Source organism: Dysidea avara, chromosome 6 (genome assembly GCF_963678975.1).
Source record: "Dysidea avara chromosome 6, odDysAvar1.4, whole genome shotgun sequence".
Lineage (NCBI taxonomy): Eukaryota > Metazoa > Porifera > Demospongiae > Dictyoceratida > Dysideidae > Dysidea > Dysidea avara.
The window spans coordinates 19,410,203-19,532,098 of NC_089277.1; the positions used below are offsets into that span (position 1 = coordinate 19,410,203).

Below are 121,896 nucleotides of genomic sequence, written 5' to 3' on the forward strand. Positions count from 1 at the left end.
ATGCACTAAGGAATCCTGAGTCAAATGAGTTCAATTTTTTTCCCAAAACGCTTTCAGGAATTTTTATCCAAAATTTTCACGTAAATGCTCTTCAGCTATACTCCTAGGATAGCAACATTTCTTATAATTATCTTGGAACATTTTAATCAGTGAATGCTCTATTAGAATATTTCACTATAAACTATGACTGTTCTACTACAGAGTATCTATCTAAGGAACTCAGTATTTACAGCGTTTCCAATGACTGCTCCTTAGGGAGTATTGATTTTTTTCATGGATTAAGCTTCATAGTTTAAAATATCCACCTAATATACTATCAAAGCATATTGTGCTTTTTGTTGTGTGGCATATTTAACGCAGGCCTAAATCTCATGATCAGTTGTTTATTATCTGATATGTTTCCTGAATTTCCAGGATCAGATGTACTGTTATGATGGGACCAAACTAATATCCTGCTCAGTTTACATGTTGTGCTTATAGTAAAATTTTCCAGTAGCCAGATTTTAGGTGTATTGTTTTCAATTCCCACTTGTCAGTTATTGCAGGCTGTCTAGTCGTAGTGCTTTAATATACCCACTAGCAGTTTGATGTGGTCATGCGTAACTTGGGACCATATATACAGGAACTCAGATCAAAGAGTCATGAATTTCAGGTCAGTTGACGTACTGAGGAATTGTATTATTGCATACATTTTGTATTTGTAGTTCAGTCTACACAGACTACAGTGACATCAAGCGTGTCATAAATTTCAGGTCAGTCTACACACTAAAGAATATTCTATTACCTCGGATGAATTTCTAGGTTATTTCATTATCCTGCTGAAGTTAGCTAATATCTGAAACAGTTACTGTTGTGTTTATTACATTATATGTGTGTATTAATTAACACACACAATGACAACCACAATGAGTGACTGCTAGCTTGTCAATGGGGTGGTTCAGCTGTTCAGCTTGTTTGAAAACTAACAGAAGTTTTCATTTACTCCACATATTCTAAATTCTTTGTAGTGATAAGTCACAAAGGTTAAAACAATTGTAATACACCATGTGGTGTGTGACACTAAGAGTCTACAAGATTTATGCTTGAAATGCTTTCCCTAGAAAACTTACATTCTTGACAACTTGTTTATAAGTTGTTAGGGTTTGTGTCCACATTGTGTATTTGAAAGTTATTTTGTCTGGGTTAGAGGCAGGTTTGATTGAATAAAATTAAATTTGCATAGGGGCAAACTGGAATTAGATAATATCAGTACTTGATGAACTGTACAAACACAGGTATGTTGATAGTATAACGTGATGGCAAGGTAGAGAAATAAAGTAAAATATTATATAGTTATACAACGGCCACGAGTGCTCTGCCTGATATAAACGCACGAGCCTGAGGGCCGTCAGGCCCGAAGGCAAGTGCGTTTATACAGGCAGAGCACGAGTGCACGTTGTATAACTGTTATGTACCACTCACCTAATAGGTGGGAAGAGTCTCACAAGACAGCTGTAACACTTATAAAGGCCAGGTTTCTAACATCGATTGTGGGTAACCAAGCCAGACGTTGCGATGACGTTCCCCCTGTAGTACTGCAGCCACCTGAGATATTGAAAGCTAGTACGCTATGGGTTATATCACTAACCTGCATTCGCTGTTCGACTCTCATCATGTAGTGCTCAGCATGCCAGTGTACCATATAGACTAAGCACCAGACTAATCACCATAGTGATTCTCTCGAGCGAAAAAAAGCAGCTAAATAGACGATTTAAGTAAACAAAACCTAACTACTAAACGATACTAGTCTAATTCTTACTATTGACACTGGCTAAACTCGAATCTGGTGGCATGACAAAACTGGTTCCCACAATCGAACGTAAAGGTTAGTATTATTTAGAATGTATTTGTTTTATTGAGTCATTGTCGAAGTGGACTACAGTTTAATCTGGGCTAAGATGGCACCAGACTAGTAAGGTGTATAAGTACGTTTATATATGTGTAGACTAGAGTTGTGGCCACCCGCGTTGGCTTTTTCGATCGCCATTGGCTGCTTGTAAACATTATACGTGTTGGTGACGTTATGGCCCACAATCGACCTTTACATGTCAGGCTATAAAAGAATTCGAGTGATCTGTGAAGTGTCTTTCCACCTATTAGGTGAGGTGTCGTAGTGGTCTTCGCCACCGGCACTTGTGCTATGCTGCACAAACCGCAGCCAGTGCAATATCTGTATATTACACTGCGGTCGGTGCATTATAACTTATAATGCACTCGTTGTGGTCTACAAAACCGCAACCAGTGCGTTATAAGTTATAATGCACTCGCTGCGGTCTGCAGCAGTGCAATATACAAATTATGGCACTGGCGGTGCCTTTGAACTGCCCACGCAGAGTGGTACATAATGTCTAAATACACTTTATTCATTTTAGAGGGGTTGCAAGAAAACTGTGATGATGACAACTAAATCATAACATGATGCAAATCTATTGAGAGATTTGCATAATCCAGGACTAATATTGAAAAACCATCCCTAAACTCAGTGGCCACATGTCTTTTAATTGTGGGCGTGTGCTCCATAGTTTCTTGGCTGAGTGACTAGGCCTTATGTGAGTCTTGATATTACAGTATGTTATTGTCACATCAAACTCTTAATAGTATCAGCAGCTAACCAAGCAGTAATGCACTTGTATGGCATTTATACATACACACAAAAAAGAGTACAAAATATGCATAGAACAAACAGCATACTGTGCACAAGGAGTTATATACAAGGATGGAAAATGAACATTATTATGTGGTTAGATGCAAAAACATGAAAATCAAATGAATATTGTTTGCACAAACAAATAGCAAATACAACATCGAAATTACTGTAGCTACAGTCAGTGTATGTACATTTTTATAGTGAAAGTTTAAAGGATTGTCTTGTTATGCAGGCACTACAATGATTTACTTAAAGCCTATTTGAATGAAAATACTATCAGAGAAGAGGTACAAATGGTTCTCCCCGGCTGAGTTTGATGAGAGCTCTGTGTACTGGATAGCACTGGACCACATGGGATGACTACATCTCTCCCCATCAGTGACCCTCTTGTAACCCTCACTGTTATATTTTCCATGCCATAAAAAATGATTATAGCAGTTAGTATGTTGGTTAAGTAACTTCACGTCACAAAGTCCTTTCAGCGGCCACCGTAATACATCATCGTATGGATCCCTCATGAGGAACAGCTCCATGTACAGGTATGTACCAGTCCAACCACGATTAGCATAAACTTTCAGACACATTTTGTATCCCTTGTGGTCAGTGTAAAATGAATCACTGAACCATTTAACCCCTTTATCTCTCTTCTCGGTAAATTTTGACACCTTCACAATGACTGGAACAACTTGATCACCTGATAATAGTTTTGATGCATTAGTGTTTAGGATGGTGAGCCAATCATTATGCATTAACTTCTAGCTTTTCCTACATATTAGTTTCTAGTTCCATGTTCCTCTTCTGAGTAGCAATTTTGATATCAGTAATTTTTGCCTGGAATAATTTGGTCTCTAGTTTAGCTAGTGCCTCATCCATATTGCCAGCTAATGTAGTATACTTCCTTTCAGATGTTACAAGGCTCTGATAAGTTGTGGATAGTTGTTGCTTTGTAGAATAAAGATCTCTTCTACATTAGTGAGTTTCTGAGTGAGCTCATCATTTGTTTTCTTTGTATCTTGTGCAATTTGACAGGTATAATCAACCTTTGCCTTCTTACTGTCTTCAAAGCTGCTTTAGTATCAGCTATTGTGTTTGATGTAGTAGCAAGTTTCATGGCAGCCTTCTTGCTTTCCTCTTGGAGAACTTTACATTTCTCTTTAGTTACAGATAATTCTTGTTTGGCTATTGTCAAATCATTCGCTCTGTGGTGTGAGATCATCTTTAGTTGTTCTTTTTCAAATCCTTTTCAACCTGCTCAACTTTCACAATAAGGCCATCTTTGTATTTTGCTAGCTGAGATGTTAGTTTTTGTTCTTGAGTCTCAAACTCTTTTGTTGTTTGCTGTGCAAGAGTATCAATAGTAAGGTGAATGCTAGTGAGCTCATGTGTGGTAAATAATATTATAAGTGTCAGGCAGTAATATATAAGTAAAGAGATTTATGTAATCACTACTAATATTGTTACTCTCATTTTGCATTGCTTACCTGCTCCAAAGATGCATGATCACATTAAAGAGACATTTTGGAGGTAAATGATGGAGTGTCAGTAAAAGAGCTTTCTTTGCAATCACCAATAGCTCTCCCTATCACATAATAACCACACATGCTAAATGTATACAATACATAGCTACATGACTAAGCATATAGCACACAAGTCCTAAAAATGAATTCCTTGTAAACAAAGCTGAGGCTGGATAAATTCCCAGGAAAGACATTGCAACATGTTTCAAAGTGATAGATGATGTACATTCTACAACGCATATACGTACATACATCCATCAAGGTTGAAATCAAGTCAGTACTGCTGACCTGGATGACCAACTGACCCAGATGATTGGTATTAAAGTCAAGGCATGCGTCAATACCTACATTTTGGACGCTCCACTGGTACACTAGGTAAATGATAAAGAAACTCTAATACAGGTAATTTTTTAAAATCAATAACCGATCAGTGGCTGTGGCTTCATGTAAGCCTATAGATAGCAAGCACATTTGCTATAAGTGGGAGTGGTGCATTAAAGAAGCTTGGCTGCTGGATGTCTATACTATGATGCATATGTATATATACATCATCAAGATTATCAACTCATTTCACAATTCAATCCTGATCAGACCCTAGTATTTTATAAAGCAGGTCAGACTCAGACAAAATATGACCTGGTTGACCCAGATGACCCAACCCAGTTTCAACCCCAAAGTACACATCTCCATGGAGTTGGAGCAGTCAAAACAGAAGATGGTCTCATTATCTACAATGGACTCAGCCTCAAATTCAGGATAAAATGTCAGAATACATGCCTAGTGATGACTAGCAGTTAAAACTTGATAGGAGGATCACATGATCTCACATGATGTGACTGATCATACTCCTCCACCCACATTCTTAGGATGTGAATTTCTGCCACTCCAACTAGTAGCTGAAAGCCATCCCCTAATCCATCACCTCCTTCACACATCTCAACCACTGCTTTGGTGGCTGTTTTCTATACATATTTAGCTAAAAGAGAACCTAAGCCACATTATGCATGTGTATAACACACTGCAGTATTATGCACATAAAACTGCATAGTTATAATTGAAGCACGTAAAATTAGCCAAAGAAACATTCCATGTATAAAGTTTGTCAGCAAAAGTTTTTTTTGCAGGTTTTTACACAGAACACTCACTATCCATGTTACATACATACAAGCGGGTACAGTATACACACCTTAATTCTTAGCTTATGAGTTGGTGACTCAATTGTTCTGGCATCTCCACAGCCACTTGAACAGTGAACACTAACATCACTAGAAGGAACAAAACATGTGAAGACACATACAGTACAAACATACATTGTACATACTGTAGACACACATATAAGACGTTTGCTACAAAAGCGGACATTATTTGCTTAGTCACGGGAGCACTGTAATTTTCACAAACTAACCTGCAGAACTAATTCACAATGCTTTTGTTTTATTGTAATACTAATGTAGTGAACGTTACATCAAAATAGGTTCAGAGCATTCCCTTCCAAATATCCATTTGATTCACCATAGAAAAAGTTCAACCTTAAAATGATGTGCTTAAATTTCCTCTGATTTCATTCTGCTATATGCTCCCAAAATACCCAATACAAAATGTATGGGGATATTTGTTACACCAGGTCAGTTTAGGCCATTTTGATGCACCATCATTTCCATGAATTGGACTTCTTCTGGTATCATTGTACTTGCAGCAAGTTTCTCTACACGTATTACACCCGGAAAGTTACTAAACAGACATGAAGTAGGCGGTACACAATAATTAATTTAATTTTCAATGGTTTTTCAATTAAAATGTATTGGACGTGCCTGTTCCAGCTGGCATTTTTGCCATAAACAAATGTATAGCAAATGTCTGCAAACTTCTTGATATGCACAAATAAACATTTGGAGTGTATCTATTTACCCTTGTTTAAGGACCTTGACTTTATCCACATCAGTCTATAGGAGATTGCAATACATTATTATACACATATCATATCATTATTCTGTTAACATGCTACAATTGAGCAGATGGAGAATTAGTTCAAATGGTAGAACGCCTGCTTCACATGCAAGAGGCACTGGGCCCAGATTCTCCAAACGGTTTTGCATCTTTTCTAATACCGAATACACAAACACCTGTTTGGTAGTATCAAGTGCAGCATACCTCTTTCATGAGGCACTAGAGGCAAATTTACATGAATCGATCAATCTACACACACACACACACACACACACACACACACACACACACACACACACACACACACACACACACACACACACACACACACACACACTGGAGTTTCTTCATCCCATGAGGTAGGCTCCATATCTAATGGCCTCCCTGTATTCCTTATGTGCTTGTTCCTTCTCCTTCACTTCACCAACAATGTGTTTACTATTGATGAATGCCTCAAAACCACACACTACAACACATACAACACTATTAAGTATACACACATACCAGCTGCCGTGTCATACATACTTGGCTTCAATTGGCTACAACCACCACTTGTAACACTACCACCTGTAGGACAATACAGAGTATATGTGTTCACCCGAGCTGCCAGGTCAATCAGTTTAGCTTTAATATGTACTGACTAATGGGATATCTCCCCCAACCAGACCAGCCTCCACCTTGTTGAGGGGATCCTCTATGTCCCGTACATCAGTCAGTGATACAGCTATGTGTGGGGAGGATAAGTGGTTAACCAACAGTAACAAATACTCTCTGTATAATGAGTGTGTGTGTGTATGTGTCTGTCTGTCTGTCTGTTTGTCTGTGTGGTGAATCTGCATTTACAAATGCTAAAGAACAGGTAAACACAATACTTGCTATAGTGTAGTTCAGGTACTGTGTTCAAACCTTCAGCATTATCTGGTTCATCAACATCACTAGCTTCACTAACTGCTTCATCTCCAGTAACTGATAACTGATGATCAATAGGACCTGATGGTGACATGGCAAGTGAACACAGTGCATATAATACTGCTCATAAATAAGTTCATACGTTACTTTACCTTTTTCATCTCCAGGTAGGCATGAGGCTATTATGCTCCAAAAATTGAGCATTATGCTTTTGAGCAGTGCTCAAAAAATCACCCATTATGCTTTTAAAAATTGCCCATTATTCCCAAAATTATGCCACCATAATCGGCTAATAATGCCAGTTTATTGCTGTATCAGACCATTTTATTGATGTTTAAGCTTCAAATAGTCTTGAATTGTTTAGCTGGTTGCTATATTAGAGTATTTCATTTCAATGTGACTGTTTTATTAGAGTAAACAATATTCAGTGACTGTTCTATTAGAGTTTATGACTGCTCTATTAGAGTATCTCGATCTTTTTCAGCGGAATTGTGCAATCTGCAGATTTTCCTACTATTAAAGCTTTATAACCACCTCAAAATGCTAGCATAATTCCTGATTCCCACACATACCTATTATGCCCGAAATTATGCTGGCATAATCGCCGCATCATCTCCAGGAAAACAAAACTCCACTAAATATCTACTAGTAAAATACACATTAATTGCTACAGCAAATCAAACTGAGAATACAATGCTTACACATCTGTTACAGTGATCAGATATCGTACCTTATTCCTTGTTGACTGGTGGACTAGATAGCATACTGTTGATGTGGTCTCCTGGAAGCATATACAATATTATACACATTAAATATGTATCATCACCACTTCATCACCACAAAACACACACCTAACACAGTACAGGCATTAGACACAGGAAACATATAATGTTGGTATGTAGGTCACAGCAATGAGAAAGCACTGAAACAAGAATGCTATCTACACTGAGAGTTGTAATACAGCTGTAGTACACATTAAACACTTAAGTCACACAGTCAATGTGTCATGTCAACTTTACTGCACCAAAAGACTAAATGTGCACTTTTATGATTTCAGCACTAAACCCACACAACTCAATTTGAAAAACATTTCAGTTTACACATGCATGTAGGTAGGTACTCCTATAATTATAATTCTACGGCTTTCTCTTTCAAATACGACAACAGTTAGACTACCCACAAATCAAATTCAGGTAATTTTCAGTTTTAATTTAGTCTTCTCATGGGTCCCTAGTGGCTGTGCACATAATTATTATATTTAAAGTGTTCAGTATCATACTCCACTTCTTTCCTTATGCTGTTTCACTAGGATAACATTCACTTGTTATTAAAAGTTTATCATTAACCTACAATCACAGCCATTACTTGGCCACACTCAATGTCTAATTAAAATATACTTGAAATGATTATCACATAGCTAATAAGGTAACTTGTTACACTGAACCCTGTCATACATATAGTTGAACTATCTACAGGGTGACTGTTACAGGGTAGTTGGAAAACAAGGGAGTGTCACGTAGGTACGCGCTGTAGGTAGATCTGCGACCGCGGTCAAAGTCTTGACCGGCCGAAATTTCGTTTTGACCTGTGACTAAGAGCCTATTTCGACCTTTGACCGGTGACTTAGTGACGATATTTCAGCACTTTTCGATTGTGAGTTGGAAGCTTTTACCCTTGACCGTTGAATTGGTACGATTTTGGTGGCCTTGACCTTTGACTTAGACTTTGACCGCGGTCGCAGATCTACCTACAGTGAGTGCCTGTGTGTCACCCCACCCCCCTTGCATGGCGACTTGGACGGCTTACAGTGGCAACTGGCACTTGTCTGGACGAAGAACTGGGCACAAACGATTAGTAGACAAGTTAGTAGTAGACCTGTGAATGGTCACTAATTTTCTTCCGACCTTTGGAATCATGGGTATGGTGCTGGACGTTATATAGAATTACACGTTCGTTCAAGTCATCAGCATGAACAGGCGTAATTATTATACATTTCATAGGCGGCAGAAAGGCCCCCCCCCCTCAGAATGATATCACACCAAAATTATCTTTCTTGGAGTGGGGCTGAAAACCGTGATAAAGATTGAGATGTTATTATTTTTATTATTATTACTAGGACAGCGTCACATACAACCAAGTACATACACCAACGTTGCAACCTACCCATTGGGCAAGTATAAACAGTGCCATAGGAAACACTCAGAGCAGTGTGCGTGTATATACCTGTGGAATTATGATACATATGCATACGTACACAGGCAAGGGAGTTTAACTGGCATCAGAAAACCACAATACTAAAACACAACCTACACAAAAAACCAAGTTATGTTAGCTATATTGAAAGTAACTATATATTGTAGGTGTGATGTGTCTCTGAAGATGACTCAGCAGTGAAGTGAGGCTATGCAGAATAAGGGATATGGTGAAGGCACAATTAGCAATTGATCCCAATCAAGCCAATATGGCACAACAGACTCTGTTGTAACTAGAGGCCACTGGTGATGTACCTGTATATCAGCGGTGTGGCATTGGCACAGTGATCACAGTCTATAATATAATATGATCAATACTGAATAGTAAGGACCCCGGTAAGGATTTACTCTCGCGTGCATGGCGAGACCACGGCCACGCAAGACTAGTATGCATAGCTAAGGATCATGAAGATGTGGACTTGAAATGCAGCAAGTCACCATTTTGGGCATTTTGTAAAAATGCCCAAAATGGTGACTTGCTGCATTTCAAAATACCCAAAATGGTGACTTGCTGCATTTCAAGTCCACATCTTCATGGGGATCATCCGGCTTACACAACAGTATGTCATGGGCTTTTCATATAAATAGCTTTGTTAATATTAAAAACTTTCAGGACACTATATTTTTAAAGCGAAACAGTTGTTCTCAAAAAGTCAGTGAATCTGCATATTTTACTATTGTCACATTTGTCCTATTTTAGAATACACATCTGTTGTTTGGGACCTTACCAGCAAGTACATATCATGCATGATCAACTCATTGCCAGGAAAAATACAGAGCAGAAGTGCAAGATGGGTATGTACATGTAACAACACATATAGTAGTGTAAGTGTGTAACTACTGCTATGATAAAATCTCTAAAAGAATGTCATGAAATTACTAGATTATCCTTTTCATGATATTGCATACAGAGCTAGTGTAGTAAAATCTAATATACCAAAAAATATTTTAAGACAACTAGACACACTCGCCACCACATACCATCCACTTTCTTTTTATCCACTCAAGTGCAAACACCACAGCATATCAAAACAGCTACTTCCAAAGAGCTATCATTGATTGGAATTCATTATTGACCTCATTAATTGAAATGACTGATAAGAAATTATTCAATATTTGTAGCTAACTAATTATTTGCAAATAGTTTATTTTACATTATGTTCCCCCTTGTAAATCCCTCCACTCTCCCTGTAAATTTCTTCCCCCTGGGCATAATCAGTAACATTGCATGCCTGCCCAGTAAATAATAAATAACTTCCTACCTAAAATCAACCTCAATTTTCCTTCATGTGACAGTTATGACAAACTGGTCAGCTAATAAACCCAAGAGTGACATCCAAACTAGTCACCCTTTTGCAAAGCCACCACAAGATTTATAAAAAGATATTTAACTACGTAAATTTCTAGCATAACTGGTGCCTTCAGCCAAGCATAACAAACACTTTGGCTCAATTTCTTGATGGTTTGATGTCACCTCAGTAGACCCAACAAATGTACCTTTTCATTAACCACAGCAGCTATACAATACCTCATTTCTTTCTCTTCTACCACACATACAGTATAGTTATGAGTATGCTATGCAAGTGTTGTTGCAAAGTTATGGCTTCTATCACAAGAATTGTTCATTATTTCATAGTGAGTGGCATTCGTTAGAGATGTACTCCTTGTATACTGTTCAGCAATCATAATGAGTGCTAGTCTGGCAGTGCCCGCCCCCTGCATAGAGTAAGGGTCTAGTATACGGTACTTGTGTGACCGGAATACAGATGTGGTTGCATGTGACATAATATATTACCTGTTCAGGCAGATGTAATTCAGTGAAGAAAGCACAAAGTTTCATAATTATTATTATATAGTACATGTACAAACACACACACACAAAGCCTTCAGCTGTGTTTTAGCATGGTCACGCCTACCCAGTGGGACACCTGTGCACTTCTCAGGTGCTAGGAGTCAACGCAGGCAAATCCTCTTGTAGTAACCCACAGGAGACTGTACCACACTCTACAGGTGAAGGTGTGGGCACCCAAAGTCCCACACCTGGTGAGATATGGACAGTTGATATTTGCTTCCCCAGTTAATATATAGGCACCCATTGATGTCACAGTTGGGTGCGCTGCTTCCACAGTTGATAATAGACCCCATTCAAACAGCTGGGTAGACTGGAACAATGTGGTAAAGTTTCTTGCTCAACAACAACAATATTGTGGCGTAACCAAACATCGAACCGAGAACCTTTCAATTACCAGGCCAATGATCTAGCCACTACACACTTTGCACAATGGATGCAGGCAAGTATATTGTTAATATTTCCACCATACTAACTAAATGTACATTCAATATGTAATACAAAAAAGAATTGTGCTAATTGTACAGTACCAAATTTATGTTAATCAAAAGGTCTTTCATAGCATAAATATTTAATACAAGTTTGATTACTACTTTTATAATGGTTAATGATGCTGGACTGATAGGTTGAAAATCCACCCATCATTATTATACATTTGGCATTTAGAGCAATTGCCTTCTGCATCCCTCCAATGTACCCAGTATCTGTTACACCATCAGCTGCCTTAATAAATTCCTCTTCATATTCACTAATCATCTTGCTGCTACTGTACACTGCATTTAGAACTCGTTGAAATAAATCCTTATTGCGAGCAAACCGTTGTGTTTGGTCTCCGAATCTGCCTAAATCAGTTGCTAGAAAAGGTTTCAATCCCAAGCTCTTCAGCATGTCCGGTAGCTGACTAAAACACTTATAATATGATTCCAAGACCTTAGTTAGTGAATATCCGCTTGCTCTCATTTCTTGCTGTCTTCTCACAGACCTAAATACAATTGCTGTGTATTCCTGAAAACTAACATTTAAGACACTTTTAAGATAATTTTTACTACTATACATAATTCTTGGGCTAGGAAATAACATGGAAAGCACATCAGTTTCACGTTGCCGCCAAAGTAATGGTTCGTCCATTGTTATTCTACCTGGCTCTATACCACGCCAGAATGAAAACAAAATAGTTGCATTCCTTTTGAGTTCTAAGTTAAAATTAAATTCACTTAATCGTTTGTTATTCGTCATCTTATAATATGCATAGCATAAAGTTTTGACAACTTTTAGGCCTAAGAAACTCAAGAGGGAATTAATCTTACCTATGTGTTGCCGAGATTCTGATGAACATCTGTAATTTTTATTGATATTACCTCCAATGTAATAGCCACCGGGATTAGCATCAAAAGCTGTTAGCACAACAATGATCTCTTTACTGGCGTGTTGAATAAAGTTGTCCCAACTCACAAGTGGCGGAATGCTGTATTTAGCTGTCCCATTTGTCCAACGCTCAATGTCAAAGTAGTCTCTGAAACGTAAAGATGTAGTGAAGTCATGTTTGTTTAGTTGGTTATCTGAAAAGCCAAGTACAGAGTTACTTACAAATGGTTCAACTACACTAAAATGTCCTGACTGATTGGCCCATTTTTGAAACGACCACAAGTTCAGTACTGCATTTGTTTGCTGCTCCCAATAACTAAAACAAATAACAAACTTTCTGAAAGTAATTGGACTTGAGAGTTTCACGTTTGTCACCTCTGAGGCAGTTTTTGGCTTTGAAACATTTATAATGTTGATAAGTTTCAATTGTACATCATTACGCCTAAACACTGAATTATCAGTTTCATTTTCTTCTGTGCCGTTAACATATTCAGTCTCTTTTGGAAAATAATTTAAAATCATCTCATTTGAATAATACTATACCATATGAAAGAAAAACAGATTAGAAATACAGCAGCAACAGCTACTCCAATCAGGATGATCCTACATAAAATAAGACAATATGTACATTCATGATTAACAATGCAAGTACAGTGGAGCCAGTCATACGTAGATGCCATGTGACATTTCTAAACTATTTTACTTGACAAGGTTTAGTGCCTGCTACCAAAAGGGAAAAGTGTTCTGAGGGAATCCCCAACAAAACTGTAAAGATACTGTAATCGCCCAATAATTAGATATAAAGATTTGTATAGCTCTGAAGGCTTTATCAGATTATTATTAGTAATGGTCGATACAGCATGGGACATCCTTTTAGGAAGAGTTTGATAGCCAAAACTAGTTTATTGCTCAAGAATAACAGAATAACTGTGACATATTGAATATGGTTTGTTTAAAGGCTGAAAATTCACCTGAAACCACACTCAAACTGTCATCACCCAACACCTTCATGTATAGTAAATGCCTCTAACAAATTATCATTTGGCATGTGTTTAAGCTATTGATAGCTTTTGTATTAGCTTTTAAGACTTCACAACCTTCTGTAATGGTATAAATGGTAAAATTCAACAGTGAAACACTACTGAGAGGTGTTTGCTGCTATGCATGTGTATACATCAACTACAGTACAACAGATCCATAGCTACATGTAGCTATGTACTAGCTACTCAGAGTGGCCTCCCTTTATAATGGTGTGAATCTGAACTTGTTTGTGCCCTCCCCCTGGAATCGCCCCTGATTAGAATATATCAATCTTGCATTGCCTACACAGAACAGGCCCGTAGCCACGGGAAGTTCGGAAGAACCGCCCTCTTGGGAAAAAGGTCCACAATTTCAGGAAAAAGGTCCACAATTTTAGCAAAAAGGTCCACAATTTTAGTATACAAGTCCAAATTTTCAGTAGCAAAAGTCCATTAGCTCCAGTTTAATAAACACCACTAATAAGAAGCTAAATTAAGTGCTCCGAATAGCTGGCTTATTCAGTGCTTGTAATGCAATGCAAGATCGAGATACTCTAATAGGCAGTCAACCATCCTAATAGAACATCACTCTAATAAAACAATCACTCTAATAGGACAGTCACAATTACATTTTCTTTTAAAATCTGTACTTAATTTATTTACAAAACCATATTTGTTGACTAAACTAGAACTTTCATAATATAAAATTTTTGGTGGGCAAGCCCTCCCATGCAGAGCCCATAAATAGCATCCATGCTTCAATGCACGCGCTCAATCTTTCCCATTCTTATTCACTGTGACATTCCAATAATATATTATAGACACAGATGGTATAATCACAGATGGTATAATTACAGTAGCAGTAGAGAGATATTTCCCAGATGTCATCCAAATAGCTGGTCTTGAGTTTACCTAAAAATTGTTATTTTTATTTACTGAAATGCCACTAAATTCAACCTTTTAGGGTCTATTTTCAAACGTTTCCTGGGGGTGCATGCCCCCAGACCCCCCTAGTTTCAGCATGCTTTGCACACCATAATGTAATCCATATGAAAAGGGCCTCAAAAAAGGTCCACTTTTCTTCCAAAAGAACCTACCCAGATAAAAGTCTGGCTACGGCCCTACAGAAAGGCAGCCTCTGTATTTTAGCCATGTGGGAAAAAGTACCCAGATTGGAGGGGTGGGGAATACCAACATTATATTATTACCATTAGAGGTATGTACAATATTTGTATAAGGAAAAGTGTAATTTTTTTCATATTTTGTGGGTGGGGAAAAGTAGTCTGGTACTAATAAATGCTTGCTCTTTACAGGTGCTAATAAGTGAGGCTGTTTACTCCTGGATCATGAGCTTTGAAGTAATAGTTTCAGCACCCCAAGTTTAAGAAGTGAATAGCTTTGCCAATCAGCACTCACCAAATTCCAAATTCTATGATAGTACCAGTGGAAATGGTAATAAGTATTGTTGATAGAGAGTGACATAGCAAAGTTTGATGCTCTATATTCTTGGTAAGTGTTGATAGCTATTTTACGTGTAGTGTGTTTGTACCCTCTCCCAAACAGATTCTCTTTCTAGTGGATGGGGTCAAGCATGCCGCTATTATTTTAAAAATTAGCTTCCTGAGATCAACACTACCAACCTGAAGAAGGGACGTTATGATAAAAAAGGGATTGCAAACATATGGGAATGCAAATTTAAGGCAACATGGTGCAGCAGTGAAAAGACTGCTACTTACCAGAAATGCAATATTATATAAATACTGAAATTGCCAGGTGACAACACCCTGATTTTCTGATGACCGAAGGTGAGTACTGCCACAAACAATTTATATACGCAGGTATACATAGCTATATATACTTCATGACGGATGACAGCAGTAGTCCTCTTTCCTAATTTCCATGGAGCTAGCTAGTTTATATGGCAACTTACAAAAATAATACATATTCCTCTTATATATAGTAGAGCTGGCACATGCTTATAATTAAGGGGCAGATCTATAGTATGTTCACGTTGAGCTGAATCCTGAAAAACAGCTAAAAATTAAAAGTGGATTTTTTCTCAACAGAGTTAACATTTCAGCCAACCAGATGATTATTGGTAACAGCAAAGGTGTCAACAACAGACACGTACGGTTTGGCTCCATTACAAGTTCGGGAAAGGACTGTAATGAACACTGTACTTATATGGCTTCCCCCATAGGAAATGTATTGTGAAAATTTTGATTGGCCGTAGATATTATGTCAAACATTTGAACAAAAAGATTTTGAAATATTTTTAGCGGGTCAAGCAGTACTACAAATGAGCCAAATTTCAAGATCGTGTGTAATTGCATCCATGAGTTATTAAATGTTTTTGAGGATTCAGGTCAACGTGAACATACTATAGGGGTTTCTGAGGTTTCCAAAAAAAAGGTCAAGTATATTCAGGCAATTAAGATTGAGTTTGCATTGATTTGTAAAGGTATCAACAGTTCAGATCAAAACCCTCTAATAGAGCAGTCAACTATCCTACTATAACATCACATTGTGTATTTTTAAAGGTTGTTTAGCTACCTAATAAAATCGCCTCTCAGAGTGCTTAAGACCTGAATTTGCATAATTGTTTCTGGCGGTATGGCCTCAGACCCCTAGCATGTTTATTGCACGTATGCTTTAACTTCACAAAATTCCAGGTAACAAAAAAATCTTTAAAGCTGACATTTGACATATGTTAGGAATTGAACTTGTTTGCTTCTGCTGGCACTGTAGGCTAAAGAGTTAAAAGGCGCCAATCTCAGAATACATAATTTTCAAAACTTTTCTGGGGGAACATACTCCCAAGATTAAGTGTGACATGCATGCAACAGAAAGTTTGGAAACTTGTCACAAAAATTTCTGGTAATTATATAAGCGGTACTGTTAACATGTTTGTGTGCAACATAAGAACTTGTCTACTTAAGAAAAATCATATGCATAAGTCATGTAGCTTTCTAGAAATCTCAGGGAGGCAACTATTGTGGAACTTCTCAGAACAACAGGTCCAGATTACTTCTGCACATGTTGGTCCCTGTACTCATTTGTACACACTGCTTACCCTGCATGTGTCAGATATACGAACAACTTATCACACATGCACACACTATACTTTATACCAAGAAAGAACTTATAAGTCATAGGAAACCTTGGTGGCTATAGTGTATCTTACAACATGAAAAAATGTTTTAATCAAGTATATTTACAATAATATTGTAGTTAATTATTATACAGGATGATAATAAGGCCACAATGGGAATAGATCAGTACCAGACATAAGTTCAAACTGACGTGAATAGGGATAGTCATGTTCCAATGTAAGCCTGCCTACATTAAATAATTTTCTAAGAGAAAACATTTCTGCCAAGCTTTCTTCTAAATACTCTATCGGATTGATTGAGATACATGGGTTAAATACATAGCTATCTGCATATATATTCAGAGTCAATAGTCTGGGAGAGTTCTCAATTAGACTGATGATCCCATTAACAGTGACTGACTTCACTGACAAGATAACATGTACCAATCCACCATGAGCTGATAACATCTTCATGAACACATCAGGGAGGATAGTCTTCTTTGAATCAATAAATATTTGCTGCAAACTGGTGGTCACAATTGGTGAGACCAGTAGTCGTTTTCTACAAGAATCACATGCCAAAACTGCAAGCTGCTTACACCCATTGACAGTATCTTGTACGACATCTGGATGATTACCAACCAACCTGCAGTACTTGAGAGCTGGGAAGTTGGACAACAATGACCACTTGACTTCACAATGCGGACATACTTTACAAAAATGATCAGAGTAAAATGAATCAAATTCTAATGCTTGGAGACTGGTACATTTTTGAAACAAGGGAATTACCTGCTGCCGTTCATCAGGTTTACCAAAAAAGACACAAACATCAATAAATAAATGAGTTAGTCTGATACCACTCAATAGCTGCCACAATCCTATGTGACTTTCTATTTCTGGCAGTGAAATAAGCCGCAAGTTTAATCCATGTAAATTATGACAGTGGCTTGCAATCATACGAAGCCCTTGTAAACTTGATAAAGCAGAATAATTAGAGTCTAGGTTAAGACGCTCAAGGTTAGGACAAGCAATGGATAGTTGTTCCAAGTGACCAGAGTGGACTGTTGAAGAATACGCAAAATTCAATTCAGTAACACAACTGAGACTATTGACCACTTTATTTAGTACAATGTTTCTATGACAAAAAATGCTATAAATGCCAGGAGATTCACTATCTGCTTTACAAACCAGTTTACCATCATGGATAGTACTGGTTAAAAGTAGGATATCCCATTCTAAGCCCAGTATTCCAAAGTCACTAGCTTTAACCAATGGTAGGACAGTCTCTTGACCAATCTCTAACTCAAATTCTGGAATCAATAGGAAAAGGTTTAAAGGTGGTCTAATATCACTGTAAAAAAGCTTGAAATATGAAGTGTACCCTATTAGTGGTGTAACCTGCTTCCATTGTAACAATGACTCCAGAAAAAGTTCCTCTGAACCAAGGTCAAATGTTTTAGTGATAAGATTAAAGTTACATGGAATACATCGTTTCTTCATCCACTCCTCTACCCATGGAGTACACAATGAATGATACTCTTCTGGTACATGTACTGTGAGTCCCTTCAACCCACCAATCAGAAGTAATGGCTTGATATCAGTGCTTAACTGAACTTCTAACTTCTCCAAATGGTCCATGTGTTGTACAGCTAGTCTGAGTTCTTCAGAGTCCAACTTAGTTTGTGGTGGTAGACTAAGTTGCGTTAAGTTACTACAATGGCTCAACACTTCCATTAGTGTTGATGGGGTCACGTGATCAGAAAATATCAATCGTTTTAAGTAGTCGCCACAGGCCTTCAGCACGTTCATCACAGAACGTTTCTCTCGATGGTCGTAAAGTGGCCATACAAACTCCCTCCATAGTGATGGCGTTTCACTCACAACTCGTAGCCTCTGTGAAACGTATCGCAACTTCACTTTATCACGTGCAGTCGGTAGAAAGGATATGATGTACACTAACAACTCCACAGGAAGACTTACGATGTAGACGCTCTCTGTGTTATCGTCGGTTGTGCTATCGTCAGTTACCCTCTGCTTTAGTTCTCGGTTTACCGTCGCCATACTCCTGGTTGTGGGAACTGTTTGCGTAGGGGGGGGGGGGCACTTTCTTGTTTAAACGTTTATTGACTTTTTGAAGATGATTATGATTGGAAAGACAACATTGTGCTGATACACATCATACATCCAATAATATAATTGACTAAAGCTGTACGGCTCAGCTATAGCCTACATGTTGAAGATCATAAGTAGCTACTGAAGGTGGCAACTCATTCCATAGTTAACAGTTCTGTAGAAAAAGCATTGTTGGTAGTGCGAGGTGTTAGTTCAGTGTTGGTAATATGATTGGTGGAATTGTCTGGTGGTGGAGGTCTGTGGCAAATAACGGCGGTTTGGTATTTGCATGCATGCATGGACAGTGGCTGCCATGAGTGCATGAGTGGCTCTTGGTGGTTATATGTAAGAGTGTCAATTTGTTAGCTTTCCATCTTTCTTCATTTAAGTGTAGACCAATTAAGATCTTTCAACATTGATATAGCTAACCGCTAACACAAGAGAAATGCGTGGGTAAGCATTCTTTTTTATCAAGACAGATTCTTTGGTATTGCATAGACATGCATGCATGCATGCATACCAAGATCAATTAGAGTTGAACTCTTGAAGAGATGTTATACATGCACACCATGGCTACAGGCAAAGAGACTTTTCAAGAAGCATTTGAACTGGCTATATGTTCATAGCCATACACATAATTGCAGTTGCATAGCTAGCTACATGAAGTTGGGGCCAAGCTAGCTGCCATTGTATTATTATTATTATTATTATTATAATTGCAGGACTCTGAAAGAGTATACGTGCAATATAGTATGTAGTTAAGTTAAGTAGTTAATTAAGTATAAAAAGAATTATAAATTACAATTTGTTTAAGAAATAAGTAGCAGATCTACGGATTTGATAAATTCGTAGCATTTAAAAAGATGTCAAAGCTAATCATAGCTATCATTACTAGCTACAGATTCATTGAATGATATTCAAACAAGAAACTCAGCTGTGTAGCTGAGACAGTTCACTCATACAAGTATTCTGTGCACAAATATAACACAAGAATTTATCAAGTCTTTGTTCGACCTAGCTAGTGGTTAAGGTGGGACTCAATGCATGAGCTACTGGCAATATAATCACATAGCTAAACAGTATACACCTTTAATGCATTAATATAGCTATGGCTACCTCGGGAAAAAGAATTACACAATATAGTTGAGCTTCTGGGGTATATACTCCAATTCCTTCACCCCCCTCCCCATTTCTCTGTCCCTGACAATAATTATTATTAAAAGTTTGCAATAGCTGGCTAGTTAGCTATGTGGGCAACACACATATGGCTCTCTATGTATAAGGAATCAAAATTACATACAAGTACAATGGTGGGTCCAGGATGGGGCATTTAGGGTAAATCCCCCCCCCCCTTCACCTTGTGGAGGAGCCAGCCATAGCTAGCTACTTCTGATTAAAATACTAAACTTTATATCAGGCCAAGATCAGTTTATAAAACTCATGAAACATGCACATTTTACTAACATTCGTGTTGCTACTGTTTAAAACATATAGAGCCTTTAAAACAACTTTTAAGACTTCACAACTATCTGCAAAAGGCCAAAATGGCAAAAATCAACAGTGAGACACTACTAAGAGGTGATTATTTGCTGCTTCAAAAATTCAGCAACTAACAAGAGAATCTGGTTCTCTCCAACCACCTACAAATTAGCCTGCTTGTGCCCCTCCCCTTGCCAGTTCCTGGATCCGCCCCTGAAGTAGTAGCTATTCTCTTGTTTCACTACTTTTTTATCCTTCTACTTACAATTGTTTGTTTACTCTTTTAATGACATATATGACTACTAAAAATGAGCCTGCACATACTGCATCAAAACAAAGAATGGCACCAGGCATATCATAAAATTAATTTTATAGGTTTGGGGTTGTTCTAAATGCATCTTTGGGCTTGGTTATACTTAACCGATATACTATACCAAGCTGTCTCGAGCTGTTTTGAAGGAAAATTGAGGCGGTGATTTTGAAGGGCAAGAAAGCCCAAAACACCAGGATCCCTAATATACAGTACTACCATATTAATAATATAGATAGCTATAAAATCAAAATACTCTAATAGAACAGTCACTCCAATAGAATATCCATCATTAACACAGATGCTATATATACTCTGAAAGACATTAAACATATTGCGAGTATTTTCAGTTCAATGTGAAGCTGATGTTTGGGTTGAAACACTTCCTTTTGCAACTCTAATTTTAAGCATCTAAAGTCACAGAGCTACAGATTTTGGAGGTTGCATCCTTACTTGTCCAAGCTTCACATACACTGAATTGTAAACAGCTTTAATGCAAAACGTGACCACTTTATATATCCGCATATTGCATTTGAAAGTATATATAGATACCAATAATAGATATAAACAACAAAACTGATCAAGTACATCATTTTTTTGATTCCAGCAAACTTCCAGGAGATTGGATGCTATATAATATTTTTAGTGAATAATAGTATGTATTTCCCTTCCCTGGTGAAAATAAATTAGAAAATTTTCAATAGCAGTTTAAATACATATTCAGTGAGCACTTACATTTTTAGCGTTATGGCTGAGCATGCATCATGCAGTCAATAAAATAAGTACGTACTTACAGCTTCTGGACATTGCACCCCCATGCAGTCCACAAAGTTCAACTATTCGACTTTAAACTCAAATCATGCACTGCAGCATGCCCTTTATATGGTAGTTATGGCATGTAACTAGCACTGCATGCTATTATAATTAAGACTGATAATGTCACTTCTTTGAAGAGGCGCACTTATGCTCATGCATGCTAAATCATTGCCAGTTTTATTCTCAGAAGCCTAAATTTGGATGCCCCTACTCCCCCTCCCCCCAGACAGAGCATATTCTGCATGCTGAGTGCACTTTGCACGCTGTACTAGCTAGTTCTATTAACCACTGATGCCGTTACCATTTTTCTTAGCTGCATGCATGGTTCCCCAATGCAATTGCCCCTATTAGCATCCCCACCCATATGTGAAACATCTTTGTGCAATACAGCTCAATGCTAGTCACAGACTACACAATCACGGTTAGCTGCAATACTTACAGCATGTCAGTCTCTAGCCACCCAGAAAACATGCATGTAAATGCATGGTATATCATAGTTCTCATGATGAGGTCTTCTAGTTTTTCAAGCTCTATTAGAGCTAGCGTCTCAATTTTTAGTTTATGTTTTCCCAGAGCTAGCTCTATTAACAGCGTTGGGAATGAAAGGTATAAGTACATCTATATGAAATGGAAGTACATGACCCTCAGCTCACTTCTACTTGACCTAACACCCACTATAGAAATCTTTAACACGATGCCTAGTGTATCATTTAAGGTTTTGACATAAATTTCCTAGGTGGAAGCCATAAAGTGTGTAGTCTGGTATGATTCCTTCCCAAACTTGTAAAACCACATGATAGTGTCCACTGCTCGGCTCTCGTTGGCTTCACACCTGTACTGTTGTCACTGATCTACTAGAGCTAGTTGGCTGAAATATTACTTCACTTGAGAGACAAAAAAATCCCTACTTTCTTCTTTAGCTATTTACAGCTCATTATAGTGTGAAAGTGAGTAGCACTTTTGTCTGTGTGTAGCTGTGGTAGTTGTCACTTGTTTCTAGGCCCGAGTCAAGCCTTTTTGGTGAAACCCTGTCTTTGGCAAATCAGATAATAACACGAAAAACACATACCCCAACTTACTGTACTTGCAGCGGCGAGACTAAGTTGAGCCAAAACACGTGCATCACGTGAGCGAGCGTCAGTTGTGATTTTAAAATTACTCCTAGTGACCAGATAGGCAAATTCGAATTCGTTGAACTAGAAAAGAAGACCAGGGAAAAACTAACTGGACAAAACAGGACATCTTTCCTTTACCAACAAGGATCACTTACCGCCATGGCAGCTTGTGTAACGCTAAAGCGACCACTGGACGTTTCGCCATATGACCATGAGCCTTTGTCTAAACGAAGAAGATGTGGTCCCCCGTTGTTTCAAACAACTCCGACTAGAACAAAAAGAGCGAAACGTATGCTAGACGTTGAAGAAGATGCAGTGCCTTATTCCAAGCCAACGCGTTTCGTTACACAAAGCCCTTTCCGGTCAGCAACTACTCCTTTAGATACAGGTTAGTGGTGTGGAAGAATGCCTTTAGTTTGTTACTACCTGGGTTTTGGTTTTGAAATTATTGACAAGTTTTTTGATGTCAATTGAGATCTTCGTAATTAATTTGTGTGATTTCTTTTCATGTGGTTTTTATTACGTTAGACAAATTAGCTGCTGATGTTGAGGCACAACTGAGAAGGTTACAAAAGCGTAGAATATTTCAAGATGACAGCCAATCTATGGGAGCCTCAGTGACCGATGAAAAACCACAGAATTGTACGTTTTGTGTTGTAAATCTGTGTGTTTGATATTAATCATACAGTGTGTAACAAAATGTGGCCTTGAATTTGTTAGATACAACGAGATTTGATTTCAGCTAGCCAAGATGGCTAGATTGATAGTTGGATTAGCAGTAATGTTTTTGTTTCACTGGTTTAAACCGTGGTGATGTCATCTGAAACTTTGTAAATGCAAAACCGTTACCATTTTAGAATACCACAGTAGCCATTGGTATGCTTGTTAAGGTTCTGTAATTACATTAAGCGTTATAGGATATAGTGCTGTTTTATTAGAGTTAATTTTACATGGTCGCAATTTTAGACAACAGCGTGCATTTAAATTTGTTGTGTGAAATGGCAACAACATGTCGTTAGCAACATGTCCTCATTTGACAGCTACAATGCATTTGTGTCTGATTCTTATATGAGTTATGAGTGTGTTGCTGTGATTTGTCTCACCCCAGAAACTATAGCTGAGTTTTCATCATAGACACATAGGTGACATGACCACTCTAAATGGACTAGTGATTTACAGGTTTTCTGTGCAAATAAGTGGTCGCTTTAAGAGTCAGTCTCTTTGGTGACCTATGGCCAAGCCTTTTTGGTAAAAAGAGCTGCACTTCTGTGAATGTGAACATGTTTAAAAGTTGGTCTAGAAAACTTTGGCCCATTGGTGATCAGTCTAGACAAGATAACTCAGCAACACATTGCTTGCCAACGTGGTTTGATGGCTTTATGTGTTTGTTCTGTGGCCATTACTTGTTATTGCATGCTGACATGGCCAGCAAGTTTTTTCCTAAGTTGGATCAATAAATACTGGCTAGTATTGACATGTTATGAAATGCATTCCGCAGCTACCCACATACAATCTGCTCTGTGGGGTTGTTGGCTTCTTTTGTTTGCTTCTTAGCACCTTAACTAGAAGGTTCTATTCATCTGTGTATATTTTGCAGTTTTGTTTTCTAGGGATGGGAAATGATAGTATTTTGGCTCCACCTCTAAAAGTTGCAGTGCCACTCCTGAAAATGTCTTTGCTGCCTGGTGTGAAAGTCCCTGTATCATTATTTCACTAGCTTTTATTTTAGTGCTGTCATAATACCACTAGATTAATGTATTTGCAACAGTGTAGAACGCCAAGCACACTATTCCCCTTTTCAATATTGAAAAGCCCCTTTGAATAGGAAGTTGTTCTAGAATTATCACTGCATTTTAGTGATTGTATCCCTTTGAAAGTAGAGATAATTGATATTTTTAATACTATAGAGGTTTTGCAAGGGGGTGTTCACCAATCAGTTGCGAGAAGTTGTAAGTGGATTAAATTCTGATACCCACAATACATTAGAAAACTCGCAACTAGATTTTCTCAATATTAGTTTTGCTACGGAAGGCCTCTTCGCAACAGTATATTGTACCTGTTAAACATATCTCTGCACCAGGCCTGCTCTGCACTAAAACTTCTTATTTAGTGGTTTCACTGTAGAATGCTCCACTCATTATGCACACACAAAAAATCTTATGTGCGCACATGACTCGGGAATTCCTCCTGCAAACCTCTGTTATTCAGCATGGCTACATTGTGGTTATTGCCCATGTCACAATGATTATGGATCCCGTTCAAATCATGCAGAATTAGGCTTCTCACTGCCGAAGAATACCCTTCAGTAGTGAGAGAGTAATCATTTACACTGATCAAGTATATGTGTGTACATGTGGGAGAGATGGTCTGTTGTTATTACAAGGAGGCCTACAATCATATACTTACTCTACAGAAGCCAGCTGCATTCTTCTTTTGAAAGAAAAAAACTTTTGACACTGGCGGGACTATTTTACTGCTTTTATTACCAACATACTACCTCATGTAGCTAGAGCCTGCATTACATGTTGAACATGTATGCTATTCTTTAAAAATGTGTGTTTTTTCATTAGGTTGGCGTTAAGGTTATTTGTAGTGTGTCTGTGCGTAGATTTATGTACACCTGTGTGTATGTAAGACCAGTTTTCATTTGCACTTACAAACAAATATAATGTCAGCATTAGGACAGTGAAAGGCATTTACACCTCATTCAACAGTTGTTGACATGTTCTGTATTGTGCTAACCACTGTTACTTGTTCTTACCCAATATGATGTCACCATGACTCTATCATGGCTGCATAGTGATTTTCAGGCTAGACAAACTAACTATTGGTGCTAAGGTGATTAATTTTATTGTCACAACTGGTGCACTTATACAGAGGGTAAGCCAGCCACCTATGTACGTGTCAATTTATTGAACATTTGCTGCATCAGATCTAAACAGGTTCATTCAAAGATGACCTTTATAGAAAGGTGGTCCTTCTATAAAGGTGGCTGAAAATACTGATCATGTTTAATATACTTTACTAAGATGCTGATGATTCTTGTTAACGATGACTGTAACTAGAAAGATACAGGAAGGGAAATGAGTGACTGCAGATTACTGTTGCCTCCCTTTACATCCCTCCGGTTGTGGTCAAGGGGAGCGTGGTCATCTCTCTGTGGTCCGTCTTCTTCAATTGTGTGGTTCATGGTTCCAGTTCAAGAGTAGCTTTGTGTATTTGCACTTTCCTATGAAGTTTAGCACTACATCAATGTTTAGCAACTACAATGAAATAGGACACCCATAGAAACTGAATAGCACGGCCTCCATAATGAGGTGGTCTTATCAATGAGATCAGTATCCTAAAGTACACCTTAGCTATGTTCGGTACCTGGTTGCTGTGGTCGCATTCCACTTCTTTAATAAGATTGCCTTGTTATATATAGTGGCCACATCTGGTACAGCGTGTACATCCCAAATACTGCTATGATATGTACTTCATAGCCTCAAATAAAGCCACCTTGTTATTGGGTATGAGGTTTCACTGTATTTGTATGTGTGACTGTTCCACCTAACATGGCCTGCATGGTATCAATACCAAACACTTACTTTTTATCAAGAAACTTGGATTATGTTGCCCACACGTTGGAAATGTCTGTCAGATGAATAGTCATGACTTGGAAATCCATACGCATTAGAATACTTTTCGATCCAAGAGCCCCTGGATTGAATAATGAGAGCTATAGTTTGTGATCATGACATGTTGATAACTTGCATTAAATTGGAATCATTGTAGATAGTGTGTTGCTGGAATGACATGTTTACACTGACCATAATTATGATTTTGTTAACCTCATAGTAATTATCAATATAATTAATGACTTTGAAATGATTTTTATGCATTCGAAAGCCTGTTATGGTATTGTGTATATATGGCTCTGTGACAACTGTACGGTGAATGTGGTGTGTGTGTTTAAAAATACTTTCTTAGCTGTACTACTCATGATTTATATACTGTGAGTCTTGATATAAAGGGCTTGTAGAACTCTACTAACTTACTGTGGTCCTTTTTACTGAATTACGATGACTTATAGTGGGGAGGGAACATTGATAACATACAAAGGTATATGCTTTGATGTGTATGCCCGGCTGATTTCTGTTTACTGTATTTAGTTTCTGATATGGTACGATACAATGGTGCTGTTGTTGTAATGTTAACATTATATAGTGTCATTGTCTCCTCAGCTTTGTACTCTGACCAGCCAGTGTTTACTCTTAAACAAGTAGTGGCTACTTGTCAGCACATGATAAAGGAGAGGGAAGAGCATATCAGAGAGGAGTACGACAAAGTTTTAAATGATAAAATGCAAGGTGTGTAGTGGTGTGCGCGTGTTGTATGTGTTATGTGTGTGGATTTGTGGCACAAAAATGCACATGCTTGTGATATCTTTCATGCATGCATGCATTCACGTTCTTATCCCACGATATCTTTATTTTTCTCTATGAATGGAGACAGTGCTGCAAGTACACTAAAGTTCTGTGGCTGACATATATCCACAGTTACCCATCGCTACAAATGACATCAATATTAAGTCAATGCATTGCTGTTCTAGAAAGGATATGAGTCTTTAAAACAGTAATGCCAGTATTCTTCTAGCTTTGCAAAATATATAATCTGGGATCGGGTATAATTTTCATCTTACCTTTAAAAATTTAGAAGCGTTCGTCCACTGTAAGTTGTATGTTTGTACACATTCATTAGAGGCTGAGTCTAAGATATAATATACTCTAACTTGATGGTCCTTTGAACCTGTATTCCACCCCGCATTGTTTTAATAATTTTGTGAAACCTGTTTTTCAACATACAGCAAGAGTGCATGAAAAAATCACTGCAGGTTTGCTTATTACTACAGACATGGAAGAATTATAAGAAAAATGCAAGTTTTATTGCATGCTGGTGTTAGTTATTCTTGGAATGATGACGTGTAATATTCTTGGAATTGTGATGAATAATGGACTGTTATATATTGTGCACCACTGACAGGTGTTCTTTTGTTAATGCAGAGTCTGAATATCACATAATACAAGTACACAAAAAATTTGGAATTTTCAACTAGAGTAGGAACCATAACATACCGATAAAAGTACTGAAACAAACTGCTGGAGTAGTGCACAGTAGTAAAGCAATAAGAAGTGTTATATCCCTACTGTGCTCAAGGTACCATAATGGAAATGCACAGTAGGGATATAACACTTATTGTTTTACTGTGATTTAATATTTTACATTACTCCAGCTTGTTTCAGTGCTTTTTATCGATGTGCTATGGTCCCTGAAAATTCCAAAAAAAATTGTGTTATTGTTTGTTAACTTTCTTTGTGAAATAAAATTATTATGATTGGTGAACCCACGCATACTGCATCAAAAGAAAGAAATGGTGCCGCGTGCCCCAGCTATCAAGTATCGTCTGAAAAGTGGAGTATCCATTATTATGTTCCACCCATTATGCAACATTACAAATCAAGAACTGTTCGAAAAACACTTCTGCAATCAAAGTAGCCACTATGAAAATACAGACAATTTCTGTTACGAAGGGAAGCCATCACGTGCTACTGCCAAATTGACACCTTTTACTGTCAGCAAAGATAAATGGGACACAAAGGAGGACACCGGTAAGTCCATTAAGAATGCATTGTACATACTGTGGTATGCCAAAAGGTACATGTCTGGTTGAAGCAATGTCAAACAGCAAAAAAAATCAAGCCCTTAGCCTGAGCTGTTATCAAGTTACACTTGTCTTAAGGCATCAGTCAGTTACTCAGTGAGTCGGTCACTAGAAAATTCTGTTTATTATAAATTTTTTAAAATTCCATAGCAACTTGTTGAGAGTGTTTCAGGTCAATCTGAAGGCTTGTTTGGGCTTAGTTTTACCAAGAATATGTAATAGAAACCAAGAGTATCGAATGGGTGTATTACCCCGTGATTAATGATTGTATAAAGTAACATGGATATTTCAGTAATTGTTCGTTTTTCATTGCCATTAAGGGTTGCTGTATTTAGCCCAATTCGACCACTAAACCAAGAGAAAACATGATAACGTTAAAGAGAATTGGCTAATGTTAAAGTTCTGGCACTGCCAAGTTAATCCCTGAAGGCGTGTTACCACGCTTGTTTGTGCAACCGTTGCTTTAGCGAGCTGGAGTTATCTTGGGTCCTTTCTAAACTTTTTTTGTACAATATCTGTTGAATACTTGGTTGAATAATACGGAAAACTGGTGAACAAAGACCTGTTGCCACGTACGCATTTCAAATTACCATTTTGTGTAAACAAACAATTACTGAAATATCCGTGTTACTTTACGCAATCATCAATCACAGGCTAATACACCGTTCGACACTCTTGGTTTCTATTATATACTCTTGGTTTTACCTAACCAATACTGCCTTGTTGTCATCAGGGAAAACTGAAGGTGGTTTTTGGGAGATTTTTTTTTTTAATATACATTAAAAACATTATTATTTTATTTTTATTAAGGCTTTACAGCACAAGTGCTGAAGGTCTGTAGGACACCTGGTCCTACAGCCTGTTTAAAGTTGTTACAGAAAGTGTGTTTGAAAAGGTGGAGAAAGGAGAAAAAATCCATGACATGTTGAGCTGCAATGTATATCTGGTGAACCTTTTACAGGTTTTTGCAATTGACTTCGTCCCATTTGCAATTGAATTCGTCAGTTTTGCAACTGAATTTGTTGGTTTTGCAATAGAATTCGTTGCTTTTGCAGTTAAATTCGTCCATAACAAGAAAGGCAGCTGGAGCAAACACGAAAACATGATGTACAGCAGCTGCTACAAGAACTTGTTCAAGTACAACAGTAGTAAACAACTCTTTATAAGGCAATAATTCTTCCTCCAGCAACATTCCAAACTCTACTATGCCATTCTCGATGGGTGTGGTCACTTGGGAGCAAGCTAATTAACTTGTCAGACAGCTATCAACTTAGCATACTACCAGCTCCAATTACCTTCTAGTGTCTCAAGTGTAACTCTCCATGGCATAAATGATTCATTTCTTAATGCACGGTTGGTTTCTTGGAGCCGTTTTGTTTATGATGAATTGTAATGCAAACACGACAAATTCTATTGTAAAACCGACGAATTCAATCGCAAAGGCGACAAATTCAATTGCGAAAACCTGTAGTGATGTACAGTTCTGTTAGTGATTCTGCAACAAAAACCTTCAGTCCTGCATGAATTGAATTCAATAGTAACAATAAAAGCCTATGTCTATGTATACAGTGTACATAGCAGCTGTATTGTAGCTCAGTGCTCAATATAGTGTCTCCTACATGATCTGTCAGAATGATAGACCAAGGTAGGTTAATAGTAAGCAATTGACATTCACATTGGCTTTTAAATGCTTATTTTGATAGGTCATAATGTCAGAAATTTGGTTGGTCACTGTGGCTTTTGGGTCAGAAAATGACAGATGACAGGTTGTTATTTTGAGCTCTGGGTAGCTGGCCTTAATTTTGCTGCCGGTACAGTGTATATTAGCTTAGCTCAGTCTAGACTAGTAGTGCTGTTGTAATCAAATGAACCTTGTAATGTTTGAGTGTATGAGAGATATATAGTATTGCCGTAGTGTTTGTTTGAGGCTGTAGCAATTTTCCGTAGCTGCTCTGCTGAGAAACCAAATTAAATATCTTACACTACAGTATTACTGTATCGTAGACACCCCTCATATCCCGGCCACTAAAAACCACCATCACAAAAAAAACATTCTAGAAGGCATAGAGTACTTTTGTGGAAGAGCATTAGTGTATCATAAAACCATGCAATCTTAAAGAATTTATTTTTTTAAGATTGTCAAAACCCCATTTTGTTCTCCCACCAGCGTAACCGCAGTCACAAGACTAGAGGCTAACATGATTACCATTTCATGTCAGAACAGATTGGTGTTGCTGCAAAAAAGAAGCATGGCAACCATACTGTCACAGCTTTCATGAGAACAGCAGCGAGTTCAAAATACTAGAGGTGTACCTATAGGGAAATTTTGAACCGATCCGATATAAACCGATATACCGAGTCTGAACACTGATACCGATCCGATATACCGATCCGATATACCGATCCGATATACCGATCCGATATACCGATCCGATATACCGATCCGATATACCGATCCGATATACCGATCCGATATACCGATCCGATATACCGATCCGATATACCAATATAACTAAGTGTAGCTATTTATATTTGAGGAACCACATATGCCATCTTTATTTTAACTACTGAAGATTATTGGCTATGCTTGGTTACCCATGGTGGTGTGGCCTCTATTGATAGCTCAGACTATAAGGCACCCACAAATATTTTAATATATGCCCCTGCCAAGATTAGTCCGGATTACTCTGCATTTTAATGGCTTGTAGAGATGGCTGGTTGTTTTATGCTGTTCTCTTGGTTCATCTTATTGCTGTTTCCCCAGGCCCACCATTATGAGTGTTTGTTGTATGATTGGTAAACTATGTGACAACAAAACAGTAAGTATCCATGCACTTAGATGGCTTCGCGTAGCGACTGCTTTTAGACAAGGAAGATAACTACTGTTTCCCGCCCTTGTTAGCTAAATAATAGAGTTTATAATATGGCTTGATCATTGGACAGTGTCCTCAAGATAGTTCAGTTGTATATCGGTGTATCGTATCGGTTTTTAGCAGCAATATCAGCTCCCACCGATATAGTAGAAATGTCTATATCGGCCACCGATACGATATGTATCAGTATATTGGTACACCTCTACAAAATACTCTAATAAACAATCACCCTAATACCCCAACCATTTTGATGGAACAGTCAGTCGCACGTGTATATGATAGCTAAAACAAAACTAGTATATTAATTTAGAAATGAAGTATGGATCCACATGGCATGATCAAGCGTGATATAAGGCGAATTTGCATTTGAAAGAATTTTCAGCCTTTTTAAGACAATGATTACAATGATACTACCTGTCACAAAGGATCAGAGACAAAATAAAGAAGGTTAGTAAAAGTTATGATATTGTAGATATATCCTTCATGAGTAGTTTAATATAAACCACGGAGGAATACGTGGTCCCTACACAGATTATCAGGAGCCCAAGTTTTGTATGTCAAAATGCATATTTTGCATAAAAATATATAGTTTTTAAGGACCAAAGCCACTATAGTGGTGTTCGGGACCAAAGGGAAAAAACAACTTGATAAAATAAATGGATGTGGTGGATGTAACTTCAGAGCATAAAGAGTAATTTTGGACTAATTGGATAGATGATTTTCAGGATTAGGGAAATCCTCTTTGTGGCATGGTGCTGGGCAGGTGACCTCTACAATGAAATAAAATGTCTGGAGATACTCTAATAAAGTGGTCACCCATGCGTAAAAATGTGACTGCTCTAATAGAGTATATTGATTAGGACTGGGAGATTATATCGATTCTGGGATTAAGTGTGATGTTGAGATGTGTAATATAACAGGAGCGCATCAAACCCTATGGACAAGGCAGTATGTAACTCCATAAACAGCAAAATTCAAACTTGGCTGCTGTGTGCTATAAAAAGTAACTTTGTAAAATGACAATATACAGAGACACATGCTCGAGTATGTCACTTTACCTGCATCATTTTAACGAAGCTATGGAAACGAAGTTGAATGGAACGATGGAAGAATAGTAACACAGGCATAACAGGGTAGCCCTTTTGTATTCACAAGCGATATGAAACTACTTAACTCGACCATTGTTTAGTTATCCTTCGACTCCTGTCGAAACCAGCTTGGCTGCCTTTACAGAATACGATGAAGTGGCGGTTCATTCTGCACATCCTTGTTGACGCTGTGTTTGAACTTTGCCCATTGTATTGGTAGTGTATGGAGATACATGCTCCCTTGTCCATAGGATTTTATGCACTCCTGGTTATAAATAATCGTGACGTTGTAACATCACATGCAAATGTTTATTGGTTAATTCAAAATGGTGGTACATACTGCTGTGGAAGAACTTGATCTGGAAACAAGCCTGCAACTTCTAAGACAGTTCACTGATAATTGTTAACAAAGCGATGGTATAAATTTGCACTGTTTTACTCGTAAGGTATATCCCCTGCAGTTCACATTGTTGTTTGGTAGTGAATAGAACTGCCAAACAGCCGCTTCATCCATGCTCTAGCAGCTGGTACAAGCAGCTTGTAATGGTATCATGATTGTTGCACTGACAAGAACTTGTAGTAAACAAGCCTGTTGAGTTAATATACAATGGGTTGGCGCTGCTGTTCTTGTGGCTACTTTTCCAACTTCCAAGCGCTCCATGCAGTTGCATTACCTTCGAACATTCACACTGTTTACAATCTTCTATTTGGCTTAAACCTGTCTAGACATAGTTTCACAGCAAAATGATTCCAAGTCATTGTAGCAGGCTGTATGGAAGTGAGAATTGTTGTTCATTTCCAAACCACAATTGCTCAGTAATTATGCCAAATAAAATGCTTGTCGTACTTGTGTGGTTTCAGCACTTGTGTGGCTTGATGTACTGCCCCTTTAAACTTCAGTTGTGTATAATAATATGATGCTATTGGTATATGTTATAGTTATAACATTGTGATAGTTATCATAATTGTGAAAGTAACAAAATTTCTCAATCGCTCAGCCCTAATATTGTTCTTTGTATTGTACTTGCTGGTGTATATATGCCTTTTTGTTCAAATAAAATAATTGTAGGGTGTCACTGTTGGGAATAATTTTGTAGATATGTGTATGTGGAGAGAAGAATTGGCCAGAAAGAATAGTGGGAAATTTGTACTAGTAATAGCATGGGTAGCAGTGAAATTTGGGATAAATATCACGAGTGTTGTATTGGAAATGGGGATAAATTTCACGAGGCGAAGCCGAGTGAAATTTACCATTTCGCTGCATATGCGCATGCCGTGCATTAGCTTTGCTATGTACGCAATTTGTCACTATGTACTAAACACGCGTCGACACTAATTGGCGCTACATTGTTAACATAAATTCTAGCCAATGAAATTGCAATTACAACTTTTTCACTGCTGTCAGTGAAATACGGGATAAATTTCACTGCTACTATTGAGACTTTTGTACGGGCAGTGAAACAGGTATGGTATTATAAAGCAAATTACACTGTACAGTATTTCCCAAAAGCTGCATTTCAATAATGTAGGTCTTGATTATTATTAGCCAGGGAAAGGGGAGCTTGTAGCACATAGGTAAAGTAATCACCTGATCTTGAAATATAAGCCCAGGCTATTAATGGACTCTACTGGTTGTTTTAATTCTTTTCCTTGTTGATGCCATGTCCTTCAAACTAAGTTCAGAGCCATCTGAGGAATAATGACGCTACGGAATATAGTTGGTTCGCATTCATCTGAGCCTTTTTAAATAACTCTTGTTACATGCTCTAGATTCCCAAACATTTAGTAGCACTGAGAAGTAAAACCTGTATATCAAAAGAGTGCTTTGATATGGGCAAGAACAAGTGAGTTATGAGGTTTTAAAAATATCCCATACATTTAGTATAATAGACAATTCGGGCACACAAACATGTTTACAGCATGAAAACATACTTGTTTCAATACGAAACCATTAAGAGTGAACACATGTTCACCTCTTTGATATCACTGTATTTGACAAACTGACTATAGGCTCAGGTGGTATAGGATAGGCTCAGATGAACACAAACTGACTATAGTCCAAGGTTTACGTTTTGTTTTAGTTAGGCCTTGACTTCACAATTAGAGGTGTACTGATATGCCGATACATATCGTATCAGTGGCCGATATAGACATTTCTACTATATCGGTGGGAGCCGATGTTGCTGCTAAAAACTAATACGATACACTGATATACAACTGAACTACAGTATCTTGAGGACACTGTCCAATGATCAAGCCACATTATAAACTCTATTATTTAGCTAACAAGGGCGGGAAACAGTAGTTATCTTCCTTGTCTAGAAGCAGGACGTTACGCAAAGCCATCTAAGTGCATGGATACTTAGCTTGCCAATCATACAACAAACACTCATAGTGGTGGGCCAGGGGAAACAGCAATAAGATGAACCAAGAGAACAGCATAAAACAACCAGCCATCTCTACATAGTCTACAAGCCATTAAAATGCGGAGTAATCCGGACTAATCTTGGCAGGGGCATGTATTAAAATATTTGTGGGTGCCTTATAGTCTGAACTATCAATAGAGGCCACACCACCATGGGTAACCAAGCATAGCCAATAATCTTGAGACTGTCTTCAGTAGTTTCTTCAGTAGTTAAAATAAAGTTGAACATGGCATATGTGGTTCCTCAAATATAAATAGCTACACTTATATCGGATCGATAAATAAGCTACACTTAGTTATATCAGATTGGTATCAGTGTTCAGACTCAGTATATCGGTTTATATCGGATCGGTTCAAAATTTCCCTATCGGTATACCTCTATTCACAATAACGTAAAGGTACAGCGATTCAAATAGTAATACTGGGCATTACTCTAACTTATCCAAAAGAAATGCCAGATCCCAAACAATAGGCCCTACAGTGCTTGTTTAAGGTCAGGTCAAAAATACAATAAAAACCCTGGGATTTTACATGAGGACTGTGGTACAGTAACTCAGCTCAAATGCTCTAATAGAACATACGTGTACAGGGACACTATTACCAATTACTCTAATTGAGCAGTCACTCTTGGTGTAATTGATGTTCAGTTAACAACTCTCTACTATGTTATAGTAAAGAGGTTTTGCTGTGCCACCTGAATGGTGTGGTATGCAGTGAAATCTTTGACACCTTGGTACTGACCAACAGTGTCCTGATTATCAAGGTGTCCTCATTTTCCATTTCAGTTTACATGCTAAGGGGAATAGAAGTGTGCAGGTGTCCTCATTTTAAAGTGTCCTGATTATCAGGTACCACTGTAGTGTGTACTGTTTAGCTTATAGACAGCCACAAATGGCTAACACAGGCACACCTCCAGTTTCCATGATTTATTGATAATAAAACACAACACATCTGTTTTGCTAGTATTGATGTCATACGTCTTTGGTTGTTCTTGTGTATGTGATGATGCTGTGTCCTTTCAGAGCAATATGATGCCTTCGTCAGATTCAGTCGAGATCAGATTGAGAAGAAATTATCTGAGGCACCTCTTTCATGTGAGTGCATGTTTAGTGCTACATGTCTGTCTGTCTGTCCAACAGTGTGTATATGCATGCATGTGTGTATTGTGTGTCTGTGCATGTTGGGTATATGTACAGCTGTAGTGTGCACTCATGGTACACCTGTATTTAATATATTTTGTGGTCATGAGGCAATCATCATGCATACAGATTAAACCACAACAAATCCCACCAATTCACCCAATCTTATTCAACATTTCAGAGAACTTGTAACAGTGTCCTGACCTGCTACACAATGTCCTCTTAAATCATTTTATTTGGTAATGCTCCAGTGATGCTACCTGCATGAAACCTGTTGGATGACAGGACCTTAAGCAAGATGTGTAAGGTGGTACAGTAATATAATTTGTTATGGCTCTGGGTTTTTCTTTGTGGGTGACCATATTTGGAGAAGCCCATCCATTATTAAATTGTCAATGAGGCTATTTTAGCATTATTTTTTTATGGTGCTTCATATGATGTTGTACTTTGTATGGTGCTTGTGCTGCGTGCCTGATTCTGAACACAGGTCCAGTGCAGTTTCATATGCACCTAAAACGAAGCGTTTTTCTTTCACACGCATACCCACTAGTCTTACTAAGTCAGTCCGTCAGTCAGTCAATCAGTCAGTGTTATACTTGCATAAGCACTGTACATGCATACTGTTCCCTCACTGGATTGCAGGCAGTATATTTGTTGGTGATGAAACCTGTGGCATATGTATAGTGGTGAGCTGTAGCTTTACAATTACCTGTCATGGCTAGCATTGCTACTTGTATTTATGCCAGGTGGCCATCTGTGTGCAGTGAGCTCTGTATGATGTTGTTTATACAGTATTGTGTACATAGCTTCTTTGTCTCAGGAACATCGACAACTGTCTCATGTTCTCAAAAGTTCAACCAGTGAACATTTACGAAGTATTAGATTATTATATTATCTGTCCCACAGCACTCACAAACCTTCCATTCAGTCACCCGAACTTGGTGGGGTGGGGGGCACACACACACACACACACACACACACACACACACACACACACACACACACACACGCGCACACGCACACACACACACTCTGCTTTCTAATCTGGCTACACTGAATATATGGCTTGCAATGAAGAAGGCTTTCATTATGGATATCAAAACTGGGTGTCAAGCAATCACTCATGGTGATCACATGACCAACCTCCCTAGTTTTACCTTATATGGTGGTACTTTATACTACTAAAGTAAAAGTCATTCAGTGTGACCTCTATCAGAGATCATCAGCTTTCTACCTGGCCTTTTTCTCTTAACATACAGAAGCTCCTAAATTCAAAGTGTCCATTTAAATACAGTTCTTTTTTGCAGATGCAAGACTTTGTAGTAGTAGTAGTTGTTGTAATGCAGGCACAAGGGATGTATAAATGTGCAGTCATTTGCAAAATCAAAAGCTACGCTGCAGGCTTTTGTAGAAGGACTCTCTGAAGTTAAGGAAATTGCTTGTGACAAACAGCAATGTCTATTCCCCTACATGAAGTTTCCTCATACACAGTTCCACACAGTTACATCACAAGATATTACTTGTAACACTCCATTTGGCAGGTAGCGAGGTGTAGCACTACTGTGCTGTTCAGCCGTGAAATACAATAGGATTAGATGGTGCCTCTGTGCTTGTGTTGGTGTGATCACTGTTGGGAGTGAGTAGCTACAATACAGGTCTCTGATGATAACTAGACTCTGCAGTGTCTTAAGCCCCCTCACACCCACTTGGTTATGTCTACTGGGATGTAATGCAATGGCCTGGGTGTTACTATTGCCTGTATTGGATGGCTGTTTTTTGTTGTGTACATGTATATGCATGTGTACTAACGTTCTGCTGTGGAAAAAGAGCCAGTTAAAACCTTATGCTTATTGTGGTGTCATACAACTGACAAACAAACCCTTCATAGTACAGTTAAGTAAACAGTTAGTAGGCTACTCATATTAGTCACCATCAAGTGCTTGCATTATTTGCATTCCATTATCTTACATGTACAATGCTTCCAATCAGGTTGGTACATTTCAATTTAGGTTTTTTATTTTTTTTGCTGAAAAGTTTTCCTAGTAGGCTTCCAATAGAGACAGTGATATTGATTTAGCTCCTGAACAAAATTAATGATGTTGGTCAGTTACCCACAGTATCTGCTCTGTGTGTGCTGGTCAACACATACGTAGGTCCACATCTGTACTTCAAACGGGCAGCTCCAGTGAGCTTATAAATACACCAAACACTGCGCTGATGTGTATTCCTCAATGACCACTGTGACAAGGGTATTATTTACAATGACTTGAAAACACCTTCATGTATCTAACATGAGCAAGACTTCTTGGAAGGGAATGAGCCATTACTTGTTATGGTCATAGTGGGGTGCCCATGAATAAATGTGTGATGTTGTTTTTGAAAACATTGTTTTTTTGGAAATGTCTGGATTACTTTGCATGGTCAAAATAAACAGTTAACTTGAAATCCTGGTTGTCTAGTTTTGACCTTTAGATGTTGCTGTTTGTACTTGCATTACAGACTGTAGGAATGCAATTAACAGAGTATATTGAGCCATGTGAAATGGAGATTGGCTAGATCCTGTGTTGTGTGTGTCTCCCACTGATTAAAGGGTTGGATTACATTCCGCGAATTCTGCGAATGTACCTGCACATATGAAATGATATTTGCATCATACAGTGATGGTGTATTGCCAGCCCTCCTCCCACTAGTGCAAGAGGACAACACCCCTAGTCACTGTATTACAATTGAGACTGACATCTAAAGTTGCTACACAGATCAACTTTCCACAGAAAGTTTGCATTGGCTATTGACCAATTCCGTGTAATATTTTCCCTATATTTGTTTGTGTTGTTCACTTGTACAAATTTGACCTGGGCGACTGTTGACTACTACTACTGTGCTTAACTTAAGCTTATGATTTTGAGTAATTGATGTTACAGTAGCACACTGACTGTTGGAGTGACACAACCCTTGTAGTATAATGGGATCGGAGGCTCTCGGTGTATCTGATTGTGGATCAGCTGAAAATGGTTCCAGAATGTCCTCCTTGTTTAAACTCCTTCTACTTCTTAGTATAGAGATCGTAATGGACTGGGAGCCTTACTGTTGAAAACACAACACCACAAACATGGAGCTTTGTTTTTACCAAGCCCATTGCTGTTGTCATGTTTGTTTTTATATGCTTGCTAATTGAAGTGGGTGGGACAATATTGCATGCAACAAAATGGGATGGTAGGTGTAGCTAATCCTTTGTATCACCAAATTTGGTGATTGTGTAGTGTAAACATGAATAGTGCACTGAAACTAACATACTGACTCTATTCCTGTATTCACAGAACCATTGGTATAATAATGTTTTTAAAATGGTCAACTTGGACCAGTCATCAATGCTTTGTCCTGATTGGTAAGAACTGTTGAATCTTCTTATCCAGAGAAAATGTGGTTTGTGTGTACTGAAAGCTGAATGTTTTTGGAGCAGGTTCTTAATTTGGAGTGCACTTTAATAGTGACACTGCATGTCTTGAGTTGAAGAAATAAAATTATATCCACCTACTTTTGTGACTTCCTGAGTTGCATAGATTATGAAATTGATTGTACAGTACATGTGCTGGAGCCACTGATGTGTCTGTGGGCTGATAGGCTAGTTTGATATCACCTAATACTGTTATTCATGGTGGCTGTTTTATGCCACAGATTCTAATTGAGAAGGCTGTGGGCAGCCTTTTGACTTGATATGACTTAATAAGTGATAAGAGGCAAACTTCAAAGTGTCACATTGTGTATCGATGAGATATAAGGAAATTTAAGATTTCCCGCTAAAACTGTAACTGCTTATGGCTATCATGTAGTATGGCTTCCCTTATTAAATGTGGCCTGAATGGCATGGTAACTGTAGAAGACCGCCAGATAAGTTACATGTACGGTGTACATTGATGTGTTCTGTATACCCTAATTGAAGCCCATTCGGTGTTACTTGAAATATTTGAGCCTTTGACCCGCCTTTGATAGCTGAAGTCCAATATATTGGACACAACCACATGGGCTTGTTTAATACTTTGTATCTATGCACAATAGAAAGAAATTGTTAACACCACATGAAATTCCTACCTAGTACTGCTTTGTTTGAAGAAATTCTTTCTTACTGCAAGGCCACCTAGCTATTTCGTTATCACCCGCCAACTACTTAGATTGGCCATATTTCAATGGTGCTTCATTCTAGCCATTAAACTAAATACCATTAGACTCAACACGTGATGACGATTCAACTGGTTACAGAAAATCATGTGACTACCTCATGAATATGCAATAAGGAGAAAACACAGAAGATGTTTAGTGGAGACCATTCATCACTTCATATCACAAGTACTGTTTTAAGGAGAACAAAACTGTTTAGATTGTTAGACTATAATGTTAAAAATGTCCCCACACTGTAGGGTGACATTTAAAGTCAACCAGAAACTACTCGTACTGATACATACACCATACAATAAGTGCTTGTCAGGATAGCATGATGTGGTGGATGTGAGTAGTAATTGTTAGATTATGAAATTTATTTGAAGTGTCCCTCCTCTTACATGAATCCAATTCATAGTTGTTGTAGTAACTGATTCCAAAATTGTGATACAGAGCAAAACCTGGTTGTCCTGCTCATTTTAGCCTTTTTCTATTCCTGCGTTACTGGAGGATTGTGTGGATATTAGTGACTAGTGGGTATGCACTCTAACATACAAGTGTGTGTTTTAATGTTTGGTTATAATATTTTGGGAGACAGCCATTGAGTCTTATGACTTAAGTTTTGACTACTAGGAAAATACTGTTAACTACATGGTACAATTTATGCCTCATTGTATGTGCCCTTGTGTGTGCATATAGAAGACCTGTAGTTGTTAATTCACTGAGTTCACTGAATATCTAGTGTTTGTTGTGACTATGGTATTGTGTGCATGCATGCATACGCACATAGTAGGGTTAAGACAAATAGTTCGAAGCTTCGTTTGGTTTCATAACATTCGGATGCTGTTTTACCCCACCAAAACTTTGTTACCATGGATACCAACATGTTAAACTAGTTGCACGAGTATTGTCACTCCTTGTGGAAGCTTCCATTTACATATTTTTTGATGAAATTGTAGTTTAAACAATGGTTATACTAGAGCTATAACAAAGTGTAGGAGTTTGTGCTACAGTGTACACCCTGAGAACCATCAGTTGTGTTCGTTAATTGTTGACATGACATTTGCAACAAAGCTTCAAAACTTTGGTAACATTTCATAAGAAGCTTCGGAGGATGTAGTTGTACATTTGTGCATAGTATTGTAGTGCACCCCATAATATAACAATGGGCTTACCTATATGAGATTACTTGAGGTTCTCCTGCCCTCACCTTAAGTCCATAAAAGTGTTGTTGTTGTGTTGCCAGTGCACACACTACAAATAACTTCAGCTGTATACAACAATTACACAGTTCAGTAGTACACCAATTCATTGTTTGCTCACACAACCAGCTGTGTATGGTGTCTGGTCAGCACACTCCACTAGCTAATAGGCTAACCCCTGACTGCACCTGTGCTTTCTTGTTGGAGCCAGGCTGCCAGCTTTTGTGTGTAAGCTTGTTCAGTGTGTTGCTGTCAGTCACCACTAGACTGGGAACTGCTGTATGGGGTCTAAGACATTTATGGAATGAACATACATTTCAGCCTTTAGAATAATGTTTATTATCAATCTGGGGTGTGTCACTTTTTGAAATTATGAGATAATGAAAACGACAGGTGACTGGGCTGCTGCATTACAGCTGCACCTAGTGTGCTAGTCCTTTACCTACAGAGTGTCTCGTAAAACAGGCTCTGCTACATGTACTAGGAATGGTGTGAAATCTCTATACAATAGTTGTCTTAATGTGTGTATATGTGTACGCTAATGAAAAGAGAAATGAAATCATTGTATTTTATTACAAGGCTAGGGTATTCTGTTTTATGTATATTGTCAAGATGTACTTTGATGTCCATCTTTTTTTCTTCTCTTTCTACAGATGTGTCATGACCCGGAGGCCATCACAACATCATCACATAGTCCAGTTAGCAATCAAACAATCATCATTAATAATAATAGTAATTGTGGCATCCACAGACTGATATCATTTTATTCACTTGATTGTTTCAATGATTTTATCTTGTATGTACCCCTCACGTGTGTGTGCGTGTGTGTGTGTTGATTATTACATTATTCTCAATGAAAATCGGAAGTGCGTGTCCCGGAAGTGTACTTTACGTAATGACGTCACGGAGGCATGCCAATTTTGCAGAGCTTTTAAGAATTCCGCGAGGCAGGCTACTCTTCAGTGCAAACGTGAAGTGTCTTTCAAGTCTGGTGTACGTTGGGATCTATCTTCTTCAGACGATCAGGGTAGACATCAGTACCTCAAGCATATAAACACGTAAGCTTCGGATATTTACTGTACACGTGCAGTCGTTCGTTGTATCATAGCTGCGATTGTATGCTGTATTTGAACGCGTTTCTCTATACACTTGAGTTTTACAGTGCTTTGTGCTCGTTACAAGGGCCTATCTTGAACTAGGTTATTTGTTGGTTTTGAATACTCGATGTTTCTTTGGAGCTAATACGTGTACTTGTCGCCAATGGTGGAAGTTTTCTAGGTATAAAGGAGTTGTTTATCAGTGTGTTACTGCATAATGGAACCAATTACAGTTACATCATGCTATGAAATGTATGCGTGTAGTTACAAATACCACACTTATATGGTGAGGCAGCCTACACAATATGGTGCAGTGAACATGTGGGAGGTATGTACACTATGTGAGAGAGTGTAGATGCCATTGTACATGTTTCTTGGGGTGTGCTATGTATGCAGCTGTGTAGTATTCAGGTTCTAGTTTGTATGACAAGCAGAAGACAGGTGCTGTGCTACAAGAAAATGTCACTAGCTGGGACTTCATTATAGTACTTCATTAGACAAAATGTGGTTTATGATTTATTTCAAATTTTCTATACTAGGGATATTCTCCATATACATGTACTGTTGTTCAAACATACTGAAGTGTACATCAACTATTATGCACATACTGAAAGCTTCATAGGTCATAATAAAATTGTAATCTGTCGGGTAAACATATAGCTAGATTGCACAATTTAATAGTAACAGTGTCAATACCTTGCTAACTTAATGTACTATTTAATGCACTAACCCATTGGAAAGCCATATTTGAATTGTATAGCTGTAATTAAAGCCATAATGTCATTAATATAATTCTATTTCAAGAGTGAATGAATGCCAGAATATAATGAAGTAGAAAATAATGTATAGTTTGTAGAGATGTTACATACATGGGGAAAGTTGTGGTTAACATGTAAATGGTACAACATGGTAATATCAAGGCCATACCCGACTACTTTGTAGATACATCTAATGTATTGTTGTGTATGCTTCATTTGAATGTACAGCAATGGATGGCTTGGCCACTTTTAAACTATGTACTACAGCCTTGATGCGTGCAGTAAAGCAATTGAAAAGTTGTAGAAACTCTTGAGGTTGTTTGCTGTACAAGTTTCTGTTGTTCAGTACACAAACTACGAAATGAGAACTAGCTTATTCATTGGCCGTTTCTTGTCCTTTTATGTTGTTCCATTATCTATGGATGACGCATTCATTATTGACCAGCTGTTCAATTCACAACCTGATGAAGCTATCTTTCCATGATCACTTGGCTTAGTACAAATGCTTAAAATATTTTGTGAAATCTGATTCCATTTGAAAAAGATGATTTAAATGATACTGAGACCATGAAGTACACCATAACTATGTTTGGAAGCTATTTTCCTTGGCTGCTATAGAAAGATGGTCTTATTAGCAAGGCAGCCACTAAACGAGGTTGTGCTTTTACTGAGCTTCTGATTGATTTTACTATTAAACACAGACTAAACTCTGTATACAGTTTTCGTACCACAACTTTACTGCTGCAGTAGAACTGATCTCAGTGTACTTCTTAGTATTTAGTTCACACAATGTTGTTATTTGTTCAGTACAAAGTTGTATCTAGCCAACCCTAGAAGCCTGGTAGCTGCACTGATACACATGTGCATCAACCAAACTGAGGCTATAGTCTTTTGTGTTTTCCATTTTGAACTCCTAAACTTTCGATTTGCAGTAGAGAGGAGGCTCAATGGCTTTGAAGTTAGAACTCAACTGCCTGTTAGCTATCAACTGCGTATTCCTTCTATGGACAAAACTATGTGATTATTAGACCATGTGGATTATTTAAACAATACATTTATAAAGTACGCTGGTTCTAATAGTTCTTGCACGGCAACAAAAAGCAAGCGAAGTCATGTGCACAGTTGAATTGCTTACTTCAAACTATATTTAACACACATGAATTCCGCTTTAAATTTGTTGACACACAAGAACCTCTGTAGCAGTACAGTGCATACATGCAACTCAGAATGCACTAAACATATTCACCGCTAAATTTCCTGGGGGACCATACCGTCCCACGCCAAATTGTGCTGTACAAGTTTCACTGTGTATTGAAGTACTAATTATCCCAAATCCGGTGTCAAACATGCTTATATATATATATATCATCATATATATATAAACACAAGCACCACACTTCTGAAGAATGGCTGAGTTTTCTGGTAAGAAAAACTTTACGCTATTACATAACAGACTTGCAATAGTGTGCAAACGATCCGGTTATCCCTGAAACAGATAGAAGTGGTAGCACATTAGACCCAAAGCATTGTACTGGATAAATCTGTTTGTAGTGGTGAAAGTGATAATTATAAAATTATTAATTTTTTTAGCATGTGTAATGTGTATATGTTCAAGTACTGACTTGTTATAACAACTGGTGGCTAGTATTGTATGATCAATCTTGGTATACAAACACTGCTGCAGTGTACCTCCTAATAAGGAAGTGTGCTATAATAGTTAATAATTTGTGGTTAATATTATTTTACAACAGCCCATCATGAGGTAGACAGGTAGGCTATAACTTGATCAGGATTGTCCATGGTTACTAAGTGGTTTATGTAGCATAGTAATTATCTTACATATAACATGTTGTAGTCATGGTGATTGTAGCTCTGTGCTGCATATACTACGTTCTATTAAAAACCAAGCCATTTGCAGATCTCAAAGTTGTAAATAGAATATACATACTCACGCCAGCAAATTTGTTGTAAATTTCATGCCGTGAAGCACTATCAAAAGTTATTATGTAGTCTGTCAGTGTCACCATTATTTTACATATGTGCAAGACTGCAGCTTGTATATAATATGTGTATGTTATATTGTAGGTGCTATAAGATAATGATGGCTACACGTACTCCTAACAGTACTTCATTAACTTTGGCTGTTTACGTTGTGGGAATCAGTGGCAAGTGTGGCAGTAAGGATTACAGTGGTTGTGGAAAGTCTTGTCTCTGTCGTCAGTTTGTCCATGGAGAATATGAAGAGGAAGTCTACTCCACTTTGTTGCAAACAGAGTTCGATGGCTGTGTTATCAACAGACAGCATGCTATATACTGGGGACAGAAGGAGGAAACGTATAGCGGTGATAGCAAGGAGAAGACAAAGAAACCACCTTTCAATGCTACCGTCAACTTTGAAGTGTTTGAACACACTTTGTTATATGAGGATGCGACCAACGCACCTTTCTCTGGCAAACCATATGACAAACGTGTCTTTACGCCGCTGGACAAATTTCTGAACAAGTTTTCATTCAAATGCCGGGATCTTATTCTCTCTCCAGAAGAATATGAGGCTACAAAATTTTCCTACACCTCAACTGTTCCTGTGACATACTTGTATGTTGTTGATGTCTCCCAGTCATGCCCTGTTTTCATGGAACAATTACAGTTGTTAAACAACCTGATCAAGTCCATTAAAAAGAACAAACGCCATTGTGTGATTGTGGCCAACAAATTTGACGCTCACTGTAAGGAAAACCTGGACACGCTAGAATCTTGCGCCAACGAATTGGGTGTCACTGTTATACAGTGCAGCTCCAAATACAACACTAATGTCAACACTGCATTTAAGTTCCTGGCAGTCAAGGCATTCAGCCGTGAATTGAAGAAGAAAATATCTGTGAACATTCAAACACATGCTGAGGTTGCTGTTGAGAAGAGAATAGCACTACCTAAAGAGTAAGCGTGTATGTATGTATGTACGTGTGTGTGCACGCACACGGGTGTGTACATGTAGTGGGAACATAAGTGTCTGTTCATGTGCATACAATTTAGAACAACTCTGAAGTATTGTAACTGATGCTACATATTAAGGATGTATGTATTAATAGTTATTTCCATGACAGTTATTTACCTAACTAGAACATTAGGAAGGAAATGTTGATAGTCATGTCCTGTTCTTATTAAATCATTAATGGCAGCTATTTTGTGACAAATGTTCTCCTACATATGTGAACTGCGTATTTGGCTACAGACACTGTTGTTAGAGCATTGCTTGCTGCAAGCTAAGGTCCATTGTTTACACTAACATTTCTTACTAGCATGGCTAATTCATTTGATTCAAGTCACTGAATATATCAATGAGATACAATAGGAGCGGGATGGCAGATATAATGCTATAGTAAACACAGGTGTAGTGTATTATGACAAAAGGGATTGGAGTGTGTTTATAACTTCTATGTGTTTCTTAGAATAAGGAAGCCTTAATCGTTGAAAGTGTTGGAACAATACCTTTATATTTCACAGTGTATTGGAACGACGGCGCATGAATCATGTGACAGTGTTTGGTCAAGGAAGACTAAACTGTCTCTGAACTATTACAACATTATGCATAATATGAAGGATACTGTACTTAATTTTTTTATGACCCTTAATATACGTATTTATTTAGCCATCGATATTGTTGTCTGATGCCATGTGATTACTGTAGAGTCTGATTGTTGAGTACATTATTTTTAAGCAGATACTCGTAAATACTCGCTGTATCCTGGGTCCTTAAATGTGTTTTGTGGACTATGTTCATCCTATATACAACTTATTCAGTGCCTACACTTTACATTGCTAATGGCTATAGTCTTGTGAGCCATAACATTAAAAGAAACCAGTGGTATAGCTACCTATTGAGATAGCTGCCTGAGGAAAAGAGAGCATTAAGTACTACAGAGACCAAGATACTATAGTAGAACAGTCACAGTACTGTTGACTTTTATGTGGCCTTGTCAACTAACAGCTAGACTTGCATTTACCCACTTCAGAAGATTGTATGTGCAAATTTTGTAGTAGGACATATGTACATGTCAAGTGTTTGATCATGAAGTTAATGGTCATACCTAGAACAAGGCATTGTTAGTTGTGTATCTAGTAATTGAAATGTGTTGTAGATTTAGCATAACTCCACAATTATCATGATGTAAATCAGCATCATAGTGTTATGTTGTATGGTAGTGTATGAAGTATGATATGTAGCAGCTGGTCAGTTGCCATGGTTCGTGGCCCAATGAATCAAATATAATATATTGCCTAATCACAAAAGTATGTGTACTAGTTTGGTTTCACCTAAATTACTGTCAGTTTTTATTTTTTAGAAGATCTACTGACGACATTGACATCAATGTCATTCCACACATCAGAATGGCAGGCAGTCAGAAAGCCTTTGAGTTGTTGTCTTCAAGTGTCAGCAAGAGTAGTGTAGTGTCCCAGAAATCCTTGTCAAATGGGCATAGTGCACAGCAAACTACCGAATATGACGATTACGACTTTCCACCAGACTATTACGAGTCAGAAATTTATGATTTTCCTCCAGATGCTGCTATCAGAACTCGGCCTTCTATATATGTTCAGAATGACGATCCTTTGGATGATTCCTTTGATGAATACAGTGATAGTGATGATGAACCTGAGCCAATGAAAAGAACTTCTTCTTTTGGAAAATCTGCTCTCAACTCTTTAAAACGTATTTCAAAGTTAGTTAAGAAAAATTCTCATTCCTTAGATGTCCCACTGGTCACTGATGCACCTGGGCACTCTAGGTCCAAATCTTTCGGTTCCATCCATCAATCACAGAAGTCATCACCAAATCACACAACAGCCCAACATACAAATAGTGACTATACTAATGTTCCAAGGAAAATGAAAACTGGGAAGTCTCACAGTAGTCCTTACATTAACTGGGCTATTACTAGTAACACTGCAGCCTCACAATAGGTTACATACACAATGATATGTCATAATCGATATTTTAAGTTTTAACCCTTTCATGTAGCTGAAATTGTATTTCTGTATACTATAGTTATTCGGTAAATGATATTATTGCAAAATGTGGAGCTTTAATTACTTGTATAATTATTTTAGTTTCAATTATGTATCTATAATGGTTTACAAATTAATGTCTGAGCACAGAGGGTTAGAACTGTATATGCAAAAGATAATGTGTATATTGACATTGCTGTTGCTATTATACTGTTCATGTAGGAAAAAACCAGTTAAGGTTACTACAATGTTACAGTAACTGTTTAATTAGAGCACTTAGTGTCAAGGCTATGTGACACTTAAAATCATGTATCACCTTTACCTCAGCAGCAATGAGTGGTATGCTGTATAGTAGATGTTAGTACATCATGTATAACTAACAGTCTATCCTGTCAAGTAACTTTATTTGTATAATCAGTGGAGCTAGTTTTGGATTTGCATTGATATAACTAAATGCAGTAGTTCAAAAAGTTGTTCTTGTACATACTATTCCTCTTGTGGCCTGGCTCCCTTAAGTAGCATGAGCAGATCGACTCTTGGTACTATAGTACCAGCTATTAGTGGAGTGGCTAAGCAAAAAAAATTGTTCACCTTTTGATAAAGGGACCAAACACTTGGTACAATGAGTCATACCATTAGATAACTAATTAGGTTCCATTGTATCTCAAAGTACCAGTCGTATCTCACACACAAAGCCTGATGAATGAGAATGTATGTGCAAGCCATAAAATGCTCAATGGTAAGCATGAAACTTTAATTGCGTTTTAATAAAGGATGGTCAGATCCAAAAGGTGTCCACCCAGGTCAGGTTGTACCGTAATTTGCTTTTTTTCGTTGTAAAATAATTTTCATATGCTAAATTTGTACGAAAATTTTTATACAAGATCGAACTACTCTAATAGAGCAGTCATTCACGTAAATCATACAAAAATATTTTTACACAAAATTTTTTATCACAAAAAATTTTTGCATGAAACATGAAAACAATTTTGCGACATCAGTGAATGTTCTATTGGAGTATGTAAATACACTCTTCATGGATTTCATCGAATTGGATTTCATTGATATACATAACACCTTCAGAATGTTTGTGCGTATAGACACTTAGTAAATTGTGCTATATGCATCATATGAACCAATGAATTTGTTTAAATAATGAATAACATTTAAGAAACCAAATATGTCATGCCTGTCTCATTGAGTGGTATGAAAAAAATATATATACTTACAGTTGTAAGGATTTCATTACCTGTAGCTGACTACTAAAGAACAATACAGAGCAACTGATTTTAAGTACTACAATTGTTTCTGATATAGATAACAATTATTTTGAAGTTCTCTAATAAAGCAGTCGGCTAGGTTTGGATTTAATTTTTTACAGTAAACAGTGAAGATAAATTGAAGAGTTTGCCTTGAAGACAATTATTATGTGCACTGTATGATTTCTAATGAATTCCCTTAAAGAAAATTGCCATATGAATATAATTTGCACTTGTAGGAATTTCATTGGTTAGATAGGCAACTGATCAACAACTAAAGACATTTGTATACATCAATCATCTCTCAGTATAGCTATCTCTGTTAACCCTATGGCAGAAATATTTTCAAACACTCTAGTAAAGCAGTCTGTCATTTTTTTTGTATTAAATTGTTCCATATAATTATAATAAAGCAAATTATGGTATTGTAATCTTAAAAAGCACAGAAATTATGTACGTGCAACATATTTTTGTATACCTGTATTTTACGCTAAAATATTAGAACCTTAGCTAAAACAGCCTGTGCATGCAAAATTTGTGCTTAGCCATTCTAACGGATTAGGTGAAGGTATATAATATCTAAACCCTCATTGTTAGCTACATTCATGAGCTGACTAACAAATTGTTATGATCATGAAAGTAGGCCAGATAAAATTAATAAGGGGTGCAATTTAAATAATCCATTCTTTTTCCCCTCCCACACACAAAAGAGGTCTTACTCTGGATGTGCCCTTCTTTTTGTGTGGGGGCGGAGAACTGGGCACGAGATCTTAATCACGTGCGTTATGGACAGGTCACAATCTTATTACAGATACAGTGCTGATAGTTAAGACCGAGGCGAGGACCGAGGATAAGACCTCAGCTGGTACACGTCCTGCATAGCCACCTAGAGTCGTCGTGAGTTGCCGCTGATTAATCGCTAACCTAGTAAGTACGTACTGTATGGTAGCTAATTATTTGCAAAGTGTGTTGAACTCAGTGGAAAACGGGCAGTACTTCTTAATCTATGATCTCTCGTTCTATCTAGTAGGCCGGGTTCTCTAGTCACCTTCGGGTACCCACTGTACTTGTTAATCGTCTTGCCGTGATTATAGCTGATAGGTGTCGGATAACAGACTGGTTACTAACTATTATAGTTCTTCATATTAATTTTTTTATTCCCGGGGTGCCAGCACCCCTTTCCACCACCCCAGCACTAGATGGTAAAATGCTGGACAAAGTAAGGCTGTAATCATAAGGGATCGATGGGATGGAAGCACTAGATATTGCACCATAGATATTAGAGAAAAGGGATAGGCAACCGAGCGCGCGCCGTGTATATCTACCATTGATTGTGGTTGAAGCACTCCTCGGTATTGATTAAATCCATGCGGACAGGATGGCAGTTTGTGGTTTAGTCGGCTTACAGTTGATTTCAACCACCTTGTGGTATTTTAGTTGATATACAAGACTTTTAATGCTTCTGGCTTCTGTTGTTTAATCGTCTTGGGTGGTTTTCATCGCCATTTACGATTTTGATCATCAATGGGTACCTCCGTGTTTTGTCTACCTGTTACGAAGAACAGAAGTCTAGTTCCACTGGGGAAATAGTGCCGAAGTCTTCGCAATACTTTGAAGTTTTGCACAGTACCACTGAAAGATGTTTCTCGTATAACAGCGCTTGTGTTGAAGTTGATAAATCATGGAGTAATATTTTAAAGAACCGAGATGAGACTGCCAAAGGGCATTAATCAAGCGGAATAATAAAATGAAGTACACCATGCAAAACTATGTTACTTTAGGGTTACTGTGGCATTGTTTGCCAGTCGAAAGTGAACTTACCATGAACACAACAGGTACACAAAAAATCGTGTCAACTGAGATTAAAATGATTGATGGCGGCAAAAACTCACAACAAGACTTACAATAGGAGTTTGCCTAGTACTTGTAAAACATAAAGAGATTGTCATGAAATACTCCACGCCCGTAGAAAGTAGTCCAGAGCAGAAGACACCATTTTGGCTTCATGAATGCACCAACGGCGGATTGTTTCAGGGCGCGCGCTAGTTTCTAATCCCTGTACTCTAATATCTATGATTGCACTGATGAGACCTTGCTCCTGGCCATACTATTATTGTACAAGCAGGCATGGACTTGAAGACAGTCAGTTCTTATCATATTCATGGCAGCATGCCGTAACTGGTCACACAGCTACCTACATATATATATACCTTACTGTGCAATAATATTAATTGTTGCATTCATTCCTGGGCCAGTAAGTTAGTCTCTTGCCCAGCCGAGCTCACAATAAATGCACAAACACCGTCTGGTAACAATACTCAAGTTTCTTGGGCCCAGAAGTGCGATCCAGCTGGCCAATCAGAATCAAGGAGTTGCATAATTGTTTGAAAAATGGCTAGGAATAAAGTAGAACTCAGAACAGGGCATTTACTAGATGCAATCTCTTCTTTTACCAGTATTATATAGTAGAGGGTAGCGTTTTATTTCTGGTGAAAAGTCAAGTCATGATTCTTCGGTCTTATAAGGTCAGATCAGAAAACACAACGTGGCACCCTCTAGGTCAAAAACTTCTAATGAACAGCTTTAAATTGTCTGCTTTTTTGTCTACTTTAAATGCTATTGTGCAACTCATCGATTTTGATTGGCCAGCCAATATTTTGGCTGGATCATACTTCTGTACCCAAGAAACTCAAGCATTGTCACCAGACAGTGTTTGTGCATTACCACAAGCCCGGCTGGGCATGAGACTATGTTGAAGTGTTCAGTACTACATCGATCCATAATACCACTATAAAAAATAAAAGAATCAGACACATTTGTGATACACAGCTTTCTGGTTTAGACCATTGAATAGAACATTCTCCAGTAGAGATTTCAGTAAATTTCTGCATGAGAGTATCATGTTATGGACTAAATAACAAAGCCCATTGTTCCCAGTGACTATTTCACATATTATCAAGTTTCAGTGACCAATAATAGCTACAGCTCCATTGATCTGTTGTTGTAGCTCAACAATAACTTTTAATCTTGCAGATAATTCAAAGTATGGGTTAAAGATGTGTGACAGAACTTGGGGAATTTTTAAAATAATTTTAGCTACTCTTTCCAATGAATCATTAACCGCGCATATCAAGTAGAACATCTAGAGCATTACTATGTTTTGTTTACTATTATAACAATCCAGTGTACCCTTGAGCTTTTTAACTTTATCTGCACATATGTTGGTTATTGCTTGTTGGCTGTAACAAGTACAGAGTTAAATTTAGAAAATAAGGGTATAGGATAGATAATGACAAGCATGACACCTGCCACTCATCAACAACGAACAAGAATACATAACAATATATGCGTATATATTGACAAGCATAATCACAGCATTATTTCACAGGTGATATTAAATCCAGAGGTGAAGCGATTCATTTAAGTAAATTACAAATACCACGAGACCTTTAAAGCATTTTTAATATCTTCCGTGCTCACTATTTATGGTGTAACTTTCTCAGCATTCCTTGAAATCCTTACCATAGTGGCAAAGCAAGTAAACAACTGTACCCTATAAGAAAATTTAATACCCGTTTTTAAATAAATACAACTAAGGTGTATTTTGTGACCTAATTTATAAAGCCACCTCATTGAGGCCTTAATTTTGGGTCACTATGAAGCTTCATGTTACTGTTAAAAAATCACATTCCTCATGCTGTTATTAATCTCTCTACTGCACGGTAGTGAAATATAGCTAGAGTGTACATTTAGGGCATGTTACATATTTTTTTGTGTTAAATAATGATTTTATCTCTCCATGTGTCCACTATCGAGACATGATGCACAACTGTTTTGTTTGTGATTCTCGTGAGCGAAACAGCTGCCACGCTGTCTCACGAGAAAAACAGTTGCCACGCCCCTTAATTAGTGGTTTTTAAAATCTCAAGCAAAATTGCGAGTGCGTCGTTGAGCTTAAGCAGTACAGTACCTTCATACCAAAATCCAGACAGCAGCTTTGGGGAATTCCGTATAGGTTGAAATCTTCAGTTCTGCAACAAAATTTGTTAACACTTCACCACAAGCAAGTTACAAAACTTTTAAAAGCAAAACGTAATACACAGTCCAAGATATTATTGTGTCAAGGCCATGCACAGAACTTTTGCAAGCAGTCTTTCTGTAGTTTAGCATCACTGCATGAAGAAGCTCAGGTGATGATTACAAATAACAATGTCACAAAGATTTTATTCATATGTGCTTGTGTGCTTATAATCAGTGTAATAAATTTTATATGCACTTATTTGAAATGCTGTCCATATAATCTTTAATCACTGTTTGCTCTAGATATACTGAAAATATTTTATTGCCCAACCTCTTCAAGTTAGGTGGTAGTTTTAACTATCCAAGGGTGTAATACTACACTATAAAGAGATTCAAGGGATAGTTTATGGGTCAGGTTGTTGTAGAATACTACATGTACTTGTTTGGTAATGTACAGAGTGATGATGATATAATGTCCTTCTTTAGTTTCACTGTTGTGTGTAGTTAACATTATTGTGTATCTTTAACATGTCATGTAGTGTTGTCTATGTTAAATTACTTCAACATGTGTTTTATTGTATCGTGGCTTTGATGATTACAGAAGCAACAAAGGTGAAAGCATTGAATATTATAATGTAGACTATGGTATGGCTCATTTACAGGTTTACTAAATCACTTAGTCACCTGACATGCTCACTTAGTTACCTACACATGTTTACTTAGTAGCCCGCCCACAAGTAATTTTGTACATGATAAATAATTATAACATGGAAGGTACACTGCAGTACTTGATAGTATGGTACTGTAGCTCTAGCCGTTACTTTGGTTACCAGTTGAATAATTATTTTGTGGGCGCTGTATCGACTTCAGGAAGAAACCGTTCTGTTGTTTTGCATTGCTCTTTCACCCCACACTCATGCTCTGGCTATAAAGGTATGTACTTTAAACCATAGTCTAAATAAGTTAGACACCACGACCAATGGGAACTAAGCAATTTAGTAACCCCTCAGGCCTTAGTAGTGCTCTCGCTGTGCTCAGAACACTACAGCCTCAAGCCATCAGAGTTACTAAATTGCTTAGTTCCCTTGGTCTTGGAATCTAACTATTATATAACACAAACTGTGCGGTACAAATACGTACCCATGTGCAGATTTCATAGTGCTCTAACACAAATTCATGAATGGCTCTGTAGTGATTCAGACTTTTAGTAGCTTCTCCTATATAATCTGATTTAAACTATCAACCTGTTTGTCTACATCAAGTCACATTGTTTATGTAAAGATTAACTGTGGATGGAGTACCATGGTGTGTGGCTCCATGGGAAATGTGTAGACTGCAAGTTGTCTGGGGCACTTGCAATTGGCCTGGGATCAACAGAGTTTGGATATAATCTGACCCACTGTATTAGCAGCTATGCAGCCACAAACATTTGAAAAACACTGCTTTATACATATTGTAGCTGGTCCTGACATTTGTTTGGTCAAAGTGGCATTTGGTCGATTAACACCAAAAATGATCAGAAATTATCTGATGTTTGGCTATACTATGATGCTGTAGTATTTTGGTATATACTTGTATCGGGACGACTATACATGAATATCAACTGATGTTGCCATTATTACCATCTTTCCAACTGAGATGACAAAGAGACTCAACAAGAGTATAGAGTTCTAGCCAGTGGGTAGGCTATAAATTATGGCTTGGAGCACAATTGAAAAATCTGACTATCTATTTACCTGTCTATATGTGGCTATTTATATATGTATCTGTCTGCTGCCGTATTTGCATACTGTTTGAGCCATCCTCAAAGCCATGTGCAGTATGTATGTCACTAATATAGCGCTATGTATATAATGTAACTTGTATGTCTTTGTATTGTCTTGGTGATAATCGGTTAAAGTGTGCACCTAGAAGACGTGGCCATGATTACAATTAAAGTTGCATTTATGGGTATGTTTGTGTGTAGGTAAAGGATGTGGTTATCGTCTGAATAATATTATAGCTATGAATTGCATGTTAGGTCAGGTCAGAACAAAAGAATACAAAACATGGGGAAAAACAGGTCTAGATGCATAATACAACAATGTTGGTAGCTGGCTTGTTGCTTTATGTGGTGTGTAACTTTCAGGGTATAGTAAGTCATTGGGTGTGCTGCAGTGAGAGTAGGGATGATATGTAGTAATGGAATTTATAAACTAAGTAACAGACCTCAATGCAAATCATTGTAGCATAAGCAACCAATTATCGTCATATAGATTACGGAGCACTGTAACTTCATAAGCAAATATCATACGGATGGACCAAAAATAAAGTTATAGGCTCCTCTTACTATAGTATGTTCACGTTGAGCTGAATCCTGAAAAACAACTAAAAATTAAAAGTGGATTTTTTCTCAACAGAGTTAACATTTCAGCCAACCAGATGATTATTGGTAACAGCAAAGGTGTCAACAACAGACACGTACGGTTTGGCTCCATTACAAGTTTGGGAAAGGGCTGTAATGGACACTGTACTTATATGGCTTCCCCATAGGAAATGTATTGTGAAAATTTTGATTGGCCGTAAATATTATGTCAAATATTTGAACAAAAAGATTTTGAAACAGTTTTAGCGGGTCAAGCAGTACTACAAATGAGCCAAATTTCAAGATCGTGTGTATTGCATCCATGAGTTATTAAATGTTTTTGAGGGTTCAGCTCAACATGAACATACTATACGTGTAGTTTTGTAGGCGCCTAGCATATTTTGTTTAGAAGCCAGGGACGTTTCATTGTAAAACGAGATTTACAGTGGTAACGTAATATCGTCACCGCAATTAGTATACTGTATCAATTATCGTCAGTTACCATGTTCTGATGCATTCTAAACCTTTCATCCATACTTTGAAAGCATTAGCACCAATTACCAGGTAAGTGCGATTTTTCAAGTGAAACTGTTACATATGTACATACACACTACATACATTTAAATGGGTACAATAGTTCCCTGAACTTAACTTAGCTATCATATCAGCTGCAATTTAATAATGTTAGTGTAGTACAGTGCTCATGAGTCCATTGCTTGCACACACACATAGCTAGGATTTGTTCCATATTTCGTTCATACATATCAAACATCACAACTTTTTCAGCAAACAGCAAATTGTTCTAGCAGCACTTGACGCACATCTAAACAAAGGCTGGATCTTTTATTGAATGAGAACAGTTCTTTGGTATTGCTGCTCAACTGCTTTAGCTCGTAACTGCTGGATTATGGTAATATAATCAAAAGAAGTAATCGACTGTCTGCTGGTAACTGCAGTGACTCTCTACTAGATTTTTCTTTGACAATTAAATTAATATGCATCCACCCACTGTGTTATCTATGTCATGCAGGTACTTCTACATCTTTTTCTTTGGCTGGTAGCTAACAAGCTTTTTTTCTTTTGAAGATCTCTCCATCCGAGAATTACAACCAGCTTTTGGCTCCTGTTATAACCAACTGTGGTTGTTTCCACTAAAATATTACTCTCCTCAGGTTGATTCAAGTATGGCCGGGGTCCAGGATTACTGCCATGCCTCACTACCCTTCCATCTTGCAGTGTCATTCTTGACGTGCCACACTAAATCCATTCCTACTACCCTCCACGACTTTATAGGTGGAATTAAATTGCTCTTCTGTCCGTATCCTTTGATTCTTGAAGGATTGGTGTCTTTCCGTTTGTTCAAACCGTCTAAACTTTCATCTCTTATCAGGTCGCTTCACAGTATCAGCCCACGTACTTCACCTATAGGGACAAAAAGGAGACATATTTGTAAAAAAAGAATGGAAAATAACCTAGATTTACCTTGCTTTGTCTAGGAAAGATATCCAAATTCCGAGATATTTACCGTAAGTGCAACTTATTCTTTAAAATTTTGTGACGATAATAGGGGACTGACGATAATTGGTTGCTTGCGCTACAGTAATAATATTATATAGGAGTGACATACAGCAGTATACTGTGTGTGTGTGTGTGTGTGTGTGTAGTGATTATTTAATGTGGAGAATTCAACTCAGTTCTGGAGAATGTACTGTGTTTGAAGTTTTTGAGAGCAGTATATAGTCTTTGAGTGTATCATTACCTAAGCAAAGAGTATATTAGTCTTTTGTTACAGCCAGTATTAGGAGTCACAGTCTTTGTTCCCCTTTTTGGCATCCTTATTTCTGCACTGCATGTCTATGATTTTCCTGTTTCATTGTGTAACAATGAGATGGAATTTGTCTTGTGCTTAAATACACAGCAGCAGTGACAGCAACTAAATAAGTAAAGACTAGTGTCAACTCTAATTAGTGATCACTGTGATGACACTACACAAAATGCAAAAAATAAAATATAAATCTTTCAGTATGCATCATCTGTGCATGTTTACTACTGTATTTGTTTTGGATTACACACACGCACACTGGCACTCATACACACACACACACACGCACACACACGCACGCACGCACACACACATGCACACACATGCACACATACATGCACACAAGCATGCATAAATTATTCAGAGCATTTGTGGATATTTGTGGATGTGCAATATTATTAATGATGGTATAAATAAAGTATTTAATGTAATAATGGTATTGATGTAATGTAATTAATGGTATTTGTGGATGTGCTTGTAGGTATTACTGATGGCTGCCGTTGCTTCTTCATTAAATTTAGCCGTTTATGTGGTAGGATTTAATGGTCAGTATTCCTCTAAGAATTACGTTGGTTGTGGAAAATCCTGTCTTTGTCAACAATTCATGTACAATGATTATTCAGAAGAGCCTTGTTCTACCTTGTTACAAGAAGAGTTTGATGGGTGTGTCATCAACCGACAACACACAATTTACTGGGGACAGAAAGAAGTGATGTACACCAGTGAAAAGGAAAAAGATCACATGGCCACCTTTGATGTCTTTGAGCACACTTTGTTGTATCAAGATGGTACAAGCGTACCTTATAGTGGTGAGAAATATGAGAAGCGGATCTTCACACCATTGAGGGCTTTCTTAAACAAATACTCTTTCAAATCTCGTGAAGAAATTCTATATCCTGAAGAATATGCAGCCAAAAAGTTTACATACACAAGACAATTACCAGTAGCCTATCTGTATGTTGTCGATGTTTCTCAATCGTGTCCTGTTTTTGCTGAACAACTACATGTGATGGAAACACTAATAAACCTTATCAAGAAGAGTCGACACCATTGTGTTATTCTGGCTAGCAAATTTGATTCTTATTGCCAGGAAAATGTGAAACAATTGGAGTATTGTGCTAGCAAGTTGAAGGTGGACGTCATCCAGAGCAGTTCCAAGTACAACACCAATGTTGATACAACATTTAAGTACTTGGCAGTAAAGTCTTTACAGTTGAAGAAGAAGCACATCACTGTCAATGTATTGTCACATGCTGAGAGTGCTGTTGAAAAACAAACTCAGAAAATCAGACGGTAAGTTATTTTTTGAATGGTTTTAATTTTAGTGGGTCTGCTGCTCAAACCAAGAATTCAAGTCTGTGCATATGCTGCAAGTATTTTAGTATGGTTACTTTGTATGACCCAATTGGTAGTTGGTAAAGGTAGACATGGTTGGGCACACATACGGACATTTTCAAAATACACTTTTACATTTATATAACAGTTAATTTTCATACATAACGTTCATTGTTTTGTAATGTAGTCTTCACTTCCAGACTATGACGTCATATTCTTATACTACTCATCCATTAATGAATACTTGTGCTGGGGATAGACTTCAGTTTCTGATGCCTATTTGTTAGGCAACTTTTTTCTTGTGGGTAATAATATCACAGTGGTGGTGGGTAGGCTCAATATAGAAATATATATGAAAGAAGAAAAGATGAGTGGCAGTCAGACTACTTTTCAGCTAAAAAAAGAAAAAATATTGAGATACTCTAATAGAACAGTCATCATGACTCTCATCCAGTGCTCTAACTATGTACATTGCTTCATGTAATTGCAGAATACAAATCTCAAAGAACTAAACTTTGCTTTCAGAATTTATTATATCATTGCAACTATAAAAATGAAATTAATTATACTGTATATGTATAGCACAAAATAATGTACCCTTGATTGTAACAAAAAATGAGAAAGATACTTTATATGAAAATAACCACCAGGTAACCATTTTAGAGCATTTACTTTCAAAAAATTTCCTGGGAGAGCATCACACCCCTAGCTTTACATGCAGCATGTAATATCAGATCACTAAAAGTGTGCATGACCCCCCATTAGTTCATGAATGGCCTGACCATTCAAAATCTCTGGGCTCCAGCCCTGAGTGGAATCTAGAGGTCCTATATGGTCTCTCTATAGACCCTCCTTCCACACAAATCACCTCTAAATTTAATGAAGAACACAGCTGGTGAGCTCTTCGAGGCTTTCCAGCTCACCAAACACCATTCCAACAAAGCCATAGCTATACAATGGTGCCAAACCTCACTCGGTACAGTTGAACATTTAATTACCCTAACAGAGTAAACTTTTATATGTGACCATCTCAGCAAAACCTGCCCAGTTTGAGCAAGCATACAGTGGAACCTCAATTATTCGAACTAATTGAAGGAAATGGTGTTCATATAATTGAATAGTATGTAAAATTAAACATCTATACATTTATATACAGAGCTTTGCTCAACTACTGTAATAAAGCATACACTTGTTGACAAAATGCTATAAATGAGCAGTTGATGTTGGTGTTCAGTTAGTAAGTGTTTGGATAATCAAGGTTCCACTGTACTTACACCAGATCTGTGAAAAGGGGTCTTACAGCCTTTCCAATTGCATGTACTTGGCAATCCATAGCTCGACTTGTGAGTATGGTACCAGCTTGAAATTTGGTCACTTTACACTCCTAACATGGCACTATTCCTGGATGGATGTAACAATAAGTTAAACACATGATGAGTTATGACTCATCAAACTTGGAAATTTGGATAGGCTATCAAACCCCTTTTCACAGATCCGGTCACATTTAATGTCTAGGAAATTACACATTCTACAAAGAAATGCATAAGTTTTACTCAAGCCATTACTCAGGGGAGCAAGTCTCAAAGCAATCAAATCTTGTTCATCTGTTCATGGAGAATTGGAATATCTTTATTTTGTTTTTGTGGGCCCAACAGTATGCATTTCACGTGCATTTGTCTGTGATGTTGTAGATGTAAACAAAATTACTGTCATCACTATGTCATACTTGTATGTGTAAATGACTATAGGACTAAAACTAGTGGTGGTGGTCAGGACTGTGATTCAAAACTGAGGAATACTTTTTATGGTGGTAGCACGAGCAGCTCCATAGCTTCTGTAGACAAAGAGCAGCAACCATTGGTGATGAAAAGAAGTCTCTCGTTTTCTGGCCAAGATACTGCACCAATACAACCACTTCCTCATTCTACAGGAACACTTCCCAAATTGCCAAAGAAAAGAACCACTTTTGTACCTGAAATTGGTCGAAGCATCTATATCTCAAGGCCAACATCTACCAGAGCCAGTAAGCCTCTACCCAAACTACCATTTGATAATGGGGACAGACAGCTGGGTCATAAAAACAAGGATAGAAAGCAATTTCAAAGAACTAATGAAGCATCACCAACCAGCACTGAAGATTATGTGGATACTGAACATGGTAAAGAAAGCTTGTATAAAAATATGCCAGATGAAGATTCAGATTCTTCAGATCCTTATGTAAAAATTGATTTCGGTTATCGTGATGAAGAGTCAGAAGAGTCTTCTCCATCATCATCTTTACCCAACAGTACCAGTACAGCAGTAAATGGAGCTACTGTGACTAACAATGCCTCAATTGATTTGTCTCATAATGTTTTAAATAAACCAGTGTCACCTACTGCTGATACTGATAAGCAAGAAGACTCAGCTGTCATACCATCTGATAGCACAGTTATGCTTCCTTCCCCTAAAGCAGCAGAAGAGGACTCAGGCATAAAGGAGGACAAAACTGAGGAGGATATTAATGGCATAGACTCAAAAGCAACTGACTACTCATCTTCTTCAGATGCTTATGTGATAGAAGAATCTCCGTTTCCTCCTCCAAGTGCCACCCCATTACTGAACACTCTCATTGACAAGAATGCTACCAGTAGTCAATTTCCATTGAATGCACAAACAACTAAATCCTCACCAAATCCGTATTTATATATGGAATTTTACATGGTGGATGGCAGTGCAAAGCACTCATCAACTTCTTCTCCAAATGCTTCTCCATCACTGACCACCTTCTCAGTTCCTGTTGACAGTAAAAAAAATGAACCACTCACCATGAGGCCAACATCTACCAGAGCCAGTATACCTCTACCCAAGCTACCATTCGAATCAGTTGATAATGAAGACAGACAGCTGGGTCATAAAAACAAGAATAGAAAGCATTTGCAAAGGAACAATGAAGCATCACCAACCAGCACTGAAGACTATGTGAAAACTGAACACAGTAAAGTGCCAGACAAAGATTCGGATTCTTCAGATGCTTATGAAAAAATAGATTTTGGTTATCGTGATGAAGAGTCAGAAGTGACTTCTCCATCATCATCTTTATCCAATGGTACCAGTACAGCAGTAAATGGAACTATTGTGACTAACAATGCCTCAATTGATTTGTCTCAAAATGTTTCAAATAAACCAGTGTCACCTACTGCTGATACTGATAAGCAAGAAGACTCAGCTGTCATACCATCTGATAGCACAGTTATGCTTCCTTCCCCTAAAGCAGCAGAAGAGGACTCAGGCATAAAGGAGGACAAAACTGAGGAGGATGTTAACGGCATGGACTCAAAAGTAACTGAATACTCCACTTCCTTAGTTCCTGTTGACAGTAAGAAAAATGAACCATTCACCATTTCTAGTGAGCATAATAGCGTGCAAAACTATGATCATATTATACCAAATGATGATGCCGTACCATCACAACCAACATATGATGACACTGTAGTGTCGAAATTTCAAAAAAGAAACAGTGCCAGTTACCTATCCAAATTGAACAGTCTATCACAATCCAAACTGTGTGCTAACAATAGTGTTACTGTATCCAGCCATGTGCCAGTTACAAAAAAGCCATTGCAACACCAAATGTCTAGTAGCTATGTTAAGATGTACAGGGTAGTACCATCCGTACCAGATGACAATGACCAACTGTCAGACACAGAACCTGAAGTGTACTCCTATGACTACATATACCACAAGGACTTGATGTTGAGGAAGAGTGGAAGAGATTGTAGTGGTACTCCCCCACGGAGCATCCAGAGATCTAACTATAATCCATCTTCAGCAGACTATGTGAATATAAGCACAAAACAAGACTATGTCAATTTTATGGTTATAGAGAATCATTCAATGGTTTGTCCACCTCGTGCTTGCTCCACTAAGAATGGCGCTGCTCAAGTAAAGCCGGTACCTAAGCAAAGAGTTAACTATCAACCTTTGTATCCAGCTAGGGACAACCCAAGACCCAGATGTTACCTGAATGGGCCATTAGCTAAACCTTCTTAATCATGTTGCTCTAATTCATTTATACCTGCAATTGTAGATATATGTATTTTATAAAATATAACCTCATTATTAATGTTCTACACAGTGAAGACTATTTGCAGTTCATGTTGGATGATTGCTTTGATGAATGACAGTGATGATGAACCCAAGCCAATGAAAAGAGCTTTTTCTTTTGGAAAATCTGCTCTCAACTCTTTAAGATGTATTTCAAAGTTAGTTAAGAAAAATTATCATTCCTTAGATGTCCCACTGGTCGCTGATGCACCTAGGCACTCTTAGTATTAGCATTAATTTCAGGGGAAAAGCACAGCCTGTGAATCCTGCTCAATTACATACATACAAATCAATCATCAGAAATATAATGATAATCTGTCCAATGTTTATCTAAGAGATTCTTGAACGAAGTTAGTGAATCAACATTAACAATGTAATCAGGTAAACTATTCCAGTCATTAATCACCCTGTTAGAAAATGTGTAAGTCCTTGCAAACTTGTTAAAACTCTCCTTATATAATTTGAAATTGCGACCTCTTGTAGGTGTGTAATAAGTAGTTGGGGAGAAGAAAAATGAAGCATCAACATTAAGTAGACCATATAATATCTGATACACTAAAATCATGTCTCCTCGCTTCCTTCTATAGTACAAGGATGGTACTCTAGGTCCAAATCTTTTGGTTCCATCCATCAACACTCACAGAAGTCATCAACACCAAATCACACAACAGTCCAACATACAAATAGTGACTATACTAATGTTCCAAGGAAAATGAAAACTGGGAAGTCTCACAGTAGTCCTTACATTAACTGGGCTATTACTAGTAACACTGCAGCCTCACAATAGGTTATATTACATACACAATGATATGTGATAATTGATACTTTAAGTTTTAACCCTTTCATGTAGCTGAAATTGTATGTCTGTATACTACAGTTATTCAGTAAATGATATTATTGCTAAAATGTGGAGCTTTAATTATTTGTATATTTATTTTAGTTCTCAATGTTGTATATTTATTTGTATATTTATTTTAGTTCTCAATGTTGTATATTTATTTGTATATTTATTTTAGTTCTCAATGTTGTATATTTATTTGTATATTTATTTTAGTTCTCAATGGTTTACAAATTAATCTCTGAGCACAATAGTTTAGAACTGTATACATAAAAGGGGAAAATGTGTTATATTAATTGACAGTACTGTTACCATTACTGTTGCTAGTGTAAGAAAACCAGTCAAGGTTATAATACTACAATGTTATGATGACTGTTTAATTAGAGTACTTTTAGTATCAAGGCTATGTGACACTGTTTTTTATGTATTATAGCTACCCATTTGTATGCTGAGTACTGTTCTCTACTGCCCACACTTTTGTGTTGTAATCTTAAAAAGCACAGAAAATTACACTGTGACAAATTAAAGCAATAAATTATGTGTATACAATGTATTTGTGTATAGCTACCTGTACTTTACGCTAAAATATTAGAACCTTAGCTAAAACAGCCTGTGCAATTTTTGTAAAATTTTCTTATTCTAAAAAAATAGCTAGGGGGAAGGCATAGTGACCTGATAGAGCTCATATCCAGATAGTAGTTCTTGCTTGGCATGCATTCATGTACTGCAAGCAGCTCTTCTAATAAAACATCCACTGGTTGCAGCTACTCCTACTTTAGGGTTGGTAGACATACTGAGCTGCAGCGTAACCTAGCTAATTTAATGGACTATCACACTGATCAGCCATGACGCAGCAAGCAGCAGTCAGTGACAGGTACATCTAAACCCTATAATTAGTCAGACATGATTGGCCAGATAAATAAGGGGTGCAGTTTAAATAGCCCATTCTTTTTTTTCCCTCTATACCACACACAAATGAAAAAAAAAACGGTCTGGTACGAGACTACCCTGGATGGTGCCCTTCTTTCTGTGTGGGGGCGGGGAACTGGGCACGAGATCATGATCACGTGCGCCATGAATGGTCACTCGCGCCCCAATCTTCCGGCATACAGATACACTGCTGAATTAAGACCGAGGATAAGACCTCAGCTGGTACACGTCCTGCATAGCCACCTAGAGTCGTCGTGAGTTGCCGCTGATTGATTGCTGGCCTAGTAAGTACGTACTGTACGGTAACTAATTAAAGTTTGCCGACTGACTGGAAAACGGGCAGTACTTCTTAATCTATCTCTTTTTCTATCTAGTAGGCTAGGGTTCTCTAGTCACCTTCGGCCGGGTACCCACTGTACACGTTAATCGCCTTTCCCTAATTATAGTTAATAGGTATCGGATAACAGCAGACTGGTTACTATATAGCTATTATAGCCGGTTTTTTATTCCCGGGGTGCCAGCACCCCTTTCCACCACCCCCAGCACTAGATGGTAAAGTGCTGGACAAAGTAAGGCTGTAATCATAAGGAATCGATGGGATGGAAGCACTAGATATTGCACTGATGAGACCTTGTTCCACACTATTATTGTACAAGCAGGCATGGACTTGAAGACAGTCAGTTCTTACCATATTCGTGGCAGCATGCTGTAACAGCTACCTACATATATGTGCTACCTATATACATTACTGTGCAATATATCGATTGCTGCATTTATTCCTGGGCCCATACTAGTAACTTATTTAAGTTTGTTTCATGCCCAGCCGGATTTATGCTAATGTACAAACAACAATGCTCGAGTTTCTTGAGCCCGAAAGTGCAATCCAGCCAAAATATTGGCAGGCCAATCAGAATCAAGGAGTTGCGTTGAAAAATGGCTAGGAATAAAGTAGAACTCCATTGTTTACTTTTTCGTCTACTTACAATACATTCATGCTTTTGTGCAACTCGTTGATTCTGATTGGCCAGCCGATATTTTGGTTAGATCATAATTCCGGGCCCAATTGCAAGAAACTCAAGCATTGCCACCAGATGGTGTTTGTGCATTAGTACAAGCCTGGCTGGGCATGAGACTATGTTGAAGTGTTTGGTACTAAATCCATAATAAATAATAATAATCAGACACATTTGTGATGCACAATTTTCTGGTTTGGACTATTGAATAGAACATTCTCCAGTAGAAATTTCAATAAATTTCTGTATCATGTTATGGACTAAATAACAAAGCCCATTGTTCCCAGTGATTGTTGGCCATGGCACATTTTATCAAGTTTCAGTGACCAACAATAGCTACAGCTCCACTGATCTGAACAATGACTTTAATCTCTTTAAGATTTCTGCGGATTATTCAAAGTAGCTATGGGTTAGTGATATATGACAAAACTTAGGGGATTTTTTCTAATAATTTTAGCTACTCTTTCCAATGGGTCAACAACCACAAATTTATTTTCTTTGAAGTAAATTACAGATACCATTAGACCTTTAAAGCATTTTTAGTATCTTCCATGCTTACCATTTATGGTATAACTTACTCAGCATTCCTTGAAATCCTTACCATAGTGGTAAAGTAAGTAAACCAAAAAAAAAATTTATACTTGTATAATTAAATACAGCTAAGGTGTTTTTTTTATGACCTCATTTATAAGCCACCTCACTGAGGCCTTAATTTTGTGTCATTGTGAAGCTTCATGTTACTGTTAAAAAGACCACATTCCTCATGCTGTTATTAATCTCTCTACTGCACCATAGTGAAATATAGCAAGATCAATCTCATGGTAGAATGTACGTTTAGGAAACATGTTGCATATTTTGCATTGCTATAAATAATAATTTTATCTCTCCATGCATGTGTCCACTATCTAGACATGATGCATGGTACTGTAGATAAAATACATTTAAAAAGAAGGGCTCCAGTCAAAACACAATTTAATATCTTCATACCACAATCCAGACAGTAGCTTTGGGGAATTCCGTAAAGTTTGAAGTCTTCAGTTCTATAACAAGATTTGTTAACACTTCACTACAGGCAAGGTACAAAACCTTTGAAGCAAAACGTAGCTGATATGACACAGTCCAAGATATTACTGTGTCAATGCTGTAGCAGCTGGCTTTAGCTACAGAGAAGCCATCACCAGCTATGTGAAGAAGCCATGCTACAAGTGACAATAGATTGCACACACCTTTTTATGCCATAGGTAAACAACATCTGTTCATTGTCTTCGCTGTTGTATAAATGTTTTACATGTTCACATTGTTATCAGTGGTTGTCCAAGTCATCATAAGAACACGCTACCTTCACCTGTAGCCGATCCTTCAAGGCCACAACACTCGTTACCTACAGTGCCATGCACAGAACTTTTGCAAGCAGTCTTTCTGTACTTTAGTATCACTGCATAAAGAAGCTCGGGTGATGATTACAAATAACAATGCCACAAAGCTTTTATTCATGTATGCTTGTGTGCTTATAATCAGTGTAATAAATTTTATATGCACTTATTTGAAATGCTGTCCATATAATCTTTAATCACTGTTTGCTCTAGATATACTGAAAATATTTTATTGCCCAACCTCTTCAAGTTAGGTGGTAGTTTTAACTATCCAAGGGTGTAATACTACACTATAAAGGGATTCAAGGGATAGTTTATGGGTCAGGTACTGTAGTTGTAGAATACTACATGTAGTTGTTTGGTAATGTACAGAGTGATAATGAGTATAATGTCCTTCTTTAGTTTCACTGTTGTGTGTAGTTAACATTACTGTGTATCTTTAACATGTCATGTAGTGTTGTCTATGTTAAACTACTTCAACATGTGTTTTATTGTATTGTGGCTTTGATGATTACAGAAACAACAAAGGTGAAAGCATTGATTATTAAAACATATCACAAACTGTGCAGTACAGATATACTGCAGGTTCCCACATGAGATTTCATAGTACTCTCTGACACACATCCATGAATGGCTCTGCAATGATTCAGGCTTTTAGTAGCTTCTCATTGGTTCCTATTGGGGTAGTATCTGATTTATATTATCAACCTCAGCCACAAGACATTTCATAATCACTGCTTTATACATAATATGTAGCTGGTCCTGACTTTTGTCTAGCAGCATTTGGTCGATCAACACTAAAAAATGATCAGAAATTGTCTGATGTTTGGCTATACTATGATCATGTAGTATTTTGGTATATACTTGTATCGGGACAACTATACATGAATATCAACTGATGGTGCCATGTTACCATCTTTCCAACTGAGATGACAAAGAGACTTAACAAGAGTATAGAGTTCTAGCGAGTGGGTAGGCCGTAAATTATAATTTGGAGCACAATTCCAAAATCTGCCTACCTATTTACCTGTCTATATGTGGCTATCTATGTATACCTGTCTGCTGCCTTATTTTGGATACTGCCTCAAAGCCATATACAGGATGTATGTCACTATAGCTGCATATGATGTGGTTGATATAAATTATTTGTTTAGCTATATAATGTAACTTATATGACTTTGTATTGTCTTGGTGATAATTGGTTAAAGTGTGCACCTAGAAGATGTGGCCATGATTACAATTAAAGTTGCATTTACATATATGGGTATGTTTGTGTGTAGGTAAAGGATGTGGTTACCTTCTGAATAATATTACTATGAATTGCATGTTAGGTCAGGTCAGAAAGTAAACAAAACATGTGGAAAAACAGGTCTAGATGCATAATACAATAATGTTGGTAGCTGGCTTGTTGCTTTATGTGGTGTGTAACTTTCAGGGTGTAGAAAGTATTGGGTGTGCTGCAATGAGAGTAGGGATGATATGTAGTAATAGAATTTATAATAGACCGTCATTATAACTGGCTTTGTCCAATGTAAATCATTGTACAATATATATAGGAGTGACATACAATACTATACTGTGTGTGGGTAGTGATTGTTATATTTAATGTGGAGAATCAACTCAGCTCTGGAGAATGCACTGTGTTTGAAATATAGTAGTCTTTGAGTGTATCAGTACCCTAGCAACGAGTGTATCAGTCTTTTGTTACAACCAGTATTAGGGTCACAGTCTTCGTCTTACTTCTTGGCTTCCTCATTTCTGCACTGCATGTCTATGATTTCCTCAGTGTTTATTCTAGGTCTGTTAGGGGGGGAACTTTCCCTCCCTAAAATCTCAAGCTCACCTCCTAAATTTGTGAGTGACTACTGCACTATACTTAGGTTTATCTTGTTTTAAAATGACAAACAACTTATCAAAAATGCTCTGAGATTCAATATGAGAGTGGTTAATACGTAAAATTTTCCCAGGTTAAAAATTGCAAATGCAAACCTTAAAGTGCTCTCAGTATTATAGTGATGGCTATTCGATATCTGAGAGCTCAAGTATAGAAAAAAGCATGCTTAACTCTTAAAATTGTCCTTAAATTCCATCTCAAAAAGTGTATATAACTTTTTAAAATTTCTACTTTCAAAATGGTATGCACAACCATCCCAACTACCCCCAGATATAATATCAGAAAGTCTGATGTTAAAGAAAACTTCTTTTTTTACCATAACCCCCTAGTATTTAATTTCAAACAACCTAAGTTTTAAATTATTTCTTGGAAGACATCTACATCATTATGTCATCACTGTCGTGCACTCATGCATCAAGCTCTACACTGGCTTCACAAAAATCTAAATCAACACTCATGAGCCTTAAATTCCAGTCTGGCAACTATTTCAACTGTTCTTTATAGTTGTGAACTTGGACAACTATATAACAGACTTTCACCTGGTAACCCCCCTGAATTCCTGATTCCCCCCCAAAGAATAAATCCTAGAATAAACACTGGATTTCCTGTTTCATTGTGTAGCAATGAGATGGAAGTTGTCTTTTTGTCACATTGTGCTAAACTATTTTTATATACACAGCAGCAGTGACAGCAACTAAATAAGTAAAGATTACTGCCTTAGTGGTCACTGTGATGACACTACACAAAATGCAAAAAACAGGATGATCACCATTATATCTTTCAGTTTTCACAACTATTCATCATCTGAGCATGTTGACTGTATTTGCTTTGGATCGCACACGCACACACACACACACACACACACCACACAAGCATGCATGAACTATCTAGAGCAATTTGTGCGCCTTTGTGGATATTTGTGGATGTGCAATATTACTAATGATGGTATAAATAAAGTATTTAATGTAATAATGGTATTGAGGTAATGTAATTAATGGTATCTGTGGATGTGCAATATTATCTTATAGGTATTACCAATGGCTGCTGCTCCTTCATTGAATTTAGCTGTTTATGTAGTGGGATTTAATGGCCAGTATTCCTCTAAAAATTATGTTGGTTGTGGAAAATCCTGTGTTTGTCGACAATTCATGTACAATGATTATTCAGAGGAACCTTGTTCTACCTTGTTACAAGCAGAGTTTGATGGGTGTGTCATCAACCGACAACACACAATTTACTGGGGACAGAAAGAAGTGATGTACACCAGTGAAAAGGAAAAAGATCACATGGTCACCTTTGATGTCTTTGAGCACACTTTGTTGTATCAAGATGGTACAAGCATACCTTATAATGGTGAGAAATATGAGAAGCGGATCTTCACACCTTTGAGGGCTTTCTTAAACAAATACTCTTTCAAATCTCGTGAAGAAATTCTATACCCTGAAGAATATGCAGCCAAAAAGTTTACATACACAATGCAATTACCGGTAGCCTATCTGTATGTTGTCGATGTTTCTCAATCATGTCCTGTTTTTGTTGAACAACTGCATGTGATGGAAACACTAATAAACTTTATCAAGAAGAGTCGACACCATTGTGTTATTCTGGCTAGCAAATTCGATTCTTATTGCAAGGAAAATGTGAAACAATTGGAGTCCTGTGCTAGCAAGTTGAAGGTGGACGTCATCCAGAGCAGTTCCAAGTACAACACCAATATTGATACAACATTTAAGTACTTGGCAGTAAAGTCTTTACAGTTGAAGAAGAAGCACATCACTGTCAATGTATTGTCACATGCTGAGAGTGCTGTTGAAAAACGAACTCGGAAAATCAAATGGTAAGTTATTTTTTGAATGGTTTTAATTTTATTGGGTCTGCTTCTCAAACTAAGAATTCAAGTCTATGCATATGCTGCAAGTATTTTAGTATGGTTACTTTGTATGACCCAATTGGTAGTTGGTAAAGGTAGACATGGTTGGATGCACATACAGACATTTTCAAAATACACTTTTACATTTATATAACAGTTAATTTTCATACCTGATGTATATTGTTTTGTAATGTAGTCTTCACTTCCAGACTATGACGGCATCTTCTTATACTACTTATCCATTAATAAATACTTGTGTGGAGGTTAGACTAGTATGCTACAGGATACTATAGACCATAATACTGTTATGCGCGTGCTCTGGAAATTCAAGGCAGAGTTATGTAAATTCAACTGGCCATTTAGTTTGCAGGCCAAATCAATGTCTTTCTGTATTAGGCACAGGAGCATATACCAGGCTCAAAAGGCCTGGCCTGCAAGACTAAGTAGGACAGTAGGAAGAGCAAAGATATTAATTTGTACAGCAACTATACTGAAATTACAACCATGCACATGAAGGACCCATATAACTACACATGGTTAAGGTAGATATAAAATTTGCACTTCAGGTGACAGTCCCCTTATTTAAGCATTTTTATTGTAATGATCTCACTATCCTAATTTGTGACTGAATTTGACAAACCTCAGCTAAAGCTTTGTTAGTAAATATGGCAATTTTAAGTAATCATTGTGTAGCTACTTCACAGTGCCTAAAGTTGCACAAACAAAATTTGCACTAATATTTATTAGTTATTATTGTGTGGGTATATCAGTTTCTGATGCCTATTTTTCATGTGGGTAATAATATCACAGGTGGTAGTAATAGAGGTGGTGGGTGGGCTCAATATAGGAGTATATATGAAACAAGAAAAGATGAGTGGCAGGGCCGAAACGGCCTGTCCATTTTTCAGTTACTTGACAACAAAAATATCGAGATACTCTAATAGAACAGTCATCGTGACTCTAATCCACTGTCCTAATTACACTGTTTGCCCCCTAAGCCAATACCTATAGCTCTAGTTAATTAACTGTCTCAAGCCTTAATTTAATTTTTAAGGTGCCGAGGACAAATGTCCTTACATATTCACAAACGTACAGACATAGAGTCAAATTGCACAGACATGAGCTAGAGGAGCACTTCACACTGCTGGAATTGGAATAGGGAGTTTCCATTGAAAGTTTTGAAGTTAAACACAACCACCTAGCTGCAGCTGTCATCATTACAGCTGCTGGTGATAGCAGTACACAAAGGGGAGGTGGCATTGGTAAATCCTTGGGTTGGGAAAATGTAGTATCTCCTAGCAACCAAGTGACAGTTATTGTTAGCACTGCAAACAAACATGTACACATCAGCTTTTATGATACCACTAATGGTTTTGCAAGGACATGTGTGTCTGCCCAAAACTAATTATGTGCAGACATTGTGCTTTTTGTGCGGATTTTGTTTGTTGACTGCACGTTAATTTAAGGCCTGCTGTCTTGTATACTTTTCAAAACCTTCAGTGAATTATATGCATGGCATTGTATTGAGCTAATTGATCATGCATGTAATTGCTTCAGAGTACAAGTCTCAAAGAACTAAACTTTCACTTTCAGAATTCATTGTATCATGGATAATTGCTGCTATAGAAATTAATTATACTGTATAGCACAAAATTAGCAGGATATATCCTTGATTGTAACAAAAATGAGAAAGATACTTTGTATGTAAATAACCACCAGGTAACCATTTCAGAGCATCTTCTTTCAAAAAATTTCCTGACTACTCAAAATCTCTGGACTCCAGCCTTGAGTGAAATTCAGAGGTCCTATTTGGGCTCTCCATGGACCTTCCTTCCACTCAAATCACTGCTAAATTTAATGAAGAACATAGCTGGTGAGCTCTCCGAGGCTTCCCAGCTCACTCAAACACCATTCCAACAAAGCCATAGCTATAGAATGGTGTCAAACCTCACTCGTGGCCTTAACAGGAAATGACTGCTGTAGGAATCAGACTTCCCAGTTATGAAGAAAAGATAGAGTGGAATATAATAGTGTATTATATTATGCCAGCTATCCATTTCTGGGTTTGATTTTGTGTGTATGGAAGTCGGACTATCTCAAATCCGGTCACATTTACCCTGACAATTGTTATTAGTTTTAACAAGAAAGAATAGAAGAATAGTGGACATAATAGAGACTACAATTGTACAACAATATGCCTATCCAATACCAACTGGTTTATTAGCATGCATGTATTTTAACAGAACAGGCAAATGGAAATACACTACTTGTGTGCTAAATTATACTGTGTACTTCAGTGTACAGTTGAACATTTAATTACCCTAACAGAGCAAACCTTCAGGTAACGTATGTGACCATCTCAGCAAAACCTGCCTAGTTTGCAGAAGCATACAGTGGAACCTCAATTATCCTGGGGGGGAAAGGGTGTTCATAGTACGTAAAGTTGAACATCCATACATTTATATACAGAGCTGTGCTCAACTATTCTAATAAAGCATACACTTGTTGACAAAATATTCTAATTGAGCAGTTGATTTTGGTCTTCGGATAATCAAGTATTCGGTTAATCAATGTTCGGATAATCAAGGTTCCACTGTACTTTCAAAGGAAACGTAATTTAATATCTGAAATTACATAAGAAAAAATGCATAAGTTTTAATCGAGCCATTAATGAGGGGAGCAAGTCTCAAAGCAATTAAATCATGTTCGTCTGTTCATGGAGAATTTGTTTTGTTTTTGTGGACCCAACAGTATGCATGTGTTTTGTCTGTGATGTTGTAGATGTAAACAAAATTACTGTCATCACTATGTCATACTTGTATGTGTAAATGATTACAGGGCTAAAACTATATTCCTTACCAATTCATGGTGAGCATTTTAAGCAAAATCCCAACTGTGTAGACAAATTCAAACTGAATGTATGGTTGTGAGTTTAAGCACACATAAGCACGTTTTATTGTAATTACCCTTGCTATAAGATATATCTATGCTTAAGCAGATTATTTTGTAATCTTCAAGTTCTTGCTTGTCAAAAAATAAAACACTTTATGGACTGTTTTTTAATCTTCTCTAGTAATGTTATCCATGATGAAGTGAATATTGATGAGGTGCCTCATATCAGTATGGCTACTCAGCTACGAAATAGTTCAATGTTTTCACCGGGAGACTATGACTATCCTCCTGATGCTATTGCAACCAATAGAAAGTCTTTTGTTTCTGCATATTATGATGATTCAGATGATTCATTTGACAGTGGTGGTGATGACAGCTGTGATTCAAAAGTGAAGAATACTTTGTATGGTAGCACGAGAAGCTCAATAGCTTCTGTAGACAAAGAGCGGCAACCATTGGTGATGAAAAGAAGTCTCTCATTTTCTGGCCAAGATACTGCACCAATACAGCCATTTCCTCATTCTACAGGAACACTTCCCAAATTGCCAAAGAAAACAACCACTTATGTACCTGAAATTGGTCAAAGCATCTATATCTCAAGGCCAACACCTACCAGAGCCAGTAAACCTCTACCCAAACTACCATTTGAATCAGTTGGTAATGGGGACAGACAGCTGGGTCATAAAAACAAGAATAGAAAGCATTTGCAAAGGAACAATGAATCATTACCAACCAGTACTGAAGATTATGTGAACACTGAACACAGTGAAGATAGCTTGTATAAAAATATGCAAGACGAAGATTCGGATTCTTCAGATCCTTATAAAAAAATTGATTTTGGTTATCGTGATGAAGAGTCGGAAGAGACTTCTCCATCATCGTTTTTACCCAATGGTACCAGTACAGCAGTAAATGGAACTATTGTGACTAACAATGCCTCAATTGATTTGTCTCAAAATGTTTTAAATAAACCAGTGTCACCTACTACTGCTGATACTGCTGAACAAGAAGGCTCAGCTGTCGTACCATCTGGTAGCGCAGTTATGCTTCCTTCTCCTAAAGCAGCAGAAGGGGACTCAGACATAAAATACAAAACTGAGGAGGATGTTAACGGCATAGACTCAAAAGTAACTGAATACTCCACTTCCTTAGTTCCTGTTGACAGTAAAAAAAATGAACCACTCACCATTTCTAGTGAGCATAATAGCGCGCAAAACTCTGATCATACTATACCAAATGATGATGCCATACCATCAGAACCGACGTATGATGACACTGTAGTGTGGAAATTTCAAAAGAGGAACAGTGGCAATTACCTATCCAAATTGAAACACAACAGCAGTCTATCACAATCCAAACTGTGTGCTAACAATAGTGTTACTGTATCCAGCCATGTGCCAGTTACCAAAAAGCCATTGCAACACCAAATGTCTAGTAGCTATGTTAAGATGTACAGGGTAGCACCTTCCATACCAGATGACAATGACCAACTGTCAGACACAGAATCTGAAGTGTACTCCTATGACTACCTATACCACAAAGACTTAATGTTGAGGAAGAGTGGAAGAGATTGTAATGGTACTCCGCCACGGAACATCCAGAGATCTAACTATAATCCGTCTTTAGCAGACTACGTGAATATAAGCACACAACAAGACTATGTCAATTTTAAGGTAATAGAGAGTCACTCAATGGTTTGTCCACCTCGTGCTTGCTCCACTAAGAATGGTACTGGTGCTGCTCAAGTGAAGCCGAAACCTAAGCAAAGAGCTAACTATCGACCTTTGTATCCAGCTAGGGACAACCCAAGACCTGGATATTTCCTGAGTGGACCATTAGCTAAACCTTCTTAATCATGTTGCTCTAATTCATTTATACCTGCAATTGTAGAGATATTTTATAAAACATAACATCACCACATTATTATGTTCTTCACAGTGAAGACTGTTTACAGTTCATGTCATTTTTAACATAATAACTAAGTCTTTACAGAACCTACAAATATGTACTACTAGTTATTTTAGCGGTGCAATGAACAGAAACCATTTTAAAGTTTTTTTTTCTAGTTCTACTAGAAATAAAACTTTGGTCTCTGTTCATTGCACTGCTTAAATAACTATCATAATTGAAGCATAGTAGCTACATACAGCAAAATTAACTTAGACTATAAGAAAGAGAGAGAAGCCATCATATTATTGATCTAGATACATGTTTCTGCCTCCCTTCTCACAGGTCCCTGCTAGTGGGTAGTATCATAACACTTACGTGAGTGAGGTGAATCCTCAGACACACACTACCACAGATGGGACAGTATTATCCCCACAAGTGGAAAAAGAAAATTTACATCAAATTCAAAAAATAGTTGTCCACGTAAACGTTTATTATCCTCTGACCATTCCAGGCAGATCCTCGCTAATAATATTCTCCTTAAAGAGGAGCAGCAGTCAATTCAAGTATTTGCCTACAGTTTGATTTGGTCAAGTTCTTTAAGGGATGCTAGTGATGGTGGTAAGTAGTGGCCTAATACACTCATTTCTCTAATGGTTTTATGGTCATAATAGCAGGCAACTCCCATACGCTCACTTGATTGCGATCTCTGGCTCACAGCCTCTATAGTATGTTCACGTTGAGCTGAATCTTCAAAAACATTTAATAATTCATGGATGCAATTACACATGATCTTGAAATTTGGCTCATTTGCAGTACTGCTTGATCCGCTAAAATATTTCAAAATCTTGTTGTTCAAATGTTTGACATAATATTTACGGCCAATCAAATTTTCACAATACATTTCCTATGGAGAAGCCATATAAGTACAGTGTCCATTACAGCCCTTTCCCGAGCTTGTAATGGAGCCAAACCGTACGTGTCTGTTGTTGACACCTTTGCTATTACCAATAATCATCTGGTTGGCAGAAATGTTAACTCTGTTGAGTAAAAATCCTCTTTACATTTTTAGCTATTTTTCAGGGTTCAGCTCAACGTGAACATACTATAGATGTTACATTAAGTCCAAGGGACAAGTGATATACATGTAAAACTATACTATGGCCAAGAGTGAATAATAAATCGTATTTATTATTCCTGCTAAGACCAACAAATGACTTGAGGTTGGTTTGCTAAAGTCACGTGATCAGTAGCCTTATCCGAACAAATAAAAATGGCGTCTTTAGTAGGGGGACACGTGCACTAATTCAAAAAGGAAAGGAGAGATTACACGACTGATGAACCATAGATGAACTGATCCGGCGGGTTATTTCCCTTCCAGTGTATTTTTAATATATCATCCAGCTGGTTCTGCAGTGCAAACTGAAGGCTATAACTATATAGCGAACATTTAAGCGGAGCGTTTGTGTGCCGGTGCGTTGCTGCCCTACATTAAGTCAGGTAAAATTGAACAGACGGTGATGTTGTATAGTTAATTCTGTGGTGTGTGTATATATCACATTGGGTTGTAGTAATTTAACCGATTTAGCTACGCGCAAAGCAACCACGATGGAGCGCACAATGTGGGCGTGGCACGACCTGAAGAGAGCGACCTAAAAAATTATAGTTTTTAGGCCGCTCTCTATAACCAGGACTCAACCTTATTGCTACTATCGTTAACTACGCAGCCTAGGTCCAGTCATGGATTTTTTCTCCTTTCTGCAACTTTTCAAACACACCTTATGTAGCTGAAGTCTTTGAGCAGGCTGTAGGACCAGGCGTCCTACAGACCTTCAGCGCTTGTGTTGTAAAGCATTAATAAATAAACTACTAGTGGTGCTAAGATGCGGGATCAGTTTTCACTACCGCTAATGCACCTAACAATATTATCCCCCACCTACCTCCTCCCGGGCGTAGTGGGGGAAATGGTGGGGATTTGACTTTGAAAAATCAAAATCTCCACCCATGGGGGAATGACTAGTGGTCAAATCTCCATGTAGTATGGCTGTAAGGCACTTTAGGAAACAGGTCAGTTCTTAGCTTGCAAGATAAAACAAACGCCTAAAATGTCGGGCGGTCTGAAATGCCCCCGAGTTTCAGATCAAATCAGGTCAAAGTCCCCTAGTAAGCCCGGGAGGGAGGTAGTGAGGCTGAGGTGCATAAGACCCAGCTAGCCGGCATGGAGAGTAGTAGATTCATATTATTGTACCTAATGTATTGTGTTTATGTGATTCCTGAACATACCAGCAGGGCTGACTGCTCAGTAAACAATAATAATAATAATTGTCAATTATAGCTTAAACTCTGTGTATTGGCATGAATTAGCTATGTCACCAACTGTATTTTCATTAACAGAAATATTTGTGGGACAACTTTCCAAGGCAATTTTCAAGGCCACCATAAGCAGTTTGAGTTACATCACTATGGGAAGCTGAGGCAATCCTTAACACTTGGCTCCATGCTTGGTTGCACAATTGCACATCATAGGGTTTATGATTGCATGACCAATGTCCTCGATACTGCTGTGTGCATGCCAATGTGGCAAGCATAGTCAATGTTGCCTTACAATCAAGACTGCTTCAGTGATGGAAGACAATCAGTAGGACGATTAATAATGTGTCAATCATGTTATCAACCTCATATGTTTAGCTAGACAGTATAGCTAGTATAACTGTCTACCTAAAATTGTAAATATTGAGGTCAAAGTATTTATTACAAACAGCTGTATTAACAAAATGTTTTATAAACAAAACAAACATAGTATCTGTATAAGATAATTCTACTTTACCAATTAGTCACTGGAAGGTAAACACACAGATGGCAGAGGTGTTTAGCTATCTCCAGAATCTTTTAATTAATAAAAGTCCTTAAGTACGGCCCAGGACATGCGCCAATTAGAAAATTAATCACAGCATGATTTGATCCAAAGCCGGCCAAGTTCCACATTCTGGTCATCATAAGGACAAAATTTTCTGACCTCATTAGTCATTAAGGAGGTGTGGTTGTGTTACTTTGAACACAATAGACATATGTAGGGATTTTTATAATGGCCAGTTTAGACAGGTGACCTCTTAATTCAATGACCTGATTAGACAAGGTCTCACTGTAGTTACTACTGTAGGGTAGCCGAGTAGCTACTAGCTGTAGTAAAGAAAGATGAGGCAACTTTCCTTGAATTGCACACATGTGTAACTTGTTGTACTCTGAAGCTATTCAGTTGAAAGCTGGTAATTAAATTTATGGTTGTGTACAAGATTTACATGGAAAGAATATCAGTTCATGTTTCTATACAATGTTCCATTGCTTACACAGGTCACTTTGATGTGAGTGTTAATAACCCATTTCAATAACCCATTTAAAATATTATCTTCCTTTATTATGGTTTCTGTAGTTCACAGGTGGTCACATACATACATACATACAATATTTCCTCACTTTGGCTGGAGCAGTGGAGTAAGGTTCCTGTTTCAAAGTAACATAACTCACGTGATATGTGTCTGGATTTGCGAAAAGGTGTCTACCACACACATCCAACCAACTTTGATGATTCACAACTTCAGATTGGAAAAAATGTTATTGATCTTAAATTTCATCAGTGGTGCGCACCAACATGGCTTAATGGATGGAGAAGATTTCAGGTTTATGTGTTACTTGAACAGTGAACACTTAGTTATGGTCTCTAAAGTTCACAGAATTAGATGTGTGTGGAAGACCCATTTTTGGAAATCTGGTCACATATCCTGTTGAAAATAATGTTATGTCCTGTTTTTAATCCTCACCTGGTACAGGTGTTGGCCAACATTTAATAATATCTTAAACCAATTTATTGTTCTCATCTAATGTTGTTCATGTGCTGTTTTTTCGAAATCGTCCTGGGAATAGTGTGTGCATGCGTGCATACGTACATGTATGCGTACGTGCATGTGGTGACCCCTGGGTACAGCATGTACGGATATTAGTAATGATGATTATGACAATTACTGTATGCCAAGCCACCTGATGGTATCACTTGACACATGCTAACTGTTGCTCCTGTCTGTGGAAGTTCTCATAGTGCAGTAGATAACATCTCAAGTTTACACTTATGACAGAAAGAGCTTGTTGGGCTTGTCGGCATATATTGCTTATGGAATTACAATGAGTACTTTGGTTTTTGTGAGGCTGCACCATGACCTAGGTGTGCCATTACTGTTATCTTTTCATGTGATCCATAATCAGGCTGTGCAGAAGAGTAGGAGGTGTGCGTATGTGCATGCGCAAGTATACATGGATAGCATAGAGCACAGGTCTGGTAACCAAAGAGTTCCATGTTTGATTCCCAGTTGTTATCAGTTGTTGTTTCTTCTTTACTCACATTGCTCCAGTCTACCCAGCTGTTTAAATGCAGATCTGCTGACCTGGTGTTAATTAGGGAAGCAGCCCACCCAGCAGTAACATCAACGGGTACCTTGTTCAGCTAATAAAAACTTTACATACATACTGTATCTCACAGCAGGTGAAAGTCATGGCGGGACTTTAAGTGCCCTCACCTTTATCTGTGGGACATGGTAAGGAGCTATGTACAATGAGTTTCCACTGATTGCTCTATCAGGGAGTATCGATCCGGTTACTTTCATAGAATTAAGCTCCATAGTTTGAAACATCTACCTAATATGCTAGCGTTATGCTTAGAGTTATACCGATTCCCACTTTTTAGGGAAAACCGATATCTGATATATTTTTACCCTGTTTTACCGATAGTTAACCGATACCCGCCGGATTGTAGGTCTCTACAATTATACTTGTGCTCATTCCATTAAAAGTAGAGCTAGTAAAGCCAATTCTGTGAAATTATGTGTATGTTAGATACCCACTGGAGGTTTTTTAGTAGGGTTGACAACCCGAGGGCGCGGTTTGGGTCACCGAGGCGTGGCATTAATTAGTGACCGAGGCGCAGCCGAGGTCACTAATTAATGCCCGCCGAGGTGCCAAACCAAGCACGAGGGTTTCAACCTACTAAAAACCGACAGTGGGTATCTAACCTATTTAGAAAGCAGCTCGTTACCAGCACTGACAAAAGAAGCATAGAGTCACGCTAGGTAAGGTCCTTTACAGCGTGTTCGCGTGTGCCGCGGTTTAGTGGCCAGGTTAGTGTTGTTTTAGCAGCTGTTATTTAGTTCCAAGGCTTCTTTACTAGCTAATACAAGCTGGCGACGAAGCGACACTTTATTACAACTGGCCACGAAGCGACAAGCTTTATAACAACTGGCCACGAAACGACAAGCTTTATTACAACTGGCCACGAAGCGACAAGTTTTATAACAACTGGCCACGAAGTGACAAGCTTTATAACAGCTGGCCATGAAGCGACAAATGTTACAAACAGGTGCAATAACACAGCTGAATTGTGTTGATGGTCTAATGGCGACAGTGCTGACAAGCACAAGAACGCAAACATGCTTGCTGTAAACTCGCAACACCAGTAGTTTCACTGATGGCTAGCTAGTTGTGATGTGGAACGTTGTTGGGGTAGCTGTAATATGCATCAAGCAGCTGGCTCAGTCGGTTTGACAGCTAGCTTGGTCAAGTGCTGGTATGGCTGATGAAGGTAAAAACCCAAATCTCACTTAACTATACAACCACTAATTAGATCAGTGACATAGAAAACTCTTTGAAGTGTTGTTGAATTTACCACAACAGTCTCACGTGACAACAGGTCTCTAAATGAAACTTAGAGCCCTAACCTCAGGTCTCTAAGTGGTAATAATAACCTCATTAACTGTGTCAACATCAAAGAGAATCATTCATGCTGCTTTCTAAACACTCAAAGTTGCTAGTCAGACAAGTGGGCTAGGGCCTGAACCATCACTGTTTATCTTTGCGGTTACCACAAAACATAAACAAATTACCCAAGTACATACCAGAGCCTTTGACACTAGCCCTCCAGTGGTACTGCAGCTGCTGAAGCTGAATAGACTAATAATCTGCTGGCCACAGCCCATTACAACCGATTTCCGATTATGGTAAAAACAGCTAATTATCGGCTTCTACCGATTACCGATCCGATTATCAGTACAACTCTAGTTATGCTGGCATAGCTCTCCAGCCTATTATGCTTTTTGTTATGCTGGCATATTTGACACAGGCCTAATAGTACCTGACTAGTGTGCAGGTATCCCAATGCTGGTTCACCGGGTAGACATTACCATGCTAAGGTCACCGAAGGCTTTGCTTTTTGTGTGTGCATAGTGTGTAGTATGTCTGTCCGTGTAGGTTCCAGGTTCGATCCCCTGAATGCCAAGTTGCTGTTGTTGCTTCATTCAGTAAGAAACTTTATACCCAGTCTACCAGCTGTATAATTTTATTGTGGAGCTCACCCAGCTGCAACATCAATGTGTACCTGGTGTTGTCTGGGGAAGCAAATGCCCAACTGTTCTAGCCATGTTGGGATCATTGGTTTCGTGTATTCTCTCTGAGAGACCTTTGTAGTCCTCCTGTGGTCCTGTCCCAGGAGGGTTTCCTGCACAAGAGTTGAGTGTCTGAGTAGTGCACAGGCATGGTTAGCTCAGCAGAAATGATTGCATTATGCATGGATTTTTGCTTTGTGTATATATACATAGTTACAGGTGTGCAGTGTGTAGTTATGTTGTGTAGTTTTGTGATGTATGCTTGTGCTTGAGCATTAGCCTAGAGCACTAGTCTGCTAGTATGGCATTGCTTAGCTGTTTCTGCTCTGGACAAGAAACTTTGCATCCTCTATATAATTATAAACCTGGTAGTAAATAGAAAAGGCAAAAATTATTATGTCCATTACTTACTTAATGTGTAAGGTTTGGATGAGTGCACAGTCAGTGTGGCACTAATACTGTCTACACAAGGGCAATGTTTACCTCAATGGCTGTGTACTTATGTGATGTACGAGTACTCCTGACCACAAAGGCATGTTTGCAACCATATAGCGGGATTTTTTTACCGCAAAGACTTTATTTTCGCAAACCAGTGGCTGCTGCGGTAATTAAATTCGTGCTTTTTTATCTTGTGTATTTACAAATTTTCGTGTCTTCTTGCCCTGTAACTCGATACGTATTATTATGCCACCACAAAGCGAAAACAAATTGCGAGAGAGCGCCCACTACTGTTGGGTCGTCACGCAGTGGTACACATACCCACAACTGCCACAAGTAAGTTCCTCACCAATGATAAGAGTCCAAAATATCTTTATAAACATATATAACTGCTTAGCGACGCTTCCATCTCCTTTTGCAATGCGTTTCCAGTAATTGAAATAATAAAATCAGCAGATTTTATTTTTGCGGATTGCTGCATTCGCGGAATTTGTGTCATACTTTTAAGATTCGTGATAAATTATAGGTAGAGTAAAAACCCTCTATACGGTATGTTATTGTCTCTGGGAAAACCAGGCTTATCACCTATTAAAACTGTTTTGAGAAGTGCCATTTTAAAGTGTTTAGTGTGTTGTAGCTCGATATCAGTTGAAGCTACGTGTATCAAATTTTCAAACATTCCTTACCTTCCTAAACATCCACTAGCCAATAGCTAAAATTCCTACCAATATAGATAGTTTTTAACTGGTAGACAAGCTCGAATAGAGGTAGAAAGGAGGGGGTGGAAAAGACGGCAAGAGGTTATTTATAAAAAGCGGAATGTGTAGGGATGAATTAGGCCAAGTTATGCAGGTCTCAAAACTGGCTAAAATGAAAAGAAATTTACAGCACAGGCCTTTACTTTCAACGCCACTGAGCTGTAGACCCACAAACAGCGATCCACAGGTTGGCCAGAGCCCCATTAAATCCCCAGACCACTTGTATGGACTTGGAAAAAGCAACCAGCAAAAGCCATCAAGCTAACTGATTTTGACAGTGAATTTTGATAGTGTATTCATGTAGCTTTGTGTTTACAGTAAAAAATGACCCTGTTGTCATGACTGGTTTTCCCAGATCCAGTCGCATAATTATGTAATTAAGTAATAAAATTCTACAAATTGCATACATGTCCATTGAAAGTTTATACTTATGCCATATCTCAACCCAAAGCAGTATTACAAGTCTGTGACATCTTTAACACTTGCAGCATCGTACCACAGTATACACTGTATAATGACATTTAGTTGTATTCTGTATGCTACATGCATATTTGTACAATAGTTTATAAGTTATCAGTGGTTACATAATTAAGTGTTTGTCTTCTTTAGGAGGACTCAGTAATGGCATCTCCTTCATTGCATTTAGCTGTTTATGTGGTCGGGTTTAGTGGTCATTCCTCTAAGAATTATGTTGGCTGTGGAAAATCCTGTCTTTGTCGTCAATTCATGTACAATGAATATTCAGAGGAGCCTTGTTCTACCTTGTTACAAGCAGAGTTTGATGGGTGTGTCATCAACCGACAACATGTGATTTACTGGGGACAAAAAGAAGCAACGTACACCAGTGAAAAAGATAAACAACTCACAGTCAACTTTGACGTTTTTGAGCACACTTTGTTATATCAAGATGATACGGGCTTACCATTCAAGGGTGAGAAATACGAAAAGCACATCTTCACACCACTGAAAACATTCCTGAACAAATATCATTTTAAATCTCGTGAAGAAATTCTTTACCCTGAAGAGTATTCAGCCAAAAGATTTGCATACATAATGAACTTACAAGTGGCATATCTGTATGTTGTGGATGTTTCTCAGTCATGTCCTGTATTTGTGGAGCAACTGCAGCTAATGGAAACATTGATAAGTTCTATCAAGAAGAGTAAACACCACTGTGTTGTTCTGGCTAGCAAGTTTGATTTTCATTGCAAGGAAAATTATAAAAAATTGGAGTCTTGTGCTAGCAAATTGAAGGTGGACGTCATCCAGAGCAGTTCCAGGTACAACACCAATATTGATACAACATTCAAGTACTTGGCAGTAAAGTCTTTACAGTTGAAGAAGAAGCACATCACTGTCAATGTACTGTCACATGCTGAGTGTGCTGTTGAAAAACGAAAGCAATCAAGTATAGAGTAAGTATAACAAATGTAATGTGCATCTAAAGCTGTATTGTGTGTTGTAATGTAACAATACAATCCAAATTCGTTTAAAAGGCTTGCATTTATTCTGTGGTATAAAATCCCACCGATATTGTTCTAATGCTATATGACTAGTAACAGGTTCAGTGTAAGGACCATTAACTATGTACCGTTTGCTGCAAAGTATAGATTGATGCATTCTGATAGAATAGATCATAAATATGATCATTCTAATTGAACAGTCATTGTGTTGTTGCTGTCTGAAACCAGTTTAACCCTGGTCAGATATACAAAATTATCATCTGACCTGATATTTATTGTTTCCACTAGCTCTTGAGTAATGAGCAACTGAACCAAATTAAATTAACAATTCATCTCTAGAATATGTTTTTAAAATAGTTATTTTTGCCAGTGCACCAAGGAGAGAAGGCTCTCCTGAGATTCTAAAACAGCACTAGACAAACAAATAATATAATTCTTGTCCATCAAACCATGCATTCAGCAATCAGCCTTTAAACAGTTATCCTATTATATTTATCCGACAATTTTTTCACTTTTGCGTTAATTTCATTACCACTAGTAGACACTGAGTAACAACTTCAGCTTTACAATAATTTATTCGTGGAATTAAAAACATGTGTACAGTGAAACCTGGCCACCTCAATAATAAGGCCACCTTGTTCTAGTGGCCAGGTCCAGAAAGCCCAGATGTATCTTCCATATTATTCCATTGATTTAATTTTCGTTAATAGGGCCACCTCATTAATAAGGCCAGTGGCCACATACAAGCTGGTAAAACTAACACAATATTCCCTTAATAAAGGGGCCAGCTGAATGGACAGTCAACGCATCACTGCAAAAGTTGCTGCTTCCCAAAAGCTATGCCAATAGTTTTAGCAATGTACTTCATGCTTTTACGTAGCAGCCATTATGCCTCATAATCCTATCTGTGCATTATAATGAAACCTATAGTATACGTATATAGCTGTTACAGCTACTATAGCCAGGTGTTAATTTATTGAAAACCTTGATAATAAGACCACTTTGTTTATGGCCGGATTAACGAGGCTTTCATTAATAAGGCCACTTCACTAATAGGGCCACTTATTGTGGGTCCCAAAGGTGGCCCTATTAATGAGGTTTCACTGTATCATCGTATTACTTGTTGTACTCTAGTGATGCTGATGCACAAAAGCAAGTGAATATTCATGAGATACCACATGTCAGTGTAGCTGAACAACCACTAAAGTGGTCAATGTTCTCACGAAGAGACACAACCACTCCTTCAGATGTCACCACTGCCTGTAATGATCCATCTCTTCTGTTAGATGAATATACATCGTCTGATTCCTTTGATAGCATTGATGATGATGAGACTTATGAAGAAATGGAGAATACCATAGTGGTTGCTAAGAGCTCAAGATCTATCTCAGACTCAACAATTGAGCTGAAAATTTCTGCCAACGATGATTGTACCAAACCACCAAACACTGTTAACACCTTTGGTTCTTCACAGGGCCTTGCTTCAACCCCACGATCTTCCACAGTTCGTATGCCTTTGCCAAAATTACCATTTGAGTCAGATGGTAGCATTATACCACAGGGAAATTCTAAAAATCCCATGCTGAACAAAGATATTAGTGCTGTATCAAGCTTAAGAGTATCTGAGTCAGTCCAAAAAGGCCCAACAATTTTACCATGTCCTAACAGAAAATCAAATGCATTATCTTCAACTCCAGAAGAAAAGAAAAATGATGAAGGGGACAATTACATAAACATAAATCCACAAACACATGAAACTGAAAACTATGACACTTCAGACAATGCCTATGAAGAGATTGATTCCGCAGATGAAGATTACGTTGTGCAGTCACCATTATCACCTATTGATCCTGAGAACAAGGCGACTGCAACCGCTGAATACTTACAAATTTTCACTGCACCTAAAAGAGGTACACATTATTATGAGGATGTTGATTTTGATTTTTCTGGTGCTAGTTCTAATGTTTCATTACCTCCACGTGCCACAGCCTTACCAAAAACTCACACAGATTCTCCTAACAAGAAAGATAAAATGTCATCTGGATTTACTGCTAATATGCCCAAAACCAAACAAGTGATGTCAGGTTTACATGAGGTCAAACAGTCTCAACATGAGGAAATTGGTGCTGATTCTTTGGGTGATAACGTGAAGGTTTTGTTAACTCCAAGTGGTAAAACTGCCTCACATACCCACACAATGTCTGCTGGCAAGGACGTACCTGATGATGCTGCGTATCAGCTTGATGGTAAACAAATCCCTGCACTTCAGTCAATCTATGATGATACCATTTCACTTACAAGTAGTGTCAATTCATCATCCAAACTGAAACATAGTCTTGCTACAATGCAATCTAAACCAGATATGAACAGCAGTGTTACCATACAACCAATTTACTGCAATGTATCAGTTAATAGAAAGTCTGTATGCCCTCCATCACCCATTGCTAATGTTAAAATGTACAAAGTAAAGCCATTTACACCAGACATTGACCAACTGTCAGACACAGATTCTGAAGTGTACTCCTATGACTATGCATACCATAGAAACTTGAGATTGAGGAAACACGGTAAGGAGTGTGACGGTGTTCCTCCGAGAAATATTATAAGGCCGGGCTATACTGCATCATCTGATTATGTTAACATAACCACACAGCATGACTATGTTAATTTTAAAACCATAGAGAACAGCTCAACTGTTTCGCCACCCCGAAGTTGTTCCACTGGTAAATCAAGTGCCAAATCAGGTAAGGAAACTGCAGTGAAGCCAATTCTCAAACAACCAGCAAATGTAAGGCCTACATTACCACACAGAAACATTCCAAGACAGGGATATTACCTGAGTGGTCCATCGGCTGTACCTCCCAATCATAGTAGTCTTTGATGCACATGTGATTAGTTTTGTTATTAATAAGCTTCCTTTTGTGTCTCAGTGACTTTTTGTTTCCCGAATTTATAACAAAATGTATTGATTGGAATAATAGTATGTATATTATTTTATGTATGTTGTGATTTTTGTGTAATAATATATATAATACAGTAGTTACATGCATAATTATTGTATCAAACAGTGCAGTCATGTTGTTTAGCTCTAAAGTGACATGTGCCGCTAAAAAGCAGCGCCTAAAAACCATCATGGAAGTATCATATGTAGCGCCTGAAAATCACCTTTAGGAATAGTTTTACCCCATTCAGCATCAACTACAGCATTTAAAATGGTGGTCATACAATGCGTCATTTAAACTCTAGCTGTGCAACTGTGGTCAGGCTGGCAGACCAAAAGTCAAGTTTGAGACTTTTTATTTAAAAATTATTGTTGTGCAGACCTCAAAAAGAGTATGGTGCACAAAAAGGGGTACAGTTACTAGCTACTGTCAATTAAATTACAAAGAAAATGATTATTATTTTAAAGACTACTGTACAACAGGAAATTTGATGAAAGGAAAACTTACAATTAATCACAGATCTACATAAACACTGACTTTTGAGGTGCTTATTGACATTTGACAAATGTAACCGATTCGTCTTTCTTTAGGCAAATTTCCTGTTACATGGTATACACATTGATATACTATTAAACAGTTGCTAGTCCAGCTAGACTATGCTTGAATTGGTCAATCTCTGTTAAATCAATCACGTATTGGGGTAAGGAATTCCAAATGTTTACCACAGAGAAAAAATGAAATTTATAACAGTAGCTAAATTCTAGTCATTGGGGTTAAATGTGTCGTGGCCACTGGTGTGATGAATGTTAGGGTAGGTCTTATGAATTTTGTAGGTATAAGAGTGGTTAGTAAAACTGTTCTGTAAAGGTACTTTTTGCCCCTGTAGATGTTTCTAGAGTGCTTTTTAGAGCCTACATTATCTATGTTTAGAAGCAGCATTGAAGCAGCATTGTAGCGACGCCACTCAAGGGGTGTTCTCTACTAAAATAGCTACGGTACCATTTGATTTTATCATCAAGACCCCCCAGTGGTATAGCACTGATCTTGGTGCTGATGTACCTACTTTGGTGCTACCTGCCGCTTCATAAAAGTAGAATCGTCTGACTATGTCACTGTGTCATCTGGAGTACCTCAGGGTACAGTGCTGGGTCCGCTGATGTTCTTGATTTATATCAATGATATTACAGAAAATATTTTAGATGATTGTTTATTGTATCATGCTACTAAAAAAGAACAAGATTATCCTACTCCAACAGGATTTAGACGCTCTTTCCCAATGGGCAGTATTTGGCAGATGAGGTTCAATCTTAGTAAATGCACTTATGAGATGTACAAGGTCCCAGAATCCTATGATTGCAAATTACTCCGTTCATGGATCCATTTATACCTTGGAGTTACGCTAGATGATCACCTCTCATGGTCCACCCATGTTACAAATGTTGTTAACAAGGCTACAAGGGTGTTGAACTTTATTACATGTAAAAGTCATCTTAGCCATAGATCGTATATACGATCTATGTCTTAGCAAGTGTTCATCACATGTCAAGGCATCTGCTTATCAGTATGCAAGCGTTGTCTGGGACCCACACTATCAGACTCAGATATCAATTTTAGAGAAAGTTCAGAGGAGTGCAGCTAGATGTGTTCTATCTGACTATAGTTATCACAATAGTGTTAGTGCCATGCTGTAGTGAAGAGAAGGAAGCAACAGAGGTTTAATTTGTCCTATTAAATAATCCATGGAGAAATTGGCTTGTCCTTACCAGAATAGCTACATTCGTTTCACCACTAGACACACCGGCTAGACATCATCACCTGTTTCACTTGATTGTGCCACCAACAAACACCACCACCTACATGACAAGTTACTTTCCAAGAACTGCCACCGCAACTAATTGAACTGATTCGTGAACACTTTAGCTACATTTTCAAACTTGACTGTACAGTACTTATAATTAAATTTATAATTGTGTTTGGGCTTAATCAGCTAGGTACGCGCTGTAGGTAGATCTGCGACCGCGGTCAAAGTCTTGACCCTGCCTAAATTTCACTTTGACCTGTGACTAAGAACCTTTTTCGACTTTTGATTGGTGACTTAGTGACGATATTTCAGCACTTTTCGATTAAGGGTTAGAAGCTTTTACCCTTGACCGTTGATTGGCTGTACCACCAACAAACACCACCACCTACAGCCCTGACAGGGCAATTGGAAACAGTGGAAATGGAAAGTGGAAATGGAAAACGTAAATGATCAAATCATCATATAAATGTATCCTAGAGTGAAACCCTTGTTTAGTGGCCACTTCTTAAAGACCACCTCTTTACAGAGACCACTTTATAATTATATCTCCATGACATACTGACCACTTCATGGTCACCTTTTATAAAGATCACCTCTTTGCAAAGACCACCCCTTCACATTGCAATAATAGCTAGGCTCCAAACATCATATGTCAGACCGCTTTATCAAAACAGGCAAAAGACTATATAGACTCTTTGTTGATACAGTAGAGCCCTACATGACAAGCTACTTTCCAAGAACCATCCTGGAATGGAATTCACTGCCACCGCACCTAATTGAACTGAACACTCTAGCTACATTTTCAAACTTGATTGAACAGCACTTATAATTTGTGATTGTTTGGGCTTAATCAGCTTTGCTGTCTGCCCTTTTCCCCCAAATAATAATAATTGGCACGATTTTGGTGGCCTTGACCTTTGACTTAGAATTTGACCGCGGTTGCAGATCTACCTACAGCGAGTGCCTGTGTGTCAACCCCTTGTCCTCCAGAGCCCCTTGTCAGGGCACTTATCAATTGGAACGGAAATTACGTAGATTCTTGGAAATTATACTGGTGGATTAGGCACCTCCCTGCACTTAGAGTAAATGGTCATTCAACGGACACCATCACATGGACATCGTTATATCAGCCGGACCAGGCTACATTTGAAACTGCACTGATTTGAAGTACTTGCATTGCTTGTTCTTGCATAAAAATTATAGGAGCATAGCACAACCAATGTGGATTAGAGAGCTGCACTTTATTTATTTATTTATGATTACTGGGCAGTCAGCACAGCTGGTGTGCCCAGGAAAAAAAGGGAATCACAGTATTAAGTACAATTATATACTAACTAATGTGGTATTGATTGTTTGTAAAGTGTGATATCAAGTTAGTTGCAAACTCATCATAGTTTGTCATCTCTATAATAAATACAGGCAGTTCATTCCATTCTTTGATTGATCTTGAGTAAAATGATTGTTGATAAGATGTTGTTGATGGTTTGGGTAGGATAAAATGCAAGGGATGATAGTGTCTTGTTTGTCTCTCTACGGATTGACAATATGGGGAAATTGATAGGGATATGTCTTGATGGAGGATTTTGTGGAGCAGTTGCAGTCTAGATATCTTTCGTCGTGTCCGTAGGGTAGGCCAGGATAGTTGATTTAATATTTGTGTCACGGAGCTAGTTCTGTTGTAATCACTGATGACCCACCTGGCCGCTCTACGCTGGATTTTTTCCAATTTGTCTACATCAACATTATAACAGGGGTCCCAAACAACTGAGGAAAACTCCATTTGGGGTCTTACCATGGTAAGATATGCTTGTGCTTTTACTTCTCTTGAACAATCACTCAGATTACGCTTTATAAAATTAAAGTATTAGATGCTTTCTTTGTTATGTTTGATATGTGCGACGACCATGACAATGTCTTATTCAACGTGATCCCCAGGTAGAGATGCTGGTCAGTTTCTTTTAGGAAAGAATTATTAAGTGTATAGTGACGAACTATTGGTGTTAGGGATCTGCTACATCGAATTAGTGCACATTTTGTAACATTTAGTCTAAGCTACCATATTTTGACCCAATGTGAAATTTGATCTAGGTCTTGTTGGAGAATGATGGTGTCTTCTGGAGAGTTAATAACTCTGTACAAAAGACAGTCGTCTGCAAATATTCGTAAAGGCGACTTTATGTTGGTGGTGATGTCATTTATGTACAACAGGAACATAAGAGGACCGAGGACTGTGCCCTGAGGGACACCAGATGTTACAGTTACTGAGCTAGATGTTATACCATCAAGAAGGATTTGCTGGGTGCGGTTGGAAAGCCATGCCTTAATCCAGTTATAAGTGTCATTCTGAATTCCATAAAAATGAAGTTTGGTAAGGAGTCGTTGATGGGGAACAGTATCGAAAGCTTTAGCAAAGTCGAGAAGGATTACATCAACTTGCTTCCGGTGATCGAGGGCATATGATATGTCTTCTGTTAGTGTTAGTAACTGGGTGACACAGGAATGATTTGCTCGGAACCCATGTTGATTCTCTATGAGAATATTGTTGCTGTTTAAGTGTTGTGATATATGATGTGCTCAAGGACTTTGGAGCAAATAGATGTCAGAGAGATGGGCCTATAGTTAGAAGCATCATCACATCTTCCTTTTTTGTGAACTGGACATATGTTAGCTGTAAGCCAGTCTTTAGGTAAAGTACCGATTGTGAATGATTTGGTGAATATCACTTTTAGCACTGGAGAGATTTCTTCGGCACAGTTTTTAAGAATATAGGGAGGAATACGATCAGGACCACTTGCTTTTAATTACTTGAAGATTACAGAGTGCTTGCTGTATTCCATTTAAGGAGAATGTGATATCAGACATGATGGGAAATGAATTTCCAGTATCTGAAGATGTGGCCATTGTTGGAATATTGTTGATATCTTCATGAGTAAAAACTGACTTAAACTGTTTGTTGAGTGCTTCAGCCTTGCTTAAGGTATCTGTGTGGGGAACCCATCAATCATGATTGTGGAGATTGCATTAGTGTCTTTTCTTTTTGCTTTTATATACTTCCAGAATTGTCTTTTGTTCCCACCAAAGGAGTTGTCAAATAGTCTTCCATAGTAATTATTGTGGGCATCTTTTAACTTTACATTAATTAAATCCTTCATTCTTTTATAAGCATTCCAGTCATCTTGCCTATTATTCTTCTTAGCAGCATTATATAGACGTTTTCTAGTTTTCATATCCTTTTTAATCTCATGGTTAATCGTTAATCCAAGGTAGACTCTTGTTAGATCAAACTGTTCTATGTGGCACATGTTTGTCTATGCATTCATGAATAATGTCTTTAAATTCCGACCACATTGTATCAACGGATTTGGAAGTTGAGTCACTTTGTAGGCTTCGCAAAATCCTGTAGGTCCCTTTTAATATTGGTGAGATCACATCTATGGTATAATGCTACCTTGTGTGGAGGCTTGTGTATGGCTGATTTATGTGTTACTGAGAGTTGAAACTGAATAACATCATGAATTCATGATCAGAGATTCCTGGAACTACATTTAAATTGTTATTGTTAGATAAGACCAAGTCTAATATGTTGTTCTGGCGGGTGGGTTCAGTGACATACTGCTCTAAACTAGCATCATTCATGGTCTCAAGAAATACACTATTAAGTTCACTGCCATAAGTTGGATTAGGGTTTGGTAGACCATAACCATCTGACCACACAATACTAGGAAAATTAAAGTCGCCCATAAGTAAAATTGATGGTATGTTGAGTGACTTTTCTACTAATTTGTTTAGAGATATCTGAAGTTGTAAAATAGGATTTAAATTGTTGTCAGGTGAACGATAATATGAACAAACATAGATAGGTAGTGTGTTAGGAATTGATACCTTTGCACTTTTCGAGGCCTTCCGGACCATCAGTTAATGGAGGAGTGATGCATATGCCGGACAACAAAGGAATTACTTCCGCATTGCAAAGAAACGTTATCCTTTTAGCTACTACATGTCAGTCTATGCACATCATTCTATGTAGTCACCTCCTGTGGTTAGTAACGAGTAGTCAGCCCCTCCCTCCCTCTTTAATGCAGTCATAAAGGCGCCAAGTACCTAACCTTCAATGCACGGACTATAGCCAGCTATAAAGTGCACAAATTCCAGTGCATAGCTTTGGTAAATGGTATCCTGTACCAAAAACAGCCCAGCTGTAAAAAACAGGCGAGGCCAAGAATGCACAAGTACATGTTCATGGAGTAACCAAAAGACATGATATCAAAATCTGTCCAAGAAAGCATTTGTGACCGGATTTCATATAACAAGGCTTCCACACACACAAAATCAAACTTACGATTTTACCAGAAATGGATTGCTGGTCTAATACACTATCATATTTCACACTGTACTTCCTTCAGCACTGGCAAGTCTGGTTTCTGTAGCAGCTTTCTTCCGACCCTGTCAAAGCCACGAGTGTGAGATTGGCACCATTAAATGGCCATGGCTTTGTGATAATGGTGTGTAGTGAGCTGGGACTTCACAGAGAGCTCACTAATAGTGTTCTCAGTCAATTTGGAGTAATTTGAGGGCCATGGAGAGCCCAAACTTGGCCTCTGGATTCCAATCGTCTTCTTACTCCATTTTATACCCGTATATTAAGACCACTGTCCACCCCCACCCTCCCACCCTATTACTACCATCTGTGATATTATTACCCACTCGAAAAAAGCTGCTCAAAACAGGGCAAATTTTGGGTATCAGAAATGTATACACCCACTCAGTGATAGCTAGTGAACAGATGAACAATTAGTGCAAATTTTGTTTGCACAGCTGTAGGCACTGGGAAGTTATTACACAATGATTCCTTAAAATCGCCATATCTCCTAACAAAGCTTTGTGCGTCGAAGCCTTGTTTTGTCAAATTCAGTCACATTTATAGTATAGGCACTTTTGTGCATTCATTTTCTATATGCTTCACATTATCACATCCAGCTAGCTGTACATGTGTGCTTGCAATATAAACAATACTACTGAGATGATAAGAGATATTACACTGCATTGTTACCAAAATTAATTTAACAAAAAATTTACAATTGGTTTCTACTTGGCCATCTTTTTGCACTGTATATTAAAATAAAAAGATGGCCAAGTAGAAACCAATTGTAAATTTTTAGTTAAATTAATTTTGGTAACAATGCAGTGTAATATCTCTTATCATCTCAGTAGTATTGTTTATATTGCAAGCACACATGTACAGCTAGCTGGATGTGATAATGTGAAGCATATAGAAAATGAATGCACAAAAGTGCCTATACTGTAAATGCTTTCTTGGCCAGATTTTGATATCATGTCTTTTGGTTACTCCATGAACATGTACTTGTGCATTCTTGGCCTCACCTTTCACAGCTGGGCTGTTTTTGGCACAGGATATCACTACTTTTTGTTGACTAGAGAACATACAGCTAGGTACATACACTGTAAATCCAGAAGTGTGAAGGTCACACTGTTGGTATGACTCCTGCGGTCGCTTAGTGTTCAAATTCCCACAAGGACTCACGTGATATCTCGCGTGATGTTTCACGTAAGATAAGAACCGGTAAAGTCGAGGCTACAGTCTTAACTGTTCTTGCTGAAGCAGTGGGTTGGTGATATAACTAGTGTAGTCGAAATCTGTGCGTGGCAAGTGGAGTCGAAATCTGTGCGTGGCAAGTGGAGCCGAATCAGCTGCGAGTTGTTGCTGAATGTATGCCTCGGAATCAGGACATGAAACCTGACGGCACTGAATGCATCACACTATTCTCCAGCAAATTTCCCGGGTAAGTTCGTGTATAGTTAAGTCATTGTAAACGGCTATATAACTACGTATTTTTAGACAGGAATCTCCCATGCCATAGTAGCTTCCTGGGATTATATACTATGCTTGTGCATGTAGGCCAGAGCAAGGGGGTGTCACTCAGGCTCTTGCTGTAGGTCGATCTGCGACCGCGGTCAAACTCTAAGTCAACGATCAAGGCCACAAAATAGCTCTTACAGTGGGACAAGGGTCAAGACGATACGGAAGATTTGAAACCCACAATTGAAACTATACGTAGCTACTATCAGGTTTACGGAAGTATACGTAACTCACAAAAGGATCTCCAAGAAGATGTTTTATTGGTCCAACAGGAATTTCGCCATAATTATAATGATTTTCTCTCCCAGCTGCTGGTAGCACGCACTAAGAAAGTATCATACTAGGTTACAAGTGCAGGTGCGTATAGGAAAATAGAGAAATAAGTGGAGGTCAAAAGTTCAACAAGAAATGCTCAAGTCACGATGATAAATGCTGCAAGTCAAAGGTCAAGGTGAAAATTGGTCAAGACTGACCGCGGTCGTAGATCTACCTACAGCGTGAGCCGACGTGACACCCCCTTGCCAGAGCCTCGTATAGCTGGCTTGTTCTAGCTGCGTGGGTCAGACCACGAACAAGTTGAACTGAACCCTGAGAAAACAGCTAAAAATGAAAGAGGATATTTTCTCAACATTTCAACCAACCAAGATGGTTGGTGATGACAACAAAGATGTCAAGAGCAAACAAGTGCTTCCACCAACAGTTCAGGAAACTATATCCTATAATGTATGGTGAAAACTTTGGCTATAAATAATGTGTCAGGCATTTGAATGATTAGCGGGTAAGTCAATACTACGAATGAGTTAATATTTTTTAGAACTCAGCTCAATGCGTACATACAGTAGGCCGTAATTACTATGCATCAATTGATTGATGTGATAATAATATAAGCAGATCTGAGACAACCATGGACCCTACTATATAGTAACTGGTCAGATATATAGAGTTATGTATACTCTGATATAATTGTTGAGTGTTGTAGTTTGCCAATAGTCAAAGCTAAATTAACCATTTTAGACAGCTTTTTGTGATGTTGAAGGTGTCAGGCAAACTCCAGTTAGGGGCAGGCAATAAAAGAATATTTTTTAAAGCGGGAGAAGAACATGCTTAGGCCCGCAAGGTACAGGCTTAATCTACTTACCCCAGTAGATGCACCATATTATATATAATGCACATATCAATGTATTGCCCTACTAACCCCCCCTCCCCCTCGGGCATATATAGGGCTATAGTGGGCACAACCGAATGTTAAATGCCCCATGGTAGGACAAACCTATTGTGTCAAATCCCCACCGTTGGCTCCAGTTGCAATGTGGGGGATTTGACAGTGTAGAAAAAATACTTGGGTGTTTAATGAATGATTGTCAAATGCCCCATGGTGAAGCAGCAGTTTCATGTCAATTCGCCTTGTAAAGCCCCACTTACAGGCATTACATCCAAGGGGGGAACACATTGGTAGGTGCATAATGAGTTTACATGTTAAAATTTAGTCTGTCTTGCTTTTTTCATGCTTATAGCAGCTAATGTGCTTATTCTCAAACAACCAGGACTGGAAATATTACAAATTGTCTTCTACTTTTATCTATCAACTATCCAATCACTGCTAGTTTAATTAAAATTTCCTTTGCTGTTGTGTAACTTGTTTACCATTATGCTATAACCATTAGTCCCTCCTAGTTTATATGTCTCCTAGCAACAAAAATTGTTATGTCAACAATGTAGGTGAGAACCACAAAACAAGTCAAGTAATATATTCCAAAATTGGTCATCAACTGCTGCAGTATGCTGAATGCATCTTGAGAATGGCTATGTGGGATGCTCACTTTCACAGTAATCATAATAGTGGAATTAAGTGTTTGTTGACATGTTAGACTGACTATATGATTACATGGTTTTAGTTGCTGTGCCTTACCATACTGTATCCCTTTCTGTATATGCAGGGTGGATACTGATGTTGTGACTGTTGGCGGGTGAATTTATGGTCAATGGACAAATCACGCAAATGGTGAAGAAAAATTAATGTGGTAGCTACCAAGACCCCACTACTATATTATGAACTCTTGGTGGTACTTCATAGCCAAATGCTAGTGTATCTGGCTTCTTGTGCTATTGTAGTTTTTTTTTTTAATTTTATGGGATCATCATAATGTAATTGTTTATTATTACAGTATATTCATGCTATCATTAAAGAGTTTCGGTCTATAATTGTGGGTTACTGAAAGGTGATGCACTGATGCTCGCTTTTTAAGTGAACACTGAAGTTTCACAGGCACTGAAGGGCTGGGGCGGGATTAAAGACGTGCACGGGTAATGTAGCAGTAAGTTACTTCCAACTATATCACTACAGCGGGTATGAAACAGCTGGCTATAGCTATGTACGGCCCTGCATGGGCCGGAGTCACGCTATAACGAGTCAGTGGAGTCATACCGTGGCGAATTTAAAACAAATCAGTGACTGGACTCACAATTAAACCAAGAGTTGACAGCACAATGAAATCCGATCTCATAAACCAACGAACAACTCTTCAGTAGCGAAATTAAATGTACAGATACATTGTGTAACAAGTTGATGTTGTGCTACTTCTAAAAACCAGGCGCCATGCAGCTAGCTAACTCATCTGGAATAACTATAGACAGTATATACTAATATGAATTAACCAACTATGTATTACAACTTTACAATAGGGTAGTTTGGGTTGTGCAATAATATAATTAGCTATTTCTCGTATTTCGTAATTCATGAAATATTCATAATTCGTTCAATTACGTTGCTATGCACTGCTAAAGAAGCGGTTGGCAAATAAACCGCTTTTACCAACATATTACGCACAAAACTATCTTCTAAACTGTTTTATAGTGTGACTAACGTGTTTTTTCCCACAAATTCTCTCGACAAAGCCTCAAAGCTGCTCTTCATTTTCGTTCGCGTAAGTAAGGGATACGCCCCCTTTCAACTCGAAGCGATAGGCTATTCCTGGCAGTGTACGAGGCCTGCATAAATGCCTGAAAACCTCAAGGGGAAGGTAGTCTGAGGAAAGTCACCACACCCGTATTTCAGTCCGCCGAAAAGAAACCACCTCAGAGCAAAGTTCTCCTGTGCAGAAGTTTAATACAGACTTCATTTCACTTTTACTTCTTACACAAAAGCTGCTTTTACCGTTATTAAACGATTTTGCTCACGTGGGTGCGTACGGACAAACATAGGTAGATAGGTAGATAGATAGGTACACACACACACACTTTTACGAAAACAATTTCAGTAAACCAGGCGTGCGCCTGGTTAAAAAGCCCCTGATAGCCGTAGCCTTTTTACAATACGACTTCATGGTTGAAAGAAAATCGCTCCAATGGGATGCGATGACGAAGAAAATGAAAAAAAGAACGATGCACATTTGAATAAATAGTTTAATTAATGCATTGTAAATGGGTGGGCGATGGAACAAACTACTCCAACAATTCGCCTGACTTTTCGTGTAGTAGTAGGCATTCCAGTATCCGAGATTTTTAAATAAAAAAATTCTCCGTATATTCCCCAATAGAACCCTGGCACAAAATAACAACTCGTGTTTAACTTGGGATTGCTCCGTAGTGCGAGCTCCAATAAGGATGAAAATCGCTATGGGGTTTGTCCACACGCTGATCATCATAAAAATCTTAGTGTTGTCGTGCACATTACATATAAGTAAGTTTTGTGTTGTTTTGTAAAGCCTTGTAATGTATGTAGAATACTTTAAAACTTTTAAAAACGTACTGTCGGATAGAAGGTAGTCACTGGTGCTTACTTTAAAGTGCATAGTTACTTCGCTCGGGTTAGCGATTTTCAGCTCCAGAGTAATTTTCTGATGGCTGTGTCATCAGCTCAAAAATACAAACCACTTCAAAGTCGGCATAACAATGCCGTAATTGAAACCACAACTCCACCTTAGGTATTGTTGCATCATTGTGGCACCTCCACTTTAGTTGTTTACCTTTATTAGTTGTTAACTTGATGTTTTTACTTACTTGAGATAGCCACTTGCCTATGGGTATACACCATTGTATTGAGAAATGTGCAATAGGAGAAACACATTTGCTCACCACAAAACTTACAAAGATTGTTGAGATCCGATACGATCTGAAGTTACTCCCATTACATGTACAAACCTGCAGCTAGAAGCAACTGCAGTTTCAAGGCAGTCCAGATTGCTAGATGGCTTCTTGTTTCAATTGTGCCATTTTTCCCTTTAAAATGTATGGGGAGCTCTGGAGAAAAAAATATACCTTTTTTCAGTTTTTAAGCACTGTGCATGCCAAAGTAGCTAATTCCAACCCAACAAACTATATATTTCTGAGATCAGCATTCAATACTCTATCTATTGAGCATGTAAAAAGTCCATTTTTCCAAATTTTTAAAATCAGGCTGGAATGCCTAGAGTTACTCATTACTCATTATACAAAGGTTACATGCCCTTGGTTTCAAGGCGGAATCTTTTAGTAAGGCTGAGATTTCGCCATGCGGATTTTAAAAGATTGCGTAATCAATCCCTCATGTAAATGACTCACAGTAGCTAGTGGTCGCGTGTTTATTGTTTTGTGGGCGCGCGCTTTGTGCTTCTTGGCCTCGCGACTCACTACCGTGAGTCTTGATGTTATGGCATTTGAAGTTATCAATGGCACATTTTAATAAGAAATACATACGTATAATTTGTAGCTACTACAAAAATCAAGTCACAAGTGCATTAGCTAGCTAATCACAAGCAGAGTTGACTGCAATTATAAAGTTTTCTGTAGGCTCCTGCTCCTAAATGTCACAGCTATTGTTTTTTTTTGCTTCAATTGGCTAAATCAATCTTGCCAGCTCACTCCAATCCATTGCCTTAGCTCATTTAATAAACAATTTTTACAGACTCAGTGAGCTAAGGCCCTAATGGGTTACACTTATCGACACTATAGTGCTGCATCATGCGTGATTATTAGCTATACAATTAAGCGTCACCTCCCACCCACACTGCGAATAGATATCCAACGTAGTAGCGTCCGGAATTAGATGCAGTCCGTTATTAAGTGGTGTCCGGAATTGAAAACATACTCTATTATGTTCTGGCCACACGCTACTCGACTAGTTAAATTGTTGTAAGATTCTTAATTCGTGTCAGCGATACTCCAGCCGAGCATACTCAGTTGGTAAGTAATACTGAGGAATGTAATACAGTACCGGGATTATAATTATATAGTTTAGCGAAAACCGCCGAGACAAAAAGGTCAGCCGGTGGTGCGGTTTCGCCAAACTAGTCTGTCAAACTGTCCTTCGTCCAATACAAATCTGTATTAGAAAGATTATTAAGTAATAACGATCATGAAACCATATGGAATTATATAGTTTAGGCCACTCCAAATAAATTCTCTGTTTCCCGTCCACCTCCCGCACCTGATTACTGCCAGCTCTAAATATTCCATTATTCCGTATTTATTCTTCCATTATTTTCCGGTTATTCTTGCATACTGATAGGCTGAGTAAAAGCCATCTTGAAACAGTGTCAGCAGTGCTATCAAGTCAGCACAAACTTCACGTTTGTGTTATTTTTGGAACTTACAAAGGAAGGAACAATCTTAAGCATGCTTTTATGCAGCCTTTTTGGCAGTACCAGGCAAATAATGGCTTGAAAAGCTAGCCAATCTTATAATGAAATAATGGAAATGGACCGCCCACCCGCATGCAAATATGCCTGAGCCCAGGACGGGAAACAGAGAATTTATTTGGAGTGGCCTTAGCGAAAACCGCCGAGACAAAAAGGTCAGCCGGTAGTGTTTCGCCAAACTAGTCTGTCAAACTGTCCTTTGTCCAATACAAATCTGTATTAGAACGGTAGAAGTTAAACTGAACGCGAGATTGGATGGTTTGGACACAATCAAGGAAAACACCGAAATCCTGTATGCTACCCCCTCCGCACCCAGACCATACCATGGAGCATTATTTGATGACTTTGTAGTATAAATTGTGTAGCGATACTGTCTAGAATCACAGAGAGAACGTGCTTCCAATTTTGCCAAAAAATACCATCCCAAAAACCTGCCAAAGAAGTTTTATTTATTTTATTTATTTATTGATTAGCAAAACCCATCAAGGGTATAACGCTAATGTACAAAAAAAGGTCATGTAAGTGATTAACTAGATAAATAATCTTTAAAAAAATCTAGATTACAATTACTTAAATTCTCAATATTCAAGTTATTCCAGTCAGGGATTGTCCTTGGCAGAAATGAGTAAAGATATCGGTTCGTTCTGGCATACCGTTGCATAAACTTTTGATCGTGGTTAGCCCTGGTAGTTGTTAAGGGGGATGGCACTGGCAAATACTGGGTAGGAATATGTATCAACTTGTTTACGAACTTAAATAGCAGAATTAAACGTGAATGTCTTCTATGATTCTCAAGCGATGGCCATTTCAACGTCATTAGGTTATGGGAAGGCATATTATTTAGCCGAGGCAATTCTTTATAGCATAGTTAACCTTGTGATACTTTCTTTTTCTACCTACAGCACTTAGTTTAGCCAAGACTGTGCTTCCAAAAAAGCATGTAGTCCGCCATTGTAAGCCTTCCGACCAAGAGTGAAGCGAAGTGGTCAAACTAACCAAAACAATTATCATAACAACATTAAAAGTCATTCTCGTAACAAAGTAAAGTCATTAATGCCACCGTTCTGCTGTAATAGGATTAAATTTGTTGAGGCACGAAACCAGCCTAAAGACACTGGTTCTTGTACAAAGCCTATGGGCGCGCGGCACAGTTTCCAATCCAGGGGGGTATATTATCTATGATGAGACTAAACCAGAGGCTACAGGGCCAGAGGAGGGAAATTGAGTTGGTCAGGCCATTGTATATGTCGAAATTGCTACTATATACATTGTGCTGCCAATGAGCTCTGCAAAGTGCGAAGCATGAGCATTCTAGGGGGTCTGGGGGCATGCCCCCCACAGAAAATTAGACACTCAGATATGCAATTTTAGTGGTTACAGTTGTGGATCTAGGATTTTTAAAAGGGGGTTTCTGAAAATTGGTATAGCTAAATAAGGCATCTGATGACAATTCTCAGGAAAAATTTGAGATTTTCAAAGCTCTGAGATCAGATTTTAGGCTATATTTAGTTAGCAATTACAAATTCAATGCTATAAACTGTAAATAGTAACTAAATACTATAGCTAACTATAGGGCAAATATGGTGACTACGAGCTGTAGCTTTGATTGCTTTATTAGAGTAGTTACTTGACTGCTCTATTAGAGTATCTCGATCGTTTTTAATGCAGTGGGAGATGAAAAGTGAAGTGTTGCTGAGAGTTTAATAGCTATAAATGGTGTTAGTTAAGTGCAACTGTGTGCATGCTACTGGTATATAGTTGTTTGCTATGACAAATTGTTAATACAACAATGTTTATGTATTGAAAATGCCACTAAGCAATAATTTAAAAGGGGGTTTCTGTCGAAACCCCAGAAACCCCTCTGGATCTGCCACTGGGTTATATAAATATGCTCAAGCCAATCTGTTGCTCTTCAGACTTTCTATACTATGTATAATAGATAGGTAATTGTAGACCTGTCATACAGGGGACACAGCACAAAACTTGCTATATATATGGCTCAGCTGTACGGTTAGTTATAACAATTAGAAGTTCAAGGGGGTGCAACCCCCAGGAGTTGCAGAATTTTTGTGATTTAAAGGCTTTAAAATGCCTTAAAATTGATGCTAAATTTTAAAGTAAAACTAGCTAGCTAGCAACTTGCAACTTTCCTCTAAATTTCACAGGGAATCCATGCAGCATGGCCACCTAATTATTTGTTATAACCAGGCAGCTAGCTGTATACAGTGAATTCACACAGTTACAATAAAAAGACTACACATGTACAAAAATGCAGTATACTGGTTTGTGTGCAATGAAGTGAACGGATCATCACGTAAGTATACTGGTGGACAGTCACGAGATCAGTCACTATTCGAAAATGGTACAATGTGGGATGAGCCTGAGAGTTTGCTCACAATGCTCAGTATCTCGACAGGACGAGTGGGTGGTTGGAGAGGAGTGATTTCTACTCATCCAGGTGGCCACCATGTAATGTATGGGTATAAGGCTTCCTACTGCGGAATGAGGTGCCTAATTTTTGTCACTGTCAGCCCTTTGCCCAGTAAAAGAAGTCAGAGTGACAAGCCAGGAAATGCTAATGATTATTTTATGAAGATTGAATTGTGATAATATACAAGTGCTGGTTTAGAATCAAAGAAGGCACCTGCTGCACGCGTGATAAATGCCAACTGTCAGCTCACTTGATACGTATAACCCACAATCATTTCTGTACAAAACTATACGAATGCTATGCTGTACTGTAAGGTAATTAGAAGTACTGTATGTGTAGTTTTGTGCTTTAGTTAGGCTGAGAAACTATTCGTGCCATGCATTTTCAATGACATCCGTAAAATGTACGTGTAGATATCATCGTCGAGAGATTGTATGACAGTAATATAGTTAGAGCTGGTCAGCTAGTTGGTCCAGCTCCAGATTATTGGTCTGGCTCAGGCCTGACCAACCGGACTGTCTCCTCCGACCTTGGGCTAAAAGGGGGGCGAGTTGTGGCCAAAAAGCTAATTATAATTGTAATATTTAAACAGGGAATCCACTCAGCTTAAGCTGATTTTCAGTGAAGCCCTGTAAAAGTTAGTGGCAACTCTGGGAACAAATAGATGATTAATATTACGTCCACAATAACCTGTCACATCTTTAGAATACCGAAAAACATTTAGCAAATATGAGGGGGAATAATTGATGGGGTAAGTGGAAAAAGAGGACATGTGCCATTTTAAAATTTCCATTTTCTAAAAATTAGAATTTCCTGTTTTAGCCTTGTGAATAATCTTGTCACTAAGTAAACAACAGAATTTAAAAGTTCATGGCAGTATCATATTAGTTTTTAGCAAATACCACAATAATTCAATTATGTCCATAAAGTCTGTTTAATTTCCACTATGTGGTCACCTAAATTTTCAAATGGCACTTGTCCCCTTTTGCCGCTGACCCCTTCAATCGTTTATAGACTTGAAAACTTGAATGGCTGTGTGGTAACGTCTACGTTCAGTCAAAGTAAAAGATAACCTGGAAGCACAGGATGGTGGCAACTTCTTGGTAAACTTAGAATGTACTCTTTCAATCATACTAGTAGACTTGGCAGTAGTAGGATACTAGACAACATTGCAATAGTGTAAATGACTTTTGGCTAGTTGTAAAAGTCAGACAAAAAAATAATAAGCTGCACCACAGAAAAGAATAAAGTCAAAATTACATATATGTGCTGTGCATGTTTATAGTCTAATGTAGGGATTTGACTGAAAGTACCTCAAGATCCAATCTTGAGATAACCATTTTCAAAAAATTTCCATCTGTGGCCAACTTAAATTGCAGCTTATAGTTATGATCATTTTCACAGTCCACTATTGATATAGAATAATTATAATAAAACAATAGTTTGATCTAAAGAGTCGGCTTGTACGTTACTGTAAGTTTTCTATTTCCTAGCTTCAGATTTCGGTCAGTTATCTCAAATTGCTTCCATATTCAATCTTGCCACAATTATGTTTCAAATAGGTGAATATGCTCTCTTACTCCCCTGAAATCCCTTCAATCATTCCCTTCACTGACATTTTGTTACAATCGTGAAAATATAGAGCACAAACAAACTACAAAATAATGTGATTGAAGCACAAAAGCAAATTTTGTTTATATGTACTACAACCCCCCCCCCCCCCCGCCATCTCAGGTTTGGGCTAGCTGTAAAAATAAATTTTTTTTTTAGCCACTGGACTAAACTGAAAAAAAAAGACATTAAATGGGAAGTGGAGACAGTAGATGTGGAGGGGAAGAGTGGGAACTGGTAACCACTTGTGACACAGCTTGATGGTTTTAGTTGAATGAAACTATTAGCCATTTCAGCTGAGTAGTTTATTAATGAAGCCCGTATTAGACAAAGGATTTAACAGAGGTCACGGCTCACTGTTAGTAGGCGCAGTTGCCCCTTCACAAAAAGAGTAAGGGTCTGGTCACTCTAGCATTAGAGCTGTAGCATTGGAATGTAATGACGTCACAATAGTGGCAGAAAGAATGTACATCTGCAAAGTAAGTAGTTTTTCGAAATAGGCTAATAAACCGCTGCTAACAGAATTCCATATTGATTTTGCAACATCACGAGTAAATCAGTTCTAACTAAAAGGCCCTAAACTATCTCCATTTTTTTGTCCTTTTAAACAAAACCTTATTGACGACTAAAAGCAGCCTCAATCATATCACATCTTCACAAAACTTTGTTCCAAAGTCTTTCACGTGTTAAGTAACACTAGAGTATCTATGGTAGCTAATTCCAAAACAAACATCAGAAAAAAATAAAATGACCAATAACGCAATCTGATTGGTGTTACCTGTTTTCTGTAATACACTACAAATTTTGAATGCTGGAGTGACCTGACCCTTACTCTTTTGCGAAGGGGCGGCCACACCAGACTATGTAGTAGCTATGTATAAGTTGAGGTGGATCCTGAAAAACAGTTAAAATGGATTTTTAAGAAAATCAACATTTCATTTATAATCTCATTTAAAATTCATTAGCTACCAGTTCGGGAAAAGACTGTAACGGATGCTGTATTTTATGGCTTCCCATTGGAAATGTATGGTGAAAAATTTGATTGACCGTAAATATTGTGTCAGGCATTTGAATGGAAAATATTTGAAACATTTTTAGTGGGTCAAGCAGTGCTACAAATGACCCAAATTTCAAGATCGTGTGTGATTGCATCCATGAGACAATTAAATGTTTTCAAGGATCCAGCTCAATGCATACATACTATGCAGTGTAGCTTGAGGTGTAGCTTCAGTAGCTATTATTTTAATTTTGTTTTTGTAGCTTGCATAATATGATCTGTACTAGTTAACAACAAACTTTCTAAACTTTTTTCTCGCCAGCTATCATAGAAAACTTGCCAAAGTTTCCTCCCGCTATATAACAGTAGTAGGTAAATTGCTTTTATGTATTGTTACACTTGATATTTCACCTTGATCGACTGATTTAATTAGTTATCTCTATCTATTAAGACTAACAAGATTTATGGACATATTTTTAAATCTAACTTTAGACATGACAACCCTGGCATGTACCATTGTATGCCCATGTAGCATTTAGATGCATAGTAATTTAAGTATCAGTTGTAAAGTATTTTTTTCTTTTAATGACAATCATTGTAAACTATTTGCTTGAGTATCTTAACTTATTATGTAGTGTTGATGGTGAGATAAAGCTACCATGCTGAAATAATAAATGTGCAACCAATGTCTTGATAGTATTTTATAATTAACCTCGAATCCCAGTATGAGCTTACCAGTATTGGCAATTGTGGGCATACACAAGTGTGGGGGAGTTGTTACAAAAATAATAGTAATGAAGAACAAAGTATAACAGTTCAAAATTCAAAAGCACTGTTCGTCATCAACAAAGACAAGTACAAACAAAGCCCCTAAAGCTGACCATTTGTGGTGGCCAAGCACCATCATCAAAAAATGATTGGCATTAGTATCATTGTAGCCATTTCTTGGCCATCACCTTTGATCCACAACTTTTTTCACCCAGGCTCTTTTGGGAGCCGCACCCTTTATACAGCTTAGGATTTTATACTTTGAGCATATCAAATCAACACACTGGAGCATGACATGCAAATACTATATAAATGTTATGTACCAGTCAGTATCTCACAAAAACAAAGGTTGACAGGCCAGACCTACGTACCTGTGTAGTGCATAGGTATTTATAGCACTAGATATTAGCACTAATCAATAGTTGTATGGTTATGTATGGTTAGCACTTAGATGGTTTAGTGGTTGTAATGCATAATAGCTAGGTGGGTTATTGGTTGGTAATAGAATAGCTGTGATGGATTCACACTGATTGCTTGATGTACCATACATTCATCTCCTAAAGCCTCCCTTATAAGGGATAATATTAACATATATTATGGCGGGGCTTGCTAAGGCTCTAGTAGTTTATTACATCATTTGTCATGTAGTAAATCATTGTCAGAAGTAACTGCTCTTTTAGTATATGGTAAAATGATGAAGCTCCAGCATATCCTGGTGACTGTTTGTCAACTTCTCACATGTTAACATGGAAAGAAGGTTATGGAACAACATCTTTGGTGTTCAATCATTTTTCTTGTCTGCACCAATTTTCATTGATTGGTTTCTTTGACTATAGTAATTAGTGCTGAGCGATAGTAAAAATTTTACTATCACAATAGTTACTCATTAAATATCACGATAGTGAATACTATCCCGATAGTTTATGAAACGTTTTGCTCTTAACAAAGTCTTAGTTGTATAGCTATGATTTGCAGTCATATAGAAAGTTATTTTGCATGCACAGGACATTTGTTAATTAACTGCGTGGGCGGCCTATGAATATGGACTTTTGGTATAGCTTTTACAGGCCACTCCTTTGTAAGAAAGCTGGTAATACCAACTGTAAACAGTATAGAAGGGTTGTTAATACCATTTTAATGCAGATCTGAGCTTATCACAACTATCACGATAGTGATATCCCTACTATCGCGATAACGATAGTGATTTACTATTGCGATATATCGCACTATCGATACTATTGCTCAGCCCTAATAGTAATTCAAGTACACTGTATAAGGAAAGAATTAAAAGAATTTTAAGGAAATAGTAGTGAAACAAGGGAAGTCGCCTACACCCGCAGATATACAAGTGGACATTTAATCCCTGTATCTGCAGGTGTAGGTGACCTTCCTTGTTTTCCCACTTTTACTATGATCCCTAAAATTCATATTTTCCCTTGTACTTATTTTTTGTAACATTGTTATGACTGGTGAGCCCACACATATTACATCAAAAGAAAGGATAGCACCAGAGGTAATATTTTCAACTGAATGTGTGCCCCAACTATAAATCACTGACTCAAAAGTGAAGTGACCATTACCCTTTGCTTTCAAATATGTTCACAGCATTACAAACAAAGAACATTAGGAGTCACCACAGAAATACAGATGATAAACGTAGAAAATCCATTGAGCTACCACAAATCGACACCTTGGCCTGTCAGCGAAATGAAATGGGAGGACTAAGGTAAGCCCATGATGTGTGCATTGTACATACTGTGGTATGCGAAAAGCACCTGTCAGGCTGAAGCAATGTCAAACAGCAAATAAATCAAGCCCATATCCTTAGCCGTTATCGAGTTATGCTTGTCTGAAGGCATCTGGCAGTTAGTTAGTCAGTAGAAGATTCCATCGAATAATTTTAAAAACAAATTGTAGCAATCTATTGGAAGCGCTTAGGGTCATACAGAAGCCATTTTGTGTGGGCTCTAACCAGTACTGCCAAAGAGTTAGGATGGTATTGTGGAGCTGGTTTTGGGATGAATATTTTGGCCAGAAAAAACCCCAAATATCCTTGTGGATCCCTATACAGTACTACGGTACTGTATGATAGTAGACTGTAAAATTAATGTTTATAAATTATCACATGAACTCTACACAGATCGAATTGTTCATAGCTGAACTCTCCAGCAGGATGATTTGTTTGTAGCTAAGCTCTCTACAGAGTGTCTTGTAAGGCCATACCTATTTGATCTTATGTTGCGCGGGCCCGACCGACTGCATTTTGAAAATCCCGTGTACGGATCACGTGTTCTTAATTAAAGACAACACGGCATCAATCTCGTTGTGTTATAGCCAAAAACGGACCATTGAAGATCGTCCAACACTCTAAAATCAATGCGAAAGCTCTTTCACAGATTTATTTTTAAATCTGATGCTATACTAAAAGTGGAGATTTCACAGACTGACCGGTTTTTGAATGCTCACAAGGTAAGTATAAAACATTATAATAAGCTATTGGAGCCTTGTAACCAGGCAGTCTAATAATATGAAACCTAGATTTTTAACTGTGTATGTAAAATATTGTACTATTATGATAGCTACAATAATTGTTTGCATTTTGTATGCTTTTGTTTAAAATTCTTTCATTTTCAAACCAACCTACCTACCCAAATTTAAAATAATTTTGCCCGCACAACATAAGATCAAATAGGTATGGCCTAACCTAGCTGACCTCTCTACAGAGAGACTTATATATATAGCTGGACTCATAGTTGAATTCTCTAAAAGGTGACTTGTAATGTAACTGAACTTTCTACAGCGTGACTTAGCTGAACACTCTACAGGGGGATTTATTTGTAGCTGAACTCTCCTACAAGTTGACTTGCAATGAAGCTGTAATCTCTACATTATCACAAAATATATTGAGTTGTTACAAAATTCTAGCATACTCTCTCTGCCTTGCAAAAATGCCGAAAATAATTGATGGACCCTCATTAGCCAGTTAGCAGAAAATTCAACCAAATAAAAACATTAGAGGGAGGGATAATATCACCTTAAAAATGTTGGTCTTAGTAACATTCATATATACAGATAATTTCTAACAATTCAGCACTAGTGTTGTTTGGTGTTTGTTTAATGTAGTACTGTTTTAGAATCTTGGGAGAGCTTTCTCTCCTTGGTGCACTGGCAAAAGTAACTATTTAAAAAACATATTCTAGAGATGAATTGTTAATTAATTTGGTTCAGTTACTCATTACTCAAGAGCTAGTGGAAACAATAAATATCAAGTGTTTAAGATGGTGGAGCAGAGCCATTGCTGGAGTCTGCTTCAGGAGCTGGCAATGCTACCAAGTGGTGTACACAAGGGTATACATTATCAAACATTCTGTGAATGTCTACATTCTGACAAATCATTGGATGAAGCAGGCAGCTGCAATGAGGAAAACCAATACAAAGGCACTGATTATCAGTGTTGGGGGTAACGCATAAGTAACGCGTTACATAATGATTATTACTTTTGTGGTAACTAAGTAATATAACGAAATACGCTATAAGAACTGGTAATATAACTCAAGTTACTTTACTTACAGATGTAACGCATTGTAACAAGTCTAATATTACATAATATTATTTCTACAAGTAACGAAGTTACTAATCTCGTTAGTAATCCACTGAGTAATGCCTAGCCACAATGAAGTAAATTTACACATTGTCCAGCAACACAATCATGTCTAGTGATAAGGTAGTAGTTGCACACGTGACAATTTAAGGCTGTGGACACAAAGTAATATAATATGTAATATTATTATAGTTACTTTATTTTATGGGTAATATATAACTGTAACTAAATAGTTCAGTTGAAAGTAATATGTAACATGTAACAATTACTTTAATAAAAAGTAATTGCCCCAATACCGCTGATTATTCATATACAAACTACACAGTATAATGTACAGCACGCTTTTGGGTAGGAGGGAGTGGGATAAGTATACTCTCCGTATACTTGTTAAAATGCTGGGATGCTCCCTTGTTTATTTACTAATGCCTTCAGACAAGCATGATTCAATAATGGCTAAGATTTGATTTTTCATCACTAGATGTCACTTCAGCCATACATGGATTTACCTAACTATCATATTTATTATCCGTATTTTCCATAGTGACTAGATTGATTGCAGAGATACTTCTCATTTTTGAAACACTATGTAGCTAGCCAAGCATAGCTGACAATGAGCATAAATGGGCACTTAATTTCTCAACAATTGATAGCTCAGGGGCATGTTCAGATGCAATATTAATTTTATGACATGTCTAGTGCCATTCTTCTTTTGATGAGGTATGTGTGGGTTCACCAGTTATAATAGGTTACAGAAAAATAAGTGAAAAGGTAAGCTAACAAGTAGGCTTGAGTCAATCATGCTTTGAAAAATAGCATATTATGCTTTTGAGTGGTACTCAAAGAGATCAAGCCTATTACGCTCATCATTATGCTCTCAAAATCAAGAGCTGCCTGTTTTATTAGAGTGTAACAGCATATCCTTTCAGTAAGTGACTGCTCTATCAGAGTATATTGATTTGTGAAGTGTGAATAATCAGCCAAGAAACAGTGGTATTTGAACAGAAAATGGTCTTGTAGGTCATGGGGTGTCTCCAACCTTAATATTGGGCTCTCAAGACCACCTGTGCCACTGAAATGAATGAAATTTGCGTAGAAAACATCTGGGCAACTGTCCAGGGCTGTCCATGTCTCTAGCCTCATGTTTCAGCTGGCCAGTGGCATTTAAAGGTGCCAGAGCATTCCCAGTGGCTGGCACACACCTATAGAAATCCACTCATGAAAAGCAGCCAGAGCAAATCAGTGGTATGGCTGTGGTGCAATTGTGTAGTGTATTGGTGTGGCTATCCATTGATGGTGAAAAGTGAACTTCACTGCTACATACATAGATTAACAATTAGCTATCAAAACTTAGGTCACATATGCAGTGTGTGAAAGGTTTTTTTTATGTGGTATTGTTATAAGCAAAAAGTGCCCTTCAAATAAAGTTTTCTTGTAAGAATTGATTCTGTACATGTAATTAAATGCATGCTTTATTATGAAAACATAATAACATAATCATAACATTCAATTTGCTATGTTGAATCTTCCTACAGATCTACCTACAGTGAGCACCTTTTATGTGTCACCCATTGTAACATTCACTGAGGGTATAAATAACACAAAGTTTACAGAATTCCGGAATCACTGTCTAGTTGCTAAGCACCCAGTGTTTGAAGACCCGACATGATGAAATCAAGGTATGTCAGTGTATATGAATCAATGTGATCCATAGGCATAGCAACCTGGGGAGTGCCCCTTATTACTTTTACAATTTAGAACAATCAGTTGTGCCCCACTGACTATGCACTGACTGTCATACAAATCAATCAGTGGGTGAAATTGCTAAAAGTGGTCAGTACCAAACCACTTTTCCGCACCCACACACAAAAATGAAAAAACTTACACTTTATACCTTATACAAATATTGTACGTGCCTTTAATCAGAATCAAGACACACAGTAGTGTGTCGTGCGGCCAAGTAAGCCAGCGCTCCACACCGTGAGTATATTGACAGGAAGAAAGAAAACAGCATTTTCACGTGTGAATAGCTCCATGGCCCCTTCTCTAAAGTATACCATTTTTGCATTATAGCTGTCAGGTAGGCCACACAGCAAATTTGACAAGAGCCATTTGCGAGATACGAGTGTTCACTTTCACTTTATTTTCTTTCTTAAGCCGTAGGGGGTTACGGGGGCTTTGATTCATTTTTGCGCACTTCGTAAAAATTGCTATAAAGCACAAACGTGTAACTCGATTGCATTGATATTTGGCACAAATAAAGAGGTGAATTTGTGTACCAAAGTTGCTATGAATCTGATAAATATCCAAGGAGTTATGAGTGTTTATTCACATACAAAAAGATGAAACTTTTGTCATGGCTACAAGGTAAACCAAGTAGGGAATAACTTGAAAATTCACGCGTACATAGGCTGATCATTGTAGCAGTGTTTTATGGTGGTTAGAATAGCAACAGACTTACAGCTACAAAGTTATAAAGTAAAAACCAAACAAGTGTAAAATCGCTGGATCAAGATACTCTAATAGAGCAGTCGCTGCGGGGAGGTGCATAAAAAATGTTGGAAAAAAACTTACCAGAGTTCAAACCCGGACCTCCATACTGAATGCCTACATCCTTAACCATGCACTGAATCGCTGCTATCTTGGCTAATCACTTCACTTAATCTCTACCTTATAAATAAAAATTCTAGCTTAAATCTACTCAATAAGTAAAACTTAGATCTACCAATAAAAAAATCTAGATTGTTCTAGAACATTCTATGTGTGTTCTATTAGATGATTTCAACGAAAGCAAAATGTGGGCTCTATTAGAGCATTAGCACCATACTATTGTTGTAACATTTTGAGGCTCAGTATAGTAGCTATTTCATCAAATCAGAACCATTTTCATATTGATCAGTGGTATATTGGTAGTATTAACTTAGCAGACGGTCTGCGAGCAGACTAGTATGACCGACTCATGCCAATCATCATCATCATAATTATCATAATAAGTGCTATGCTAGCAGAACTTGTGATACAACAGGTTGTAAATCATATCCAAGTAAAAAAGGTGCAGGATTTGCTTTGTTTAAAGTTGAGCAACTGCATCGTTTCATATTTCCATGAAAAATCGAGATACTCTAATAGAACAGTCACTACAAATTAAATGTCCTACAATCATGCATGCCTAACTTGGAAGGAATTCACTTTCATATAAATCACTATAGTGGAAATAAATACATATAATACAACTTTATATTATGGTCATCATGCGGCCATCATGCATGTATGAACAAGCAAATAATGTTTGTGGTAGCATGTCAGTGTCCAAGGATCAAGACACACGGTAGTGTGTCGTGCGGCCCAAGAAGCCGGCGCGTAACACCCGTGAGTATATTGACAGGAAGAAAGAAAACGCAATTTTCGCACCTCCGTAGCTCTGTGCTTCCTTGATGAAACAAGACGATTTTTGCTGTGGACATGCCCCCCAACTGCAGCACTCCACATTCCAAATTTGAGCGAAATCGCTTCGCGCGTTCCCGAGATATGCGACTTCAAAAATTGGCTCAGTTTCTTCGTTTTTTTTTTCTTCTTCTTCTTCTTCTTATTTTTCTTTTTCTTGTCGCACACTTACAAAAACTGCTATAAAACTCGCACGCCATATCCGATTGCCTTGAAATTTGGCACACAGAAGGGGGATATAAAGGCGCATCTCGGTACCAACTTTGGCTGGAATACGATAAACAGGCAAAGAGTTATGAGCGATTATTCACGAAAATTAACACCAATATGTTGTCACGCCTACAGGGTAAACCGCGTATGGGAAGAAGCTGAAAATCGGTGGGTGAATAGGTTAACTATTGAACCTCAAACCTTTTGTGGTTTGAAAGAAATCGAGCTAAAAACCAGGAAGATACAACGAAAAAACCAACAGTGTGTAACAATTACGCAATCGAGATTAGCTAATAAAAAACGACTGCTTGCCACGCCTACCAGGTAAACCGCTTGGGGTAATGCTTTGAAAATCGCTGTACAGATGGAGTTATCATCTTAGAAAGGCTCTTCAATGGTGTAGAAGAATCAGACTTAAAACCACGGAGTTATAACACGAAATCCAACTTAGTGTAGCAAGTGTGAGATCGAGATACTCTAATAGAGCAGTCATCCTAATAGAGCAGTCATCCTAATAGAGCAGTCACCCGAAGAGAATTCAAGAGATCAGCTAGAAACAAGTAACCTGTATAGAGATCAGCTACAAACAAGCCACCCTGTAGAGAGATCAGCCACAAACAATTCACCCTGTAGAGAGATCAGCTAGAAGAAGTTACCTTGTAGGGAATTCATGCAACTATAGAAAGAGATAATTCAGCTAGAAGAAATCACCTTGTAGAGTTCAGCTACAAAGAAACCACAATGTAGAGAGTTCAGATACAAAGAAACCACCATGTAGAGAATTCATTTACAAACAAGTCACCCTATAGAAAGATCAGCTAGAAGAAGTTACCTCGTAGAGAGTTCAGTTACAAAGAAACCACCATGTAGAGAATTCATTTACAAACTAGTGACCCTGTAGAGACATCAGCTAGAAGAAGTTACCTTGTAAAGAGTTCAGCTACATAGAAACCATTCTGTAAAGAGCTCAGCTACAAACAAATCACCCTGTAGAGAGATCAGCTAGAAGAAGTTACCTTGTTGATAGTTCAGCTACAAAGAAACCATCATGTAGAGAGTTCAGCTACAAACAAATCTCCCTGTAGAGAGATCAGCTAGAAGAAGTTACCTTGTAGAGAGTTCAGCTTCAAACAAATCACCCTGTAGAAAGATCAGCTACAAACAAATCTCCCTGTAGAGAGATTAGCTAGAAGTTATCTTGTAGAGAGTTCAGCTACAAAGAAACCATCATGTAGAGAGTTCAGCTACAAACAAATCTCCCTGTAGAGAGATCAGCTAGAAGAAGTTACCTTGTAGAGAGTTCAGCTTCAAACAAATCACCCTGTAGAAAGATCAGCTAGAAGAGGTCACCTTGTAGAGAGTTCAGTTACAAAAAAACCACCATGTAGAGAGCTCAGCTACAAACCAGTGACCTTGTAGAGACTTCAGCTAGAAGAAGTTACCTTGTAGATAGTTCAGCTACAAAGAAACCATTCTTTAAAGAGCTCAGCTGCAAACAAATCACCTGTAAAGAATTCAGCTACAAATAAATCACCCTGTAGAAAGATGAGCTAGAAAAAGTTACCTTGTAGAGAGTTCAGTTACAAAGAAACCACCATGTAGAGAATTCAGCTACAAACTAGTGACCCTGTAAAGACATCAGCTAGAAGAAGTTACCTTGAGAGAGTTCAGCTACAAAGAAACCATTATTTAAAGAGCTCAGCTGCAAACAAATCACCTATATAGAATTCAGCTACAAACAAATCACCATGTAGAGAGATCAGCTAGAAGAAGTTAACTTGTAGAGAGTTCAGCTACAAACAAATCACCCTGTATAGAGATCAGCTAGAAGAAGTTACCTTGTAGAGAGTTCAGCTACAAAGAAACCACCATGTAGAGAGTTCAGCTGCAAAGAAATCACCCTGTATAAAATTCTGCCACGAACAAATTGCCCTGTAGAAAGATCAGTTAGAAGAAGTTACCTTGTAGAGAGTTCAGCTACAAAGAAACCATTCTGTAAACAGCTCAGCTGCAAACAAATCACCTGTACAGAATTCAGCTACAAACAAATCACCCTGTAGAGAGATCAACTAGAAGAAATTACTTTGTAGAGAGTTCAGCTACAAAGAAACCACCATGTAGAGAGTTCAGCTGCAAACAAATCACCCTGTAGAAAATACAGCCACAAACAAATTGCCCTGTAGAAAGATCAGTTAGATGAAGTTACCTTTTAGAGAGTTCAGCTACAAAGAAACCACCCTGTAGAGAGATCAGCTAGAAGAAGTTACCTTGTAGATCGTTCAGCTACAAACAAATCACCCTGTAGAGAGATCAGCTAGAAGAAGTTACCTTGTAGAGAGTTCAGCTACAAAGAAACCACCATGTAGAGAGTTCAGCTGCAAAGAAATCACCCTGTAGAAAATTCTGCCACAAACAAATTGCCCTGTATAGAGAGATCAGTTAGAAGAAGTTACCTTTTAGAGAGTTCAGCTACAAAGAAACCATTCTGTAAAGAGCTCAGCTGCAAACAAATCACCTGTACAGAATTCAGCTACAAACAAATCACCCTGTAGAGAGATCAGCTAGAAGAAATTACCTTGTAGAGAGTGAAGCTACAAACAAATCACCCTATTGAAAAATCAGCTTGTAGAAGTCACCTTGTAGAAAGTTCAGTTACAAAGAAACCATTCTGTAAAGAGCTCAGCTGCAAACAAATCACCCTGTATGAGAGATCAGCTAGAAGAAGTTAACTTGTAGAGAGTTCAGCTACAAAGAAACTATCATTTAGAAAGTTCAGCTTCAAACAAATCACCTGTAGAGAGTTCAGCTACAAACAAATCTCCCTGTAGAGAGATCAGCTAGAAGAAGTTACCTTGTAGAGAGTGAAGCTACAAACAAATCACCCTATTGAAAAATCAGCTAGAAGAAGTCACCTTGTAGAAAGTTCAGTTACAAAGAAACCACCATGTAGAGAGTTCAGCTACAAACTAGCCACCTTGTAGAGACATCAGCTAGAAAAGTTACCTTGTAGAGAGTTCAGCTACAAAGAAACCATTCTGTAAAGAGCTCAGCTGCAAACAAATCACCTGTACAGAATTCAGCTACAAACAAATCACCCTGTAGAGAGATCAGCTAGAAGAAGTTAACTTGTAGAGAGTTCAGCTACAAAGAAACCATCATTTAGAAAGTTCAGCTTCAAACAAATCACCTGTAGAGAGTTCAGCTACAAACAAATCTCCCTGTAGAGAGATCAGCTAGAAGAAGTTACCTTGTAGAGAGTGAAGCTACAAACAAATCACCCTATTGAAAAATCAGCTAGAAGAAGTCACCTTGTAGAAAGTTCAGTTACAAAGAAACCACCATGTAGAGAGTTCAGCTACAAACTAGCCACCTTGTAGAGACATCAGCTAGAAAAGTTACCTTGTAGAGAGTTCAGCTACAAAGAAACCACCCTGTAGAGAGATCAGCTAGAAGAAGTTACCTTGTAGATCGTTCAGCTACAAACAAATCACCCTGTAGAGAGATCAGCTAGAAGAAGTTACCTTGTAGAGAGTTCAGCTACAAAGAAACCACCATGTAGAGAGTTCAGCTGCAAAGAAATCACCCTGTAGAAAATTCTGCCACAAACAAATTGCCCTGTATAGAGAGATCAGTTAGAAGAAGTTACCTTTTAGAGAGTTCAGCTACAAAGAAACCATTCTGTAAAGAGCTCAGCTGCAAACAAATCACCTGTACAGAATTCAGCTACAAACAAATCACCCTGTAGAGAGATCAGCTAGAAGAAATTACCTTGTAGATAGTTCAGCTACAAACAAATCACGCTGTAGAAAGATCAGTTAGAAGAAGTTACTTTGTAGAGAGTTCAGCTACAAAGAAACCATTCTGTAAAGAGCTCAGCTGCAAACAAATCACCTGTACAGAATTCAGCTACAAACAAATCACCCTGTAGAGAGATCAGCTAGAAGAAATTACATTGTAGATAGTTCAGCTACAAACAAATCACGCTGTAGAAAGATCAGTTAGAAGAAGTTACTTTGTAGAGAGTTCAGCTACAAAGAAACCATTCTGTAAAGAGCTCAGCTGCAAACAAATCACCTGTACAGAATTCAGCTACAAACAAATCACCCTGTAGAGAGATCAGCTAGAAGAAATTACATTGTAGATAGTTCAGCTACAAACAAATCACGCTGTAGAAAGATCAGTTAGAAGAAGTTACTTTGTAGAGAGTTCAGCTACAAAGAAACCATTTTGTAAAGAGCTCAGCTGCAAACAAATCACCTGTACAGAATTCAGCTACGAACAAATCACCCTGTAGAGAGATCAGCTAGAAGAAGTTACCTTGTAGATAGTTCAGCTACAAACAAATCTCCCTGTAGAGAGATCAGCTAGAAGAAATTATCTTGTAGAGAGTTCAGCTACAAAGAAATCATCATGTGGAGAGTTCAGCTGCAAAGAAATCACCACTGCCCAAATTTCAAGGCAATAGCTCTTTCCATTCTGAAGTTATCAATTGTCAAAGTTGGCAAATTGGATGTGTATGGAAGGCCCCTTTTCGCAAATCCGGTCCCATATGTATTATATATATAATTTGTACATTTACTGATAAAATATTTAAAGTACATCTACTTCATCTTTTCTTCTTCCTGTAGTAAAGAAAAAAAACATAGGTTAAAAAAGTCCCAAAGCTGGCCATAGGCCGGCTTTGGGGTATACAAATACAAAAAGAAATGAAATCTAATCCAAAACAGCCAAGCTGTAAAAACAGTGTGCGGCCCTCAGAAAGGCTATGGTGAAAAAAGATGTGAAATCCAAGGTGGCGGCCAAGAAATGGCTGTGATGGTAGGTTAATGGTAAAAATTTTAATAACGACAATTCAGGTGAATTTTTGTGCCGCTTCACAAAATTTACCTGAATTGTCATTATTAAAATTTTTACCATTAACCTACCATCACAGCCATTTCTTGGCCGCCACCTTGGATTTCACATCTTTTTTCACCATAGCCTTTCTGAGGGCCGCACACTGTTTTTACAGCTTGGCTGTTTTGGATTAGATACCCTTATCTAAATTGTTTTTCTTATCATAATACTGATGGTTTTCTCTCTTTGGTGGTAGCTGTCCAGGATTAGTAGTTAAGTTTCTCTATCACTTGTATGATCATCATTGTTCCTGCAGCAGTTATGATCTGTAAATAAGGAGAAATAGTAAGCCTCAAAGTCTTGGTTTTAAAAATACGAAAAGAATTGAAATCCACTCAAAAACAGCCAAGCTGTAAAAAAAATAGTGCAGCCTTCAAAAGCCTGGGTGAAAAGTCAGTTATGAAATCAAAGGTGGCAGCCATGAAATGGCTGCAATGATGTTAATGATAATAAATTTTATTAATGCACAGTGGCTGTTTTTGAGTGGATAATATATTACCCACCCCTCCAATCTGGGTATACGTACTTTTCCCACATGGCTAATATACAGAGGCGGCATGTTTGCAAGACTGATATATTCTAAGCTGGGGCGGATCCGGGGGGGAGGGCACAAACAAGTACAGATTCACACTATTAAAAGGGGGAGGCCACTCTTAGCAGCTAGTACGCAGTTAGCTACATTCTGTTGTACTGTAGTTCATGTATACACATGCATAGCAGCAAACACTCAGCAGTATTTCACTGTTGAATTTTACCATTTATACCAAGGTTGCGAAGTCTTAAAAGCTATTACAAAAGCTATTAATAGCTTAAACACATACCAAATGATAATTTGTTAGAGGCATTAAGGTGCTGGGTGGCGACAGTTTGAGTTTAGTTTCAGGTGAATTTTCAGCCTTTAAACAAACCATATTCAATATGTCACTGACTCAGTTATTCTGTTATTCTTGAGCAATAAACTAATTTTGGCTATTAAACTCTAATTATTGGGCAATTACAGTATCTTTTTATAGTTTTGTTGGGGATCCCCTCAGAACACTTTTCCCTTTTGGTAGCAGGCACTAAACCTTGTCAAATAAGATAGTTTAGAAATGTCACATGACATCTACGTATGACTGGCTCCACTGTACTTGCATTGTTAATCATGAATGTACATATTGTCTTATTTTATATAGGATCACCCTGATTGGAATGGCTGTTGCTGCTGTATTTCTAATCTGTTTTTCTTTCATATGGTATAGTATTATTTCAAATGAGATGATTTTAAATTCTTTTCCAAAAGAGATTGAATATGTTAACGGCACAGAAGAAAATGAAACTGATAATTCAGTGTTTAGGCATAATGGTGTACAATTAAAAGAATTTATGAACATTATAAATGTTTCAAAGCCAAAAACTACCTCAGAGGTGACAAACGTGAAACTCTCAAGTCCAATTACTTTCAGAAAGTTTGTTATTTGCTTTAGTTATTGGGAGCAGCAAACAAATGCAGTACTGAACTTGTGGTCATTTCAAAAATGGGCCAATCAGTCAGGACATTTTAGTGTAGTTGAACCATTTGTAAGTAACTCTGTACTTGGCTTTTCAGATAACCAACTAAACAAACATGACTTCACTACATCTTTACGTTTCAGAGACTACTTTGACATTGAGCGTTGGACAAATGGGACAGCTAAATACAGCATTCCGCCACTTGTGAGTTGGGACAACTTTATTCAACACGCCAGTAAAGAGATCATTGTTGTGCTAACAGCTTTTGATGCTAATCCCGGTGGCTATTACATTGGGGGTAATATCAATAAAAATTACAGATGTTCATCAGAATCTCGGCAACACATAGGTAATATTAATTCCCTCTTGAGTTTCTTAGGCCTAAAAGTTGTCAAAACGTTATGCTATGCATATTATAAGAAGACGAATAACAAACGATTAAGTGAATTTAATTTTAACTTAGAACTCAAAAGGAATGCAACTATTTTGTTTTCATTCTGGCGTGGCATAGAGCCAGGTAGAATAACAATGGACGAACCATTACTTTGGCGGCAACGTGAAACTGATGTGCTTTCCATGTTATTTCCTAGCCCAAGAATTATGTATAGTAGTAAAAATTATCTTAAAAGTGTCTTAAATGTTAGTTTTCAGGAATACACAGCAATTGTATTTAGGTCTGTGAGAAGACAGCAAGAAATGAGAGCAAGCGGATATTCACTAACTAAGGTCTTGGAATCATATTATAAGTGTTTTAGTCAGCTACCGGACATGCTGAAGAGCTTGGGATTGAAACCTTTTCTAGCAACTGATTTAGGCAGATTCGGAGACCAAACACAACAGTTTGCTCGTAATAAGGATTTATTTCAACGAGCTCTAAATGCAGTGTACAGTAGCAGCAAGATGATTAGTGAATATGAAGAGGAATTTATTAAGGCAGCTGATGGTGTAACAGATACTGGGTACATTGGAGGGATGCAGAAGGCAATTGCTCTAAATGCCAAATGTATAATAATGATGGGTGGATTTTCAACCTATCAGTCCAGCATCGTTAACCATTATAAAAGTAATAATCAAACTTGTATCAAGTATTTATGCTATGAAAGACCTTTTGATTAACATAAATTTGGTACTGTACAATTAGCACAGTTTTTTTTTTGTATTACATATAGAATGTACATTTAGTTAGTATGGTGGAAATATTAACAATATACTTGCCTGCATCCATTGTGCAAAGTGTGTAGTGGCTAGATCATTGTCCTGGTAATTGAAAGGTTCTCGGTTCGATGTTTGGTTACGCCACAATATTGTTGTTGTTGAGCAAGAAACTTTACCACATTGTTCCAGTCTACCCAGCTGTTTGAATGGGGGTCTATTATCAACTGTGGAAGCGGCGCACCCAACTGTGACGTCAATGGGTGCCTATATATTAACTGGGGAAGCAAATATCAACTGTCCATATCTCACCAGGTGTGGGACTTTGGGTGCCCACACCTTCACCTGTAGAGTGTGGTACAGTTTCCTGTGGGTTACTACAAGAGGATTTGCCTGCGTTGACTCCTAGCACCTGAGAAGTCCCACTGGGTAGGCGTGACTGCTAAAACACAGCTGAAGTGTGTGTGTGTGTGTGTGTGTGTGTGTGTGTGTGTGTGTGT

General features: G+C 37.9%; 5 protein-coding genes and 2 long non-coding RNA genes across 16 annotated transcripts; 6 read left to right on the plus strand and 1 right to left on the minus strand.

Moving 5' to 3' along the window:
* The first annotated feature begins 22,455 nt into the window (after positions 1 to 22,455).
* On the plus strand, positions 22,456 to 48,052 carry LOC136257406 (akirin-2-like). Of its 2 annotated transcripts, XM_066050596.1 has the most exons (5): positions 22,456 to 22,855; positions 22,996 to 23,109; positions 26,694 to 26,819; positions 35,580 to 35,651; positions 41,707 to 41,913. In XM_066050596.1, the coding sequence occupies exons 1-5, from the start codon at positions 22,627 to 22,629 to the stop codon at positions 41,715 to 41,717; spliced, it is 552 nt and encodes a 183-aa protein (XP_065906668.1). In that variant the 5' UTR covers positions 22,456 to 22,626; the 3' UTR covers positions 41,718 to 41,913. The 2 variants fall into 2 exon arrangements, with proteins under 2 accessions (XP_065906668.1, XP_065906667.1); XM_066050595.1 differs by lacking the exons at positions 22,456 to 22,855; positions 22,996 to 23,109; positions 26,694 to 26,819 and adding exons at positions 44,994 to 45,845; positions 47,252 to 48,052 and having other exon boundaries at positions 41,707 to 42,111.
* A 1,908-nt stretch (positions 48,053 to 49,960) lies between these two features.
* Positions 49,961 to 62,807, plus strand: LOC136257890 (uncharacterized). 2 transcript variants are annotated; one of them, XM_066051212.1, is made up of 3 exons: positions 49,961 to 50,105; positions 57,842 to 58,653; positions 60,444 to 62,807. In XM_066051212.1, the coding sequence occupies exons 2-3, from the start codon at positions 57,851 to 57,853 to the stop codon at positions 62,725 to 62,727; spliced, it is 3,087 nt and encodes a 1,028-aa protein (XP_065907284.1). In that variant the 5' UTR covers positions 49,961 to 50,105; positions 57,842 to 57,850; the 3' UTR covers positions 62,728 to 62,807. The 2 variants fall into 2 exon arrangements, with proteins under 2 accessions (XP_065907284.1, XP_065907283.1); XM_066051211.1 differs by having other exon boundaries at positions 49,961 to 50,101.
* Positions 62,808 to 64,711: 1,904 nt separating this feature from the next.
* LOC136257442 (uncharacterized) lies at positions 64,712 to 75,585 on the plus strand. 5 transcript variants are annotated; one of them, XM_066050654.1, is made up of 4 exons: positions 64,712 to 64,833; positions 66,870 to 67,015; positions 69,858 to 70,666; positions 73,773 to 75,585. In XM_066050654.1, the coding sequence occupies exons 3-4, from the start codon at positions 69,867 to 69,869 to the stop codon at positions 75,442 to 75,444; spliced, it is 2,472 nt and encodes an 823-aa protein (XP_065906726.1). In that variant the 5' UTR covers positions 64,712 to 64,833; positions 66,870 to 67,015; positions 69,858 to 69,866; the 3' UTR covers positions 75,445 to 75,585. The 5 variants fall into 5 exon arrangements, with proteins under 5 accessions (XP_065906726.1, XP_065906725.1, XP_065906727.1 ...); XM_066050655.1 differs by having other exon boundaries at positions 64,718 to 64,837; XM_066050656.1 differs by having other exon boundaries at positions 64,718 to 64,833; positions 66,914 to 67,015.
* A 1,163-nt stretch (positions 75,586 to 76,748) lies between these two features.
* Positions 76,749 to 87,601, plus strand: LOC136257443 (uncharacterized). 2 transcript variants are annotated; one of them, XM_066050658.1, is made up of 3 exons: positions 76,749 to 76,978; positions 83,709 to 84,514; positions 85,697 to 87,601. In XM_066050658.1, the coding sequence occupies exons 2-3, from the start codon at positions 83,721 to 83,723 to the stop codon at positions 87,441 to 87,443; spliced, it is 2,541 nt and encodes an 846-aa protein (XP_065906730.1). In that variant the 5' UTR covers positions 76,749 to 76,978; positions 83,709 to 83,720; the 3' UTR covers positions 87,444 to 87,601. The 2 variants fall into 2 exon arrangements, with proteins under 2 accessions (XP_065906730.1, XP_065906731.1); XM_066050659.1 differs by lacking the exon at positions 76,749 to 76,978 and adding an exon at positions 80,461 to 80,595.
* LOC136257444 (uncharacterized) lies at positions 83,435 to 94,848 on the minus strand. 2 transcript variants are annotated; one of them, XR_010702003.1, is made up of 3 exons: positions 94,765 to 94,848; positions 84,022 to 84,483; positions 83,435 to 83,914 (listed from the first exon to the last, which is right to left on the minus strand). It is a non-coding gene; the product is annotated as an uncharacterized lncRNA (long non-coding RNA). The 2 variants fall into 2 exon arrangements; XR_010702001.1 differs by having other exon boundaries at positions 94,688 to 94,829.
* On the plus strand, positions 94,737 to 97,372 carry LOC136257445 (uncharacterized). Its single transcript, XR_010702004.1, has 2 exons — positions 94,737 to 95,106; positions 97,121 to 97,372. It is a non-coding gene; the product is annotated as an uncharacterized lncRNA (long non-coding RNA).
* Positions 97,373 to 100,206: 2,834 nt separating this feature from the next.
* Positions 100,207 to 121,464, plus strand: LOC136258532 (uncharacterized). 2 transcript variants are annotated; one of them, XM_066051849.1, is made up of 4 exons: positions 100,207 to 100,343; positions 111,739 to 111,882; positions 119,929 to 119,988; positions 120,036 to 121,464. In XM_066051849.1, exon 4 carries the CDS (start codon positions 120,119 to 120,121, stop codon positions 121,358 to 121,360), a length of 1,242 nt encoding a protein of 413 aa, XP_065907921.1. In that variant the 5' UTR covers positions 100,207 to 100,343; positions 111,739 to 111,882; positions 119,929 to 119,988; positions 120,036 to 120,118; the 3' UTR covers positions 121,361 to 121,464. The 2 variants fall into 2 exon arrangements, with proteins under 2 accessions (XP_065907921.1, XP_065907920.1); XM_066051848.1 differs by having other exon boundaries at positions 119,929 to 121,464.
* Positions 121,465 to 121,896: the final 432 nt, after the last annotated feature.

What these genes read in the sequence shown, in the direction of transcription:
- LOC136257442 (XM_066050654.1), top strand. Translation starts at nt 69,867, where the DNA reads ATGGCTGCTGCTCCTTCATTGAATTTAGCTGTTTATGTAGTGGGATTT. An exon ending in CGAACTCGGAAAATCAAATG is followed by an intron (nt 70,667 to 73,772) that starts GTAAGTTATTTT and finishes AATCTTCTCTAG; the next exon opens with TAATGTTATCCATGATGAAG.
- LOC136257406 (XM_066050595.1), top strand. Translation starts at nt 41,837, where the DNA reads ATGATTTTATCTTGTATGTACCCCTCACGTGTGTGTGCGTGTGTGTGT. An exon ending in TACCTCAAGCATATAAACAC is followed by an intron (nt 42,112 to 44,993) that starts GTAAGCTTCGGA and finishes GTTATATTGTAG; the next exon opens with GTGCTATAAGATAATGATGG. An exon ending in AGAATAGCACTACCTAAAGA is followed by an intron (nt 45,846 to 47,251) that starts GTAAGCGTGTAT and finishes TTTATTTTTTAG; the next exon opens with AAGATCTACTGACGACATTG.
- LOC136257890 (XM_066051212.1), top strand. Translation starts at nt 57,851, where the DNA reads ATGGCTGCCGTTGCTTCTTCATTAAATTTAGCCGTTTATGTGGTAGGA. An exon ending in CAAACTCAGAAAATCAGACG is followed by an intron (nt 58,654 to 60,443) that starts GTAAGTTATTTT and finishes AAATGACTATAG; the next exon opens with GACTAAAACTAGTGGTGGTG.
- LOC136257443 (XM_066050658.1), top strand. Translation starts at nt 83,721, where the DNA reads ATGGCATCTCCTTCATTGCATTTAGCTGTTTATGTGGTCGGGTTTAGT. An exon ending in CGAAAGCAATCAAGTATAGA is followed by an intron (nt 84,515 to 85,696) that starts GTAAGTATAACA and finishes GTTGTACTCTAG; the next exon opens with TGATGCTGATGCACAAAAGC.